General features: G+C 43.0%; 5 protein-coding genes and 1 long non-coding RNA gene across 9 annotated transcripts; 3 read left to right on the forward strand and 3 right to left on the reverse strand.

Annotated features, from left to right (window-relative positions):
• The first annotated feature begins 33,223 nt into the window (after window positions 1–33,223).
• glrx2 (glutaredoxin 2) lies at window positions 33,224–43,908 on the forward strand. 3 transcript variants are annotated; one of them, XM_061826124.1, is made up of 5 exons: window positions 33,224–33,292; window positions 33,430–33,493; window positions 34,021–34,087; window positions 37,968–38,144; window positions 43,398–43,908. In XM_061826124.1, the coding sequence occupies exons 2-5, from the start codon at window positions 33,441–33,443 to the stop codon at window positions 43,554–43,556; spliced, it is 456 nt and encodes a 151-aa protein (XP_061682108.1). In that variant the 5' UTR covers window positions 33,224–33,292; window positions 33,430–33,440; the 3' UTR covers window positions 43,557–43,908. The 3 variants fall into 3 exon arrangements, with proteins under 3 accessions (XP_061682108.1, XP_061682107.1, XP_061682109.1); XM_061826123.1 differs by having other exon boundaries at window positions 33,244–33,328; XM_061826125.1 differs by having other exon boundaries at window positions 33,289–33,307.
• A 136-nt stretch (window positions 43,909–44,044) lies between these two features.
• Window positions 44,045–76,708, forward strand: uchl5 (ubiquitin carboxyl-terminal hydrolase L5). 2 transcript variants are annotated; one of them, XM_061825042.1, is made up of 11 exons: window positions 44,045–44,499; window positions 44,936–44,999; window positions 45,080–45,185; window positions 53,920–54,045; window positions 54,362–54,423; window positions 54,577–54,707; window positions 65,331–65,394; window positions 65,631–65,733; window positions 73,076–73,189; window positions 73,375–73,473; window positions 73,616–76,690. In XM_061825042.1, exons 1-11 carry the CDS (start codon window positions 44,424–44,426, stop codon window positions 73,658–73,660), a joined length of 990 nt encoding a protein of 329 aa, XP_061681026.1. In that variant the 5' UTR covers window positions 44,045–44,423; the 3' UTR covers window positions 73,661–76,690. The 2 variants fall into 2 exon arrangements, with proteins under 2 accessions (XP_061681026.1, XP_061681027.1); XM_061825043.1 differs by having other exon boundaries at window positions 44,425–44,499; window positions 45,069–45,185; window positions 73,616–76,708.
• A 532-nt stretch (window positions 76,709–77,240) lies between these two features.
• On the reverse strand, window positions 77,241–78,903 carry LOC133503562 (regulator of G-protein signaling 2-like). The gene is made up of 5 exons (XM_061825275.1): window positions 78,781–78,903; window positions 78,606–78,692; window positions 78,368–78,429; window positions 77,985–78,151; window positions 77,241–77,865 (listed from the first exon to the last, which is right to left on the reverse strand). Exons 1-5 carry the CDS (start codon window positions 78,873–78,875, stop codon window positions 77,686–77,688), a joined length of 591 nt encoding a protein of 196 aa, XP_061681259.1. The 5' UTR covers window positions 78,876–78,903; the 3' UTR covers window positions 77,241–77,685.
• A 4,495-nt stretch (window positions 78,904–83,398) lies between these two features.
• LOC133503747 (uncharacterized) lies at window positions 83,399–83,967 on the forward strand. Its single transcript, XR_009795826.1, has 2 exons — window positions 83,399–83,647; window positions 83,764–83,967. It is a non-coding gene; the product is annotated as an uncharacterized LOC133503747 (long non-coding RNA).
• Window positions 83,968–104,659: 20,692 nt separating this feature from the next.
• LOC133503402 (regulator of G-protein signaling 21-like) lies at window positions 104,660–113,613 on the reverse strand. The gene is made up of 5 exons (XM_061825007.1): window positions 113,402–113,613; window positions 113,074–113,133; window positions 112,716–112,780; window positions 112,452–112,618; window positions 104,660–106,255 (listed from the first exon to the last, which is right to left on the reverse strand). Exons 1-5 carry the CDS (start codon window positions 113,476–113,478, stop codon window positions 106,067–106,069), a joined length of 558 nt encoding a protein of 185 aa, XP_061680991.1. The 5' UTR covers window positions 113,479–113,613; the 3' UTR covers window positions 104,660–106,066.
• An 8,975-nt stretch (window positions 113,614–122,588) lies between these two features.
• LOC133503809 (regulator of G-protein signaling 21-like) lies at window positions 122,589–124,135 on the reverse strand. Its single transcript, XM_061825758.1, has 4 exons — window positions 124,006–124,135; window positions 123,684–123,739; window positions 123,401–123,567; window positions 122,589–122,954 (listed from the first exon to the last, which is right to left on the reverse strand). The coding sequence occupies exons 1-4, from the start codon at window positions 124,080–124,082 to the stop codon at window positions 122,769–122,771; spliced, it is 486 nt and encodes a 161-aa protein (XP_061681742.1). The 5' UTR covers window positions 124,083–124,135; the 3' UTR covers window positions 122,589–122,768.
• Window positions 124,136–144,179: the final 20,044 nt, after the last annotated feature.

Consider the following 144,179-nt stretch of genomic DNA (forward strand, 5'->3'; position numbering starts at 1 on the left):
GGGCCCTGAATCTATAACCTGTGAAAGTTTAACTTTTTGAATGGAATTATGGAAATAGATGAACTTTCCCATGCTATTATAACTTTTTGGAAAGGGTCTGTATCTCATTTTTTAAAATATAAATAGGATTTGATACAAACAACAACAGAGCCTAAACATTTAATATTGGAATCTGTGTGGTTCTGTTGTAACACTGTATGTTTAAAAACTACAATGTAGAGATTTAAAGTTCCCAGAGTGACATTGATCTAGTCTCCTTCATCACTCAACACATTATGGCCACTTTTTATCTATTCCATCCATCCATCAATTTTCTGAGCAGCTTTTCCTCACGAGGGTCGGGGGAGTGCTGGAGCCTATCACAGCTGTCATCGGCCAAGAGGCAGAAGACACACTGAACTGTTTGCAAGCCAATCGTCGGACACATGGAGACAGACAAGTCACACTCACAATCACACCTGTCGATTTAATGGATGTTTTGGGATGTGGGAGGAAATTGGAGTGCACAGAGAAAATCCATGAAGGCACGGGGAGAACATGCAAACTCTATACACGCGGGGCCAGGATTTACACCCCGGTCCTCTGAACTGTGATGCCTATGCTCGACAACCGCCTATTTTTATTCATTTTTTTAAAACAATGCTGTGTTATCTGGAGGCACAGTGGATCAGCTGTAAAGTGTTGTCACAGTTCTGAGGTCCAGGGTTCAATCCCGGCCCTGGCTGTGTGGAGTTTGCATGTTCTCCCCGTGCCTGTGTGGGTTTTCTCCGGGCATTCTGGTTTCCTCCCACATCCCCAAAACATGCAACATTAATTGGACACTCTAAATTGTCACTAGGTGTGATTGTGACTGCGGCTGTTTGTCTCGATGCGCCCCGTGATTGTCTGGCAACCAGTTCGCGATGTACCCTGCCTTCTGCCCGTTGATAGCACGGATAGGCTCCAGCACTTCCTCAACCCTTGTAAGGATAAGCGGCTAAGAAAATGGATGGATGAATGGATGAATGGATGGGTGGATGGATGGATGGATGGATGGATGGATGGATGGATGGATGGATGCTGTGTTAGCTTAATAATCGTGCTTCAATGAAACTCTGCCAAGACAGTTTGCTCATTTTATTTTCTCAAATTAAAGTAGAGGATGATTCCACTCAAGTAAATCAATGTTGATGTTGTGTTGGCAGATATATGTTCAACATATACAGTATTCCAAATATGAGTTCTACCTTCAACTTTAACAGATTTTGTCCTGTTGTGGCTTCTAGTTCCTGTTCCTCGTGTATACAGCTGGACATAGATAACTGCCTTGTTTTATCTCTCTTTGTCTCTCTCACTTTAATGTAATGAAAGGACTTTTTTCTGATCTTTAGTAAGGGACAACAACTTGTTAGTCTACCTTTTCCTCTCTTTGCAAAGACTTTCATTTCTTTTTGAAATAAAAATCCACAAAGACAAGATTGTCTCCTAGTTTATGGTGTCAGAAAAAGATTTTGCTTAAACACTGTTTTCATTTCAGTCACAACACACTATTTTTTCTACGATTCATCTTCTCGGGTTATGGTGCTCTGCTTACTTAATGCATGCTGGAGTTTATGAGTTTGTGACAGTCCGTCCCCACCCATCCGTGATGTACAACAGTAGAATCAATTCACCACTGCCATTCTGCAGCGTTAATGAAGTCAACTGGAAGGAAAGTCATTGTCATTTGGAGAATATGAGGGAAAGATACAGTGCGTCTGAAAAATATTCGTTCACATTTTATTTGTTGTTATGTACCAGATGGCATAGTTGCTAACTGGTTAGCATATTTACTTGAAATTCCAGCCCCGCTTGTATGGAATTTGCATGTTCTCCCTGTCCCTTGCCTGTCTGGGTTTCTTCCCACATCCCAAAAACATGCATAAATAAATTGCCCCTAATTATATTATGTTCTACTTAATCAAATAATCATAACAGCCAATATTGCTAGTATTCATTTAGGGTAAGGAGCAAATGCACACTTCTAACAAATTTGTGACATCCCATCGTGCATTTCCACTGAAAAATTGTTGTCCTGGGATCTGGTCATTTAGCTACTCTTCTCAACTCCAATAAAAAAAAAAAAAACGCAGCCGGCGAATAAAAGGCAATGGGAAGACTGTTTATGAAAGTTCTCCTGATTGATTTCTCAATTAACTTGGCGTATTGTGAATTCAGGAGTGTAACTGAATTTTGTTAAAAGGAATCTAGAGTTCAGTATTGATTGTATTCAACTGTTTATAGAAATCACGATAGGATCACGTATGGATCCGGGATCCATCAAGTCAGGGACTCGTTGTCTGGGACCCAATGCTGTATTTCAAGAAATTGCAACAGAATTGCATACAGATTGGGACTCAGTGGAGTCTGGGACTCTGTCTGGGACACAATATTTGGGTGATTTCTTGTGCGCAAACAATAACCTTAAAGGTCTAGGACAAACGGGTAGTGGTACAGTCATTTGGCCCGAGTCAGTTCCAATACAAAGTCCTTCAGTCGCAGATGACGGTGCTTTTACTAAGGTTGATGGCGACAACCTCACACTATAGTTCTTACGTGTGGGTTAAATCAGGGCTCCTCTGGAATTTGACAATGATTTGGGTATTAAGAAAGTATTAAGGGTGGTGACAGTAAACTTGTCGATTGACCAGAAGAAAAGTAAAAAAAAAAGAAAAGTAAAATCTCAAAAAGTCAAACTAAAAATAAATAGAAGTGGTGAGAAAAAAAAGAAAAACAAAAAAATTACTAATAATAATAATGACATAAAGGTATGGCTGTTGATTGTGATATTGTTTGTAATAATGTAATGTAATGTTTGTAATAATGGAGTTTGTGTGGAAAGATGAAAAGATGAGGGTTGATTTTCAGAATCTGGGGAATGAAAAATTTATTGTAAGAGAACAAATTAATGTAAAGTGGGCATATTTCGAGGAAAATATCTCCAGGAATGATAAAGAAAAGTCAAAGGCCATTCAAAAGATGAAAATTATGTTGAAAAAATGTCAGAACGGTCGCTTCTTTCCTGATAAGGTAAAAAGAATTAAAATGTGTTCAAAAAGATCTACAAAGTCATGCAGAAAAAATGGCAAAGGATCAGATTTTATTCATCCAATTCGAGAGAAGAAAAAAACTTAAAAAAGAGAATGAGGTGAAGGAATGAAAAAAAGTCTTGAGGCTGGCTGTAACCCCTGAGCCCCTCCACTCTCCACTCATTTCCTCCTTCTATTCAAGCATCGATAGCATAGATAAGCAGAGGGTGTCTAGTGTTTTATATTGTGGGTGATCAAACTGTGACTCGTGGGCCCACTCAGGGCCTCTAATACTGTGTGATCAGCATTGGGAACATGACCAGATTGACTACACAGGAAGTCAATTTAGTGCTTTTTCTGAGATGGAAGAAGAATTGATAACCTGCCAAAGGGGTGTACTGTAGCATGTGAGTTGGAGAGGCAAGAATTAGAGAAAGTTAATACAGTGCAGTACAGGTTGCAGTGCAGAATTGGATGATTTTGTTTGAAACTGAAGACAGCTCATGCAAAAACAGATAACCAGAGGGAGGCAAGTTAGGAGGGTTTGGGGGAAGTTTATTAGTTATTAGAGAAGGCATCTTGCCAGGATGTTCCCCACTCTACATGGGGTTTTCTCTCAGTGTTTCTTTCAGATGGCCGACTAGTCTTATTTGTCACACATGTGCCAAAATTGGTTGTAAGAGTCGAGAAGTGATCCATCAGCAAGTCCACGAATGACTCAAATTTATCGAGAGTCGGTGCGCCGAGAATGTGGTGGTCCAAGAAGCGCACTACCCAGCAGGCATCAGCAGGTGTGTTTCTTTACTCCAGAAAATGGAGATATGGGTCTTTCTTATCCTATTTGGCCTTGGTGAGGATTCGCTTTGCAGTTTGGACAGGTTTTTATGCCAATCTGTTGCTATGCAGGTAATGTGGGCTCAAGGTGACGTGATGGAAGACCCGCGACTCTGCATACTGCCTGAATTCTCTGGAGTTGTAACATGGTCCATTGTTGCTGACAACCTGCTGTTGTGATGTTGTGCAGCACTCTATTTCCAAGTACCTGTTGAGGTAATCACAAATGATTGTGTAGTTTTCAGAGTTCCATGTGAATAGATCAGTTGCTATAGTATTCCACGGCGTCTCTGGGATGGCATGTGGGAGCATAGGTTCCCTTACACTGGAACTGTGGTGTGATTTACATATGTCACACTTTTTCACTGTTTCTTCAATCTGTTGTCCCATGACTGGTCGAAACATCACGGCTCTTGGTCTGTGTTTGCTTCTCTCGACACCAACATGTGTTGTGTGAATGAATTTTAGCATGTGTGGTCTGATCTTGTGTGGAATGATTATTTTCTCCCCCTTTAGCAGGATCCCATCAGTTTCTGTGCTCTCATCACGGTGGATCCAGTACTCACTGATGAGCGGATGACATTGTCTTTGGGTCTCTGAACAGCCTGACCTTGCCTCAGATTGGAGAGCTGCTCATCCCAAGCTGTCTGTGTCCTGATGTCATCTAGCCCATCAGCACTTACTGGGACTGTGCTGATGAGAGTGTGGACTTCTGTCTCTTTAGCCTCGGTTATAGACTCATCGTCTTCATTCGGGGATTTTCTCGACAATGTGTCGGCCACCGCGATCTCTTTGCCTGATCTATGGATGAGAGTCATGCTGTACTTTTGCAATGCAAGCATCGTGTGCTGTGAGCGCGATGGAGCAAGAGCTAGTGGTTTTTCGGAGTATGGTCTCCAGTGGTTTGTGATCGGATTTCACAGTGATGTTTCTCCCATAGAGATATTCGTGGAACCTCTTACACCCGTGCAGGACTGTATAGAGTTCCTTTTCAATCAGTGCTGTTAAGCAGCTTGGATACTTACGGGATTGGCCTGCCTTCTTCCTTCCCCGGGCTAAGTAACTTTTCGCGCACACTCGGCGAGTTGGTAGCGAAAACTCTGCGGTCTCTGTTTGTATAGTTACAGTCTTTAACCAACAGCTTGAGTTCTGTCACAAAGTGCTCAAATGACTCACTGTTACCTTGCGCCTTCTCATGAAAATATCTACCAAATATAGGGTTTGCTTTCAGAGTGAGGTAATCAGAGAATTTTTCGTAATACATTTTAAGCAACTTAACTGCGTCTCTGGTCAGTGTCCACATATTCCTGACACCCCATCCTTTGTTGCTGAGCCACAGCAGGAGGAAACTGCACTTTTCCTCTTCAGCTGTTTTTAAGCGGTCCCGTGAACATGAGTTCAGCGTGTTTCTTGAATCTCCGTCATGAGTTTGGAAAATTTGATGAGTCCCAGTCCATCCTTGGGATTGGAACACCGAACGCCTCCATCGTGGACAATTCCTCATCGTCTCCGTTTGTTTTTTTTTCCTCATGAGTCCGTAGCTATATGACCGTCACTCTGACATCATGCAAAGTTCAAACGATAACTGTAGCCAGAACATTACACAGCCAAAAGAAAAGCAATGACCATGGAAACGAAGCTTAACATCATAGAAAAAAAAAACAAGAAAGGATTAACACCGACGGACATGATGAACCTAAAGACTTGGGCTTCAGTCGGATGACCGTGGCGATTATCATAAAGGACAAAGCCCATATTTTAGCTTATGTGAAGGGTTTCACCCCAATAACGGGTGCTGTGATCACAAAGTAACGTTTTTTGTGAAGAAAAAAAAATGAAGCAGCATTCTTCGATCATTGCCGAGATGGAAAGATTACATACGTTATGGAAAGAGGATCTGAATCAACGGAGGCGGCTTAATATCGCCCTCATGTTCATTAAGGGAAAAGGCACGGCATATTTTAAAATTCCACCCTTAAAGATCTTGTTTTTTAATCTAATCAGAAACCATGTATCTAGAAATGTATCAAATTAGACTCATGCCAAATATTCCCCAGCCTACTGGATATTTGTGTTTCATTTTTATTTTGATTATTTTGAAAGGAACCCGAATATGGCATGTGAAAATATATCAACAGTACAGCTATCAAATTCAGACTGAATATGTATGCCGTCCTTTTCAGTATTTGAATTGGTGTACATGCTCTGTAAATGACATAGCAACACAAGATACAGTACCTGCATGGCTGGTTTCATTTCCATGGCAACTGGTGAATGATTCCTTGAGTTATGCAGCAAGTGAAACAATATTACTGACGGAGAGGCAGCAGTGAAGGATAGAAAGTGATGATATGGTTGGGGGTACATATCTAATTTGAATACGCAAACACACCAATATAAATATGGAAGGAGGAAAGAAAACAGTATGCAGATTAATTTGTATTTGGCGCCTTTGTAGTTGACATCACTGGGTGTTTCGTGGCTGTTTTCAAACTGCTGCACCATTGATCTGTTTGTGAGTTGTTTTTACAGGCACAGTGCATGACTGTTTCGGGGAATTGCCTTACAGTTCTGAGGATCCAGGTTCAAATCCGGCCTCACTTGCTTGGGTTTTTCCTGTGTCCTCCAGTTTCCTACTACATCACCAAAACATGCATGATAGGTTAATTCCCTTAAACTAAACTGCAAATGGATAAGTGTTTCGAAAGTGAAGAAAATAAGCATTTGAACACCCTGCTATATTGCAAGTTCTCCCACTTAGAAGTCATGGAGGAGTCTGAAGGGTTGAGGATAACCCTAACCCAGATTAACAGTTCCGGGGGCGGGTTTAGGAAGCCCGGGCCACGACCTAACCATTAAGGAATTCGTGTGATGAACACTCATATATGTTTGGCACAGTTTTTTACACCGGGTGCCCTTCCTGACGCAACTCTCTGCATTTATCTGGGCTTAGGACTGGCCGACAGGTAGCACAATATTGTGCTGCCCAACGGGCTGCAGATAGTTTAAAAAAAAAACTGTAACTTGGATAATTGGGTTTTGTATAAATTATTGCCTATGAAAATTTTGATTACCATGTAAGAAGAAAGCGGCAAGGTGGAGCATCTGGTTAGATTGTTGGCCTCACTGTTCCAACGACTGGGGTTCATATCCCAGCCCCGCTTGTGTGGAGTTTGCATGTTCCGTGCCCGTGTGGGTTTTTTCTCCGCGCTCACATCACATTACAGTCATTTTCTTCTTCAGTCAATCGACTTCCCATCTCTAACAATTGTGCTTTACAGTCAATCACACCTGTCCACCTACATATCCATTCTTGCTGATGCACAATTAAGGACTTCAAAGAATGAGTCACTGACCAAAGCCATGTTGTCACAAAGTGAAAGTTATCTCTTTCAAATACATTTCAAATCTATATTGGATTCCTCTGCTTTAAACTGGGAAGTTACTTTTATTATAAATATTTACAGTCATTAACTACTGCTGAGCACTCAATACTATACCATACTATAAACTGAAATAACAGAACAAAAAGTCCCATTAACGCGTCGCGTCACCATACCCACAGTTGGTCCATCCCTCCAAGCACCATTGCTGCGAATTGCCTGCTCCTTGGGTGTACATCGACCAGTCATCAATACAGTCCACAAACACTTATTTCAAGGATAACAGTTTTGGACAGTGTTTCACACAACTACCTCACCTGAAAAGCAGAAGTGATGATAATCAGAGAGGCAATTGTAACTTCTTACCCGTAAAGCATATTCTGGAATAAGAAGGAAGATTCTTGCCCCTAAATGCATTGCCACCCGGTCAACTTTTGGCTCCGCCCCCCATCACAGTAGTTAACCAAACAAGCAATTTCTAACCATTAGAGTTCACATTTGTGTATATCACACTTTCCTCAACAAACAAAAGCGGCTCCTGATGCAAACTAAAGAGAACCTTAACAGTACCTATCTTTCAAATAACCCTCTTGCTTCCCCTATACCTTAAACTTCAGAATGTGCAATGTGTGTAGCATATGCATGTTAATTGGGGTGTCTGGCATATGAGATGGATCAAGTTGCTTCGGGAGATTATGTTGTATATCCCTCGTTCTTTCCTCCTACACTAAAAAACTGGGTTCAAGACTGGAAGGTATGGATATGGGTTTGGGATTTGAAAAGTGTGGAGACCTGAGGTGTAAGGGAACATTGTATCGTTTGGATCCCTACTGCACTCACAGTAGAACGTGGCTGGTAGGTGGGCTGGCTTAGAGAGGGATAGATAAAAACATAACTGGGCTGTCTTTCCCTGAGAGAACGTCTCAAGTAGACATGCTGCAGTTACTGAGTAGGGACCTGGATGTCTATGTGAACAGTGTGTTGATATGGAAGAGAAATGGAGTAGGGGTTATTTTAAAGGAAGAGCTGGCTAAGAATGTCTTGGAGGTGAAAAGAGTATCAGATCCAGTGATGAGACTAAAATTTGAAATTGAGGGTGTTATGTATAATGTGGTTAGCGGCTATGCACCACAGGTAGGATGTGACCTAGAGTTGAAAGAGAAATTCTGGAAGGAACTAGATGAAGTAGTTCTGAGCATCCCAGACAGCGAGAGAGTTGTGATTGGTGCAGATTGTAATGGACATATTGGTAAAGGAAACAGGGGCGATGAAGAAGTGATGGGTAAGTACGGCATCCAGGAAAGGAACTTTGAAGGGCAGATGGTGGTGGACTTTGCAAAAAGGATGGAGATGGCTGTAGTGAACACTTATTTCCAGAAGAGGGAGGAACATATAGTGAGCTACAAGAGCGGAGGTAGAACCACGCAGGTAGATTATATTTTGTGCAGACGATGTAATCTGAAGGAGGTTACTGACTGTAAAGTAGTGGTAGGGGAGAGTGTAGCTCGACAGCATAGGATGGTAGTATGTAGGATGATTCTGGTGGTGGGTAGGAAGATTAAGAAGACAAAGGTAGAGCAGAGAACCATGTGGTGGAAGCTGAGAAAGGAATAATGTTGTGTGGCCTTTCGAAAAGAGGTAAGACGGGCTCTCGATGGACAGCAGAAGCTCCCGGAAGACTGGACAAGGACAGCCAAGGTAATCAGAGAGACAGGCAGGAGAGTACTTGGTGTGTCTTTTGGTAGGAAAGGGGAGAAGGAGACTTGGTGGTCTTCTTCTTCTTGTTTCGGCTTGTCCCTTTCGGGGTCGCCACAGCGTGTCATCTCAGATGAACGCACATATGTTTGGCACAATTTTTACGCCGGATGCCCTTCCTGACGCAACCCTTCTCAGGGAGTGGAGGCCCTAGTGGGATACGAACCCACAATCCCTGGTTTACCAAACCAGTGGTCTAACCACTGAGCTACGGGGCCTCATAGAGAAGGAGACTTGGTGGTGGAACCCCAAAATACAGCGAGTCATGCAAGGAAAGAGATTAGCGAAGAAGAAGTGGGACACTGAAAGGACTGAGGAGAGGCAAAAGGAGTAGATCGAGATGCGACGTAGGCCAAAGGTAGAGGTGGCAAAGGCTAAACAAGAGGCATATGAAGACATGTACACCAGGTTGGACACAAAAGGAAGAGAAAAGGATCTCTACAGGTTGGCCAGAAAGAGATAGAGATGGGAAGGATGTGCAGCAGGTAAGGGTGATTAAGGATAGAGATGGAAATGTGTTGACTGGTGCCACTACTGTGCTAAATAGATGGAAAGAATACTTTGAGAAGTTGATGAATGAAGAAAATGAGAGAGAAGGAAGAGTTGAAGAGGCAAGTGTGAAGGACCAGGAACTGGCAATGATTACAAAGGGGGAAGTCAGAAAGGCACTACAAAGGATGAAAAATGGAAAAGCAGTTGGTCCTGATGACATACCGGTAGCGGTATGGAAGCAATTTGGAGAGATGGCTGTGGAGTTTTTGACCAACTTATTCAACAGAATACTAGCGGGTGAAAAGATGCCACCCAGACTCATTACCGGGAGGGCGAATTCGCCTTCCTTCTCCGAGTCAGAATCAGCCAGCCAGTCATACAAATTCAATTCATTCAAGTGTTCCTCAAAATCCGAAAAATCAGTGTCCCAAAAAATATGCGGTGGTGAGCAAGTCGTGGTCGGGACATAATCATGACACACGGGCGGTGCATGTGACAAAGAAGGAGAGGATGACATCACGGAGCCAACCCGGATAGGATATACTTGGTCCTGCGGGAGACGGTGTGTCTGGCGTCATCACCAACGATGCCGAGTCTTTCCTGCTGGGTCCTGTAATGGCCAGTTAATTCTGTCACGAACCTCCGGTGCGGGGAAGGACCCAAATGCAGGACTCCGGGACCATGGCATTATGTCCAGTGGGTTTTATTGCAGGAGTTTCGCACACGGTAACACAAAGCACACTCACAGACTCAGGGCACAACAAACACAACGAACTGGCAAATGGCAGTGACCAATACTCCACCTTAAATAAAAGTTTCTTTCGGCTTGTCCCACAGCGTGTCATCTCAGATGAACGCACATATATGTTTGGCACAATTTTTACGCCGGATGCCCTTCCTGACGCAACTCTTCTCAGGGAGTGTATGCCCCAGTGGAATACGAACCCACAACCCCTGGTTTACCAAACCAGTGCTCTAACCACTGAGCTAAAACTCCAACTTAAGTACACCATCTAATTACAGTCTCAATGTGCAGCAGCTGTGAGCAGCGACATGTGTCACCGGCCAGGGCAGTGGCCACGCCCCTCTTGGCCACGGTCCAGCCTGGCTCATGACAGATCGATTTAATTTATCACAATGAATTGTTTTGAAGTTGTATTTCAAACTCAATTTAAGTCAACTTTATTTTCTGAACAAGCTATGCTGTGTAATTTGTTGTGTAAAACATTAAGATAGATAGATAGATAGATAGATAGATAGATAGATAGATAGATAGATAGATAGATAGATAGATAGATAGATAGATAGATAGATAGATAGATAGATAGATAGATAGATAGATAGATAGATAGATAGATAGATAGATAGATAGATAGATAGATAGATAGATAGATAGATAGATAGATAGATAGATAGATAGATAGATAGATAGATAGATAGACAAAGACAGTGTGATGTCTCTTGATGATGGAGTTACTGGGATGGGCTGTTATGGAGCCATAATGTATGTGTACAGAGAGTATAGCAGAGGATTAAGTACACAACCTTGGGTGGACCCAGTGCTGAGGGTGATTGAGGAAGAGAGGTTTGGCCCAAATCTGACATTCAGTGGACGGTTTGTGAGGAAGTCTTCAATCCGGCAGCAGATGGAAGGAGAACCCTAACCCTAGTCCAAGGAGGGAGAGTTTGTCAACCAGGATACCTGGGATGATGGTATTAAAGGCTGAGCTAAAGTCTATGAAGAACATCTCACATAGTTCCCTTGGAGTTCCAGGTGGCTCAGTACAGTGTGGAGAGCTGTTGGGATGGCATCCGCTGTGGACCGGTTTGCTCTGTAGACGAACTGGTAGGGCTCAAAAGAGGGAGGGAGTGAGCCTCTTATGTGATGTGCAACTAGCCTCTCAAAGCACTTCATGATCACAGCTTTCTGCTGTTTACAGTACTGAGCAATCAGGTCCTGAAAGCAATAGGTGAATGTGGCTTTACAACAATCCACAAATAACGGCAAAATAATGAAAAGGCACCAAACTGGAGAGCTAAGAGAAGTTGCACCTGTTCACACCGCCATCTTATCTAAAACTTGCCTTTTACATAGATTGTATTGTATTGAATATCATAAACATGATAATAAAAAGAATAATGTAATAATGAAAGAAAAAACTAAGAATAAAAAATAATATAAATACACGTGGAAAAATAAATAAAGAACAAGAACCAGGAATTCCACATTTCTTTCTCTTTTATTTAAATATACACAACTGTTCTTTTTTTTAATTAAACACTCTATGAATGTTATGTTTTGGCGAAACCTTTTTCTGAGACCATAAGCACGGAGACAATCTTGTGTTTGTGGATTTTTATTACAAAAGAAAGAAATATTTGCAAAGAGAGGAAAGGGTACAAGTCTCGTGAGTTGTCACCCCTTACACCAGGGGTGCTCAATGTGTTGATCGCGATTGACTGATTAGTTTTGGTCGATGGCGTTGATGGCATGCCACAAAAAAAAGAAGTCAGACTATCATCCATCTCGTCGCTTGATTCAGGTGTGGCAGATACGTTCTAGCAAGCTGGCTTCCTATTCACCGTCTCTCTTTTGCTTTCTCCATGCAGTTGCGGCGATGCACGCATGACCCCCTCAACCACCTCACGCCACCTCAACCCTCGGTAAATCGCAAGAGGCTGGCTGCTTGAAAAGTAGATCTTTGGGTAAAAAAGTCTGGGCACCTTACACATATACTAAAGATAAGACTGAAACTACTTTGGTGATATGAAAATGAGAGAGACAGAAAGAGGAAAAACAACACAGTTATCTATGTTCAGCAGTATACACATGGAGCCGGTAAAAACAAAATCACATGAGGAACAGTCTGACCGGGAGAAACACAACTCAGAACAGGATAAAACCTATTAAAGTTGAAGGTAGAACTAATATTTGGGATATATGCAAACATAAATCTGCCAACACAGTTTCCCCCTTTTTGATGATCCATCCATTTTCTGAGGCGCTATCCTCACAAGGGTCACAGGAGTGCTGTATCCCATCCCAGTTATCAACGGGCAGGAGGCAGGGTGTACCCTGAACTGGTTGCCAGCCATTCACAGGCCACAGTGAGACAGACATCAGTCACACTCACAATCACACCAAGGGGCAATTTGAAATGTCCAATTAATAGACACATGGACATGTTTTTGGGATGTGGAAGGAAACTGGAGTGCCCGTAGAAAATCCACGCAGACATGGGGAGAACATGCAAACTCCACACAGTAGGGGCCAGGATTGAACCTGGGTCCTCAGAACTGTGAAGCCAACAGTTTACAGCTGCTCCACTGTTCCACCCCATTTTGATTAAATCAACCAAATCAATCTACCACGATCTCACCCTAGTGATTAAAATCAGAAAACATCAATGTACAAGAAGAAAGTGCAACAAAAAGGAGAGCTATGGTATGTAAAAAATGAAAAAAAAATTCCACCAGAAGTTCTTTATCAGCATGAAGTCAGCGGGTTTGACGTCATGCAAAGGTCGATCCCGCGAAGATGTGTGTTCATCGGCAAGCCTGGAAGATGCAGTCCAACATACGGAGGACCTGCAAACTGGTTCTCAAACGGGACAGATTGTGCCTCAGACGCACAAGCATCCCCATATACATATCAAGACAATTGGCAGACACTTGATCAAATTTAATTTTGTGCCCTCACAACATTTACTCAATCTATCTTTTAGAATCCCATTTTTCTTATCGACTGCACTGTTGGACTGGGGATGGTAACAGCAAGGTATTTTGAGGTCAAATTGTAGTCTTTCTGAGTCATCAGCTCATATATAAAGTGCTTCCCATTGTCAGACGAAAATTTTCAGGAATTCCCCTTCCGGGAATAATTTCGGTCAACAATGATTTTGTCTCTGTAGATGCTGATACATGCTTCGCTGGAAAACTTTAATCCATTTTGAAAATATGTCAACCATAACTACACAATGTTTCCTGGCTTCACTGGATGTCAATTCTATAAAGTCCATCATTACATCTTGTGAATAAGCGGGCGTGGTATACCAGAATTGGAGCAAGCACATGTGAGGCAAGATTTGCAAAAACTGTCTGCTTCTTCTTTCTTCTTCTTTTCTTTCGGCTTGTCCCATTAGGGGTTGCCACAGCGTGTCATCTTTTTCCATCTTAGCATATCTCCTGCATCTTCCTCTCAAACCCCAACTGCCCTCATGTCTTCCATCACCACATCCATAAACCTTCTCTTTGGTCTTCCTCTTGTTCTTTTGCCTGGAAGCTCCATTCTCAGCACCCTTCCACCAATATACTCACTCTGTCGCCTCTGAACCTGTCCAAACCATCGAAGTCTGCTCTCTCGAATCTTGTCTCCAAAACATCCAACTTTGGCTGTCCCTCTAATGAGCTCATTTCTAATCCTATCCAACTTGTTCACTCATAGCGAGAACCTCAACATCTTCATTTCTGATACCTCCAGTTCTGCTTCCTGTTGTTTCTTCAGTCCCACCGTCTCTAATCCGTACATCATGGCCGGCCTCACCACTGTTTAGTAAACTTTGCCCTTCATCCTAGCAGAGACTCTTCTGTCTGTCACATAACACACCAGACACCTTCCGGCAGCTGTTCCAACCTGCTTGGACCCGTTTCTTCACTTCCTTACCATACTCACCATTGCTCTGGATTGTTGATCCTAAATATTTGAAGTCCTCCACCCACGCTATCTCTTCTCCCTGTAGCCTCACTCTTCCCCCTCCACCTTTCTCATGCATACACATATATCCTGTTTAACTTTGGCTAATCTTCATTCCTCTCCTTTCCAGTGGATGTCTCCATCTTTCTAATTGTTCCTCTGCATGCTCCCTGGTTTCACTGCATATCACAATATCATCTGCGAATATCATGGTCCAAGGGGATTCCAGTCTAACCTCATCTGTCAGCCTATCCATTATCACTGCAAACAGGAAGGGGCTCAGAGCTGATCCCTGATGCAGTCCCACCACCACCTTAAATTCCTCTGTCACACCTAAGGCACACCTCACCATTGTTCTGCTGCCATCATACATGTCCTGTACTATTTTAACATACTTCTCTGCCACACCAGACTTACGCATGCAGTACCACAGTTCCTCTCTTGGTACTCTGTCATAGGCTTTTTCTAGATCCACAAAGACACAATGTAGCTCCTTCTGACCTTCTCTGTACTTTTCCACAAGCATCCTCAAGGCAAATAATGCATCTGTGGTACTCTTTCTAGGCATGAAACCATACTGTTGCCCGCAGATACTTACTTCTGTCCTGAGTCTAGCCTCCACTACTCTTTCCCATAACTTCATTGTTTGGCTCATCAACTTTATTCCTCTATAGTTCCCACAGCTTTGAACATCCCCTTTGTTCTTAAAAACCTTTCCTCCATTCTTCAGGCATCTTTTCGCCCGCTCGTATTCTGTTGAATAAGTTGGTCAAAAACTCCACAGCCATCTCTCCAAATTGCTTCCATACCTCCACCGGTATGTCATCAGGACCAACTGCCTTTCCATTTTTCATCCTTTGTAGTGCCTTTCTGACTTTCCCCTTAGTAATCATTGCCAGTTCCTGGTCCTTCACACTTGCCTCTTCAACTCTTCCTTCTCTCTCATTTTCTTCATTCATCAACTACTCAAAGTATTCTTTCTATCTATTTAGCACAGTACTGGCACCAGTCAACACATTTCCATCTCTATCCTTAATCACCCTTACCTGCTGCACATCCTTCCCATCTCTATCTCTTTCTGGCCAACCTGTAGAGATCCTTTTCTCTTCCTTTCGTGTCCAACCTGGTGTACATGTCTTCATATGCCTCTTGTTTAGCCTTTGCCACCTCTACCTTTGGCCTACGTCGCATCTCGATCTACTCCTTTTGCCTCTCCTCAGTCCTCTCAGTGTCCCACTTCTTCTTCGCTAATCTCTTTCCTTGCATGACTCGCTGTATTTTGGGGTTCCACCACCAAGTCTCCTTCTCTATGAGGCCCCGTAGCTCAGTGGTTAGACCACTGGTTTGGTAAACCAGGGATTGTGGGTTCGTATCCCACTAGGGCCTCCACTCCCTGAGAAGCGTTGCGTCAGGAAGGGCATCCGGCGTAAAAATTGTGCCAAACATATGTGCGTTCATCTGAGATGACACGCTGTGGCGACCCCGAAAGGGACAAGCCGAAACAAGAAGAAGAAGACCACCAAGTCTCCTTCTCCCCTTTCCTACCAAAAGACACACCAAGTACTCTCCTGCCTGTCTCTCTGATTACCTTGGCTGTCCTTGTCCAGTCTTCCGGGAGCTTCTGCTGTCCATCGAGAGCCCGTCTTACCTCTTTTCGAAAGGCCACACAACATTATTCCTTTCTCAGCTTCCACCACATGGTTCTCTGCTCTACCTTTGTCTTCTTAATCTTCCTACCCACCACCAGAATCATCCTACATACTACCATCCTATGCTGTCGAGCTACACTCTCCCCTACCACTACTTTACAGTCAGTAACCTCCTTCAGATTACATCGTCTGCACAAAATATAATCTACCTGCGTGGTTCTACCTCCGCTCTTGTAGGTCACTATATGTTCCTCCCTCTTCTGGAAATAAGTGTTCACTACAGCCATCTCCATCCTTTTTGCAAAGTCCACCACCATCTGCCCTTCAAAGTTCCTTTCCTGGATGCCGTACTTACCCATCACTTCTTCATCGCCCCTGTTTCCTTTACCAATATATCCATTACAATCTGCACCAATCACAACTCTCTCGCTGTCTGGGATGCTCAGAACTACTTCATCTAGTTCCTTCCAGAATTTCTCTTTCAACTCTAGGTCACATCCTACCTGTGGTGCATAGCCGCTAACCACATTATACATAACACCCTCAATTTCAAATTTTAGTCTCATCACTGGATCTGATACTCTTTTCACCTCCAAGACATTCTTAGCCAGCTCTTCCTTTAAAATAACCCCTACTCCATTTCTCTTCCCATCTACTCCGTGGTAGAATAATTTAAACCCTGCTCCCAAACTTCTAGCCTTACTACCTTTCCACCTGCTCTCTTGGATGCACAGAATATCAACCTTTCTCCTAATCATCATGTCAACCAACTCCTGTGCTTTTCCTGTCATAGTCCCAACATTCAAAGTCCCTACACTCAGTTGTAGGCTCTGTGCATTCCTCTTTTTCTTCTAACGACGGATCCGGTTTCCTCCTTTTCTTTGTCTTCGACCCACAGTAGCTGAATTTCCACCGACGCCCTGCAGGTTAGCAGTGCCGGGGGCGGGCGTTGTTAACCCGGGCCATGACTGATCTGGTATGGGATTCTTTAGATGAACGCTCATATTTGTTTGGCACAGTTTTTACGCCGGATGCCCTTCCTGACGCAACCCTCTGCATTTATCCGGGCTTGGGACCGGCCTACAGATTGCAATGGTTTGTGCCCCCATGGGGCTGCATTTGCAAAAAAAAAAAAACTTTGCAAAAACTGTCTGCGAAAATGGAAAATACTTTTGTAAACCCATGACATTGCACTGCAGAAAGCATCCCTCCTTTTGAAACATGGTCCAACCCATGCATCATTTTACCATAACAAAAGAAAATATGTCGGGGGAGACATCAGGGCCGATCCAAACACCACTCGAAAGTCGCCCCACACCGTCGCCAAACAGCACGTTCAGCAGAAGTAGAAAGGAATTGAAAGTTAGTGAGAGAAAGGGGGATGGAGGGGTGGACAGGGTTGGAGGTGAGGTGGAATGAAGGAAGAGCCAGGTGTGTTGCAGCACCACCAAAAGAGATGTCAGCAGGACAGCATCTAGGACAGCCACAACCTTGTCATGTTGAATATTTGGTTTGCCATCAGATTTCAAAAAGTTGTGGTGGCGCCAAAATCATGGAGCACACCAAAAGCATAGTGGGAATGTAAATGGTGACAGATTTCCCCTCTGCCAAACGACAGGCCTCTGTGAGTGGCACCAACTCAGCTGCTTCTGAGTAATGTGAGGGGAGTGATGTCGAAGAAACGACTCCAAAATCAACCACAGCAAAGCCACTGCGGCAAGAACCTGTATCAGGATCTCGTGAAGTTTAACCATCCACATAAAAGACCAAATCTGGATTTTGTAAAGGCATATAAAAAAGGTCAACAAGAGGCCTACACAAGTGCTGTAAATCTGCTATGCATTAATGTGGTTCCCCCTCATCAGGGAGTGGCATGAGAGTCACTGGGTTGAGAGCTTTCCACCATTGTACTGACACATGAGGAAGGCCCGACAACACCGTGTTGTATGTGACCCAACATGCAGTGTGATGAGAGTAGCTATTGCAAAATAGAATTTACACAGTAGGGGAAATACAGAGTGAGCGGCCTGTACCCCACATAATCACGTTTCGCAAGTACAGCCTGTTTCCAGGCGACTACTGCACGGATGCACGCAGGAAGACCTCATGCCACTGGATCAAGTTCAAGAAATACGAAAAAAAATGCCAACAGGGTTTTCAGTGCTTTGGTGGGGATCTCCGGGTATTCTGCCATGACTTGAATCCAGAACATTGACAGAGTTGTTGTCTTGGAAAGACACCGTCATTTGTGATCTCAAGCAGTTGATCTTCTTGCACAGACATGCTGGATTCACCTGGTTTGTTGATAAATGGTTCACGGATCCATCCCTTTGAAGTTCATGGGTCCTTCTTGGCTGGGAAGCAGCGCTCGAACACTTTTACTGGCAAAGACACACGATCGTGCACCAGCTGGGAGAATGAAAGCTCAGTCACACACAAAATCCCAGCTAATGTTTGAAACATCAAATATGCGTCTGTTCACGCGCCGTCCCCACCGAGGTATGGATGAGAATCAACTATGGCTCGGTTACCAGCGATGCATTGACCAGCATTGGCTGTGGCTCAGTCCCCACTGAGGCACGGACGACTGTGGGCGGTAGATAAGTCGCCGGCGAAGTGTGTGCAGAAATCGACTGTAGCACTGTCATCAGCAAGGCGCAGACAGGAGTCTGCTGCAGCTTGGTCGTCAGCGAAGCGTGGGCAGAAATTTGCTGTGGTTTTGCTGCCAGCACGGTGTGGGGGGCAGTCCGCTGTGGCTCAGTCGTTGGCGCGACGCGAGCGATAGTCAGCGGTGACTCGGTCGCTGGCGAGGCAGGGATGAACGTCGCTGGGGCAGAAGTGATAGTCCACTGTGGTTTGGTCGTCGTTGAAGCATGGGTGGAAATTTGCTATGGTTCTGCCGCCACCGCGGTGTGGGAGGCAGTCTGCTGTGGCTTGGCCGTCACCAAGGCAGAAGCGATAGTCTGCTGTGGCTTGGTCGCCAGTGAGGAGTGAATGAAAATCTGCTGTGGTTCAGTTGTCGGCAAAGCGTGGACGAGAGATCCATGTGGATCAGTCACCGCCGCGAAGTAGGCGATAGTTCGCTCGCCAGTGAAGCGTGAATAGACATCAGCTGTGGTTTGGATGGTGAGCAGCGGGAGGCACAAAGCGGTACCCTACTTGGGTGTCTCCTCTGTCCGCCAAGGGAGGGCGCGGTTAGATGGCCAAATGGGTCCCCCAGAAAGGATCGGAGGAAGAGGACTTAGGTGCACAGGACGAAGGCACCCAGGGGCTGGAAGCGTGGGGCGGCAAAACAAACTGACTGCGAATGAACACCGGGAGAGTAAAATCAAAGTCAGTCTCCGAGTCAGAATCAGGCAGACGGTCGTATAAATTCAGGTCTTCTTCATAATCTGAAAAATCAGAGTCCAGCAAAATATGTGGTAGTGAGCGGGTCGTGGTCAGGAAATAATCATAGCACCCGGGTGGTGCAGATGGCAAGGTAGGTGAGGACAACAAGACGGATCCTACCTGGATAGTTGATGCTTGGTCTGCAGGCTGGGGGCGTCGGGAGGTAGACCCCACGTTTTCCATGCTGGGACCTGTTCTGGCCAGTTTGTTCTGTCATGGGCACGAGGCATGGGGCTGGACCCAAATGCAGGACTCCCAGGCAAAGGCATGGTGTTTTATTCCAGGCTAAGGTCATACACATGTAATGGCCCCGTAACACCATGAAGTTCTGGTCAGCGTTCTATAGTGTTTGAGGAAACCTTGGTAGTCGCCCATGGTCGCCGGAATAGCGTCAGAAGTGAATTGTTTGAACGCTAGTTAATGTTATTGATCGCTGGGAATCAGCGGAGAATGCCGGTCTGGAAAAAAAAGTTTTGAACCTGCACAAAAGTGCTCACCGAGACCAGCGTTCATCAACGTTTAATTTTAAATGCTGCAGAACGTTCAAGAACGTTCGTGGAACGTTTTACTAATGTTCGCCGAGTGTTGCACGCATTTGGCTATCGTTAGTCAGTTACTGTAGCGTTACTTGGTTGTTACTTAATCGTTTGCTTTGCAGTGAACGACTCACTGGCGACCTGTCAACAACCACTGAACAATCCCCTAGTGCACACAGCGTGTAACTAAAGTCAAACGAACGTCCTTTGGCGTCTATTGAGCGTCATTCAAGCTTTTCCCGAACGTCTATGCATATGGGTATGTAAACCGATGCTTTGCATTCTTACTTGCAGCGCTAGTTGCTGAAGTCCGCACCCCACCTTTTTTTTGTCTAGGCGGCATGATGCTGACTGTTCAAACTAGGGATCGCAACCGGTTACAAATAACCGGTTATAACCGGTTTTTGTTTTTTTAGAACCGAAACCATAATCGGACTTTCAAAATCTGTTAAAATTTCCAATCATTTCTTCCGGTTCCGGTACTCCACATTGCGCTATTTTTTCAACATCTTTTCCTCTTTTTTCAAGTTTCGCTGTTAGAGTAAAGTTGGACTCAAAAGAACATTCAGTTAAATCAAAGAAACATCAAACATGGCATCGAAACGCTCGGTATACTTTCATGCCCTTTCTGAAAGTCCGAAAGAAGAATGTTAACATTAAAACATTTTTACAAAAATAATAACAAAAATTTAACTTACACGAGTGCGTTGTTGAAAGCCACATTCAACAAGCTTGTTTGTCAATATTGTATACAAACTACCCCATTACCGCGGAGTAAATTAACGATCGATGGTGTAGCGTCGGAGAAAAGGAGTCGGAGGCGGAGTGCCGGACACAGGAACAAAACTTGTTTTATTGGCAGATATCAAAACACTACTCGCATAACGGGGGGAACTCTGTGAACTCGTCACTCCGGAAGAGCAACAACAAAAACAGTCCGTGCGGAACCCCGCATCCCAACTCGAGTTCCCGCGAGTGAATTATGTAAACACCACAATGGTACCGGTTTTAAAACCGGTTAATCGTTTTTTTGCTACAGCTGTTCGGTTAAAACCGGTTATGAAAGTAAGTGTTTTTTTTGCGATCCCGAGTTCAAACTCACGAGAACAACTGAAGTGAGTATGAAATTTCCAACGTTTTCGTTCCCGTTCCACTGTAAAAATTACACGCCAGCAAAACGCTATTCTGTCATTATTCACCCGTTTAGTCACACGCTCAACACGCTCGTCTAATGTTGACAAATCGCTCGTCGGGCGCCAGTGACACGTTAGGACACGCTAATGGTTTTTAGGGGTATCTTATTTGGTCACTGTTACACGCTTCTCGTGTGTTAGACACACGTTAAGTCATGCGTTAGACACACGTTAATCACACGCCAGATGTGTCATCCGCGTTTGAGAATGCTGAAAAATAGAACGATTGAAATGTTCAGAGAACGTTGACCAGAACGTCATGGTGTGACAGAGCCTTAAGCAGTCAAAATAGGCAGAAGCACAAAAGTACGGTGCTTGAAGCAAGGTCCAAAAACATGAAACGAGGTCCGATGACTATGAGGCAAAACGTAACAAGACTATGAAGGCACAGATTCGCTGTGACAAATGGATGCTCTACACAACGCTTGGCACAACAGCGGAGAATCCAATATGCAGTAGTGCAACGCAACGAACTGGCAAATGCCGATGATACATTCAAGGCTAAATGCCTGGTCTAATTAGTGTCCAATGCAGAGCAGTTGTGGGAGAGCTGTCAGAGATGGTACCGCCCAGGGCAGTGGTTTGGCCATGCCCCTCGCAGGTAGCACCACCCAGGGCAGTGGCTTGGCCATGCCCCTGATAGCATCTTTCATCTTGGCTTCTTTGACACAGGTCACGTCAGGAAGAGGAGAGGGATTAAACTGTGACCACTTTCTTTCACACTTTGGAATCGAGTACTCAAAAAACTCACCATCTAAACCAGTCAAGAATCCCACCTTCTCTCCATAGATGGATGGGACAACAGCCTCACTGATTTTGAAGCAGTACTGGCTCTTGGTGAAATCAGCTTCTTCAGATTTATTGACAAACCTGTAGTTATTCCAATCTTTCCTGTAATTGTGGCACACACCGTGATTTTTTATTCATTTGACTAGCTTGTAAATGTTACGAAGCGATGGCTCTAGGGGATGGTTTTGCACCTGAATGCTTCAAATCATAAACCGTCCCACCCCTCGTTACATTACTTAGCTGTACAAAAACGTTCACAATCACATCATACTTATTTTAAATAGTCCCAAACCATGTTTCACCAGCTGGTTAAAGTGTCAAATTAGTTTCCCTGTCTTTGTGAGTTTTGTAGTGATGGATGAAGCTCAACGTAGCTGTTGTGTATTTAATACGGGAGTTGCAGACGTCACTGAAGCCATAATCCTTGAATCCAAATTTCATTATCTATAGATCTTTCCATCACTGTTCATGCAGATGGCACAAAGGCTCACTTACAAGTTTGCAACAATGCAGACAGTATTGCCAGGTTGTCACGAATGAACACCCCGACCCCCTGCAAAATATTTTTCTCGAAAAAATCTGCAAACTGCTGCCACATTTCCAACACTAAATAAGATGAAGTACCACGTCACAAAGTTCAAGTCAAAGTTAAAATAAAAGTCAATGTGTCATGGCTACAAGTCTAAAGTCGCCTCTTTCTTACGTAGCTATTTGGCAAACAAGTCTACTTGAGTAAAATGACTTGATTCGACTCGAGTTGATAATAGGCATGCCCTTCCTTTATTATGAGAATGGATAATATGATGAAAAACTCAAACATGTCAATCATGTGCCTTTATTCAAACTGCCTGTGTGAACTATTCATTATGATCAAACACTAAGCAGTCTAAGAGTCGGGAAAATAAGCCCAGTTCATTGTCACATAAAAATAACAGGTAAAATTATGTGGCAACTTGAAAGGATATATTACTAATCATCATGCTGCATTTAATTACAGAAAATAATTTTCCACTACGCGTATTATTTTACCTGAATATAAATATGCCGATTTTGTGTCTTTCCTTGTCAGTAGTGCAACCAATTGTTCCAAACAAAAGTGCATGTACAGTATCCTTTGAGATCAATATTGCTTCAACATCGTCACAACATAATTTTCTGATTTGAAGCCAAAAGAAATGCTTGTCTGCCTCTGTGCCATCTCATAAAAATTACCGGGCCTCTGATGATAATGTTTATTATGGCACAAGTTCCTGCTGTAGTTAAAAAAAAAAAACAACAACCAATGAACACCAGCATTTTGCTCTGGGCCCTCTGAAGACATCTGATAAAACTACACTGGAGGAAGATTCTGAAAGAAAATGCAAGAAAAGCAGAGAGGGTGCAAGATGGATAGTGGATGGATACTTCTACAGCCAACAGGACAACATCAGTAATTGCTGCAGGTCTTCCACACATGAACAGTGACAGAGTTCACTTACTGTAGCTACCTTGGGGTACAACACCTAATTGGGAGAGGATTATTAGTAATAAAAGTGACATCAGATACAGCTGTTCATTACATGAACCATCTCTTTTATTTGACTCTTTGAGTTCTTTTGTTATTTTTATTATCAGTATTACTGATAATAATGAGCAGGACAGAAAATGGATGGATTGATGGATATTACACTAAAATATAACGCGCTGTGGCTGGAGCTAAACGTTTACATGGATAAAATGCAATGACACGACTCTGCCCTCATGTGTATAAAAAAGAAATTGCACAAATCACACGCTTTGATTCACTATCTGGAATGAAAGGAAAATGTAAATGAAATTCATGCTATCTCTCAAGCAGAGATAAGCTTGTTGCCAGAGATTTGGGCCCCAATGGGAGGAAAAAATCTTTGGGCCCTCCCACTTCAGTGACACAAAATGAAATACTATGTTTAAAACTGGCATCATGGTGGAACACCTGTAGAGCATTCATCTCACAGTTCTGAAGACTGGGGTGAAAAAATCTCAGCCCCACCTATGTGGAGTTTGCATGTTCTCCCCGTGTGTTTTCTCCAGGCACTCCAGTTTCCTCCCACATCCCAAAAATATCCATTAATTTGAGACTCTAAATTTCCTCCTAGGTGTGATTGTGAGTGCGATTGTCTGTCTACATGTGCTCTGTGATTACCCTGCCTCCTGCCTGTTGACAGCTAGGAGTGGCTCCACCAATCCCGCGACCCTCATGAGCATAAGATGCTCAGAAAATGGATGGCTATTCGAAGCCCACTCTCACAGGGCCAGAAAAAGGTTTTGCCCCCCCCCCCTATATGGATAATAAAAACTCAAGGTATGATTCAAAACACACTCTGCTATATACTTGTCCTGCAAAGTGTTTACCTTATCAAAAACCAGACCGTACATATTCAGGCTTACAAGAATAATGTCAGAGTGAAAGACAGACATAATAAATACGGCATATGTGAGAAATTTCCAGGACTGGTGTCACAAGAGATATATTTCAAATCCATGAATGTAGGTCAGAGGCTCAACCAGCATATAGAGCTTGTGCACCTACGTCATAAAATCACTGACATCGCCATATTGCCAGTCAAACAAAGCATTGTGCAAATTAATTCCGTTGAGACGAAACGAAAATATGCCTTATAGCACGACACCCAGACTTTTGTCTGATACAGTTAAATATTTCAAAGATGATAATAAATGAAAGTATGAGGAAAAATGAGAGATACTTGGCATAGAGAACCCATATGTAATGACGAAGTCGATGCTTTCGCCAATAGGCAAGTGGACTGTTAATTCGCCTACGCTTGTCTTGGACAACTGGATATACACATGTACAGTATCTGGTGAGTAAGTTGTCGAGATTTACACAGAAAAGTTTGAGAGCGTATAAAAGTCTGGAGGCATACAAATACTTCTTTGCTGGATCTGTTTTCAATCAGGAATAAATCCCACGTAGTGATGGAGCCACTCAGATTTTTTTTCAATACAAATACCAATATTTAAATAAATGACCCCAAACTCGCATTCATTAACTATGAGTGGAAAACATTTTTAGGACAGGGAGTCGTCTCCTCCATACACAGAAGCGTATTGCGACCACACGTAAACCTCTCTGTGACAGATAGTTTTTTTTAATACGCATTGTTCTCAAATAAGTCAATTTGGTGTCATAAATACTTCTTGATTATTTGAGATTGAGAAGAATAATTCCCACCTGAAATGATTGCTACACAGGTGTATGTATTTCGTTGGGCACCATCCATCACGTCCACAATCTCGATAGACTTTTCATTTTTAATACAAATACCAATATATAAATATATGACCCCTGGTCCAATCTGCTCCGGTTCGCAGACTCCCGAGCAGCTTTGTTTGACCGGCAACCCATCGATCTTTTCTGGTCTTTTCAACTGGTATTCTGTAGAATATCTTTGAAGAACTGTGTTGTCTATTGTGACAACCAAATGCACAACAGATCTCTTGCAATTTGAAAAAACTGCTCCGGTTTAACGGCTCCCGCACTGCAGAGCAGCTAGATTTGAACAGTAATATGGCGCCGCGCAAACTGTGACGTCATGTGCACAAGCTCTAAAAAGAAATCCTCTGGCGTTTGCTTTACTTAATGCTCGAAAAGAGGTCAGAGTTATGATTGGACACTTGTTGGCTGCTTTCACCACACACCTCCTCAGAATACCCTGAGTAACCAACAGTTCCTGCCCAAGAAGAACATGGCCGTCCTCGAGTAACCAACCTCCCGACTTTAACAACCTGGCTGTGTCATTTTTTGCCCTTTCCCAAGATCAAGGGGGCCATTGAGGGGACCAAATTTTGTTATTTGTGAAATCAACATCGCCGTGGTGACTGAGTTGAAATATCAGAAGAATCTTTTCAAGAGTGCATAAAGGCATGGCAGGGAAAATTGGGAATGTGATCCAGACTCCAAAGATATTACTACAAAGGGAAAACACATAGTTTGGAGTTTAGATAAGAAAAACAACTTTTGTAACACGCGTTCTGAAACTGGTCTGACACACCTCGCAGATCAATGTACAGTTGGTGGAAAGGGAGAAGAGTGCTATACCTTTTGAGATGGTGGATTGTGGTTGGTGCATTACACAAGGATACTGCACCAATGTCAACTGTCAAGTTGTAACTGGTATCCCTCCCACACATAATGACCGTTGTTTTTAGTAAAGTTGAATTTTTTTTGAAGTTTTTTTAATCATGCACATATGATAATAATGACACTCAACTGACTCATTCAGTGTTAACTACATTCCCTCTGAAATTGCACCCAAAGGAATCATTTCATCCATTTTCTTAGCTGCTTATCCTCACAAGGGTCGTGGGAGTGCTGGAGCCTATCCCAGCTGTCAACGGGCAGAAGGGAGGGTACACCATGAACTGGTTCCCACTAATTGCAGGGCACATAGATACAAACAGCAGCACTCATGATCACACCCAGGGGAAATTTAGAGTGTTGAATTAATGTTGCATGTTTTTGGGATGTGGGAGGAAACTGGAGTGGCCGGAGAAAGCCCACGCAGGCATGGGGAGAACATGCAAACTCCACACAGCCAGGGCCGGGATCGAACTCCGGACCTCAGAACTGTGAGGCTAACGCTTTACAGCAGCTCCACCATGCCACCCGGAATCCTTTCACCATGCTTTTTTTTTTTTATGCGGTACCAGTTTCCATGCATGATTAACAAGGAAGGTATGTAACAGACGCAATCAAGTCACCTCCATCAACAGTATCACTGCTTTTGACCACCAGACAACAGAGCTCAGTGGAAGTAGAGTTCAGTGTGTCAGCCTCTTTCTTAGGGCCATTTTATTTGCCATCTTGTATCAAGATCTCTAGGATTACTGTGCTCAAGGAGCTGTGAAATCTCCTCTGACACCTTGAGCCTCTGAAACAAGTGGTATCTGCTTCTCCTATCAGAGAAACACATGCTGGTCAGCGTCCACCCTGAATAAAAAGAAGACCGACCTCACACGCTCACAGATACTACTATACACATGCATGCGCACGTATAAACCTGACATGCCACCAATCCAATTTGTGGCACCTGCGGTCCCCCCAGACGCCCCGTCAACAAAAGCAGCAATTGGTGTTGACAGCAGGAAGGGGAAACTAACTTGACACATTGTCGTAACCTTCCCTTAAACAAATATCTCTGTCAACAGCACATGTTTTCTCATCTGAAACAAGCCACGTCTAATCTATCAAATCCAAAGATAAAAAAAAAACAACCCTGACTCATGGGGAAAAGAGGCTCCTAGGAGTTTGGGACTTACTTAAAAAACACTAGTCGCATTTGGCCTTCAGGAGAGATTCAGTCCGGTTCTTAGTAGCACCACTATCACTTCGCCATTTTGCAAACTATACAAAAATGCAATATAACAATGGTTGCCATTACAGAGAGAGAGAGAGAGATTTGCCCGCAAACCTAGGAAGTGTTACATGGCATCTTTCACTACTTGTCGAGCAGACACCCCAAAAGCTTCTTCCCTCTTGCTATTAAATTCTAAAACTGTTGACTTACAACTCCACCATAGCATGCTGCCAATTTCAAACATTTCTGTTGCGATACAAGTCCAGTACATTATTCATGCAGTCACTGTAGAATTATCATCATTCTGCACTATTTGGATACAGTATCTGTTGTTGACCAAGAATGTCCAGTCGTGTGCTTGAGAAATATCTGCAGCATTTACACAACTGTCACTGCTCCAGATTATCGCCCTACTTACTAGTCACTTTAAACTGCTTGAATATCTAGAAGAGTCTGCATAATTTTTCACAGTGGTCAACAACTTTACCATATTATCGCTTTGGTATATTATCACTATAAGTCACATTAAGCATTAAATTGCTTGGGGACTGTAGTAGGATTGTTGATATAACAATGTAACAGTATGACCACATTACTGGTAACCTTGGATTGTTCAAGGACTCTCCATAGTATGCTTTTTTATGTCCTAAAAGTATATTCTGTCACAGTGGATTTTGTCCGTCTGCTTTCGGAAATTCATAGAAAAAAAAAGTTTACATGGATGCTTGAGAAGTAGATCTTGGGGTAAAAAAGTCTGGGAACCCCTGCACTGTATGGACTAATTTTTTTATGGGGAGTTTTCATTTTTTTTCTTTTTGTATTCTTGTTCTCTTACCATTGACTTCCTTGCTGAAACAAAATTAGCACATAAAAGCAAAGCAAAAATTAAAACAGCAGCGGTGGGGTGAACAAATATTTTCTGAAGTAGATTTTATGGTTCGTCTGCTTTTGAGTATTTTTATTGACTTTTGACTTCTGCTCCACAGATCCATCCACCCATTAATTTTTTGAGCCACTTAGCCCCCCAACAGTTGCAGGAGTGCCGGAGCCTATCCCAGCTATCATTGGGCAGGAGGCGGGGTACAAGCTGAACTGGTCACCATCCAATCACAGGGCATACAGTCACACTCACAAGCACACTTAGGGGCAATTTAGTCTCCAATTATTGCATTATTTTGGGGATGTGGAAGGAAACCAGAGTGCCTGGAGAAAACCCACAGAGGCACGGGGACAACATGCAAACTCCACACGGGCGGGGCCAGGATTTTAACCTCAGTCCTCAGAACTGCGAGGTCAATGCTCAGACTATTTTTTGCTTTTTTGCGGGTAGGTGGTGCAGCAATCGATAAGATTCTGAGAGTTACACCTTCCACTCAGCTTTTCAGGCTTCACCTGGTCTTTCCAGGTGTGTACAATGGCTCGTGAGCATCTCTGTGCAGCTGTGCTCACATTTTTTCTTATTCTTCATTATTTAATGTGAAAATTCAATTATAAACCATGTGGCCCAAGAAGGCGTGTGCTTAGGAATGTGGTGAGAAGAAGAGGATGCTATCGAGGTGTCAGGTTTACCAATCAGACATTCATTAAACAGTTCAAGTCTCGCGAGGAGAGAGGAGAGGAACTGTCTCGTACAATTCACCACTGCACTCTCTGATTATCCTCTCCTCAGCACTTCTATTTATTTAGTTTTTTTTTTAGACGCCCCTTATTTACATGGATGTTACAAAAAGGAGATGACAAGCAAAACAGTTTGAAACAAGGTGTACATGTTTGTTCATGTGCGTGTGCATGTGTGGAGGATTGCTGAATACATGTGTCATATATACATATAATACATGCCTGCCGCTTCAGCACGAGCTGTGCGGGTGCCCGTGCGGCTGCGCTAATTGGGAGGCACACACCTGTGCCTCATGCGGGCTGATCATCCCCCGTATATATAGGACCCGGTGACGACTGGTCCTCCGCCAGTTCGTTGAGCTTTATGTCCCGTTCCAGCACTCTCGTATTCCTGATTGATCCTGTGTGTACCAACCTTCGTCCGTTCTCAGACCAACCTTGTAAGCCTGACTCCTTGATACTTCTGCCTGCGTTGATTGTTTCCCCGTGTACCGACTCCTGCCTGTCCTCTCATCATTTGGGTCCTACTCTCGTTTCCGATGGGACGTGACAGAACGAAGTGGCCATCACAGGACCCAGCAGGAAAGACCCGGCGTCGCCGGGACCGACGCAAAGTAGACCGTCTGCCGAAGGACCAAGCCTGTCCGATCCGGGTGGGCTCCCTGATGTCCTCCGATTCCGTGTCTTACGCTCCGCCAGCGAGGTATGAATACGTCCCGAACACGACCCGTCCGGCTCCTCATATTCTTCTGGACTCTGACTTTTCGGAATATGAGGAGGACCGTGATTTGTATGCCCGGCTGCCTGAGTACGACTCCGACGACTTTGATTTTGAGTCTCTTTGCCCGGCTTTTGATCCCAGTCAGTTTGCCCCGCCTTCCCGCGTTTCCAGCACCCGAGCGACTTCGCCTGGTAGTTTAAAGTACACCAATCCGTATGAGGGAACCCGCTTGGCCATCTACCCGGGACCTCCGCGTGGCTGTCAGAGGAGACGCCCCGGCCGGGCGCTCCCTTGTGCCTCCCGCTGCGCGGCAACAAAGACACTGTCCTCCCACTCCTCGCCGGCAACGGCGAAACCCGCAGACCTGCAGCTGGTGGCGAAGCTTCCAGCCAGGAGGGAGGAGGAGCCGCCAAATCACGAGGCGTTCCGCCGCGAAATGCGGGCAGAGATAGAGCGGCAGAGCGCCGAATTGGCAGCTCTCACGGCCCAGGTCCGGCAAGGACTGGCGATCCAGCCGAGCTTCGCTGACGTCGCAACGGCGACGGACTCACTGCTGACTCAGGTTCACGTTGCCGTGGAAACCGACCCGCAACCTCGCCAAGTGCACGCCACAGTGGGAACTGACTCGCCACCTCGCCAAGTGCACGTAGCTGTGGAGACTGACCCGCCTCCTCGCCATTCTTACGTCGAGGTTTTGGCGGTTCCGAGCAGAGCTCACACGGCAGTTGGAACTGACCCGCTCCCGAGACACGCCCACGTGTCAGTTTCGACTCACTGTCCGCCTACTCAGGTTCACGTTGCCCTGGAAACGGATTCGCCACCGCGCCACGCCCACGTTGCTGTTTCAACGGATGCACTGCAAGCTCCCGTGGCAGTGGGGACCGACCCGATGCCGCCTCACGTTGCTGTCCAGGAGGTGGCGACGTCTCCACAGCCGCTTCTCGTCCTTGCTCTGGAGTGGCAGTGGCGACCGGCCCGCGGACGCTCCACACTCCTGCTCTGTCGGCGACGGGTACGCTCTCACGTTCTTGTCCAGGAGGCGGCGACGGGGTCGCTGCCTCCTCTCGTTCCTGTCCAGGAGGCGGCGACGGGGTCGCTGCCTCCTCTCGTTCCTGTCCAGGAGGCGGCGACGGGGTCGCTGCCTCCTCTCGTTCCTGTCCAGGAGGCGGCGACGGGGTTGCTGCCTTCTCTCGTTCCTGTCCAGGAGGCGGCGACGGGGTCGCTGCCTTCTCTCGTTCCTGTCCAGGAGAGGCTGTACTGGCGCCGCCTTCTCAAGTTGCTGTCCAGGATGGGGCGGTACTGGCGCCGCCTTCTCAAGTTGCTGTCCAGGAGGGGGCGGGACTGGCGCCGCCTTCTCAAGTTGCTGTCCAGGAGGGGGCGGTACTGGCGCCGCCTTCTCAAGTTGCTGTCCAGGAGGGGGCGGTACTGGCGCCGCCTTCTCAAGTTGCTGTCCAGGAGGGGGCGGTACTGGCGCCGCCTTCTCAAGTTGCTGTCCAGGAGGGGGCAGTACTGGCGCCGCTTTCTCACGTTGCTGTCCAGGAGGAGGCGATGGTGTTGGCGCCGCCTTCTCACGTTGCTGTCCAGGAGGGGGCGATGGCGTCGCCGCCGCCTTCTCACGTTCCTGTCCAGGAGGGGGCGGTGCTGGCGCCGCCGCCTTCTCACGTTCCTGTCCAGGAGGAGCTGGGGAGTTCGGTGGAGCCACCCTGGAGCTGGAGAGACTACGGGATGGTGGTGGCCATTGCTCTGGTCCTTCTCTCCATCATCCTATTCGCTCCAGATGGTTCCCAGCCGCTTCATGACCTGACCTCGTTGGCGACCAATCCCTGGTCGTCTTGCAACGACGGCGTGGGAGGTTCTCGTCCGGAGCAGTGGTCTGCCTCGTTCTGGTTCCTGCTTCGCCGTTTGGTTCCTCACAGAGGTCGTCCGCCCGAATCGCCCCCTGAGGACCCTGGTGCTTGGCGCCCGGGTCGTCCTCCTGACCTGTCCACCCGGACGCCTTGTGTTTGGTGGCCTGGATGGTCACCAGTCTGGGGTTCAGGGAGGGGCGTGCCCTCCTCCGGACCCCCTTCCGCCCACCCCTGCCTGTGTTAATTAGTGTCTGTTTTTTTCGTTTAGGCATGTCTGGGAGCCGTGCCTTTGGGGGGGTGGGTACTGTCATGATCCTGCCGCTTCAGCACGAGCTGTGCGGGTGCCCGTGCGGCTGCGCTAATTGGGAGGCACACACCTGTGCCTCATGCGGGCTGATCATCCCCCGTATATATAGGACCCGGTGACGACTGGTCCTCCGCCAGTTTGTTGAGCTTTATGTCCCGTTCCAGCACTCTCGTATTCCTGATAGATCCTGTGTGTACCGACCTTCGTCCGTTCTCAGACCAACCTTGTAAGCCTGACTCCTTGATACTTCTGCCTGCGTTGATTGTTTCCCCGTGTACTGACTCCTGCCTGTCCGCTCATCTGTTCTCTTCGCCCGACGTCACAACTACCGCTGCTGCACCGGACTGGCTGCTCGATCCCCGACCCCTGCATACAATAAACGTGTCTCTTCTTGAACTACCTTGCGTCTTCCGAGTTCCTGCATTTGGGTCCTACTCTCGTTTCCGATGGGACGTGACATGTGTGGTCATCATTTCTTTAACAGGCAGCAGTTGTAAGAGCTCTGATGATTAGATGTTTTTGTTCTTGCTATCTCCTGCTAGGAGGCTGCCATGTTATCTAGGGCAGAGCAAAGCATTTCTTTATTGGAAGCAAATGTATGATAATTATGATCACAATTATTCCTACACGAGGGCATTAAAGTGTGAATTATTGGAAAAAAAAACATGAACAAAGTGTGTGGCATGGTTCCGTAGCTGAAAAGTGTTGGCCTTGCAGTTCTGAGGACCTGGGTACAATCCCGGCTCCACTTGTGCAAAATTTGCATGTTCTCCCCATGCTTGCATGGGTTTTCACCGGGAACTCCGGTTTCCTCCCCCATCCCAAAAACATTAATTGGACACTCTAAATTTCCCATAGGTATGAGTGTAAGTGTGACTGTCTGTCTCCATGTGCCCTGCGATTGGCTGGCGACCAGTTCAGGATGTACCCTGCTTCCTGGCTGATGACAGCTGGGATAGGCTCCAGCACTCCTGTGACCACTGTGAGGATATGCGGCTAAGAAAATGGATGGATGGATGGATGGATGGATGAAAAAAGTCTACAAGTGAGCGACTTGGAAAAAAGTACGACCACTCAATGATATGTATAATTTTCAAGCAGAAGGAATCCATCAACTCCATAGCAACAGCCAAGGGTGAAAATTGTTTCTAAAGTAGGGACCTCTATCCATAAGAAGATGAATAATATGCTGGTGACGTGGCAGGGGGAGAATTGGCTGGCAGGAGACACGGTAACGGAAGGTATCATTTCAAGCCAGGCAGGGTTTGAAAACCTTAGCAAAAAGCCTGGGATACACTGCGTCTTCAGGCATGGCGAGGCTGTGAGTTCTGATGTGAAAACAGCTGAGGAATATGTGACAACTTCATCAAAACTAAATAATGCATCCCCCAGCAGGTCTTCAACTACAATGAAAGGGGTTTGTTCTCGAAGAGGATGCCAAGGAAGACATACATAACAGCAGAGGAGACAAAGATGCCAGGCCAGAAGGCATATTAAGATTTAACTTTGTGTGCGTTTTATAATTCTTTAAAAGTCTCATTTCTAAATTTCTTTCATGGTATTTTATTTACAATATACAGTATTGTGTACGCAGTCCAGATGCTAGACGACTTTACTCGCATCATCACGTGAGCGTTGTGACGTCAGACCTTTACGTTGAAGGGAAGTAATTCACTTACTACTTCCCGTGTTCATATGAGGTAGGCTTCAAAAAGGTATATGAAGGACAGAAACAAGTATGTGACAATAGTCATGATTGCTGTATTATTACGAGTATCCTGAAAAATGACTGCATGTTTAATCCATAATTATTCGATTGTGTTTGGTCCGTTTGTAGTTTTTTTTTAGATGTTTTCTCGAGCTGGATGTTTTCCTCGAGTGGCAAGGACCGCCTGCCGAAGGTTATCATTTGCAATATTTACTCACTATATACTTTAACGCGATAGCTCATTGTATACATACGTTTTCACCCATATATAACCAAGGGATTTAATAAAACCACCGTGAATATTTTGTTTTGGATAGAGGGATCCAATTGAGAGCCTATTACGTAGGCTTGTGCTCCTAAACGCACCATCTAGATGTTGGTCAGATTTTAAAGTGGCCAGTACGTCACCCACTTTGGTTTCTAATCCTGGATTAAGCACATGCATAAATCTTTTTGCTCACGACATGAAAACGAGTGAAACAACGCAGTTCCGAACTCGTGAGCTTCACAACCAGGGAATTCGTAATAATGAACATATGGAAGTTTAGACCGGAAATTCTGTATTTATATTTCATACTTAATTTCACTTCTTCCTGTGACAGTTTGTCATTTGAAAGGTGAAGAGAACCAATTTTGTGATAGTAGACTGGGAGTTAGTGGTGTCATTTTTTTAAAACTTTGGTTTGAAATTGTGCTCAAGCAACTGCATTCTTGTTTCAGAATGGGAAATTTTGCTTCCTCCACAACAGGTGGATCAACAAGTACAGCATGTGTAAAGTTTGTTAATGTAAGTAATAACGATTCCTTCTGATTTAGTTGTGTGTATGTTTGTGACTAGACTAAAACACCCCTACCCAACCCCATCCGTTGACAATTGTTGTCTGCCCCCTGAAAAAAAAAGCCTTGCACACAGTCTGGTGACCCCACTAAGGCCAAGGTAGAACTGATAGTGATAAATGCGACTGTTTGAGGTAGTAGTTATGTACTACAGTGGAACCTCTGAGTTTGAATGTCTCGGTGGTTGTACACATTTGTTTTTGACCCAAAAATCGGTGTTTAAAAAAAAAAAAAGCCTTTGTTTTCAACCCAATTCTCTGTGTCCAAACATCCTGGCAAAACTAAACCCATGTTGAATTGGTAGCCGACTCGAACGATGTCGAATTCACACGGGGCGGTGCCGAGACGACCTGCTCTCCACTTCGAGTCAGTCACTCCCGCTCAGAGATGAGGATTAATTAGTTGTAAATTAACAAAGTGTAAAATAAAACAACCAAGTTTTGGAATTTAGTATGTTTAAAATAAGTTTCAATGCAAAATAAAACATTTTAACTGTTAACGCTCCTTGAGTTTTAGTCAACGACACAAAATTAAAGAACGAAACTTTAACCTTTCAGCTGCTAAACTGTTTATAGTTGACATCTGAAGGTGAAAAGGGTAGTGACATGTTCTTAATGAGGAACAAAAGCATCTCTCTACTATCAGAAGCGAGATTATTTCTTGTATGATCAAGCCTGTGAGCTACCGAACTAAAAAACTGTTCGCCCTCTATGGCTTGATGTTAAGAGGTATTTTCTAGCCACTTTGGCCAGAGAGGAAATGTTTTTCCATTGAGCCTAGTATTGGAGTGCTCGTCATCATGCTCATGTACATTCTGTCTTTTTGTCAACGTTGGCTCCAATTGCATTGCAGCAGTGTATCATTGGAGACATTGGGGCAAAAAAAAAGTATGTAGTCAGCCACCAATTGACCCCTCCGTACAGGGCACGTAACCACGCCTCCTGAAATTACGTCACCCCACGTGTGCTAACCTCAGACAAACAATTAGCAAAAATGGCGGCGCAGGAAGAAAAGACTAGAGCGAAATTGTCCGATTTACCAGCTGATTTCTCACTCACATTCTTAGCAAACAGTGAAATATCGTTGAAAAACAGACAGCAGGGCTTCAAGTATTTCAGCGAGGGGTATTTCAATGGTATTTCCATGCATATCGACGGAGAAACCATTGATATTAGCTCGAGATCTTTCCGGAGTCAGAGGAAGACCGAGAAGCCACATAATATATTATAACCCAAAGACGAATTCGTCATTGACAGTTTCCTATTTTCGTGTTACCTATCACACTTGTGTGCAGAATCTGTATGTGTATCTGTATAGTCATTTGTGAACCGCCGAATGAAGGAAAAGAAGAAGGCGAGGCTTGATTTACGAGTTGTTTCTCTCGTTTTCTTAGTGTAACGTCACGCGCTCCCCTCAATAATTATTCTTGAATTAGTGCCGAACCTACGTAAGTCCCGACCGAGTACGACAATCACTACTTTATAGTGTCCTCAAACATCCTTCGTTCAGTCTTGGTGTCTCGGTGCACGTCGAATGCTTTTAGGACTCGCTAGTCCGGTTTAGCTTAGCTCGGGAGCCGCCGAACAGAGACACGTTTGTGTAGTCAGATCATCGCAAAATATCGCTCAACACAGATCAAGTGTGTCAATCATTCACATGTAGGTATGTTATGCAAGCGAAGAACTGCTAATTCATTTATATGAGACATGTATTGAAAATCAAATATAGGGCATACTTTCGTGCAAACAAAGTCCGGTTTAGCTTAGCTCGGGAGCGCCGAACAGAGACACGTTTGTGCAGTCAGATCATCGCCAAATATTGCTCAACACAGATCAAGTGTGTCAATCATTCACACGTACCTATGTTATGCAAGCGACGAACTGCTAATTCATTTATATGAGACATGTATTGAAAATCAAATATAGGGCTTACCTTCGTGCAAACATATCTGTTCCGGTTGATGGATTCAGTTGATCATGCGGTCTTTCACAAAGTTTGATCCATCAAAGACATTTTTCGTACTGGGTCTTCGGTTTTGGAAAGGGTACGAATTGAACTCCACCAACTAGCCTTTCAGGATACATGTCGTCACTATTACAAAGTCCGTGACTACACTTCTTAACCATATCTATTGTTAAAGAACTCAAATACGCGATAAAACGCTAACAAAAGCTATACTGGACCATGCAACGTTGTCTGAGGGAACTGCGGGTGCAAAAAAGGGGCGTGGTTTATGCAGATCGCTGGCCTCTGATTGGTCAGCGACGCGGATGACGCAATTTCTACGGAGGGGTCAATTGTGCAAGTTCCTCCACTTAAAGATGGGAGAGGCCTGTAGTTTTCATCGTAGGTATATGAGACAAAATCTGAAAAATAAAAAAAAGAAAACATTTATGAGAATGTTCCGGTGAAAAATGAGTATTTGGTCAATAACGATAGTTATTGACTTACTTAGTACTTTGTTATATACCCTTTGTTGGCAATGACAAGTTAAATGTTTAATGTGAGTCTTGACGAGGTTTTCACACACTGTAGCTTGTATTTTGCCCCATTCCTCCATGCATATCTCTCTAGAGCAGTGATGCTTTGGGGGGTTGTTCATAGACGCCGCAGTAGGCGATGAACAACACCATCGAGCCGGGGTGCTTTACTGCATTGTCGTCTCACGTGGCTGAGTGCTGCATAGTGGCAGCGTTCTTCAGAGCAGAACATTCAACTCCCTCCAAAGGTTTAGGGGTTAAGATCTGAAGACTATCCAGGACTTTGAAGTGCTTCTTCTGGAACCACTCCTTCATTGTCTAGGAGTAGGCAAGGTGTAAGGTAGCTTACTTTGGTCCCAGCTCTTTGCAGGTCCTTCACTGGTGGTTCTGTGATTTTTGATAACCACTCTTGTGATCGTTTCTTGCATGGAGCCCCAGATTAAGGAATGTTATCAGTTGTCTTTTTCCATTTTCTAATAATTGCTCCCACAGTTGATTTCTTCAGCCCAAGCTGCTTACCTTTTGCAAATACAGTCTTGCCAGCCTGGTGCGCGTCTAGAATCTGTCTATGGTGTCGTGTGACAGCTCTTTGGTCTTGGCCATAGTGGAGTTTTGAGTGTGACTATTTGAGGTAGTGGAAAGGTGTCTTATACTGATGAGTTCAAACAGGTGCCTTTAGTACAGGTAAGGATGGATGGACAGAGGAGATTCTTTAAGAAGTTACAGATCTGTGAGTGGCAAAAATCTCGTTTGTAGGTGACCAAATACTCATTTTCCACCATAATTTGCTAAAAAAATATTTAAAATTTAGACGTGATTTTTGGGATTGGTTTTTATTTTGTCCCTCATTGATAAGGTAGATGATGAGAATTACAGACCTCATCTTTTTAAGTGCGAGAACCTCCACAATTGGTGGCTGACTAAATACTTTTTTGCCCCATTGTGTGGGCTGGCAACCAGTTCAGGGTGTACCCCACCTCTTGCCCGAATATAGCTGGAATGACCTCCAGCATTCCCTCGACCTTTTTGGGGGTAACTGGCTCAGAAAATGGATGGATAAATTGGTCAATCATTTTCACTGGTGAAGCTAATGGCTAGAGGGTTACAAAAACAGCTGCTAATTCGGCTCCACAATCGTCGTGAACCTGGTTACAATACAGTACCAGCAAATTTTCAACTTTCTAATTCTATAGCCCTTCATTCCACATCAGTAAGTGAAAAAGATGTGACTGTGTGCCATTACTTCTGTCTTTTAGAATTTACAAACTAACATGAAGCCGCACAAGAAAAATATTTTTTTTTCACAGAAGCATGATCTTTTGCACTGATACTGATTGTTATACCTTTCAGGAATTGGTGTCACAGAACTGCGTTGTGATATTTTCCAAGACCACATGTCCATACTGCAAAATGGCAAAAAATGTGTTCAATGAAATAGGTGCTTCTTACAAAGTAATTGAACTTGATGAACACAATGACGGGAGGAGACTACAAGAGGCCTTAGCTCAGATAACTGGTGCTAAAACGGTAAGAACCTCATTATGCTTTGGAGATGTACTTTTTTTATTTGATTTTTATTTATTTATTTATTTATTTTTTAAAGTTTAGTCATGAACTATGATGAATATATATGGCATATCACGCAATAATGGTTTTGCAACATGGGAAAGCCTGATGTACAGCACTCCTTTGTTTAAGTTTGCATGGATATTTAAATGTATTGGTAATGTGCTGAGGCAATATAAAGCTAAAAACATTTAAACTAATTTCTTTTTTAAAATCACTTATAGTGTCTTAAAAGGACACTTCTACTTAATAATGAGCAAAGGGTTAGAGTACTTAAAGGCCAAGTGTCATCCCTATAAACATTCTAAAATAGATATTGTAATGAAAAATACATTATTCACTTGAATGTCTATACGAAAAAATAAATGAGTGGAGAGCACGTCATCCATGCGCAAAGTTGCAAAAGTGTCATTCTAGGATATCCAAGTGGTCGCCATATTGGCTGCATTCTCTGTACGTGACGTCACCCGGACATTCGCCAATGAAAACACAAGGTGCACCCTAACTATGGGAGACGAACACGGCCCTTCTGACACGGAAGCTCCTTTCGAAATAGAGAACACCACACAACCGAGTGAAGTTACCGGGGCAATATTACACTTTTGTTTCGAGCCATATTCAGATGATATGCCATCACGGCCAAACCGCCTCCCGTCCGATTCACTTCTGCGGCAGAGATGAGCCATCGCTGGTCATCGCAGCTGGCCGGTGTAGCTCATTTTCGATGCCGAGGTGGCTTATCACGGGGCCGAGCTGTGCTGCTTTAGGGGGTTGTTCATATCCGCCGCAGTACGCGATGAAGAACACCGTCGAGCCGGGGCGCTTTACTGCATTGTCGTCTCACGCGGCTGAGTGCTGCATTGTGGCAGCGTTCTTCAGAGCCACCGCCGTCCGGAAGCCCGTGCGCTTCGCTGGCAAAGCGACGCAGCAGCCCGACTCAGTCCGACGCGCACATTGACACATTTCGTACGCGGATCTTTTGTTACATTATGAGAGACGGATTACGTGGTCTGCCCCAAACTATTATTTTTTTTAATGTAGCTGTATACACACCTACTTGTCATTTGGAACCCAAGAAGCTCTCGTCCTCTGCATCCATGCAATCCATTTTTCATGACGTGCCTTGCAAATTTATGAAGGGTAAATCCATCCTCCCGAGCGTTCAAGCAATGTCCAGCAATGCAACGAGCCGGCATTTTGGCTAACACAAAGGCACAACAAGCTACCTACCCGGAGGTAAAACTAATGGAAACACTTGAGGGCGGGTCCGTCCTTTACGTCACTTCCTGCTTCTCGAAAACAAATCCCTCGAGAGGATTTTCATGGCGGGAGTTAGAAAAAGCTGTATACGTCAAAAAAATTTTGTGGTGGGGGGAAAAAAAAAACGCATGGGTCCATGTCGCCTGCCGTTTTTTCATTAATAACATAATAAAAATCATGGATTTCATGACAATGGCACTTTAAGGCTGTGTGATATTTCTGTTTTTCTTCAATAACTCTGAAAAAAATGTAACAATTGTTTTCTTATTTCTGTCAGTACAGGGTGCTGTGTGTACAATGAGGGGGGAAAATGAACTCAAATGATTTTAGCAAATGGCTGAATTAAAACAGTGAAAAATGTAAGATTGTCTCAATACTTTCTGTGCCTACTATACAGTGCAGTGAAAAAGCCCCTTTTGCCCCTTCCTGATTTCATTTTTTGGGGGGGGGGATTATCTATCTCACAGACGCGTTTCAAATCAACCCAATTTTAATATCACTTACAGACATCCCAGGTTTCAAATGACAATTAAATTTATTAAGGCACAAAAAAAATCCAAACCTTTATGATCGTCTGTGGAAAAAGTAATTGCCCCCTAACTCTCCTAACGGTATATTAAAGGTGAAGTAAGCTACAAGATATCAAGAACCGAGCCATCATGCCACGATCCAAAGATATTCAAGAAGAAATGAGTAAAAAAGTGATTGGAATCCATCAGTCTGGAAAAGATTACAAAGCCATTTCCAAGCCTTTGGGGCTCCAGCAAACCACTGTCAGAGCCATGATTCACAAATGGAGAATAGTGGAACAGTGGCAAACTTCCTCAGGAGTGGACGACCAACTAAAATTAGTCCAAACGTGCGACGACGACTCATCCAGGAGGTCAGAAAAGAAAAACACTGGCCAAAAATAGTATTGATTGGTGAGTTCCCAGGTGAAAACCCCTACTTTTGTCAGAAAAGAATACAAAGGCTTGTCTCACATTTGCCAAAAAACATCTTGATGATCCTCAAGACTTTTGGATTTAGCTTTTGGATCATGCTGCAGGACAATGATCTGAAACACACCACCAAGTCCACCCCTGCATGGTGTAAAGAAAACAAGATTTAGGTTTCTAAAATGGCCAAGTCAGAGTCTGGATTTAAATCCAATTGAGATGTTGTGGTGTGAATTTAAACAGGCAAAGAGGAGGGCAATTACTTTTTCACAGAGGGTCAGAAAGGTTGGGATTTTTTTTGGTGTGCCTTAATAAATGGGATTGTCATTTGAAAACTGTATTTTGTATTTCTTTGGTTTATCTCTGAGTGAGATTAAAATTGGTTTGATGAATTGAAACCTTTGTGTGTGAGAGATTAAAAAAAAAATAGTAAAGTGGTGAACAGTTTTTCATGGCAATCTCCTTTTTGCTCTAAATCAGATGGCAGAGGCTGCAGTTCTTTGCGACCCTGAACAGGTTAAGTGCTATTAAAAATTGATTACTGTATAGTCTAATTTTTGGGCTGGGAAGACAGTGCCATTTGTGAGGAAGGTTAGGTTATATAAACAGGACAGGATAGGGACAGCCAGGAACAGTAAACCAGGCTGTTCTACTGGTTTGTGTGAAAATGATAGTGGCTATGTAATGCCAATCACTCCTGTAAAGAGTTTGAATTAGTATGTTTGCATCCACAAATAAGAGTATATGACATAGTGTAATTCGATCACTCCCAACTTTTTTCACGCTTCCTAGTGAAATCCCACTTAACTGCAAGTTCCACTCAATTTTTTAGCACTAGGTAACAGTGATGTGCTTTACATATTGTTTTACAGCGCTGGAAAAAGTTAATTGGAAAAAAATTAACTTGACTGTTTGCTTTTTTTTTTCCATTATTGATTTTCCTCTCACAAAAAATGCTCTAAATTGCAATACAATGATTACAGTATATTTGTAATTTAGATGTGCTGCAGACACTCACATTTGACAGACGTTATCACGCTCGCACGCCATCGCACTCACAAATTTGCACAGTTGAGCATGAAAAATCACGTGTAAAATTTGTTAGGATTAGAAAAAATAGATATTGAAAGACGTCGCTTATTTTGGGTAGTCTTGACATTCATTTACGTTTTTATTTCATAAACGTTGGTTACAAAACAAGCCTGATCCTAAACAATCAGCATTCACCCGTAAGCAGGAAATCCAAGTTAACCGTACTAAGCATGTTTGCAAGTGATTCCAAAAGCACATGTTCCAACCTGCTTCACATACTGCGAGCGCATTTACGTCGAAAGTCATCAACAGCCATGTCAAAGGAAATTCAGTTACACCACGGGTGCTCTATGCATTGATCCCGAGGCAGTTTTGGTTGATCGAGTGACTGCTTGCCCCCCCAAAAAAAGACGTTAGACTATCATCCTCCTCGTGGCTTGATTCAGGTGTGGCCAATACGTCGAGCGCACACACATGAAGGCGTGTTCGAGCAAGACTGCCTCCAATTTACAGCAGTCGCTGCGATGCGGGCTTGCACCCCCCCCCCTCACTCCCACCCCAACACACACACACAATTGCAAGAGGCTGGCTCCTTGAAAAGTACCTCTTGGTGGGAAAAAATCTGGGCACACCTGAGTTACATTGAAAACATTTCTGGGATATAACACAGGTAATGTTTCAGTATCTAACAATAATAAGTATGAAATTGTGATTTACTTTGACTTGATCTAACTTCTAATATTAGACTAGTCTGTCCATATCTAAAACTGAATAGTCATTTTCCCCCGTGGTATCTTGAAGTTGAAAACTTTTCCCCTCTTCATGCTTTCGGAAGATATAAATCATCTGCCAGTTTTCATCAATGGATTGACAATAGATGTGCCGTAAATTACGCTAGATTATAACAATTCATCATGATGAAATAAAATGATTTGATAATATGAATATTTAGTTTTGAAATTGAATGTCTATTGACTTCTTTAAAAATGTCTGTCTCAGTCTGTGCAGTGTCAATAAATTATGATTATGGTATTAGGTAACAACTCCATACTCGGGTATAACAAGTTATTTTAAGGTCTTGAGATTTCATCCCTAATCACACCCGCAATTTATTATCTGCGGGCTTGACTGGTGGACATGATTGACCGCACCCGTACATTTTTCAAATGTGAGTGAGTGGTGTTGTCAATAGTATATACAATAATTAATAATAATAATAATAATAATTCAGGTTATGGAACTCCTGCTTGGAAAAATATAGTTTATAGTTCTGAAGGAAAATTCAGGATACGAAAGGCAAAAATGGGCGCTGGGTTCGCAGCTCCCAAATTCCACTGAACGCAAACATCCTGTATTTTGGTTTGAAAGTCGCGCGATAGAGCCGCTGTCCCATTGGCTATCGCTGTAGCATCTTCCTGGCATCCCACTGGCTAGGAGAGACATCATCTTTGCCAATGAGGCTTTTCATTTTCGCTTCAACACTCAAGTCTTTTTGTGAGTTTTTCCGTTCGTGTAAACTTGTTTATTCCTCTTTCTTCACCATGAGCCCCCAAGAAAACTTATCAGAATTAAGTTGTGTGCGTACGTACACTCGTACGTATGTTTGCTTGCAAAACGTTTGCCTCCTCCGTCCCCCACGATGCCTTTTGCATGTCACTCACCCTTCTTTTTGCATAGTCACCCAACGCCAAAGGTAAATGTACATAATTTTTATTATTCTTTATGTACTTTGAATGCTTATTTTTGCTGGGGAGGGAGGGGTTGGGGTCTTGGAACGGATTAGCCTATTTACATGTATAAAGGGCTTCTACTTACAAAAGATTCATGTTAATGAAACTACTTCAGGAATGAATGAATCTCATAAGTAGAAGTACCACTGTAGATGCATACAGGTAATAAATAAGAATTGGGCACTTGGACTTATTGTCTAAATCCAGCCTCATCTGTATGTCTAATACTATAGTAATATCATTTGTGTTTTCAGGTTCCAAGAGTCTTTGTGAATGGAAACTGTATCGGAGGTGGTTCAGATACCAAACAGCTTCATCAGCGGGGCAAGTTAGTGTCCCTAATCAATCAGTGTGCGCCGTGCTGTCCTAGCACCGAAGGCTCCGGGAGTGGACTTTTTCAATATGCAAAATGACTAACAGTTCTTGTATCTTTCAGTAACAGTTCTTGTATCTTTCAGTTATGGATTGATACATGTTTGTTAAATATTGGGCTTCAAGTTGCATGTTGTTGACTCATTTATTTATCATAGTGCATTGAATACTTGTCATCCAACACATTTTCATTCAACAGTTTACATTTAAGTTTTCATGTAAAGCATCCAGCATCGTCTTAGGTCTGGTTTCAGTAGGCATTGGATACTAATAATTGATGATGATAATAATAATTTTTATTTCTAAATATGCTTGTACATTGCAAATCGTTTCAGGGTATTTGTGCCAAATGATATATGTCTCATGATCCAAATAAAAGATCCTGTGAAACTCTGTCACATGGTTTATTTTTCACTGGTTCTCCATTTCAGGGGATTTTATGCAGCTGGATGAGCTCAGAACTAATGTTGGTGCACCTATGAACAATTTAGTGTTAAGATACCTTACGTGCATGTTTTTGGAATGCTGGAGAAGGCCCACACAAGCACGGGAACAACATGCAAACTCGAGGCATAATTTTAAATGATATTGAATTCTAGATTATATATGGGTTCGGGAAATACGATTGGACACGTTGTTTTTTTAATGCTTGCATATTTCCCAAATAGGAGCAACGGTGGGTCAAACATTTATCAATAACATACATCGTGTAGTTTAAACGGTAAGAAATTGCCACTATGTACGTAGTGTCACAAAACAGGCGCGCCCACTTTGGCCGCGACGTTGCACAGTCACGGTCTCCAACCTGAGCGCAGTGACATTAGCTTGACTGGATGTTCTCTTGGTAAGCTGGGTTTGCAGCCAGTCGTAAATGTTCTCTGTATTTTAACTGAAAACCATTTAAAATCATGACTGGAAGTGCCGGTGAGTGGTGTCTCATGGAGAGTGACCCCGGTGTGTTTACGGAGCTGATAAAAGGGTTCGGTGAGTGATCTTAACTGAGTTACAAATATTGTACTGTCGTGCTGCTTTATGTGGCTAACTATCCTAGCCAGGCGCACTTGAGCAAAATGTTACTACAGCCTATATAGTAATTGCGTTTTCCTAAACGAATACGTATGATGAACCAAGACTGACTCAAAAGCAGTGCGGTTTCTTTTCAAGCATGTAGCGTATTTTGAAATGCTGAACGTTTCACGGCGCATCTCTGGCAACATGAAACAAGCTAACTGGTTAGCATTACTCAGCTTTCAAACCAACGGCGCGTGAAAGACAGTCCTAGTTAATGATCGATGCAATTTGAAAGACTTTCAAATTGGTACTTAAGACACACTATCGTCTTGGCACCTTTTTCTTTTTTAATGCTCTAATGTACGAAAAGCAGTTCACTGAATCACCCATGATTTTGTGTCATTTGTAGGCTGTAAAGGTGCCCAGGTTGAAGAGATTTGGAGTATGGAGCCAGAGAACTTTGACAACTTGAAGTATGAAAAATATATATATATATATCAACGCGCATACCTTGACTGAAGACAGGCATTTTCATTTACAAGCTGTATTCCAGGCCTGTCCATGGATTGATCTTCCTGTTTAAGTGGCAAGCAGGCGAAGAGCCAGCAGGATCAATTGTGCAGGATTCAAGACTTGACCACATCTTCTTTGCCAAACAGGTACCCTACGATTTTTGTATGCCATTTTCTGTATATAATACTGACAGAATGGTCAAAGAATATCCATCCATTATCTAATCAGTTTATCCTCACAAGAGTTGTGGGAGTGCTGGAGCCCAATCCCAGCCATCTTGGGGCAGGAACTGGGTAAATCCTGAACTTGTCAGCATCTGATTGCAGGGCACACAGAAACAAACACAAACTGGAGATAACGCACACAGGGACGGGGGGGAACATACAAACTCCACACAGGCGAGGCCACGATTTGAACCCCAGTCCTAACAAGTTTTCTATTGTGCCGGCATTGAAGAATGACAAATGTTAAATATGCAGTCTTTATTAATACTGTAATTTCTCGAGTATAATGAATCCTGAAATATAATGCGCACCCCCGAAGTTGACCTAAAAAAAAAATCAGGAAATCCCTTCTACCTATGTACAACGCGGACCACCAATTTGCTGCTATCCATATGCTCAAAATATTTTGAATTATCTGTATTTGTATTTTGCTAGGTTTGTACTTGTATTGGTTTAAAAAAAAATCGCCTGTACAACAATCTTTAATAATAATCTTTGTCCATATACTGATTCAGTGGTAATATATATCTTGGGACAGGCCACAGGACACACTTGTCATGGTCCTTGCAATTGTCAGAACAGAATCCCTCAACAAACTAAAATAAATGCTCAACGATGGCATAACATTTTATTAATACTGTTAACACATTACAGTCTTATAAATAAACTATTTAACACTGTTTAACTTAGAACATTTTTTTGCATTAAATATTTGTGCATAAAACATTTGTGCATAGTGCAGTTTATTCTCTACATTACACATCCTTGGCCAAGACTTTAAAAGAAGTATCTGACTCATCTCCAATCTGAATCTTGCCCCCATTCGACTACATCTGTAGTAGCTCGTCAGCGTCAGGTCGCGATCAAAACGAAAACTCAAACTACATATACATACATACTTTTGAAATAGCGAGCATTTCCATCGTGTGCGCTATCCTTTTTTTTTATGCTTGTATGATCGTACTACGTAGTTTCAGCTCACGTTGTTTTGCTTTCTGTTTGGCTGCGTCATCGGCCAGAGTGAGGTCAAATTTCTTTTAAAAGTGGCTGCACAACTCGCCCTTGTAGTCGACATTTTTGTCTTCGTTTAAGTTGAAACAAACTCACGGGATGTCGTTTCTGATGTTTGGTACAATAGCAACAAATATGCTATGGTAACGAACGTTAAATGGAAAGCTTCTCCCACGCCGCCCCCCAAGGAGGTCAGAGTTCAGAGTTTTTACCACTCTATATACCTGTACAACTATACAACGTGATTGTATTTTTTATTTTTCATCCATACCTATATATAGTGCGCTCTATTAACTTTTTGAAAATATTTTTGGAAAAAATTGCGCACTATTTTAGTGAAATTACGGTACCTTCATGACCACATATTAGGTGCCTGCACAGTTGAGGTCTCCTGCAGTTAGTTTTTGTGCTGCAGTTTTAATCTTATCTTTTTGCAGCTGGATCAAATCTTACATATCAAGTGATATTTAGTAAAATATTGAAAGTAAATTCACACATTTGCCTCTTTAAATGGGAAATCCAGTGCTTTGCATGAACAGTGTATCCAATAGGGCATGTAATATGTACCCTATTTTTACAATGTGATGTTAAATCCTCTCTCATATAATAGTGTTTTGAGAAGATTTTTTTATCGACAATTACGAATTTTCAGGGGTGCTGCCATTTTCACGAGTCACATGACCTACATGCACGGATGTGGCGTTTACCGTGCCGCAACAAAGGCTCGATTACATGGGACACCATTTATCAGGGTTCGCACGCGTCCCTAAAAGTCCCTAAAAACCCCTGAATTTTCGAAGGTGCATTTAGGGGCTCCTAAAAGTCCTTAAAATCCGCAAAAACCGGTCAAGCCCCTAAAAAGGCCTTAAATTATAAAAAATCAAAGGGAGGACCTCTACCGCCAAAATTCTCCCGAAAAAAAAAAAAAAATCTTTTATTTAAAAAAAAATAGGGATCCGTCTGGCGTATAAAACAACCGGAAATTGTCAACGGAAGTCACCGTGTTGACAACGAGTCGCCATCTTGTCATCGATATTCCATTGTTTGTTTCCGTGAGTCGGCATTTCACTTCGTCTTCGTTACGTCTTTCATCGATCCAACTTGTATCATGGGGAAGTGCATTTTTCAAGATGCTTGGGTTGAAAGTAAGGAGTTTGGAAGCTGGGTTCGTTGAGATGCAAAAGATCGGCACATGTTTTACTGCCATCTGTGCAAGCAGAGCTACCAGCTATGAAACATGGGTGTCAAAGCGCTGGAGTCGCACCGGGGAAAAAAAGGAGACACGCTGATTTGACGAACACTCTCTCATCTTCCGTTGGTATAAATCTGTTTCTAAAATATAAAGATAGTGAAGCATCAACTTCAGTCAGTGGTACTAGCAATGCATGCGCACCTACAGTTGTCCAGCCATCGACTTCAACCAGCCAGAACTCAGGCTCTATGAACGTAGTTCAATACACGAAGGCGGACTCGTTAAAGTCAGAGATCGTGTGGATTTAAAAAGTGATCTGCAGCCATTACAGTTACAAATCTTGTGAAAATAATTCGAAAGTGTTTGCAGTCATGTTCCCAGACAGTGACATTGCTAAAAACTACCACTGTGGGGAAAGGAAGACTTCGTACCTGGCTACATTTGGCATCGCTGCCCACTTTTCATCTCTACTGCCTCAAAGCCAAAAAAGCCAGAATAGAGACTGACATATCAACACTTATTGAGAAGGCTGATAGGCTGTGTGAGCAGGCAGAAGAAAAGAGGAAGCTGAGGTTTATCACCAAGGCCAATCCACTCAGAGGCAGAGCAAAGGACAAGAGAGCCACTTTGGCACCTCTGTAGCAACAAAGAGGAGGCACTGGGTAGGCTCAAGGAGCTAGAGTAGGGGTGCTGATACAGACATCAGTAGAAGACATTTGTGTATATAGTTGCAATTGTAGTTAGAATCAGTTTTTCTGTATACTGTTATGTGAAGACGTTGACAATGGTCATATCAATGAGAACTACCACAAGGGGCGAAAGGTGATCACTGTCACAGGTACTGCGGTACTGGAACCTTTGATGAACCAAGAACAGCCGATGGCACCATTGGGTGAGTCTTTTTTCCTTACTCTTGATTTCCCACGATGGCCCTAAATTTTTCGTGTCGGCCCTAAATTTTTTCCGTGTCAGCCCTAAATTTTTCGTGTCAGCCCCTAAGAATGGCCCTAAAAAGCCCTTAAATTTTTGGGGTCCGACTGTGTATGAACCCTGTTTATTCCCAGTGCTGATTTCTGGGATTTATCCTCATCTGATGAAGAAATGGCAGTATCAATTGATCGGGAAGACAGAGGAATACTTCCATACAGATTTGAACCTGTGGCTGTGAATGTCGCATATTCGGATGGTTTTTCGGGCGGAATGATGCGGAGTCTGGCTACTCGGAAGCCTACGCGAGCCTTTGTTGTGGCACGGTACAGGTCACATCTGCACACGTAGGTCATGTGACTCACGAAAATGGCAGCGCCCCTGAAAATTCATAATTGTCGATTAAAGACCTTCTCAAAACACTATTAAATGAGAGAGGATTTAACATCACATTGTCAAAATAGGCTACATATTACTTGTTGGATACACTGTTCATGCAAAGCACTGTATTTCCGTTTTAAATACCCATAAATAAAATGTATTACGTAAAAAAAATTGTATCGTTGTAAAACTTGATATTGCAAAAATAAAGTATGTCAAAGTATGTAACTGAGGAATCAAGTAGGTAAGTGAATGAAGCTTTTGCTTGCTTACTCTACAATGAAAAGAGCGTGGTTCAGCTGTTTCAGACTGATTTTCTCTCTGGTCGGTACAATAATTTCACGCAATACATGGAGAGTTCTGACATCTTAAACACTGGTCCTGTTTGTGGTAGGTAGACTGAAGTTGATGGCAGTAAAGAGACTGTAAATCCATGTATAAAAACAAAAATTGCTTGCTTACTTATAATATTTGTACTTTTGAATCATCTCTATTGATTGGCCTGTCACTGATGAAGTGGTACACTTGCCTGACATTGGTGTGTTAAGGATGGGTTCAGTTCCCAATTCGTGACGGTATAAATGTAAATGCTTGTCTATTTGTGCTCTGCAACTGTCTGGCGACCTGTTCAGGGTATAATCTGCCTTTTGCCCAAAGTCAGCTGGGATAGGCTCCAACGCCTTGTGACCCTAACCACGATAAGCAGTGCTGAAAATTGATGATTTTTGGAGTCCTTAGAGGAATTGCTAGAGAGCGCCTTCTCTGGGGACTCCATCGTTTGACTGGGGGATTTCAATGCTCACGTGGGCAATGACAGTGAGACATGGAAAGGCATGATTGAGTTTGGGTTGATCAGAGCAGTGTTCTGTTCCTGGAATTCGGTGGTCATCACAGATTGATCATAACAAACACCATATTCAGGCATAATTATATTCAGACTGGGGTCGTGGTCTCCCTTTTTACGAAGAGGCACCAGAGGGTGTGTTCCAATTACAAGATCACATACCTCACCCTCCCTGGTGTTCTTCTTCTTCTTTTCCTTTCGGCTTGTCCCGTTAGGGGTCGCCACAGCGTGTCATATTTTCCATCTTAGCTTATCTCCTGCATCTTCCTCTCTAACCCCAACTTCCCTCATGTCTTCCCTCACCACATCCATAAACCTTCTCTTTGGTCTTCCTCTCGCTCTTTTGCCTGGGAGCTCCATCCTCAGCATCCTTCTACCAATATACTCACTCTCTCGCCTCTGAACATGTCCAAACCATCGAAGTCTGCTCTCTCGAATCTTGTCTCCAAAACTTCCAACTTTGGCTGTCCCTCTAATGAGCTCATTTCTAATCCTATTCAACCTGGTCACTCCGAGCGAGAACCTCAACATCTTCATTTCTGCCACCTCCAGTTCACCTTCCTGTTGTTGCTTCAGTGCCACCGTCTCTAATCCGTACATCATGGCCGGCCTCACCACTGTTTTGTAAACTTTGCCCTTCATTCTAGCAGAGACTCTTCTGTCACATAACACACCAGACACCTTTCGCCAGCTGTTCCAACCTGCTTGGACCTCACCCTCCCTGGTAAGGTCTATAAAAGATATGCTGAAGAGGAGGGTCTGTCGGAAAGTTGAACCTCAGGAGGAACAATGGGGTTTTCGTCCTGGCCACCAGGACCACCAGCTCTTCACCACTAGCAGGGTCCTTGAGGGTGCATGGGAGTGAGCCCAACCTGTCTACATATGTTTTGTGGACAAGGAGAAGGCGTTCGACCGTATCCCTTGGAAAGTTATGTTGCATGTTTTTGGGATGTGGTAGAAAACCGGAGTGCCTGGAGAAAATCCGCACAGGCACGGGGAGAATATGCAAACTCCACACAAGTGGGGCCTGGATTGAACCCTGGTCCTCAGAACTGTGAGGCCAACACTTTACCACCTGCATCACCATGCTGCCACACAATACAAGACAAAACAATAATAAAATAAAAGTACAAAGACAGTTTAATAGCGTGTAACACGAGCTAACTAGCCATACAACATATAGTCACCAAACTCAAATGTTTTTTCCAGTGAATGTTCCAGGAAGGCAGTGTGGTGTCCGTGTACTTGTCCGAAAGCAGCAGTATTAATAGAAAGCTCCGTCCCCATCCGACAACGTAATCCTTCTCACAGAACATAACAAAAGATCCGTGTCATAATAATAAAGTAGATAAGTCAGGGGTGCTAAATGTGTCTGTGCATGGGCCGCTGTTAGCCAATGGCTGCCGTCGCGGAGGTGGGTCAGGGGGAGGTGGGCAGCCGCTTATTTGCCCGGCATGGGTCCTCTTGATTATGCTACCTACACAAGACTTGTAAAACGGTTAAAAAAATCAAACAATTATAGGCAAGTCATTTTGAATATTTGATTGGGTTCCTCGTCGTCCTCATCTGTGTGTCTGTTGGGGAGTCTGTTGTCAGTTAGAAGTTATCAGCATATTGTCTTATATGCCTCGAAATGATATGGTAATATGCCTCGGTCACTTCACTTGCTTCTGAGATGTTCTCTTCTTCAAAAAGAGCTTGAGTCTCAGAAGGGGTGTCAGAAAAATCCCAAAATCTTTTTGTTCATCTGCCATAGCACGTGGCAAAGCATGTTTTCAATGGCGACTGTCCCATTGTGACATCTGCAAATGACGTTGCAGGCAATATGGCCGCCACTGGGATGTCGAGTGAGACTTTCGCAAATTTGCGCTATAAAAAAACTTTAAAAAAACACTTTTTCAGACTCGCACTATCCTCAAAGTGATTAATATTATATGTAGTTCTGATAACAATACCTATTATAAAATTTATATTTTGGTGTCAGTTGCTCTTTAAAGGTCTACCAACATCTCTATATACATTTTAAAAAGGATGTTATGAAAACTACATATAATATTATTCACCTCAATGTCTATACAAAAAAAATGAGCGGAGAGCGTATCATTCATGCGCAAAGTTGCGGAAGTCTCACTCAACATCCCAGTGGCAACCATATTGCCTGCAACATCATATACAGATGTCACACTGGGACAGTCGCCATTGAGAAAATGCTGTGCCACCTGCTATGGGAGACGAACAACAGAGATTTTCTGATTTCTTTTTTTTCTTCCCCAACGCCCCTTCTGACATGGAAGCTCTTTTCGAAGAAGAGAACATCTCACAATAGAGTGACGTGACCGGGGCCGTATTACCCTATCGTTTCGAGCCATATTTAGATGATATCCGGATCACTTCCAAGTAACATCAGACTCCCCGACAGACGGATGGGGAACCCGATGAAATATTCAAAATGACAGTCCTGTAATTGTTCAATTTCCTATCTCTTTTACAAGTCTAGTAAATTATGTACGTATGTAGTGTACTTAGGAAGACCCATGCCGGGTGAAATAACTACTGCAGGGGTGCCCAGACACTGGTGGCTGGTGAGGCGGAGCTCCTTTCTCCTCCCCGCACGCGGCCAAACCACCTCCCTAGCTGATCGCGGATAACGCCACGGCCGCCAGCGAGAGACAACAAGGCCGCGGCCGGTGAGCGAACTCCCCTAACTTACGTACTTTATGAAGTTATTATGACGTGGGTCTTTTCTTACGTTCTGAGAGAATTACGTCGTCTGATGATATGATTGCTGCTTTCGGAGAAGTTGTTCTTGTTTGGTGACTATACGTCTACTTACCTAGTTAGCTCGTGTTACACGCTACTAAGCTATCTATGTACTTCTATTTTATTGTTTTGTGTTGTGTTGTATTGTATTGTAGTGTGTGTGTGTGTGTTGTGTGTGTGTGTGTGTGTGTGTGTGTGTGTGAGAGAGAGAGAGAGATTATATTGTCTTGAATGCAATACAAGTGCTTTGTTATATGTTCCCGGTTTGACCAAGAGGATTTATTCTAAATTCACACGTAACATGCTATAAACTGTGAGACAAATTAGTCCCCCAGAACTATTTTTTTTTAATTGCTCTATACACACCTACCTGTGATTTAGGACCCACAAAGCTCTCGTCCTTTGCACCTGTGCAATCCATTTTTCATGACAAACTGGGAGTTTTGGAAAAGTGTGAAGAGTGAATCCATCCTCCCGAGTGTTGGACCAAAATCCAGCAATATGATTAGTCCGCATTTTGGTTAACACGTTAAAAAAACAAGTAATTTTTCACCAGTACAATGGGTATAAACTAATATAAACAGTCGACCCTGCAACTGTAAAAAAACGTCACTTCCTGGTTCTTCTCCAACACAAATGCCTCAAGAAGATTTTCATGGCGGAAGATGCAAAAATCCATATACGACAACATCATGACGTGCTGAAAAACCGGATGGGTCCATTCCGGCTGCCTTTTTTTTTTCCCTTAAAAACATACTAAAAGTCATGCTTTATGTGTCGGTAGACTTTTAATGAAAATAATTTGAGCATTGTTGTTGACTATTTGCAACTGTGATCATGCCCCAATGTCTTGGATACTTCAGGAGTGCTGCATCCATCTAAGAGATGTTCTATTTAATTTTTTTACTTTCCAATCAAGTTATTTCAGCCAAAATTGGATGTTTTGGAGACAAGGTTAGAGAGAGCAGACTTCGATGGTTTGGCGAGAGAGTGAGTATGTTGGTAGAAGGTTGCTGAGGATGGAGGTGCCAGGCAAAAGAGCGAGAGGAAGACGAAAGAAAAGGTTGATGGGTCTTGTGAGGGAAGACATGACGACAATGGGTGCTAGAGAGGAGGATGCACGAGATAGGCTCAGATGGAAAAAATGACATGCTGTGGCGACCCCTAACAGGACAAGCTGAAAGGAAAAGGAGAAATAGTCAGTTATATTTCTTTTTTCCCAATTAGGCCTCAAGAAAAGAAGCTGAATAAAAATTATACACACCTGTATATCGGGTGTTGCTCACCTTAGGCCATCCCCACACTCATTGCAAAAATACACAGCACCTGCTATGCTTAAATCCTTTAATCCTTGTCAGATCATCCATTCATTTACCATTATTTTTGTCAGAATTGCGATTTTAAATTAGAAGAGCATTCCAGTACTACAGTCTTTATATTTCGTCCCTCTTTTAATCTTCCTCATGATCAATCAATGATCATGATGCTTTGTAGAGGCAGACAACTCTAGCTTTTTTTTAATTTACCTTATCTGATTTCAGGTAATTAACAACGCGTGTGCCACCCAGGCGATTGTCAGCGTTCTCCTCAACTGCTCCCATCCCGACATGTTGCTTGGAGAGACACTAACGGAGTTCAGAGAGTTTTCACAGAGTTTTGATGCTGCAGTATGTTCATTAATTTCTATTATGCAGTATCTCATGCATGAATACAGTATAATCCCTCATATTTCAGCAACCATTATCACTTTTGGGAGATACTGTAAGACTGGCATGCCTGTAGTAATGGGCAAATATTAATAAAAATGTAAAAAATCATATGTTCATTCATGTAAGCCCAACATTCTAAAGTAATGATAATTACAAGGTTTTTTTATTGATTCATAATTTATTGCTTAAAAATGAGCCAGAAACCCAGAATATTATGCTAATTCTAAACATAGGAAACTCAATTGTAATATCCTCCTCTCTGTTTGGCCCTCAGATGAAAGGTTTGGCTCTTAGCAACTCTGAAGTTATCAGACAAGTTCACAACGGCTTTGCCAGGTAATGTCATGTTTACGCTTCATTTGGAACAGTTCTGATTGACATAACCCAAAAAAGGCCAAATGTTTAGTTCACATCATGTATCACCTCAATTCCAATCAGCAGTAGCCATTTTACTTGATACTTTATTCTTTTCTTTCTTTTCATTTATAGGCAGCAAATGTTTGAGTTTGATGCAAAGTCATCTGCAAAGGATGAGGATGCCTTTCACTTTGTGAGTTATGTTCCTGTAAACGGTCGACTTTACGAGTTGGATGGTCTTCGAGAAGGACCAATTGACCTAGGTAAGTGTTGCATTTGTACTTCCAGGCTCTTCCATCGTTAGAGGGAAAATACTTGACGCCGTCTCTTTATCTTTATTTATTTATTGGTTTCGGTGACGGTGTTTCTGGTATCACCATTCATCCCATAATGCAACAGAAAAGAAACGCGCCCTTATTGGTGTGAGTGAATCACGTGCCCCCCCACTACAGAACTAGTTTCAAAATAAAATCCATAAAATAAAACAAAATATGAGAACATAATTCAACACCCCCACTTGTTCTCATCCCCGTAAAACCATATGCTAACTTTCCAAAGAGCCATGTTTTGAACTTCAGTATTTTTGGTTTTGCATGAACAAAAACATTTATTTTCCCTTCATTTAGCATGTCTCTTATGAAGTGGTATTTCACATCAATGTTTTAAGACTGCTGTCTATTCACAGGGTTTTTTTCACAGTGCTATAGGACCCTGGTTGTCGCCATGAATCATAGTACAACTGTACATTTTGTTATCTATGTCATTTATCAATTGAGTAAGATAAATGTTTTCTTGAGTAATAGAAGCCAATGCAATGTATTCTGCCTCACAAGTTGAGAGCGCAACTGTTGGTTGCTTCTTTGACTTCCATGAGATTGCAGGACCCTGTTTTTTTAGGCTGAAGCAGTACCCTGTGGTGCTTTGTCGATCTTCAACTGAAGATGCTCAATCAGAGTCACTGAAGGCCATTACGTTTAAATCCTCCTCATTTTTCTTGAAACACAGCTCATAGTCATTTGTACCTTTCAAGTACCTCAAAACTTGTTTGGCAGATGCTAATTTTTCTGCTTTTCGTGTCGTTTGAGTTTGTGACAGTTTCCTTACTATCCAGCTAATGTCTGGCCTGGCACAGGTCATGGGATAAATCAAACTGCCAACAATTTCACGATACTCTTTGGGATTCACAACCTCATATGTATCTCTCTCATTAGTTTCTGGTTTTGGTTCACATGGCGTGTAGCGTGGTTTACAATTTGACATTCCAAACCTTTCAAGCATTTTTATGATGTACTCTTTCTGACTCATCTTGATTTGTTCACCATCTTTTCAAACTCAATACCCAAGAAGTATGATCTTCTTCTTCTTTTCCTTTCGGCTTGTCCCGTTAGGGGTCGCCACAGCGTGTCAACTTTTGCCATCTTAGCCTATCTCCTGCATCTTCCTCTCTAACCCCAACTGCCCTCATGTCTTCCCTCACCACATCCATAAACCTTCTCTTTGGTCTTCCTCTCGCTCTTTTGCCTGGGAGCTCCATCCTCAGCATCCTTCTACCAATATACTCACTCTCACGCCTCTGAACATGTCCAAACCATCGAAGTCTGCTCTCTCGAATCTTGTCTCCAAAACATCCAGCTTTGGCTGTCCTCTAATGAGCTCATTTCTAATCCTATCCAACCTGGTCACTCCGAGCGAGAACCTCAACATCTTCATTTCTGCCACCTGCAGTTCAGCTTCCTGTTGTTTCTTCAGTGCCACTGTCTCTAATCCGTACATCATGGCCGGCCTCACCACTGTTTTGTAAACTTTGCCCTTCATCCTAGCAGACACTTTTCTGTCACATAACACACCAGACACCTTTCGCCAGCTGTTCCAACCTGCTTGGACCCGTTTCTTCACTTCCTGACCACACTCTCCATTGCTCTGTATTGTTGACCCCAAGTATTTGAAGTCGTCGACCCTCGCTATCTCTTCTCCCTGTAGCCTCACTCTTCCCCCTCCACTTTTCTCATTCACGCACATATATTCTGTTTTACTTCGGCTAATCTTCATTCCTCTCCTTTCCAGTGCATGTCTCCATCTTTCCAATTGTTCCTCTGCATGCTCCCTGCTTTCACTGCATATGACAATATCATCTGCGAACATCATGGTCCAAGGGGATTCCAGTCTAACCTCATCTGTCAGCCTATCCATTACCACTGCAAACAGGAAGGGGCTCAGAGCTGATCCCTGATGCAGTCCCACCTCCACCTTAAATTCCTCTGTCACACCTAAGGCACACCCACCATTGTTCTGCTGCCATCATACATGTCCTGTACTGTTTTAGCATACTTCTCTGCCACACCAGACTTACGCATGCAGTACCACAGTTCCTCTCTTGGTACTCTGTCATAGGCTTTCTCTAGATCCACAAAGACGCAATGTAGCTCCTTCTGACCTTCTCTGTACTTTTCCACGAGCATCCTCAAGGCAAATAATGCATCTGTGGTACTCTTTCTAGGCATGAAACCATACTGTTGCTCGCAGATATTTACTTCTGTCCTGAGTCTAGCCTCCACTACTCTTCCCATAACTTCATTGTGTGGCTCATCAACTTTATTCCTCTATAGTTCCCACAGCTCTGAACATCCCCTTTGTTCTTAAAAATGGGAACTAGAAAACTTTTCCGCCATTCTTCAGGCATCTTTTCGCCCGCTAGTATTCTGTTGAATAAGTTGGTCAAAAACTCCACAGCCATCTCTCCAAATTGCTTCCATACCTCTACCGGTATGTCATCAGGACCAACTGCCTTTCCAGTTTTCATCCTTTGTAGTGCCTTTCTGACTTCCCCCTTAGTAATCATTTCCACTTCCTGGTCCTTCACTCTTGCCTCTTCAACTCTTCCTTCTCTCTCATTTTCTTCATTCATCAACTTCTCAAAGTATTCTTTCCATCTATTTAGTACACTACCGGCACCAGTCAACACATTTCCATCTCTATCCTTAATCACCCTGACCTGCTGCACATCCTTCCCATCTCTATCCCTCTGTCTGGCCAACCTGTAGAGATCCTTTTCTCCTTCTTTCGTGTCCAACCTGGTGTACATGTCTTCATATGCCTCTTGTTTAGCCTTTGCCACCTCTACCTTTGCCCTACGTCGCATCTCGATGTACTCCTTTCGCCTCTCCTCAGTCCTCTCAGTATCCCACTTCTTCTTCGCTAATCTCTTTCCTTGTATGACTCCCTGTATTTTGGGGTTCCACCACCAAGTCTCCTTCTCCCCTTTCCTACCAGATGACACACCAAGTACTCTCCTGCCTGTCTCTCTGATCACCTTGGCTATCGTCGTCCAGTCTTCCGGGATCTTTGGTTGTCCATCGAGAGCCTGTCTCACCTCTTTCCGGAAGGCTGCACAACATTCTTCCTTTTTCAGCTTCCACCACATGGTTCTCTGCTCTACCTTTGTCTTCTTAATCTTCCTACCCACCACCAGAATCATCCTACATACTACCATCCTATGCTGTCGAGCTACACTCTCCCCTACCACTACTTTACAGTCAGTAACCTCCTTCAGATTACATCGTCTGCACAAAATATAATCTACCTGCGTGGTTCTACCTCCGCTCTTGTAGGTCACTATATGTTCCTCCCTCTTCTGGAAATAAGTGTTCACTACAGCCATCTCCATCCTTTTTGCAAAGTCCACCACCATCTGCCCTTCAAAGTTCCTTTCCTGGATGCCGTACTTACCCATCACTTCTTCATCGCCCCTGTTTCCTTTACCAATATGTCCATTACAATCTGCACCAATCACAACTCTCTCGCTGTCTGGGATGCTCAGAACTACTTCATCTAGTTCCTTCCAGAATTTCTCTTTCAACTCTAGGTCACATCCTACCTGTGGTGCATAGCCGCTAACCACATTATACATAACACCCTCAATTTCAAATTTTAGTCTCATCACTCGATCTGATACTCTTTTCACCTCCAAGACATTCTTAGCCAGCTCTTCCTTTAAAATAACCCCTACTCCATTTCTCTTCCCATCTACTCCGTGGTAGAATAATTTAAACCCTGCTCCCAAACTTCTAGCCTTACTACCTTTCCACCTGCTCTCTTGGATGCACAGAATATCAACCTTTCTCCTAATCATCATGTCAACCAACTCCTGTGCTTTTCCTGTCATAGTCCCAACATTCAAAGTCCCTACACTCAGTTGTAGGCTCTGTGCATTCCTCTTTTTCTTCTGACGCTGGATCCGGTTTCCTCCTCTTCTTTGTCTTCGACCCACAGTAGCTGAATTTCCACCGACGCCCTGCAGGTTAGCAGTGCCGGGGGCGGGCGTTGTTAACCCGGGCCACGACCAATCCGGTATGGGATTCTTTAGATGAACGCTCATATTTGTTTGGCACAGTTTTTACGCCGGATGCCCTTCCTGACGCAACCCTCTGCATTTATCCGGGCTTGGGACCGGCCTACAGATTGCACTGGTTTGTGCCCCCATAGGGCTGCATTACCCAAGAAGTATGATATTTCTCCTAAATCCTTCATATCGAATCTGGACTTCATTCATATCTTTGAATTCGTTGTCATTGTTGCTTTGCTGCAATTATTAGATCATCTACTCAAATGATGACCAAGATAACATAAATCTTCAAACTGTTTTCTATATACACAGTGGTCAGATAGATTTCTTAAAAAGTTATCTTTTACCAAGTGATCATGTAGATGCTTATACCAATTTCTCCCGGATTGTTTCCAGCCATAAAGGGATCGTTTTAAATTGTACATCAGCTTCTCTCCTGTCTCAGATGTCATTTCAAAACCTTCTGGTTGCTCTAAGAAAATCTCTTCCTCTATAGGTGAATGAAAATGTGCTGTTTTAACATCCATTTGGTGTACAGCTATCTGCATCAACGCTCATACTGATGTAATGTTTGCTCTCAGGACAAATTTTATCGTGATAATCGATACCCTCTGTTTGACTATAACCTTTTAGCTACATATCTAGCTTTAAAGATTTTACCCCCTTTAGTGCATTCTTTGATGGCATATACCCATTTTCCTCCTACTGCCTTGCGGCCTTCAGGTAAAGGAGTCAAATCAAATGTTTCATATTGTTTAAGTGAGCGGAGTTCTTCCCTTATAGCGTTTTCCCATCTAGACGCTTCAAGGGACGACCTGGCTTCACAGTAAATTTGGGGGACTCCACACACAGACATGAAGCAATAATCAATATTTGTGTGAGTTACAGCATCGTCTCTAAGGTCTGTTAGGTATTCATCTCGGTGTTTTGAAGCTTTTTCTCTCCCTTCTTGGGTAGAAATGTTTCTGACCATCTTTAGATTCTATATCTGCACTATTTTCATTTTCACCACATGTATTTCTTGTCGTTTCATCATGTAGTTGCACATCTTTACTAACACTTTCTTCATTTTTATTTAGGGATTGGTGTTCGGTTCTTTCCTCATGATTACAGTTTCTGCGTCTGTTACTTTGAATTTTTGAGTCATCTTCATCTGTTTGTGTCTGTTGTTCAGCACAGTAATTTAGTAATTGAAGTAACTTGTTTTGGTCATGTTTGTATGTATAGCACTCTGACCCTAACACCCACATTTTGGAGACGTCTGGCTTTCTTCTGGTCATCAAAAATATGGGATATTTTTGGTCCTGTTATTGTAACATTTGTTCCAAATACGAGCTACATTGTGAACGGCATAAGGTCACGCTACCTTTTGGTAATCCCTTTTCGAGTAGCAAGTCCCTTCCCATCTCAAAGAGCGTTCTCCGCTGTCTTTCGGCAGTTCCATTTTGATGAGGAGAATATAGAGACGATGTCTCATGTCTTATGCCTTTTTCTCTCAATAGTGACTGAAAGGTATTGCCTTTATATTCCGTGCTGTTATCAGAACTAATACATTTTCCATTGCTAAGTGGCGCACTGTCTGCAAGAAATTTTTCTGTTACCAATGTAGCATCATTCTTATATTTCAGGAAAAGTCATCTGTGAATGAAATGGCACATCTATAACTGTCTTGATTGGTCTGCTCGATGGGGCCAGACGTATTTGTATGTATCAATTCAGAGGCGCAATAGCTTTTGGATCAGCTTTTCTGTTTCTGTTGTTGGTAAATTTTCCGTGTACAAAGATTACAGTCTATTTTTGTGTTACCTGTAATTTTCATACCATCTACCACATTTGGCAATTTTAATACGTCATCCACATTGCAGTGGCCCAATATCTTGTGCCATGTTTTAACATCACAAGTTAGACTTACTTTGTCTCTGCACATGATGTCATTTACATAGTCATCAACCCCTTGTTGCTGGATATTTATTACGTAGTATAGTTTCTCGTGTTCCTCAATGCAGAATACAGTTCCATCTTTGAAAAATCATTTCCTCCATCTTGAAAGATCACTTTGGCTCCGTCAGTCTTGGCTGCTTTCACAGAGACTATGCTCTGGAGGTAGGTTGCGATGAATAATGCTTTCTTCAATGCGATAGCAACATTTCTTCCTTTAATGTCCTGAAGAAATACTTTGGCATCACCACGTTTTAATGCCACGTTGTTTCTCCTGCTTCCATCGGCAAGTTCCATGTAGTGTTTTTCTGGATTAAACATCTCATCAAATCTTGTGAATTTGTGGATCTCATTCATAATGTGTGATGCAGCACCACAATCTATCACCACTCCATTTTTCTTAATGTTGTCTGGGACATACTGTTGACTGGCCTTGAAAACAAATGTCTCTTCCTCTTCATGTTTCTGTTCTCTTTCTGGAGTTTGTTTGGTATCGTCTTTATCATTGGATTTTCTTCTGCATGTATCATCGTGTGTAGAGCTTCTGTGATAGTGACACCACTGTTCCTTTTGCTGACAGTCTCTGGATATGTGACCACAGTTTCCACATCTGTAGCAGGTCACAGCTTCGCAGCTTATTTTTGAACTGTGTAAACGTTAATTCTTCATCACTCTGTGTTGTGCAGGGATGAGAATTTTCCGCCGATCGGCGGATTTCTGAAATTTTCAGACCAAAATGACCATTCTCGAGATAAGCGCAAATCCGTTGAGAAAATATCAGGGGGTAGGGTATCGTGCGCCTGCCTCTCGGTGGTGGGCTCCGAGCTGCAAGTTCAGCTTCATGCTAGCACAAGCACGACTATCATAGTGATTAGTGGTTAATCAAGTTTCACCATTGCCATGTACATGTGTTCTCGGTTCTCAAAAATCGCAGTGTAACTTGTTAGTTAGCCAAGTAATGGCGCATGGGACTTAGCGCGAACTGAGCGACGGTGTGTTCAAAGTTTTACGATGACGAAAGTGTTAGGAAAAAAAGGATGAAGATCGAGCGAGGGCAATTGACAAGGATACTGGAATCAAAAACTGTTTCAGACGGGCATGGCTTGAAAAAAGTGTAACCGTGCAGATAGGATCGAAAATGGTATCAACATGTCTAATTGAACACATACAAAAAGTGGACATTCCCAGCAAAGTGCTGTCCACTCTGTGTTCCGATAGGAGCAAAAAAATATCCAGGAGGAATCCAGAATTAACCCTTTGGCCCTGAACTTAGCTCAAAATTAAGAAATAGTATCAGATGACGTTAAATTTGAACATTTGAACCCCCAAAATAGTTTAAAGACTATAAAATGAAAGAATACCAAATCACCAATGGATTGCAATCCCCCCAATATCGATTCAATATCAATTTAGCAAATCCTGTGTATCCATTTACCTCCTGTCCAGTAATTAGTGCTTTGCGTGTGATTTGCATTGTCCGAACGAAAGCCACACTGAGCCAAACCACGAAGAATGGTGATGAAAGCAAGCAATTCCAGCATAAAGCAAACAACTTCTACTTTTAGATCTGATGTTTGGGTTCATTTTCCTGTAATTCCAGAACACAATAACTCGACAAAAGACACTTAAACAGGCCTCAATGTAAGGCCCGCTGCTGGTAACCTGTTTGTGGGTTCCACGTAAATTTTTGATCGTAACCTGTAGGTTACGGAAATTCTCTAAAATGTTCTCTAAAATACAATACATTTGTCTCCATTCTTTTTCTGCAATTCAATCAGGTATTTGTAATCGGACATTGAATTCTCACGCATGAACGCAGCTAAAGCTGTAGTCATGATTCGTATAGTGGTTTTTTCTTGCTTTATCTAACATCTGTTAAATAGAGTTCTGTTTGCGAAAACCATGTGGTTGTGTGGGGCCAGTGCTTGCTGTAATAGTACAGTTGGAATCTCCGTTTCCAGGTTGGTCACTAGATGAGGACCATTGATGACCATTTTCAGGAGAGGGTTGTGAAAACTTTTTTTTGCCCAATCATGGATGGAACCTGACTGTACATGTCTTGTTACATTGCTCTTGTGAATATACTTGACACCATCTACATGGGCCAAAATTCCCTTCAAAACCTACAAATGAAAAGATAATTTCCCATTTATTTTTAACAAATTATATGTACAAAACGAATTATGACATCCATTTTCATTAAACTGAAATTAGATCTCACAAATATCATTTATGTTATATAAATAACCCCTCAAACGTCAATGCAGTACAAAGAAACAGAAAACCATAAAATAATTATCAAATTGATTGGAAAGTTACGAAACTATTAAAATTATATCATTAAATCAATACACTTATACTTAGAAATATTCAGTGAACATTGGGCTTTCAGTCAGACAGCAATTATTGATCCTTGAATAAATTATATGTAATTAAAAATGATATAACAAGTAGCCATTTTAATATATTTTATTTGACACTTGATAAAATTAAACATTTTAGCTGTCTCACTTATACTTTAAAACGAAAAAAAAAAACGTCGATGTCATGCTCGGAATCAGATTCACATACTTGACCAGACAATCCTCTCATTTTGACTTCTTTTCAAATTTCCGTAACATGATTGGAACATATTTTACACTGAAATAATTGTAATCGACCCCCTTCAATATCTGTTAACCTACACGATCGTTCGCGGCTTACGTTGAGGCCTGCTTAAACCACAACGTGGACCACCAACAAAAAAGGCGAAAATTCCCGCTCTGCTTGCGCCAACTTTGCTTACTGAGCTACATGAGCATTGACATCTGTTTTAAAACATTTCTGATACCTCGCTCAGGAGTTCGGTATCAAATTTTAATAGGTTCGTCGGAGATAGGCACTCAGAAATGAAGACAAGACACACTTCTGGCTACCAACAATTGGCACTTTATTGGTCCCACACAGAAATGGTAACACAAGCACAAATCACGTGGTATGAAGCTAAGTAATATCCAACCAGCTCTTAGAAGAATATCCAGCTCTTACCGTGCGCCAATAGGAGGGAGAGCCAACACTCCAGGTAGAGCAGCTTCAATACCGGCTGGGCGTCCGTACGCAACCCGCAGCAGACTCTACCGAGAGTATCCAAAGTCCTCCTTTTATACTCTAAGCGTGTGCGGAAGGAGGTGTGAGTGGCCAATTCATCCCGCCTGACGCCACACTATTCTTTGTTACCAACAGATGGCGTTGCACGACATCATATAACACAAAAACATCCTTTTATGACATTGCTGGTTATTCAAAGCTATTGCGATCGTCTTTTAGGTTATACAAAGCTATTGCGAAACATACGAAGCTATTGCGAAACATATACGAAGCTATTGCGAAACATCTTTTAATTATGGAAAAACAACACAATAAAATTATTCTTACTTCAACATCCCCCAGCAGAATGATGGCGTCCCCAGTGAAAGTGCTCACCCCCTCCACAAGGACTCCAAAAAAGATGGGTACTCTGAACTGCTGTTTGGTGCATAGGCACAAACCACATACAGGACCCATCACCCCACCCAAAGGCGGAGGGAGAATACACTTCTTTTCACCAGGGTTAATGCCAACGTACGGGGGTGCAATGAGTATACCCACACCCTCTCGGCACGTGCGTTCTCCAGGTCAGGATGAGATCCTACCCCAAGCCGAGGAGTTCAGATATCTTGAGGTCTTGTTCACGAGTGAGGGAAGAATGGAACCTGAGATCGACTGGCGGATATGTGCAGCGTCTGCATTAATGCTGACTGTGAATCGGTCTGTTAGGGTGAAGAAGTAACCCGAAAGGCGAAGCTCTCTATTTACTGGTTGATCTATATTCCTACCCTCTCCTATGGTCACGAGCTGTGCGTTATAAGCGAAAGAGCAAGATCCCGGAAACAAGTGGCCAAAATGAGTTTCCTCCGCAGGGTGTCCTGGCTCTCCTGTAGAGATAGCTTCATAGGTCCTTGTCGTCTTGCTGGGGATGCCGCATTAATACCCTATCATTGGGGCTTCCCGCTACAGTACTGTACTAATGTATGCTGTTTTTTTTTAAATGTATTTATTTTGCGTCATTAGCCCATGTCGTCGCGCCGGGGATGTCGCATTAGTGCGTAGTGATCCAGTTTTTTTTTGTGTGGGTGTGTGTGTGTGTTGGGTGTGTGTGGGGAGGGGGTCATAAATCCGCGATGCACTAAATCCGCCAAAGGTGATCCGTGAAGTAGAGAGGAATTACTGTATGTAGGAGCGCCTCAACGTATTTTGTACACAAATTAGAAGACACTCTTTACCACGAACCTGCTAATACAGTCATTAATTTGTGATTACAGAATATATTTGTTTGAAAACACTTCTAGACTAGAAATATATACATTTAAAAGAACAGAACCAATAACATTTCTTATCTATGCGCACACACTTGCTCATACTGCCTCATTTCATTTTTGCAGTTGTAACACTGTAAATTGAAACATTTTCATATACAATATTGGCTATTGTTTTTTAAACCATGAAATTGCATCCGTCAAGTGCGTCATAAACCAAGGACTGATGAACAACTTCTGTCATGTTTTTCTTATTTTTGTTTTTCCACCAGGTGCCTGCAATCAGGATGACTGGATCAGCGCTGTTCGTCCAGTCATTGAGAAAAGAATACAAAAGTGAATGTTTCCACTCAACACATAATGTCCATGCATCTAAACATTTAACTATGATTTATACATTGAATTTCAATATTGGGTTTTCAAAGCTTAATACTCAATGCAATTTCCTTTATTTATTTACAATTATATTTCAAGGGCATTGTTTCATAGTTTTGTATCATCCAATGGATAAATATTCCCATTTGTATAATTTTTCCGTTTGCCTTAATCTGACACTATTGCATTCTTTACAGGTACAGTGAAGGAGAGATTCGTTTCAACTTAATGGCCATCGTGTCAGACCGGAAAATGATATACCAGCGGAAGATTGCAGAGCTTCAGACTCATCTTACTGAGGTGAGGAAAAAGTAGAACAGCTTGGGACAGAAACATTCAAACCAGTCCAAGGTCCTGTTCTCCCTGTTTAGTGGACACTGGCATGACTGGCTTCTGGTGCTCACTGGTAACCTGCTGTTGAGACTGTTTTATTTGGACTCATTTGTGACCAGAAGCATTCCCTATTTGTGCAGCCATGTTAACTGTCGGAATACAGCACAGTTCCACTTGATCATGACAGTCAGTTTGGGCCAGCAAGTTTGATATTTGGTCAGCACTAATATGCATTGTCCTATCGTTCTCCCTGTATACAGCCACGAACGCCTGGTGTGCACACAGATTCTACAGGGTTCACACGCGTCCCTAAAAGTCCCTAAAAACTCCTAAATTTTCGAAGGGGCATTGAGGGGCTCCTAAAAGTCCTTAAAACCGTGAAAACCAGTCAAGCCCCTAAAAAGGCCTTAAATTATAAAAAATCAATGGGAGGACCTCTACCGCCAAAATTCTCCCGAAAAAAAATTATCTTTTATTTAAAAAAAAAAAATAGCGATCCGTCTGGCATCTAAAACAGCCTGAAATTGTCAACGTAAGTCACGGTGTTGACAACGAGTCGCCATCTTGTTGACGATATTCCATTGTTTGTTTCCGTGAGTCGGCATTTCACTTCGTCTTCGTTACGTCTTTCATCGATCCAACTTGTATCATGGGGAAGTGCATTTTTCAAGATGCTTGGGTTGAAAGTAAGGAATTTGGAAGCTGGGTTCGTCGAGATGCAAAAGATCGGCACATGTTTTACTGCCATCTGTGCAAGCAGAGCTACCAGCTAGGAAAGATGGGCGTCAAAGCGCTGGAGTCGCACCGGGAAAAAAAGGAGACACGCTGATTTGGCGAAGACTCTATCATCCGTTGGTATGAATCTGTTTCTAAAATATAAAGATAGTGAAGCATCAACGTCAGGCAGTGGTACTAGCAGTGCATGCGCACCTACAGTTGTCCAACCATCGACTTCAACCAGCCAGAAGTCAGGCTCTATGAACATAGTTCAATACACGAAGGCGGACTCGTTTAAGGCAGAGATCGTGTGGACTTTAAAAGTGATCAACAGCCATTACAGTTATAAATCTTGCGAAAATAATTCTAAAGTGTTTGCAGTCATGTTCCCAGACAGTGACAATGCTAAAAACTACCACTATGGGGAAAGGAAGACTTCGTACCTGGCTATATTTGGCATCGCTGCCCACTTTTCATCTCTACTGCCTCAAAGCCAAAAAAGCCAGAATAGAGACTGACATATCAACGCTTATTGAGAAGGCTGACGGGATGTGTGAGGAGGCAGAAGAAAAGAGGAATCTGAGGTTTATCACCAAGGCCAATGCACTCAGAGGCAGAGCAAAGGACAAGAGAACCACTTTGGCACCTCTGTAGCAACAAAGAGGAGGCATTGGGTAGGCTCAAGGAGCTAGAGTAGGGATGCTGATACAGACATCAGTAGAAGACATTTGTGTATATAGTTGCAATTGTAGTTAGAATCAGTTTTTCTGTATACTGTTATGTGAAGACGTTGACAATGGTCATATCAATGAGAACTACCACAAGGGGCGACAGGTGATCACTGTCACAGGTACTGCGGTACTGGAACCATTGATGAACCAAGAACAGCCGATGGCCCCATTGGGTGAGTTTTTTTTCCTTACTCTTGATTTCCCACGGTGGCCCTAAATTTTTCGTGTCGGCCCTAAATTTTTTCCGTGTCAGCCCTAAATTTTTCGTGTCAGCCCCTAAGAATGGCCATAAAAATCTCTTAAATTTTTTGGGTCCGACTGAGTATGAACCCTGTAGGAGAAGGCTTGTTTTGTTAACATTTATGAAATAAACATTTTAATTTCCGTCAAGACTACACAAAATAAGTGACGTCTTTCAATCTCTATTTTTTCTACTTGTAACAAATTCTACGTGCGTGATTTTTCTTGCTCAACTGTGCAGATTTGCGAGTGCGATTCGCTTGTCCAATCTGAGTGATTGAGAATGTTATTTACAATAATCTGCAGGATGTGATTTTCTCTTCAATGGCATTTTTCTTCAATCCTTCTCAGTTGTTGTAAGATACAGATATACAGGGCTAGAGCGCCCTCTCACAGTTGTCAGTGTGAAAATAACCGATAAACGACTTGAAAAACCAATGAATGGATGTAATCATGTTAATAATTTCACATACAAGTCGCCCTGGCCAAAGTATGGAAAAAAGAAAAAAAACTGCTATTTATAGTCCGAAAAATACGGTGTGATTGGGGCAGATTGTAAGTGATTGGTGGAGATTGTAATGAACATATTGGTAAAGGACACAGGGGCGATGAAGAACTGATGGGTAAGTACGGCATCCAGGAAAGGAGCTTTGAGGGACAGATGGTGGTGGACTTTGCAAAAAGGATGGAGATGGCTGTAGTGAACACTTATTTCCGGAATAGGGAGGAACATATAGTGACCTACAAGAGCGGAGGTAGAAGCACGCAGGTGGATTATATTTTGTGCAGACGATGTAATCTGAAGGAGAATACTGACTGTAAAGTAGTGGTAGGGCAGCGTGTAGCTCAACAGCATAGGATGGTGGTGTGTTGGATGACTCTGGTGGTGGGTAGGAAGATTAAGAAGACAAAGGTAGAGCAGAGAACCATGTGGTGGAAGCTGAGAAAGGAAGAATGTTGTCCGGCCTTTCGGAAAGCGGTGAGACAGGCTCTCGATGGACAGCAGAAGCTCCCGGAAGACTGGCCTACGATAGCCAAGGTAATCAGAGAGACAGGCAGGAAAGTACTTGGTGTGTCTTTTGGTAGGAAAGGGGAGAAGGAGACTTGGTGGTGGAACCCCAAAATACTGGGAGTCATACAAGGAAAGAGATTAGCGAAGAAGAAGTGGGACACTGAGAGGACTGAGGAGAGGCGAAACGAGTCGATCGAGATGCGACGTAGGCCAAAGGTAGAGGTGGCAAAGGCTAAACAAGAGGCATATGAAGACATGTACACCAGGTTGGACACGAAAGGAAGAGAAAAGGATCTCTACAGGTTGGTGAGAAAGAGTTAGAGATGGGAAGGACTTGGAGCAGGTAAGGGTGATTAAGGATAGAGATGAAAATGTGTTGACTGGTGCCAGTAGTGTGCTAAATAGAGGGAAAGAATACTTTGAGAAGTAGTTGAAGAAAATGAGAGAGAAGGAAGAGTTGAAGAGGAGAGTGTGAAGGACCAGGAAGTGGCAATGATTAGTAAGGGGGAAGTCAGAAAGGCACTACAAAGGATGAAAAATGGTAAGGCAGTTGGTCCTAATGACATACCGGTGGAAGTATGGAAGCAATTTGGAGAGATGGCTGTGGAGTTTTTGACCAACTTATTCAACAGAATACTAGCGGGCGAAAAGATGCCTGAAGAATGGAGGAAAAGGAAAAACAAAGGCGATGTTCAGAGCTGTGGGAATTATAGAGGAATAAAGTTGATGAGCCACACAATAAAGATATGGGAAAGAGTAGTGGCGGCCTGACTCAGGACAGAAGTACGTATCTGCGGGCAACAGTATGGTTTCATGCCTAGAAAGAGTACCATAGATGTATTTGCCTTGAGGATGCTAGTGGAAAAGTACAGAGAAGGTCAGAAGGGGCTACATTGTGTCTTTGTGGATCTAGAGAAAGGCTATGACAGAGTACCAAGAGAGGAACTGTGGTACAACATGCGTAAGTCTGGCGTGGCAGAGAAGTACGTTAAAATGTATGACATGTATGATGGCAGCAGAACAATAGTGAGGTGTGCCTTAGGTGTGACAGAAGAATTTAAGGTGGAGGTGGGACTGCATCAGGGATCAGCTCTGAGCCCCTTCCTGTTTGCAGTGGTAATGGATAGGCTGACAGATGAGGTTAGACTCCCCTTGGACCATGATGTTTGCAGATAATTTTGTGATATGCAGTGGAAGCAGGGAGCATGCAGAGGAACAATTAGAAAGATGGAGACATGCACTGGAAAGGAGAGGAATGAAGATTAGCCGAAGTAAAACAGAATATATGTGCGTGAATGAGAGAGGTTGAGGGGGAAGAGTGAGGCTACAGGGAGAAGAGATAGCGAGTGTGGAGGACTTCAAATATTTAGGGTCAACAATCCAGAACAATGGTGAGTGTGGTACGGAAGTGAAGAAACGGGTCCAAGCAGGTTGGAACAGCTGGTGGAAGGTGTCTGGTGTGTTATGTGACAGAAGAGTCTCTGCTCGGACAAAGGGCAAAGTTTACAAAACAGTGGTGAGGCCGGCCATGATGTACGGATTAGAGACGGTGGCACTGAAGAGACAACAAGAAGCAGAACTGGAGGTGGCAGAAATGAAGATGTTGAGGTTCTCTCTAGGAGTGAGCAGGTTGAGTAAGTTAGAAATGAGCTCTTTAGAGGGACAGCCAAAGTCAGATGTTTTGGAGACAAGGCTCAAGAGAGCAGCCTTCGATGGTTTGGACATGTTCAGAGGCGAGAGAGTGAGTATATTTGTGGAAGGGTGCTGAGGATGGAGCTGCCAGGCAAAAGAGCGAGAGGAAGACCAAAGAGAAGGTTTATGGATGTGGTGAGGGAAGACATGAGGGCAGTTGGGGTTAGAGAGGAAGATGCAGGAGATAGGCAAAGATAGAAAAAGATGACACGCTGTGGCGACCCCTAACAGGACAAGCTGAAAGGAAAAGAAGATAGTCCGAAAAATACGGTACTAATAACATCGAAAGAGAAAACAACAAAGGTTCAGCCACTCGGTATAGGAAAGATCATGAAAATAATATATGTATTGTACAATTACACATTTGATCCAAGTGTTTTCTGGATGTCGTGCTACAACATATGAAGGAAGGACAGGGCAAGGATAGGAGTGGAAAAATCAAGACAGGACATGACGACAACGAAAGTTGGGTGGGATTAGCTATGTAAATTTTTAACATCTATCACAACTAATAGTAAGTGAGCGAATACCCAGAATTTTCATGTCTGATCATTGGTTTTAATCAGGGGTGCTCAATGCATTGATCGCGACTGACCAGTCGCCAGTCTATCGTGAGCGAGTGTCGGTCGATCACGACGGCGTGCCGAGAAAAAAAAAACACATCAGCCGTATTTTTTTTTTTTTTTTTTTATCAACTTCACGGACGCCACAGAACTCGATGAACACAGTCGAGAGCCGCCCCCGTCGCAAAGCCTGACACGCAGCCTTCGCGGAAGATGTGACCGCCGAACGGGGCGCCTCAGCCGGTGTGGCTGAGTTTCGGCCCGCCGTGCTATTTAAGGAGGTGGTGGAGCCGAGCTATGTTGCAGGTTGAGTGAGACATTGTTGGGTGGGCGACACGCACATCGACACATTTCATACGCGGATCTTTTTTTACGTGATGTGAGAGACCGATTACATGGTCCGCCCCAAACTATTATTTTTTTTTAGAAGCTGTATGCGCACATCAACACATTTCATACGCGGATCTTTTGCTACGTTATGAGAGAGACCAATTACGTGGTCCGCCCCAAACAATTTTTTTTTGTAGGTGTATACACACCTACCTATTATTTGGAACCCACGAAGCTCTCGTCCTTTGCACCCGTGCAATCCATTTTTCACAACAAAACTTATGAAGGGTAATTCCATTCTCCCGAGTGAATGTCCAGCATTGCAATGAGCCGGCATTTTGGCTAACACGAGGGAACGACGAGCTACCGTCCCGGAGGTAAAACTAATGGAAACAAACGAGTCCACTAGGGGGAGCCTCTGTCTTGTACGTCACTTCCTGCTTCATCTCGAAAACAAATCCCTGAGAGGATTTTCATGGCGGGAGTTACAAAGAGCTGTATACGTCAAAATCATGTTTTGTGGTGAATAAACACTTGGGACCATATTGGCTGTGGGTTTTTCATTAATAATATACCAAAAATCATCCGTTTGACAACACTTGAGCTTTAAGAAATGTTAACAAACGTGTATGGATGCTGGAGTAATGAGGACAAAAACGTATAACTGTATGTGGGGCGGACTTTTTTCATGATGTCATTTTCGGAGCCCGTTTGCTTCATCTACCAGTGTAGTGAAATGTGTCGCGGCATTTTCAAACTGTTTATGGAAAATACGACACCGACATTCCGCCAAAAAGCAAGCTGAGAATGAGAAAAGTGAATAAACTAAAATCCCAATTGGCCACACAGCAGTCGCTTTTCACACAATATAGTCCAACAGCGAAAGCTGCCACCAAAGCATCGTTTCTGGGTTCGTCACATCACACATAAAAGAGCCATAGCTGACACATTGATCTGATCTTTTAAAAATAAGGCGGAAATATTATCTTCAATAAAATCTCTGCAGCTGTAAAGGAGTACAGTTACATGGCGCTGTGAAGCCATGGCTGATGTGTGGAAGGACATCGGAGATAATGAGTGTTTCTCACTGCAGTTGGACGAATCCACTGATGTAAGTGACACAGCCCAGGTGTGCATTTTCATTCGTATGGTGTTTAGTGATCGTCAACGTGAACTTAGTTAAAAAAAAAATTTAAAGTTCATTATTTTGTGTCGTATTGGCTCTTGGGGTTATGCAAGGCAAACAAACACATTTCCACATAAAGAAACCTCAATACACTTTAAAATAAATGTTTTACCTTTTTGTAGTGGTTAGATCTTTGTGATGTGGTCATTCTATTTAATCATTGGTCATTTAAAAAAAAAAAAATGCCCCCCTGCGTTGATCGCGAGAGGCTGGATGCTTGAGTAGACATCTTGGGTTAAAAATGTCTGTGCACCCCTGTTTTAAATGAACCCTAGGGGTTTTTATGGACCATTAAAACAATGATCTAGCATACTATGAAACAACTACAAAAACACATGTTGAACAAGGTTGAGGCAAGGTGCACGTTTTTATTGTATAAAATAGTTTACGCAGTTCATACCACTGCCAAGTATCACTACTGGGTGTTTCCTCAATCGCCTTCTTTCTTCCATAATGGATCTCATCTTCCACAGTCATTCTGACAATATTTGCTATGAGAGTTTGATGCACAGAGGTCATCAGAAACCATGCAGTGTTTTTTTTCTCATTATATGCTTTGCATGTGTTCACTAAAACTAGAGTGACCAATTTAAAATAATCGAACCTTCATTCAATTTTATAACTAGAATGACTGCTTTGACGCAGTTCATAGATGGTCATTTTTAATGCTGGCCCTTCCACTTTAAACGGAATCAGTTAATATTGCCTCAAGCACAGGTGTAAGAAGACGAGCAATGAAACCAGCATTGGAATTGTACAGATTGGGCTGAGTTGAATAAAGTGAAATCCTATTATCTCATTCTTACATAAAACCTCTTTGTCTTCCTTCTGTTCCTAGGACGAGCCCATGGACACAGACCAGAGCGGGACATTTCTGAGCTCCATTCAATCAGAGATGGCCAAGTACCACCTTCTTATTGAGGAAGAAAATCAGAAACTTAAAAGATACAAGGTTGTCTGTCTCCACAGGTTTATAGTGGAAATGACGTTTTTTGTTTGTCCTCTGTCACACCTGATGATTTCATTTTGGCATGTGTATGTAAAGTACTCCATAGGTTAGTTAGTAATTGTTTTATGCTCTATCAAGTTTATTTTCAGTCACACCCTTTCTTTGCTCTGCTTTTTTTTTGGTCACAGGTTGAAAATATTCGACGGAAGCACAATTATCTTCCATTCATTATGGAGCTATTGAAGACATTAGCTGAGCACCAGCAGTTAATACCTTTGGTGGAGAAGGTGACGTTCATATTTTTGGGGGGAGAGTTTACATGACTATATTTGTGAAGAAAAACTTGGCATAAAATGTGGTTATTGCCACACTTTATAGAATACAGATTGAAGTGTTTTGTTGACAAGAGAATGACTTCTTTTTAACCAGGCAAAGGAGAAACAGAGCACCAAAAAAGCCCAGGAGGCCAAGTAAACATCATCACTTTTGAATGGCCACACTTGCGCAAGGCTCCAGTCATGATTCACCTGTGAGCGACATACAGATTCTGTACTGTGCATCTTCCATTTTTTACATCCATGGCTAACGGTAATCTGCAGCACAATCCTCACTGTGGTATTTGTCTGCATCCAGACTTCAGAAATGTGTTATTGCAGGTGTAGCAGAGAGACTCCTCGTGTGTTCATCAGATTATGTGCATAATTGAAGGAAACATGCTTAAATTCTCTTATTTTCATAATAAAAGTGTCACGAAGTATTCAAACATGTTTCTACGTCAACAGTTTTTAATTAAATATTTGCTGGTTTTGTATTTGAACATCTGGGAAGTCATCAGCATTCCATCTGCATACCATACTGCTTATCCTCTAGCCAATCGCAGGGCATGTATGAATATACAAACATCCATTCACACATTCATTCCTACAGGCAAGTTATAGCTTTACCACATTTGTATTTGGGCTGTGGGAGGCAACGCACACAGGCACAAGAGAACATGCGAATTCCACACTGTATTTGAACATGAGTGCACAGAACTGTGAGGCAGATGCATCGACCAGTCTGGCCCCGTGCTGCCATCTGTGAAGTTCAGGCAAATGTAATGCTACCTGACTACCATCCAATGGTGAACGAGAGGAATTACAGTGAACAAAAATTTCATTTGCAAATTACTTATTTCTTTCTCATGTTTAATTCATCCATGTGCCTTTTACCATTCATGAGTATGTTGTTTTTATAATACATGATTGATAATTTGACCTACGGTAAAATTGACTACAAAATAAATAATGTTCATGTATTTCATTCAAACTATTGAATGTAGTTGTGACAGACATTTACAACTTATTAATCATTTTAACTCAATTTGACAAGGGGCCTGTAGAAATCTTAAATTTATTTGAATTAAATATACCTTAAACAAGGCGGGACAGTGGACCAACAGGCTAGAGCATTGGTCTCAGTTCTGAGGAGTGGGGTTCAATTTCTCGCCCCGCCTGTGTGGATTCTCTCCAGGCACTACAGTTTCCTCCCACATCCCAAAAACATGCATTATTGGAGACCCTTAATTGCACCTCAGTGTGATTTTGAGTGCGACTGTCTATATCCCCTGAGACTGGCTAGCAACCTGTTCAGGGTCTACCCCGGCTCCTGCCCGATGATAGCTGGTATTGGCTCCAGCACTCCTGTGACCCTTGTAAGCATAAGCAGCTTAGAAAATGGACGGATAGAATCAAGTTATTGATAGTTGCAACATATCTAGTCTATCTACAAAGATACTGAGGCTTGTTCATAGTTAAATGTTAAGAGGCGTTAACATACATCGTTGAACTGTCCTCTTGTCACAAGTGCATTACAAATCTTTATTTTTTCCAAATTGGATTTACAACTCATTCCAAAGATATTCTCATAAATGTTAATTAGTCCAATCCCACACAAGAATGACGTGATGTGATGTCGTTGGACAGTAAATATCTGAAAATGTGGCAATTGTGCACACAAAGAATGCAGCTCGATATCCGGATCCCTGATTTGTGTTTTATTTTTAATTAATTTTTTGATAGACCATACTGAATTACAGATAGCTGACACATCCAGTCTCGTATTTAAATGTTAGGAGGGTTTATGTAAGAATTGCTATTGTCACTGCCCCTTTGATTAGCATTGTACTTAAGGTATGCAATACAACCAGATGACGCTCATTTATGGGTTATTGTAATACTTGAACATCGTGTGCATGTTCGGCGTTTGTGACATGGCAGAACTAGACTGTGTGCTAATCCTATTTTTGGCTCCAGTGTTAACTTGAACACGCACACTAAGTACTCTCTTGGATGTGCTGGCCTGTCATCAAGATCCCTCATGGCAAGAAATGAAAACCTTCAGGTTTTACTACATTACAAGTGCTGCCAGAGATCACAAGTTTCAATGTCTGCTCATAAGTCAGACCACACTGGCAGCAAACAGTATTTATTGTGACTGTTTCACGTGTTCTGCTGGACATGCTGCTACAAAAGATCTAGTTTTAATTAGTTGCACTCTCAGTGTGAAATGAATGGGACATCCGGAAAACGTTCACAGTGGTGCTTCACTTTTTCCACATTTTATTTTACAACCTAATTCCAAAGTGGATTCAATTCATGATGGTATGGGGATGTTTTTCGGTGGCAGGACTGAAAGGCTACAGTCAGGATTGAGGGGACATTTAATCCGTGTCCATTTTCCAGGCCACTTATCCTCACAAGAGTCGTGGGAGTGCTGGAGCCTATCCGAGCTAATTTTGGCCAAAAGGCAAAGTACAGCCTAAGGTGGTCCCCAGTCAGTCACAGGGCACATTTCGACAACATCACTGAGCAGGAATCAATCCCACACGGGGTTGTGTACCACAACTCCACCAGTGGCCTGGGACAATCATTTATTATAGCATTATACACAGACTTCCCAGCTGAAAATCTGCTCCATGGTGTTCTTACCCTTAGAAATGGGGCCATGGTTCACAGCCAAGATTAAAGAACTGGTCTCACCACAACTGTGTCGATGTTCTTTACCAACTCAGAGCACAGACCTAAACCCAATTGAACATATCAAGAAAGATCAAAAATGACTTTGCGCTGATTGCTCTCACCTAACCCGATGGTGGTTGAAAGGTACTATGAATAGGAAAACTTCCCAAGGATAGGTAAACATAATATACAAAAAGACTGCAGGCTGGAATTGCTGCCAAATCAAAGTAATACCTGCCTAACAATGAAAAACTATATATTGTACATCATTCTTTGTTTCTGTTTTTTTTAGACATTTGCAAAAAAAAAATAAAGGTATGTTTACATGTTCTGCCTAGGAAGCCAAGAAAAATATTTTTTTTTTGTTGAAAAGCATTAGCTAAAACGTGGAACAAATAAACTGCTACTGGATGAACTAACTCCCTTCTGGAAATACTGTACCTACTATAACTAGCTGAAGATGGAATATGCTACATTTGTAAAACATGTAGTCCACCAAGGCAAACAAAATCTTGATAACAGCATTGGAATAAACATCACAATTTACCTATAAAGCCAAAAATTCTTCTTGACAAAAACACACACGAGAGCCTCACTTCTGTTTTATTCATCCATCCACCCATCCATCCAATTTCCTATTCCAATTAACTTCATTAGGTTTGTAGGTGTGCTGGTGTCTATCCTAGCTGTCAACGGGCAGGATGCAATCGCAGGGCACATGGAGACAAGACAATAGTCACACTCACAATCACACCTAGGAGGAATTTAGAATGTCCAATGAATACATGTTTTTGGGATGTGTGAGGAAACCGTAGTTCCTAGTGTAAACCCACACAGGCACATGGAGAACATGCAAACTCCACACAGGCAGGCCTGGGATTTGAACCCCAGACCTAAAAAATGTGAGGCCAATGCTCTAACCAGTTGGTCCACTACACAGAAAGAGAGAGAGTGGCACGGTGGTGCAAATACAAATAAATAAACAGACAATAAATACAAATCAAATAAACCGTGAGTATTGTTAGTCTTTAAGTTTAATAAAATTTTGTGTGCAATGGTACTAATGCATAAGTGGGAAAAAAACAAATCAGGTTTTATGTTGTTAAATTATAGTCACACACTTGTGCCATTTCAGTAGTACAAAGGCATCAAATATACAATAAACTGTCCAGTGTAATATCTACCCCCTGCTTTGAATTCAGTGTACTATATATAATCACAGTATAATACAGTATAAAGTTCAAAGTAGCACAGCAAAATAAAATAGTCAAGAAAATAAAGTGATGTGAATGTCAGCAAACTGTTACATCCTGTTTCATTGTGCAACCATACTAAAAGTAACTATTTGAAAAAAGAAGCTTAGAACAGCTTCAGTCACTTCATCCCAGACTTGCTGTGTGTGTTTATGCTCAAAAGCAGAATTATTAGGGTCCCTTTGGCTGAGACAAGGCTGCGATCTGATTCTAATCCATTCAGAGTTTAGAGTAAACGTTTAAGCCCTCAACGTTGTCTCCTTGCAGCTGCCAAAAGTTCTTTGTAGATGTCAGAGTGGATAAACCTTGGATAGGAGTTGTTCTCCATCAGGCTGTAGACTTTTTGCTGGGCTGCCACAAAACTGGTCACATTAGGCTCATTGAGACTCTGGATGATTTTGTTTTTGGTGTAAAAGTCAAGGTTGACCTGGCACAAAAAAAGAAACACTCACAATGCAACTCATGCATGTTCCAACTTAGGTGATAACATCTGTTTTTTAAAGCTGCTGTAGATGAAGACATTTCAGAAAGTTTGTCAGCAGTTACCTCTTTGGGAGCCTCGTTTTTAAGGAACTCCTCATAAATGCTGTTGGCCTTAGATGTCAATTCTTGGTGGGATGAGAGCATCCGGAAATCCTCACACACCATCCAAAATTCTATGTTTTCCTCACAGAACTCAGTCTTCAGAAAAATGTAAAATGCCATTTTGCCATCTGTGGGAGGCCGAGAAACAAAGGAGAAATCATCTTTTTTTTTTTGTATGCAAGGTAAGGTGGCATTAGTGCAGAGCCATTACAGTCAGAGCCATTACGGTCACAGGTGCTGTTTAATTGATGGCGTAAAAGCTATCTCCGTTGAGCACACAGTAACCATCTGACCTTTGAGACTCTTATGTAATTATGGACATATAGGGCTGCAGTGATTCTTACATTTATGACTGAGTAGTTTGTCAAGTGACTGCGCCCACTGTGTCACGTCAGATGCAGTCGGCCTGAGGAAAGACAGGACAATTCAGTCTACCGCGTGTTACAAAGGAGAACTTTTACCCCATCTGCCATTTAAATGGAATTTTTAAGAGTTATCTAGAAAACCAATTAAAATAGTAGTAGTTGATTATCTTGTATCAAATGTGGTGCATAATGCAAATATATGAATGAATAAATATACCTGTGCAATTCTTTCTTCATCGGATTTGATACTGAATGGGCTGAGTTTGTCTTCAAGAAGAGTGCCATTCTGTTTTTCCAGTTTCTACTGAAAAAAAAAAATGTCAGTTGAGGTCAGACATACTGTACTATAAATAGTGCACATACTCATCCTCTATATCGTGCGTATAACTTACTTCATTCCCTTTTTCTTCTCAGACGGATCTGTGGGTTTCGTACAGTCAATTAAAGCCATGCTCCAAAGAGACACGCTAGTCAGGTCTTCCTTCATGGTTCTATCTCTTCTCCCTCTGCTTTGACTTGCTGCCCAGGCCTGAGCTTTATAGTTTGCCTCCAGCAATGATCTGCAGCTGACAGGGAGGAGGCGGGGCTGGCACAACAGGTCTTACGCACAATTGGCTGTCACGTTTCAGAATCCACAAGCCGAGTTATGACCCAATGTTCCTAAGGAGTGACTTTAGGTCAACAAACAATACACCCCAGGGCGTTTCATTGCACGTCTCCCCTAAAATGTATTCACAATCAGACCCATTTTTTAAATGTGAAGATTTTCATTTTTTAAATTTGGTTCTACTCTCTGATTAGTGTTCATACAACATACACTCCTCACCCCCTCCCCAGTTTCTACCTTATTACCATTTGCGACATGCTTTTAGATGTAATGCTGCCACACCATGACTAAGGAGTTGCCTTCTGATCTGCTCAGGCCCAAAAAGAAGAACTATCATTTCATTGTCTTCGAACACAATGAGCGTGTGTGTCTTATTAATCACAGTGAGCACATACGGCACATAGTGCGACTCCAGGAACGAGAATGACGTCATGTCCTCGTATTTCAACAGTTCATTCAAACCAGAGCCAATTAATAATTTTTATCATGAGCATCAAAAGGTTTCATGAGCTCATTAAAAAGAATTCTGTTGCAGTCATGTTTGGTACACGTGAAAAATGTTCTCATTCTGTGAAGAAACCTTATTCATAAATACAGGGTGTCCCCCAAAAAATGTATATATGTTTATTATAATTCAAATCATTTTTAACATGTAAAAGAATTTACAGGTATCATTATTCAAAGTGTGTATACATTTTCTTTGGACACCCTGTATAGAGCTCGTGCACCTACGTCACCAAAATCTTGTGATTGGCCATATTGCCTGTCAAACAAAGCATTGTTCAATACTAAATCCATTGAGACGAAATGAAAATATGTCGTATAGCACAACGCCCAGTGTTTTGTCCGATACCGTTAAACATTTAGAAGGTGATAATAAACGAAGGCACGTGGAAAAATGAGAGACCCTTGGCATACAGGAAACATTGAATGCCGAAGTCGATGTTTTTGGCGATAAGAAATTGCACTGTTAATTCGCTTCCACTTGTCTTGGACAACTGGATATACACATGTATCTGGCGAGTAAGTCGTTGAGATTTACACACAAAAGTTTGAAACCGTGTAAAAGTCTGGACGCATACAAATACTTCGTTGCTGGATCTGTTCTCAACAGGGAGATGGCTCCTGAACGCGGAAGCGTACTCAGCTACACCTTAACCTTTGCCGAAAACCATCGCTCTTTTCAGATGGTATTGAATACAAATACCAATCTTCAAATAAATGACCCCTGGTTTTACACAAACTCGCATTCATGAACTATGATTGGGGAAAAAAAAGAGGACAGGGAGTTGGCTCCTCCTTACATGGAAACGTATTGCGGCCGCACACACACACACCTGTAAACCTCTCTGCGACAGAGGTTATTTTTTAAATATGCATTGCTCTCAAATGAGTCAATTTACTAATACTAAACAGGTCTCGGGTATTGTAAATATTCTCTTCCAGTTCAGTGTCTCCCACAATGTCGAGCAGCTCTGTTTGACTGGCAATATGGTGCCGTGAAAATGTGTGGCATCACGTGCACGAGCTCTACAGCTGGCAAGGTGGAGCAGCTGTAGAGCATTGGCCTCACAGCTCTGAGGACCCAGGTTGAAAGCTGGCCCTCCCTGTGTGGAGTTCATGTGTTCTCCCCATGCTCACGTGGGTTTTCTCCAGGCTCTCCGATTTCCTCCCACGTTCCAAAAACATGAAACATTAATTGGACACTCTAAATTGCCCCTAGGTGTGATTGTGATTGTGATTGTGAGTGTGACTGCTGTTTGTCTCTGTGTGCCCTACGATTGGCTAGCAACCAGTTCAGGGTGGACCCCGCCTCCTGCCCATTGACAGCTGGGATAGGCTCCAGCACTCCTGCGACTCTTGTGAGGATAAGCGGCTAAGAAAATGGATGGATGGATGGTGACAAAGTACATTAGGGACTGGTGACAGGCATTGTTTAGCTCACACAGTTGGCACCTATTTTTTCTCTTCACTGCTACTTTCTGTTTAGGCACCACTGATTGGTCATGATGTCACTAATACGCCAGTCAATACAGTGTGTCTATTTCCTAATCAGCATTTTTAAGGATTTTAGATTATAAAATACGGTGCTGAAGCATTTAAGGCTTCAATGTGTAAAATGTTTTTTTGAAAGACCATTTTTTGAAAGAGCAGAGAGATGTGCAGTAGTGTTAATCCCTCACAACCAAAAGAAATATGCACCAAAACGTATTTTATTTGAGATAGAAACCTTTCCAACCATAACGAGGATGTCAAATTGATGTTTCAGAGTAATAATGGAAAGTTTCAGATAATCTTGTAGATTTTGTCATGTTCCTGCCAGTCCAGCCCTGGCTGTGCGGTTCCCCCGCACAGCTGCTCTGATTAGGAGACGCACTCCTGCGCCTCATCGGCAGTGATTACCCCAATGTATATTATGGAACCCAGTGGATAGTCTGGCTTTGCCAGATCGTTGCGGCTCATGCCCCGTTCCTGCACTCCTTCGTCTGTTCTCCGACCGACCCCGTAAGCCTGACTGCTGTGACACTCCTGCCTTTGATCGATCTCCCGTGTACCATCTCCAGGCTGCCCACGGACCTGCTCTCTACGCCCGACGTCTTGACTACCGCTGCTGCATCTGACTGTCTGTCTGATCCCCGACCTTGGAACAATAAACGTTTTTCCAAATTACCTCTGCGTCTCCCGAGTCCTGCATTTGGGTCCTCCCTCTTTATCGATGGGTCGTGACAGATTTGTGTAGAATGTGACATCAAGCTTCAGCTAGCTTTGAAACTGTCAGCACTGGTTGTGTGCTGCTGGAACAGCTCAGAAGATTCACAAGCAATTTAAAAAAAATTAAAATACCCATTTATATATGCATTCATATATGGTCAATTTCTTGTAAATAATGCGTAAGCCTGGAGCTGCAAAATAAAATAATTAATTAATTTGAGCCATTACAGGAAATGTCATATCAGTAAAATATATCATCAACATCATATCCCGGATGGAGTAAAAAGGAGAACAAAGTGTTCTGATCAAAGGACACATTATGTGGAATGATATATGCCCATCACCTGTTGCACCAGTTCAGGCTATGTGGAGTGAAAACACAGCCTTGAGTTCATCTGTTTATTATGATGTACAGACTTCGTGTTAGTGGTGGTGTGTTTAGAAGTGGATGCTGAGAAGGAGCCAAGTTTCCACTCAGGCCCAAGCTCAGTCCAAAGGGTCTGACGCAGAAGGAATGGTGATTCCCAGCACTGTCTGTCGACTTTCAAGAACTTGTATTCACTTGTGCTTGTCTGCTTGACTTACATATGAGTCTTTGTTTTTTGTTACTTTTCCAATGTCTATTTAAAGGGCACCTACATTTAAGTCTGACAAGGTATTACAAGTGGCTCGACCAGATATAGTTGATTACGCACATTTTAAACAGACTCACCCAAAACCATTACCAATTATAATGAGCTGCGCAGACATTTAAAAAGAAATAAGTTTTAAATTATACTTTGTATACCAAAACGTAATAACTTAATCGTTACTGGGGCAGCAACACTTGTGGTTTATCTTTGTTGTTTTTATGTTTGATGTTTGAAGCTTTAGTGGAACCTGTAAATTGAACACAATCCACAATACATTGAGGGATCCATTTTCCTGTCTCTATTATTAGAAGTAGCACTGTTATTATCCATCCATTTTCTTTGCCGCTTATCCTCAAAAGGGTCGCAGGGGAGTGCTGGAGCCTATTCCAGCTGTCAACGAGCAGGAGGCGGGGTACACCCTGAACTGGTTGCCAGCCAATCACAGGGCAGATTGAGACAAACAGACGCACTCACAATCACACTTAGGGGCAATTTAGAGTGTCCAATTAATGTTGCATGTTTTTGGAATGTGGGAGGAAACCGGAGTGCCCAGAGGAAACCCACGTAGGCGCGGGGAGAACATACAAACTCCACACAGGCGGGTCCGGGGCTAACACTTAACCAACTAACCCACCGTGCCGCCCATTGTTATTATTATTGTTATTATGGGGAAAAAAAAATCAAGATATGAGCATTGTACTCCACTCAGTTCACACCAAGCAAGAGTTTGGCAGATAGTGAACAATTCCAGAAAGTAAAACTAAATATAAAACTCATCTAACAACCACACGACGTTGCCTTCCACTGGAATAAAGCTACAGTAACAAGCAAGCTAAAAGGACATAAATGTGTTTACGAACATCATCCATCCAGCCATTCTCTATATTGCTTATCCTCACTAGCGTCACGGGCATGCTGAAGCTGGTATGCTCCTGGCTTCCTGCCCAGGCTGGGCGTGGCTAGCCAATTAGTCAGCGCACACCTGCACCTTGTCCCAGCTGATGCCTCCCAGTATATATAGGACCCGGGGGACGACTTGTCCTCCGCCAGATCGTCGTCCTTGATGCCTCGTTCCCGCACTCCTGTTTGCCTGACTGCTGCTCTTCGTTTACCGACCGAGGCCTGTCCACTGACCACCCTCGTAAGCCTGCCGTACTATTACTTCCGATTGTTTGGACTGCCTGCCTGATCCCAGACCTTGGACCGAATAAAGGTTTCCTCTGCACTGTCTCCTTGTCTCTGGAGTCGTGCATTTGGGTCCACCCTCGAGCCCTGTTCATGACAGAAGCCTTTCGCACCTGACTTTAGGTGAGAGGCAGGGTCCACCCTGATCCGGTCACCACCCAATTGGGCAGATATCAACAGCCATTCACACCTACGGATGATTTAGAGTCTTCAGTGAACCAACCATGCATGTTTTTCAGAACCCACACAAGCATGGGAGAACATGCAAACTCCACTGGGGTAGGGCCAGGGTTTGAACCTCCGTCCTCAGAACTGTGAGGCAGATGCGGTAACTAGTTGATCTCCAATCGACCCAGTAGTGATGGGACAAACAACACAGGTGTGTCACCACTGGGCCCAGCGCACCAAGGGGAAATCCTGTATTGTTTTCTTTGGGGGGGGGGGGGGGGGGGGAAAAGCCTAGTAACTGATCCAGTTGAGTTAGTTGAGTTGTTTGGATCTTCTGCGCCAAATTGTGTCATAATATTGCAGATTTTTGCTTGTCATCGGCTTGTTCCACTGACTTCATGGACTATCTGGAATAATTTTGCTCATTTGAAAACAAATAAGGTAAATTTTTTTTTTCCCTCCTTTCGGCATTGTTTTTCTTAATTGAATGTCTACTCTTTTCTGATAAAGTAAATTGTTTTTGATAACTTACATTTTTTATTTTATTGTAGAAAGAATTAATTGCCAGATACTTGTTAGTTACCAGGTATGTTGACATTCTCACCAAAAAAAATTAAAACAGTTTATTACACACAAGGATAGTTGAAAATGACCGGGGAACTCCCGACGCTTGTCAACGTGTACTTACATTTTTATGCTCACCATCTTCATCTGTTCTCTTGTGAAAGTTTTTTTTTTTTTTTTTTTTTTTTTTTTTTTTTTCCCAAAGGCATTTGTGTCAAAGAGGAGAAATCATTTGGAGCAAGCACACCTCAAAACTTATGTTCCCCAATAAAAATGCATAAATGAATCGTTTTTGGGTCTTATTTATGACTAAGTACATAAAGACCCACTGTCATGAAATGCATGATTTAATGTTATTCATGAAAAAACGTCAGCTGGTATGGACCCATCTGTTTTTTCACCACAGACTTCCCAATCTTAAACATCCCAATGAGCACGTTGCAAGAAATCATATTGAAATGGAAGGAGTATCGGACCACTGCAAATCTACCAAAACCCGGCCGTGCCTCTAAACTTTCACCTTGAACAAGGAGAAGAATCCTCAGAGATGCAGCCAAGAGGCCCATGATCACTCGGGATGAACTGCAGAGATCTGCAGCTGAGGTGGGAGAGTCTGTCCATAGAACAATCATTTATACACTGCACAAATCTGGTCTTTATGCAAGAGTCGCAAGAAGAAAGACATTTCTCAAAGATATCCATAAAAAGTCTCATTTAAAGTTTGCCACAACCACCTGGGAGACACACCAAAAATGTGGAAGAAGGTGCTCCAGTGAGATGAAACCAAAATCAAACCTTTTCGCTACAATGCAAATATGTGTGGCGTAAAAGCCACACAACTCATCACCCTGAACACACCATCCCCACTGTCAAAGATGGTGGTGGCAGGCTCATAGTTTGGGCCTGCTTTTCTTCAGCAGGGACAGGGAAGATGGTTAAAATTGATGGGAAAATGAGTGGACCCAAATACAGGACCATTCTGGAAGAAAACCTGTTGGAGTCTGCAAAAGACCAAAGACTGTGACGGAGATTTATCTTCCAACAGGACAATGATCCAAAACATAAAGCCAAATCTACAATGGAATGATTCCCAAATAAACGCATCCAGGTGTTAGAATGTCCAAGTCAAAATCCAGACCTGAATCCAATAGAGAATCTGTGGGCAGAGCTGAAGACTGCTGTTCACAAACACTCTCCATCCAACCTCACTGAGCTTGAGCTGTTTTGCAAGGAAGAGTGGGCAAGAATTTCAGTCTCTCATTGTTCAAAACTGAGAGCGACATACCCCAAGCAACTTGCCGCTGTAATTGCAGCAAAAGGTGGCGCTACAAAGTATTAATGCAAGGGGGACGAATAATATTGCACGCCCCACTTTTCAGGTTTTTATTCGTTAAAAAAGTATAAAATATCCAATAAATTTCGTTCCACTTCACGATTGTGTCCCATTCGTTGTTGAATCTTTATGTTTGAGGCCTGAAATGTGGTGAAAGGTTGAAAAGTTCAAGGGGGCTGAATACTTTCCCAAGGCACTGTACTATATTCTTTCTTCTCTGTGAAAAAGCACCAATTTTATTGACTGTAATATATGTTCCTGTATACAGTACTGTAAAGTACTTTTTGGGTTGCATCATTCTTTAAAGTGCCACAAGGTTTCTGTTGACCTCTAGTTTCAATCTGCTATTGGTTTCATGTTTTTCGAAAATAAAGATTAACAAGGAAAGAAGCCATGCAGGCCAAAGCCCCTTAGTTGCACAGATGAGCTTGTATGTTTGGGATCATGAGCAGATCCACTCATTTCAAAATTTCGAATTTTTATCAGTTGGCTAAAGGATTCTTGTACAGTCTAGCAAAGTCTCTGTAATTTTGGTCATCATCCATCCATTTTCTTCACCACTTATCCTCACGGGGGTCGTGGGGAGTGCTGGAGCCTATCCCAGGTGTCAACGGGGAGGGGGCGGGGTACACCCTGAACTGGTTACCAGCCAATCGCAGTGTACATAGAGACAAACTGTTAGGAATGGTAGTGTCCACCCCCTGCTCAATGGTTTGTTCCAGTAGCGTTATGGAGAAGCACGGGAACGTTATGTCGAGAGTCATGTCTAAATACAAGCACAACTGAGCATTCAAAGCTGTCTCACATCGTTTTTGTTGACACACGCACAAACATGGTGTCAGAAGTGGCTAGAACATGAGGCAATACCATGGATTAATATGCCGTTTCACCGCAGGACCCCCCCCCTAAAAAAAAAAAAAAAGCAACGATCGAAGCAGCAGAAGGGATTACCAACAGGCCAAGCTAATGACGTCAAAATGGCAGTGAACATTCCACTTCCAGAGGAGATGAAGGTGGGTGGCAACTTGCCGAGTAACTGGGACAACTTCAGAACAGAATTCGTGTATTGTGCTTGCAAGAGGATTACAAGACAAAGCAAAAGAGGCACAGGCAGCGACATTGCAAAGAGTGATGGGCAGTGAATGCCGTAACATATACAAACACAACCTGTGTCTTTCTGTAGAACAAGGAAAGGACCCCAAAGTCATTCTGGACCCATTGGAGGAATATTTCAAGCCAGCCAGGAACGTTATATTCGAGAGGTTCGTGTTTGCCATGTGCAAGCAAGATGAAGGACAACCCAGTGACTCCTTTGTGATGAAATTGAGGGTGAAGGCTGCTTCCTGTGAGTATGGACAACTCAGAGAGGATCTGATAAAAGACAGATTGGTGGTTGGTGTTAGCGACAAGAGTGTGCACCGTCGCTTGCTTAGAGAGAAAGATCTTACAATGGCTTCAACCATAGAAATTTGCAGAACTGCTGAAATGACAGACATGAGGATTAAAGCAATCACTCACGACCGTTCGTTAGAGACACTGCGTGCAATGGATGGACACTGTTCTCGGGTTCCCCAAAGGCAAGAACACTCAAAAAGATCAATGTAAGACTGTGGCCACAAGTGAGAATTCTGCGGCAATAACCACATACGTGGGCGGGACTTTTGCGCTGCATTTGGAAAGAACTGTCACCACTGTGGGACTGCAAATCATTTTGCCAAAGTCTGGATGAAAAGGGGCCGGGATACGCGACAGCTACACGCAGCAGACACTGAGGTGGAGGATACGGGCAGACTTGTCACAGAGGCGCACATATACACTGCAGAGAGCATAGGGGCAGTTCATGGACAAGGAAAAAAAATGGTTTGTTAACATTAAAATGACGTGAGGGTCTCAGAGGTGCGAGCTGGATTCAGGATTCATTATATGATGTAATGAGTACACAAGATGTGAGGAGACTCACTCCTGGAGTTAAGTTGCTGCCAAGCCAGACTTGGTTAGTTTTATATTCGGGTCAATCAATGCAATCGATAGGCATATTCCAAACAGAGTGTGTGGTGAGAGGAAAGACACACAAGTTACAATTTAAGATAGTAAGAAGCAGGGAGAGACCTCTGTTGTCTGGTGAAACTAGTGAATGTCTAGGTTTAATGCAGTTCACCATCCCAGAGGAGCTGATGATAATCGGACACGACAGCTAAGAAACACTGACTAAACAACGCCTAGTGCAGACCTACCATGATGTTTTCAATGACCCAGTGGAGTCTCTTCCAGGGGATGTTCATTTTGAGGTGAATACAAATGTAGCTCCGGTACAGGCCTCCCCCCGCAATGTTCCAGTGGTGCTAAGGCTCAATTAGATAAATATGAAAAAGATGGCCACCTAACCTTGGTGTCAGAGCCTACTGAGTGGATTAGTAACATGGTTATTAAGCAACAACCGGACAAATTAAGAATATGCATTGACCTCAAGTCGCGAAATCAAGCTTTGAGAATGTCTCACTACATTATGCCGACACTGGAGGATGTGCTTTACAAGCTTTCTCAGACTCACATTTTCACACTGGTAGATATGCAAGATGCATTGTTACAGTGCAAGTTAGACAAGGAGAGCACTCTCACAACAACATTCTGGACACCATTGGGCAGAAAACACTGGCTAAAACTGCCGTTGTCAGTTGCACCGGAAATATACCAGCGAAAGCAACATGAGCTACTGGCGGGTTTCAGTGGGGTAGAACTTATAGCGGATGCCATATTAATAATTGGGTGTGGAGAGACTGATGAGCTGGCCATACAGGATCATGATAAAAAAAAAAAAAAAAAACCTGTTAGCACGCATGCAGCGGTGCAGGGAGGTTAAATTGAGGCTGAGTTTAAAGAAACTGCAATTTAGAGTCAGAGAGGTTAAGTTCCACGGGCACATTTTGTCAGCAGAAGGGCTCAGGGCAGACCCTGAAAAGATTAGGACGGTCCAGGACATGCCACACCCTGACAACACCAAAGCTATTCAACGATTCATTGGGTTTGTGACATATCTAATGCCACACCTCTATGAGGTGTGCGAGCAGCTGCGTAGACTGCTGGACAAGGACGTCCCATGGCACTGGCTGCCCAAACAGGATGCTGCAGTCGAAGAGATCAAGCGGCTCGTGAAAGCTGTCCCGGATCTCAGGTATTACGATGTGGCCAAACCAGTGGTAATACAGAGCGACGCAAGTTAGAAGGGGCTTAGCTGCTGTTTGCTGCAGGAGGGTCAGCCTGTGTGCTAAGCGTCGCGGGCGCTGACCCCTACTGAACAAAAATATGCTCAAATAGAGAAGGAATGTTTGAGCATCGTGTTTGAATGTCAGCGGTACCACTACTACTTGTATGGGCATGCAGAGATCACTGCAGAAACAGACCACAAACCGTCCATATTCACAAAGCCTCTCCTGACAGCCCCCAAGCGACTCCAAAGTATGCTGCTCACACGCTAGGCATATAACCTCAAGGTGGTTTACAAGCCGGGTCCTGATATGCATATTAGCGACACCCTGAGCAGAGCCACTGTACCATCACAAGGGGCTGACACAGCATATATGAGACAGACCATCTGCAGCTTACAGGGTGCACAGGAGGCTACTGAACTGATAAATCAACTGATTATCTTAATGTCACAAGATAGAGGCTGGTCCAGATAAGAACGCACACAGAGGCCGATGAGAGCCTTCAAGTCATGAAGGAGGTGGTTCTCCAGGGTTGACCAGATTGCAGGGAATACACACCCCTGGTGGTCAGAGAACACTGGTCAATTAGGGATGAGATCAGTGTGCAGGATGGAGTTTTGTTTAAAAGCCATAAGGTCATAGTGCCAAAATCACGTGCAGAAATGTTAAAGCATATACACGTCAGCCATGTCGGGGCGATGCCTGCTACAAACTGGCAAGGGACACACTATAATGGCCCAACACGAATAGCGAGATAAATTATGTGAGCCAGTATTCAGCGTGCAATGAATATGCACACAACCAGCAGCGAGAAACAATGATGTCACATGAACTTCCTGTCCGACCATGGCAAATTCTCACCATGGATCTGTTTAAGCAAGCAGGCAAAGATTTCCTCATCATTGCTGATCATTACTCAGACTTCTGGGAGATTGAGCTGCTTCCAGACCTCTCAGCGGCGACTACAGTTCTGAGGTGCAAGGCGCAGTTCGCCCGCCGTGGACAATCAAATCGAGTAATAACAGACTGTGGTGGTCAGTTCGACACTGAGACGTTTATGCGATTCGCAAGGGAGTGGGACTTCGACCATGTGAAGTCCTCCCCTAGACATCCAAAGTCAAATGGCAAGGCTGAGTCTGCTGTGAAAATAGTGGAAAAACATCTGCAAGAAGGCAGCCAGTGCGGGTGACGACCCATGACTGGCCATATTTCAGTGGCGGAACACACCCACAGAAGGGATGCACAGTAGCCCTGCACAGAGGCTGAGGTCTCGAAGGCTGAGGACATGCTGACACATTCCTGGAGCTGAGAGTGATCACTGGGGTCCAAGACAGGCTAAGAGGTAAACACCAATCAGCCAAGCTCTGGTATGACAAGTCTGCCAGAGACCTACCTAAACTGTGTACTGGACATTTTTTTTAAATTTTGCACTAATAGTTGACAACCCCTGAATCTGCACTTTGCAATAAGGGCTTCAGCAATGTTTATGTTTTCATCTATAAAAGGGGAGATGTTAGGAATGGTATTGTTCACCCCTGCTCAATTGTTTGTTTCAGTAGCGTATGCGGAAGCACAGGAATGTTATGTTGAGAGCCGTGATCAAATACAAGCACTACTGAGCATTCAAAGCTGTCTCATATTGTTTTTGTTGACACACGCAGAAACACAAACAGCCGCACTCACAATCACATCTAGGGGCAATTTAGAGTGTCCAATTAATGTTGCATGTTTTTGTTGCATGTTTATGAACTGTGAGGCCAACACTCTACAACCTTACCCACCGTGTCGCCCACTTTTGGTCATGACATCTCGAAATAAAAAAACAAAAATCTGTGTGGTAGCTTTAATTCTGTCCTCTTGAGATTGTTGGTGAGGTATTTCTTTGAAACTAATGTTAGCAGTCATTAATTGCTATTTTCCTTAAGTTACTTCTCCAACGTCAGTTACTTCGTACACCAGTGGCCTCATTCAATTGTGTTTATTGTTTAAATATTCAAGGTAATTGGACACACCTTTGCAACAAAACACACTGATAAAAATTATTGTGTTGCAAATAAATTGTGTTTACCCCCTGTCTCATATTTATCAATGATGTAAAATCCAAATATTTAGTCCATAGAAAAAAGTCAGGGGACTGCCTGTCACAGTTTGGGTTTTGTAGACAAGGAATGCAAGACAAAAATGTGGAGGGCCCAAGTACAGGGAAGGGGGGAGGCAAAGCAGGAGTCCAGGAATCTCAATAAAATTGTATTTATTTAAAAAAAAAAGTCAAACTACACAAAGTCAAAAAACTAAGTAAAAAAAAAAAAAAGAAAGAAAAAAACTAATACTTTGACACTACAGGGACCAACAATGGACCAAGTTGAACAGAACGAAACCAGAGAATTAAATCCACAGACTGACGAGACAATGAGCAGCTGAACAAGACACGAATGGCTGGAGGGAGCTGATTGGTTAATCCAAGGTAGAGGGTGAATGCGAACAGGTGGACACATGAAATGAGCATGCGAGACATGGAAAACAGAACACAGGAAAACAGAAACAAAACTAACCCAAACAAAACATAGAACATGACATTGGCCTCACTGTTTCATACTCATGGAGAGGAGTGTGTTTTGGAATATAACAATCCGTTGACATTGCAAATATGCATTGTATTAATTAATTATTAGTCAGGTGCCACCAAACCACCTCACACAACTTACCACACCTGCATGATTTGTACGCCAAATTATGTGCTGCTCTCAGTGTAATTACTTTCTGTGTGTCCTTAATACACTGTGTTCTAAATGGATAAGCATGTACTGTTTTTGTTTGTTTTCCTAAACAGTCAATGCTGTTTGCAGTTGTATTTGCCTTGCTAAATTACTGCTTGATTTTACATCTTCTCTCAGTTTCAAAATTAAATGATATTTAGATTGAAGAAAACAAGTATTTGAACACCCTGCTTTCTTGCAAGTTCTCCCACGTAGAAATCATGGAGGGGTCTGGAATTTTCATCGTAGGTGCACGTCCACTGTGAGAGAGATAATCTTAAAAGAAAAATCCAGAAATCACAATGTATGATTTTTTTTAATGATTTATTTGTGTGAAACAGCTGCAAATAAGTATTTGACGCCTGAGAAAACCAATGTTAATATTTGGTACAATAGCCTTTGTTTGCAATTACAGAGGTCAAACATTTCCTGTAGAGTGTAGGAGAGTGTAGCTCAGCACCATAGGATTGTGGTGTGTAGGATGACTCTAGAGGCGGGGAAGAAGATTAAGAAGACAAAGGTAGAACAGAGAAACGTGGTAGAAGCTGAGAAAGGAACAATGTTGTGTGGCCTTTTGGAAAGAGGTGAGACAGCTCTCTGTGGACAGGGGGAGCACCAATCAATCAATCAATCAATCAATCAATCAATCACAGAGGGAATTATGATGTTGCCCTGTGATGCCAAAACCCCGTTACGAAGTCCAGCGCTATATGGGACCAAGGCCGGCGAGAAATGGAGAGGTTGCAACTTTCCAGCAGGGTGCTGTGGGAAAAAGTCAAGATATCAGCAAGATAAATGAAAACACAGATGTAGAGCAGATCACACAAGACGTCCTTGACAAAACTTTGTAATACAGCTGGAGTGTTCGTGAGGCCGAAAGGCATCACCAAGTACTTGTAATGTCTGGTAGGTGTATTGAAAACACTTTTCCACTCGTCCCCCTCCCGAATTTGGACAAGGTGGTAAGCACTCCTCATGTCCAGCTTGGTAAATATCTTGGCACCGTCCAGAAGTTCAAAAACAGTGGAAGGTGGCTTGGAGTCGAGCACCACTGAGGCAGGAGCAAAAGGGGCCTTGGGATCAGGCTCCGCCGAAACATGGAGAGGCATCTTGGGGTCAGGCACCGCCAAGGGATGGGTGAGAGGCGGCTACTGGTCAGGCATCACCGAGGTATGGGCGAGACCCAGCTGCTGCTCAGCTCACCGCTGAGACATGAGCGAGAAGTGCCTGCTGCTCAGTTCAACGCTGAGACATGAGCGAGAGGCTGCTGCTGCTCAGTTCACCACTGAGACTGAGCAAGAGGCGACTTCAGGTCCTCATGTGCGTACTCAGTTTGCTGCAAAGTGCATAGGGACTCGAGAAGGTGAACTTGTAAACATGGGTGGTGGACAACGAATTGACTCACTGGCGGTTTTGTTTGGCATGGCTTGGGCGAAGTGAAGCAGGGGGTATAAAACTGAGCTATACTTGGACGCCTCCACTTGCCACCACATGGGGGTCCCGGATAAATGGCCTCAGAAATGATCGGATGACTTGGGCTTAGGCAAACGAGGGCTAAAGACAGGACGAGGTGACACAAATTGACTTGGACTAAAAATAGGCAGGGAAAAAACAAAATCTATATCTGAGTCGAAATCTGGCAGGCGGTCATATGACTCAAGGTCCTTCTCAAATTCAGAAAAATCAGTCTAATGAAATATATGGGGGTGAACACGACGGGCAAGGAGGATGATCATGACACATGGGGGGCACAGGTAACAAGGAAGGAGAAGACAAAAAGACAGAGCCACAGCAGTGCCCAATCCCCACTATACACAATGTTAACAGTGCACTGCTTCACCCTCCTGAGACGCCGGATGGTGGACCAGAATTTCCTCAAAGCCGTGTTGAAGTCGTTTAGTAATCATGTAGTAGTATATAACATATGGTGCAATCAAGATATACCCTCAAGGCTACTTTGTCTGGGTTAAGCCCTGGGAATGCCTTAACACCCAAAAGTGATGCACTGAAATGAATTGCTGGAGTTATGAAAATAGCTACTGTGAAGAAAATAAGTATTTGAACACCCTGCTATATGGCAAGTTCTCCCACTTAGTAATCATGGAGGGGTCTGAAATTTTCATCGTGGGTGCATGTGCAGTGCACTGTGAGAGATAATCTAAAAAGAAAAATCCAGAGATCTCTATCTATGATTCTCAAATGATTTATTTGTCATACAGCTACAAATAAGTATTTGAACACCTGTCTATCAGCTAGAATTTTGAGCCTCAAAGACCTGTTAGTCCGCCTTTAAAAGTCCACCTCCACTCCATGTATTATCCTGAATCAGATTCACCTGTGTGAGGTCATTCGCTGCATAAACACACCTGTCCACCCCATACAATCAGTAAGACTTAAACTTTTAACATGGCCAAGACCAAAGAGCTGTCCAAAGACACCAGAGACAAAATTGTACAAATCCACACGGCTGGAAAATTGCCAAGCAGCTTGGTGAAAGGTTCCCCTGCTTAAACTAGCACGTCAAGGCCCGTCTTAAAGGGGAAATCCAGTGCTTTGCATGAACAGTGTATCCAATAGGTCATGTAATATGTAACCTATTTTGACAATGTCATGTTAAATCCTTTCTCATTTAATAGTGTTTTGAGAAGATTTTTATTGACAATTACGAATTTTCAGGGGCGGTGCCATTTTCACGAGTTACGTGATCTACGTGGGCGTATGTGACGTGTACCGTGCCGTTCCAAACCCTGGATTACATGGGACACCATTATGCCCAGCGCTGATTTCTCAGATTTATCCTCATCTGATGAAGAAATAGCAGTATCGGTTGATCAGGAAGACGGAGGAATACTTCCATACAGATTTGAACCTGTGGCTGTAATTAATGTTGAATATTCAGAAGGTTCTTCTGGCAGAATGACGCGGAATGTGACTACTCGGAGGGCTACTCGCGACATAAGTGCGTAAACAAAGGCCCCCCGGGAGCTCTGGGCCGCCAGGCGCGGATGGTTCTTCGTACGGGAATGACGCTCGTGTCCCGCCAAATACTCATTTTCTTCACTGTACTCTGTAGCTCATCCATTTTGTGGGCTGTTTTTTAAAATGTTTTATTTATGTATTTCAATGCTTTCATTTATGTAAAGTACATTGATTTACCTTGTGTATGAATTACGCTATACAAATAAATTTTCTTTTTTGCTTTGCTATGTGCGTATCCTGCATTAATATGACTCTCCATTCAATGTTTATTTAGAGTCATGGGTGAACTACATATAGCCTGTTCCAGCAGAATTCCAGCGAGGTTGTGTGTGTGTACAACTGCACTGGTTGCCAGGGGGCACACAGGCAAGCAACCATTCACAGTCACATTTACAAATATGGGTAATTCAGAACCTATAAGAGCATATTACACTCATCTCACGAGATGGGGGGAAAAAAAAGTCGTGAGCATGATTTACAAATTTATCAAGATGGGATTTAAAGTCCCCAAATGACATGAGGATCCTGGTTCACTTAGAGTTAATGTACAGTATAAAAATCAACTGATGAGGGTATCCTGGCATCCACAGAGTCTCGCATGACCACTGGTCGTCAGTTGTTGACGTTATATGTTAACCGGGATCCTCTCATTAATTTTAACTTGAAATCTCATCAGGTTGACATTAAATCACATCTTAACTGTAACTCCTGCCATGAAAATTCTCTCAAGAATTTGTTGTCGAGAAGAAGCAGGAAGTGACGTAAAGGACAGCGGCGCCCCCTCGTGGACTCGTTTGTTTCCATTAGTTTTACCTCCGCGAAGGTAGCTCGTTGTTCCTTCGTGTTAGCCAAAATCCCGGCTCATTGCATTGCTGGACATTGCTTGAACACTCGGGAGAATGGAATTACCCTTCATGAGTTTGAAAGAGACCCTGTTCGTTGTGAAAAATGGATTGCACGGGTGCAGAGGACGAGAGCTTCGTGGGTTCCAAATAACAGGTAGGTGTGTATACAGCTACTAAAAAAAAAATGTTTGGGGCGGACCACATAATCGGTCTCTCTCACAACGTAGCAAAAGATCCGCGTATGAAATGTGTCGATGTGCGCATCACCCAGCCAACAATGTCTCACTCAGCGTGCAACATAGCTCGGCTCCACCCCCTCCTTAAATAGCACGGTGGGCCAAAACTCAGCCACACCGGCGCGTTTGGCGGTCACATCTTCTGCGCGTCGGGCTTTGCGACGGGGGCGGCTCTAAAGAACCCAGCCGAGAATGCGTTACTCGGTCACGTGCGAGCATGAAGCGTTCCGGCTCAACTGTGAACACAAAGCAGCACCGCTCAGCTCCGTCATAAGCCACACCGGCCGGCTGCGATGAGCCGCAATGGCTCATCTCTGCCACGGAAGTGGATTGGATGGGATGTGGTTTGCCCGTGATGGCATATCATCTGAATATGGCTCGAAACAATAGTGTAATATTGCCCTGAGGGCTCGAAACAATAGTGTAATATTGCCCCGGTAACTTCACTCGGTTGTGTGGTGTTGTCCTTTTCGAAAAGAGCTTCCGTGTCAGAAGGGGCGTTGGAAAAATCCCAATATCTCTGTTGTTCCACTTCCATAGTAGCAGGCACTGTGCGTTTTCAACGGCGAAAGTGACAATGACGTCAAGGACAGATGACACGACTAATGTGACGACCACTTGGATGTCGAGGAACACTCAATTGCGCAACTTTGTGCATGGATGACGCGCTCTCCGCTCACTTTTTTTCCGTATAGACATTGAAATGAATACTGTTATATGTATTTTTCATTACAATATCTATTTTAGAATGTTTATAGGGATGTCACCCCCACTTTAAATGTCGTTTCTGTCATGGTCCTGCTGGTCCAGCTCTAGCTGTGCGGGGTGCCCGCGCGTTCGCGCTGATTGGCGCACACCTGTGCCTCATGCTGGCTGATTGGCCCCAGTGAAGATAGGATCATGGGGACTGGTCCGCCGCCAGATCGTTGAAACTCATGCCCCGTTCCTGAACTCCCGTATCTCTGATCGTCAACCCGTGTGTACCGACCTCCGCCTGTTCTCCGACTGACTCCGAAAGCCTGACGCCTTTGATACTTCTGCCGGCTCTGATCGATCTCCCGTATACCGACTCCTGCCTGTCTGCTGACCTGCTCTCTACGCCCGATGTTCTGACTACCGCTGCTGTACCTGACTGCATGCCGACCTTGGAATAATAAACGTTTTCCCCAATTTACCTCTGCGTCTTCCGACTCCTGCATTTGGGTCCTAACTCCGTCTCGATGGGTCGTGACAGAACGATCTGGCCAAAACAGGACCCAGCAGGAAAGACCCGGTGTCGCCGGGACCGACGCAAGGTAGACCGACTGCTGGAAGACCAAGCCTGTCCGATCCGGGTAGGCTCCATGACGTCCTCCGCTCCCGTGTCACACGCTCCGCCGGCGAGCTATGAATATGTCCCGACCACGACCCATCCAGCATGTCAGATTCTTTTGGACGCTGATTTTTCGGACTAGGAGGAGGATCTTTATTTGTATGACCGGCTGCCTGACTATGACTCGGATTATTTCGACTATGAATCTCTTTGCCCGATCTTTAATCCCTGTCAGTTTGCTTCACCTCCCCGCATTTCCAGCTCCCGAGCCCCGGTAGGTCAGAGTCCACCAATCCGTTTGTCGAAACCCACTTGGCCATCTACCCGGGGTATTGTGGGAGCACTGTATCTCGAAAGTCCCAAGACCCATGCTCCTCATGAGGAGTGAGTTTAAAAGATTGGGATCGAAACCTGAATCGTCATCTAGAGTTGCTGCCCCCCTGAACAAAGGGGGCCTTGATGTGGTGCCTGGACTTACCTGTCTTTAATGAGCTTGAGACTCTCCATTGGCAGGGTCCAGAAGGAGGGACTGGCTCGTTTGGCCTGGTAGTGGACCACAGTGCCCCCTGATTGCCTGCAGTAGAAGCAGAGACCCTCTCTCTTCAGTGTAGACGTCCCTCAGAAGAAAGGCAGGAGTGGCCAACTACATGGGCTCCTCTGCATCAGGAGTTGCGCCCAGAGGCGTCTGGCATCCCTAGTGCGTGAAGTGGTATTCGCCCACCTGGCGTTGTCCTCCACCATTAGCCTTTTGTCAATCATCAGAGTGAGAGTTATGAGGGAGTCTTTGTCTGTCGCCAAGTCCAGCGGGATTAGCTGATCTTTTGCGGTGGAGACAGATCTTGCAAGAAGGCATCTAGTAGTACCCTGTCATTTGACTAACTTTCAGCTGCTAGGATACGGAACCCTGCGCTTGCCTTGCCGCAGCGTGATTAATGAATTCGCCGCCACATATTCTGGAGTTGCGTATTGAAACAACTGTTCCATTTATTTCACGAAAGACATCCACAGCCAGCATGTGTTCACGTTACGGCCACACTCCGCCGTTGCTTATATTTCCGTGCATCCTTTCTGGTGGGGAATGACAAAAGCAATCTTTGCGGTATCTGAGGGGAAGGCAACAGCCTGTAGCTCAAAATGAAGCATGCACTGCGTTATGAAGGGCTTGATATTGCCGGAGTCCCCTGAAAATCGCTTGGGACATGAGAATGGCGACCAGACAACTGCGTGTGCAGCAGGAACAGGCAAAGTGACTGGCTGGCCGGGACATGAGGATTCTGTGGCTGCTCCCGGTGCCAAGCTGGTGACGTCCCTGCAGGGGGAAAATGTAAGCAAGAAATTACCTTACTACCTAGTTCAACGTGATGTCTTGCTGCTCCAACTCGTGGCCAAATGTAATGAAATGTTACTGATGTTGGGAAAGACAAAGACCTTGAGTCCGTAGAGCCTTGCACACAGGATCAGATTTGGCTGGTTCCATGTTGTTGCCAAATCGTTCTGTCATAAGCAGAACTTGAGGATGAACCCAAGATGCACAACTCTGGAGACCACTCGAGCAGGAGATTTATTCAGTCAAGGGTCGGAGCACAAGAAGGTAGTCCAGAAAAACAACAGTAACAGAATCGGCTGGCTCAGAGGCAAGGTCAAACATGAAACAGGGTCAATCATCCAAAATGTCAGTGACATGAAACAAGGAAATGCAGGAATGTGATTATAAAGTACAATGATCTGGCAAAAGAGAGTGTGTGAGAGAGAGAGAGAGAGAGAGAGAGAGAGAGAGAGAGAGAGAGGCTGGTGGCCAGAAAACACCCACACAAGCATGGCCAGATTTCAGCCCTGGTCCTCAGAACTGTGAAGCAGATGTGCTTACCATTTCCCAACATGCCACCCGATTACTTTTAATAGGGAAATGAGTTTTGGGGTAAAAGTGTGGTCACAGAATAAAATAAAATCACAAGACAGTTGACTGTATTTCATAAAACGTTTGTCTTAGCACAGTAGCAAAATTGTTAAAAAATCATATGTACAATAAACCCTCCAATGTGAAGTAATATTATTACATATATTTTGGACATTAACTGAAAAAAAATTGAAAATAAAGAACATTTTTGAAACCCATGCAAAATCTGGATATGTATCGGCTTTCACACCCAAACACGGAAGAAACATCCTTGACCCCGCCCCTGATGTCGCCGGCGCTTAGCATTAGAGACCATTCATTTTAGCTAAGCCAAGATACCGAAGTGTTGTGCAACAAAACTGAGAAAACGCACCCAAATTTCTCCTTCCTTAACCTCCCGCCGGGTCAACCTGATAGGATAAAGCTGTGCCTGTCACAGTTGAGGCTCGTTCATCTGCGGGGAAATTTGCACGCATCTAATCATGACTGGTTATTAGCCACTTAGTTGTAGCCTCTCGTGCTGGTACTGTATAAGGAACAACATACTCTATAAGGCAGCACGGTGGCGCAGCTGTTCTATTCCGGACCTCCGTGTGTGGAGTTTGCATGTTCTCCCCGTGTCTGCGTGTGTATAACCTGCCTCCTGTCCATTGACAGCTGGGATATGCTTCAGCACTCCTGCGACCATCGTCCGGCTAAGAAAATGGATGGATGTATATGTACGTGTCAGCACACAACACTTCCGTTACTACTTATGGCGATGCGCGCGTGCGAACCCCCCTGATCTGCCTCCCGCCATCCCCGCTGCCAGTCAATCGCGAGAAGCTGGCTACTTGAAAAGTACAACTTGGGGTAAAAAAAAAAAAAAAGTCTGGCCACACCTGCTGTATACTACATTGAAACCAACTCCTCAGAACAACATCAAATCTCCGCGGCCCATATAACACACTGTTATTGTTCGTCTTCAGCGCCACAGCCCTCCCAACACGTCAAGTTCTGCCTGTGTGTATTCTGGTTCAAACGCTTGAATATTGTGCATTGTTATTTTTGTTTTGTTTGGGCCATGGCGGGAGTAGTAATAACATGGAACATCGACTCACTGTTATAGTCGCTTTGCTGGCTCTTAGAGACTGGCTGCTTGAAAAGTACAACTTGGGGTAAAAAATTGCTGGCCACGCCTGCTGTATATTCTCTACGTACATCGAAACCAACTCCTCAGAAAAGCATCAAACAAATCTCCGTGGATTATTGTTCGGCGTTAGTTCCACGCCCCCTCTCCAACACGTCAAGTGTTGTGTAGTTAGGCTCAAGCGCACAGGCTTGAACATTGTACATCATGATATTTTTGTTTTGTTTGTATTTTTTTTTATTACAAAATTTGGCCACAAAATGCCAGATAGTGGACGTTCTCTGTTCAGTAAAATGTATCCACGAGCAATGGGGGGACAGAACAGCAAGCACTGCAGGCGTGGCAAACGCTGACGAGCTGTCAGTTTTCCATCCGGGCTCATTGGAATGTCTGAGCAAGAGAGGAGTTTCAATAATACTTTTCCAGTTTAGAGATGTTTCTTGGTGAAATCTGTGGATAACTCTGGCATTAAAAGAAACACTGAACCCTCTTCTACTAACTTTTAATGTGTGCTCCCATTCTGATTATATTTGACAAAGTCCTTCTTTAAAGAACTATGACAACTTAAATGCATCACTGTGCTCTTTTGGAAAGTGTTTTTTGGTGAGTGAAGTTCTTGTTGCTTGACAATACAGTAATAGTAGTTATATAGCAGCTGTTCCATACCAATGTGTTACTTATACAGTGAAAGATTGCTTTAAACATATAACAGATACAGTTAATGTGCACATCTAACATTTATTTTGTAGTGCTGGTATTATAATTAATTCATGAGAATTGTGTTGCCACCCTGTATGGGCCATGGGAATATCTCAGCTCACACACACATTCACAATAATAATAAATAACAAAAGACAAACTAAAGGTTTTGTATGATTGGCTTCATTTCGATGAAGATGCCATTTTAAATAATTTAGTCTACTTCTATCATTACATTTTAAAAAGCACTCCAACAGCAACACACTACAGTATGTTATTGAGTGAATTAAAAAAACTGTACAATGTTTAACTCATATTTACATCCTGAATTTACATGCTAAATTTTTCGAATTTTAACAGCTTGCTTTAATTCTCATCTAAATTGCATTTTGACCATGTAACATGCAATGTTAATAAAGTGTTCCCCCGTTATTTGCATGGGTTACCTTCCTTACACCCTGTGATGAATGAAAATCCTCGAATAATGGATGCAGCATTAATACCTATATATATATATAGATTCCTATGTATGATATGTACCATATTTTTGCAACCATAAGATGCACAATTGTTGTGTGACTTGCCCAATGAAGTACACTTGAACACATTGGTTACACTGTTTGTATGCAGGCCAGCACATATTTTAGCGTGCGTACAAGCTACCATATGATAGCGCTCACGAGTGAGGAACAATTGCTCCAAAGCATGCTGGGAGCATGTAAATAGGATTTAAAGTGCATGTTTTGTTGGAATTATTTTATAACTTATTATTATAAGTCTTTCTTTTATTAGTTTTATTTGCTCGCTACGCTATTCTGTTTGTTGTGGTGTGATAATTTCAGTTTTGATGTGACACAGTGTGTCTACACAACATGGTCAGGAATGACATGCTTACACAGGCAGTGTGAGAGGCAATGTAAGCTTTATCTGCCTTCAGATGTGAAATGTAACCTTCTAATGCATCATTGTGAGGGTAATCATATTATTGATTATATGCTCACTAAAACAATTGCCTCTTTTTTGAGTATGTTGACATTGTTGAACAATACACACAACAATGTTCACAAATTTCGGAACTCAGTGGATATATACAATAAAATGCAGCCCTATGGGGGCACAAACCAGTGCAATCTGTAGGCCGGTCCCAAGCCCGGATAAATGCAGAGGGTTGCGTCAGGAAGGGCATCCGGCGTAAAAACTGTGCCAAACAAATATGAGCGTTCATCTAAAGAATCCCATACCGGCTCGGTCGTGGCCCGGTTAACAACGCCCGCCCCCGCACTGCTAACCTGCAGGGCGTCGGTGGAAATTCAGCTACTGTGGGTCGAAGACAAAGAAGAGGAGGAAACCGGATCCAGCGTCAGAAGAAAAAGAGGAATGCACAGAGCCTACAACTGAGTGTAGGGACTTTGAATGTTGGGACTATGACAGGAAAAGCACAGGAGTTGGTTGACATGATGATTAGGAGAAAGGTTGATATTCTGTGCATCCAAGAGAGCAGGTGGAAAGGTAGTAAGGCTAGAAGTTTGGGAGCAGGGTTTAAATTATTCTACCACGGAGTAGATGGGAAGAGAAATGGAGTAGGGGTTATTTTAAAGGAAGAGCTGGCTAAGAATGTCTTGGAGGTGAAAAGAGTATCAGATCCAGTGATGAGACTAAAATTTGAAATTGAGGGTGTTATGTATAATGTGGTTAGCGGCTATGCCCCACAGGTAGGATGTGACCTAGAGTTGAAAGAGAAATTCTGGAAGGAACTAGATGAAGTAGTTCTGAGCATCCCAGACAGCGAGAGAGTTGTGATTGGTGCAGATTGTAATGGATATATTGGTAAAGGAAACAGGGGTGATGAAGAAGTGATGGGTAAGTACGGCATCCAGGAAAGGAACTTTGAAGGGCAGATGGTGGTGGACTTTGCAAAAAGGATGGAGATGGCTGTAGTGAACACTTATTTCCAGAAGAGGGAGGAACATATAGTGACCTACAAGAGCGGAGGTAGAACCACGCAGGTAGATTATATTTTGTGCAGACGATGTAATCTGAAGGAGGTTACTGACTGTAAAGTAGTGGTAGGGGAGAGTGTAGCTCGACAGCATAGGATGGTAGTATGTAGGATGATTCTGGTGGTGGGTAGGAAGATTAAGAAGACAAAGGTAGAGCAGAGAACCATGTGGTGGAAGCTGAAAAAGGAAGAATGTTGTGCAGCCTTCCGGAAAGAGGTGAGACAGGCTCTCGATGGACAACCGAAGCTCCCGGAAGACTGGACGACGACAGCCAAGGTGATCAGAGAGACAGGCAGGAGAGTACTTGGTGTGTCATCTGGTAGGAAAGGGGAGAAGGAGACTTGGTGGTGGAACCCCAAAATACAGGGAGTCATACAAGGAAAGAGATTAGCGAAGAAGAAGTGGGATACTGAGAGGACTAGGAGAGGCGAAAGGAGTACATCGAGATGCGACGTAGGGCAAAGGTAGAGGTGGCAAAGGCTAAACAAGAGGCATATGAAGACATGAACACCAGGTTGGACACGAAAGAAGGAGAAAAGGATCTCTACAGGTTGGCCAGACAGGGATAGAGATGGGAAGGATGTGCAGCAGTACAGGGTGATTAAGGATAGAGATGGAAATGTGTTGACTGGTGCCGGTAGTGTACTAAATAGATGGAAAGAATACTTTGAGAAGTTGATGATCGAAGAAAATGAGAGAGAAGGAAGAGTTGAAGAGGCAAGAGTGAAGGACCAGGAAGTGGAAATGATTACTAAGGGGGAAGTCAGAAAGGCACTACAAAGGATGAAAAATGGAAAGGCAGTTGATCCTGATGACATACCGGTAGAGGTATGGAAGCAATTTGGAGAGATGGCTGTGGAGTTTTTGACCAACTTATTCAACAGAATACTAGCGGGCGAAAAGATGCCTGAAGAATGGAGGAAAAGTGTTCTAGTTCCCATTTTTAAGAACAAGGGGATGTTCAGAGCTGTGGGAACTATAGAGGAATAAAGTTGATGAGCCACACAATGAAGTTATGGGAAAGAGTAGTGGAGGCTAGACTCAGGACAAAAGTAAGTATCTGCGAGCAACAGTATGGTTTCATGCCTAGAAAGAGTACCACAGATGCATTATTTGCCTTGAGGATGCTCGTGGAAAAGTACAGAGAAGGTCAGAAGGAGCTACATTGCGTCTTTGTGGATCTAGAGAAAGCCTATGACAGAGTACCAAGAGAGGAACTGTGGTACTGCATGCGTAAGTCTGGTGTGGCAGAGAAGTATGTTAAAATAGTACAGGACATGTATGATGGCAGCAGAACAATGGTGAGGTGTGCCTTAGGTGTGACAGAGGAATTTAAGGTGGAGGTGGGACTGCATCAGGGATCAGCTCTGAGCCCCTTCCTGTTTGCAGTGGTAATGGATAGGCTGACAGATGAGGTTAGACTGGAATCCCCTTGGACCATGATGTTCGCAGATGATATTGTCATATGCAGTGAAAGCAGGGAGCATGCAGAGGAACAATTGGAAAGATGGAGACATGCACTGGAAAGGAGAGGAATGAAGATTAGCCGAAGTAAAACAGAATATATGTGCGTGAATGAGAAAAGTGGAGGGGGAAGAGTGAGGCTACAGGGAGAAGAGATAGCGAGGGTCGACGACTTCAAATATTTGGGGTCAACAATACAGAGCAATGGAGAGTGTGGTCAGGAAGTGAAGAACGGGTCCAAGCAGGTTGGAACAGCTGGCGAAAGGTGTCTGGTGTGTTATGTGACAGAAGAGTGTCTGCTAGGATGAAGGGCAAAGTTTACACAACAGTGGTGAGGCCGGCCATGATGTACGGATTAGAGACAGTGGCACTGAAGAAACAACAGGAATCTGAACTGGAGGTGGCAGAAATGAAGATGTTGAGGTTCTCGCTCGGAGTGACCAGGTTGGATAGGATTAGAAATGAGCTCATTAGAGGGACAGCCAAAGCTGGATGTTTTGGAGACAAGATTCGAGAGAGCAGACTTCGATGGTTTGGACATGTTCAGAGGCGAGAGAGTGAGTATATTGGTAGAAGGATGCTGAGGATGGAGCTCCCAGGCAAAAGAGCGAGAGGAAGACCAAAGAGAAGGTTTATGGATGTGGTGAGGGAAGACATGAGGGCAGTTGGGGTTAGAGAGGAAGATGCAGGAGATAGGCTAAGATGGCAAAAGATGACACGCTGTGGCGACCCCTAACGGGACAAGCCGAAAGGAAAAGAAGAAGAAGAAGAAGAAGAAGTGGATATATACAATAAGGTGCACCACATTATCAGGCGCTGTCTACGACTGAAAATTAAAAAAAGAACACATGGGTAGCCAAATCTGTAAATGGGTAGCAAAATCTGTAAATACGTGGGGCTGTGAATAGGCAAGGGTACACTGTGCAATAATCACGAGAAGTGACCTTTCTGTGGTGCAAATCTGACTTCTATTGTAGTCAGCATATATGAAATTCACTTTTTTTTTCAAAGGAAAGTTACCTCACTTGCTGTTGTCCAAAATCTAATACTGATTCCACTCAAATCTAAGTTAAAGTGTCACATAAATAGTCAAATGTAACAATTGCATAGCTATGCTTTCATTCAGTGCAAAACGACCTACTGCAAAGACATTGATTGACATTTCAAAACCTAACCGAAAAATTAGGACATATGAGTACTCGTGATATGACCCATAGGTCTGTCATTTAACAGTCTTGTATTTCAATGAACATGTCTCATGGAGCAAACGAACAGCAGCATCAATATTGTCAATATGAATTGAATATCCAAGGTATGGTGAATTGAAACAATGACAAAACAACACTGTGATCGTCTATAAACGGGGATTTGTGTCTTCAAAGAATTATGCTGGGTGTGTATTACAAACAAAAGCATCCTTCACAACCTCCATGCTTTGGAATACCTTAGATGTAGATAGAAGGATTTCAAACTTCACAAAGTAAAATCTCTCCAATACATACAGTACACAATTTAGTGAGTCTGACTCCTATGTTGCATTCTTAATCCTTAGCCCTGATGTAACCATCTCTGCAAACAAGGGCAGTTGAGGTCCGGTTTGTGTGGGTTGTTCTTAACTCATTGATCAGAGCAGGTGTCAGTCACTGCGTTTTAGCCAAAGACATCAACGACTCATTCGGATGCCAGCAAATCACATTCTACATTTTCATTATGACTGGCGGTGTGGTTATTTAGTTGTCTTATTTCACATTCGATGGGTGCATCGTGCTCAGTGTGGGAATCCTTCCATGACGGGACCAGAGCAGAATTGAGGGCCCAGTGAAGACTTCAATGCTCCTTTTTTGTCTGAGGCGTGATTATTGACCGTCTTCCTTTTGACTTTATCAATCCTCCCAGTTGAATTGATTCGAGCATTCCAGTCATGAGTTGTATGTCCTTTGGTGTGTTCTTGCTTTCATCCTTTTGTGTCATCAGCAGAGAGATTTTCGAGGAGAGTTCTGTAAATGTCAGAGCGTAGAAACCGTGGGTATGAGTCTCTTTCCATCAACCCGTAAACAATCTTCTGGGCGTCATCAAAACAGTATATGGTGGGACTCTTGATGCTTCTTTTGATCTGCTCTCGAGTGTGATAATCAATGTTGATCTGGAATGAGGCAAATGAGAGGCATAAGGGGACATTAGCAGATGTATGATCATCAGTACTGGCGTGAGTGAGTCACTCTATCTGTCTATGTATCTCAGGAGAAAACATACCTTGCACTGACATTACATGTGAAAGACATGTAGGAACTTGCTATGCATTTGCCAAGCGTTGGGTGAAAAGCATCTATTTACCAGCTTCATGAAACATCTCAGCAAGGTCGGTTTGACGTCGCCTTGGCAGGTCAATCCCAAATTGTGTGAATGTGAATTTACTGATTTTAGAGCGAAACGACTACCCAAATTCTTCACAGCTGAATTAATGACAGCATCGATATGGGGTTCGCCACATTTTTCAAGTAAGGTATTATTGCAGTTTAAATTGCCAGAAAATGACAATGTTGTCCCATTTTGATAAGGTATGTTACTTTAGGAAGTAACAGTTTGCCAGGCTGCCGGTTTTACACACATATTAAAGGTAACTCAACCATATGTTTATGATTTTCAGGGACAATCCACAGCGTTTGAATCAGATTTACCAGCCACCAATATTTTGTGAGACTACTTTAGTAATGCAAATTATCCACCTTTGATTTCCATTGTTATTTTCACACATTTTTCTGTTTAAACCTGACCGGGTTATGTAATACCTCAGCAGGTGCGTTACATTCAACTGGGTCTAATGGCAATATTACAAAACCAAACAATATGCAACAGCCATGAGTTTGACACATAGTTAGAATGATGACATTTATATGATGACATGATGCTGAAGTGCTGATTTTGTTCTTGCTTGTTGATGTTCAGAAATTACTATTCAGTGTATTTTGTATACCTCCATTCAATTGAATATGCCTATTTGAACAGATGGATTTGAAAGTTGTTTTTTGTTGCAAATATTCTCTCATTGTGTATTTGTTGGAGCCGTTGGGATTGGCGAAAGAAAATCTGGAAATATGAGGAATGCTCAAAGAACACCTGTTTACAACATTCCACGGGCCAACAGGTTAGCTGAAAACAGATTTTTGCCATAATTGTGTATGAAAGGAGTGTCCCTTGAAGGCTGAGTTGTTCATCAGCAAAGGGAAGGGCAATGCCCACTGCTTTGTGAACAACTGCATTAGCAAATAATCGAGCAGTTTATGAACATTTTCCAATTCACAATGGCAACGAATTTAGAGATTTCAGATCTATGGTTCATAATATAATTTAAAGATTCAGAGAATATATATCTACATTTAAGCAGCAAGGCTAGAAACCGCCTGTGAATGGCCATGACCTTTGATTCCTCAGGCAGCACTGCATTAAAAATAATTTTATAGAGGCTATTGCAATGTGGGTTTAGGAACACACCAGAAAACCACAATTTGTCCCGACATCTCTAAATACAAATTAAAACTCTACCATGCAAAGCAAAAGTCATTAATCACAAATATCTCTGTGTATGAGTTCTTCTGAGAAGGAAGTGATGTGGTGAATGTGAGTGGGAACAGTTGTGTATGTCTAGCCGTTCCCTGTGATTGAATGGCAAGCAGTTCAGGTAAAGTTTGCATTTTGCCTGAGGTCAGGTGAGATAGACTCCAGTGCCCTGTGACCCTGAAGAGGATAAGCGGTATTGAGAATGGATGGATGGATGGTGATCCTGGACTGTTGAGCAGTTGAACTTCTACATTAAGCAATAATGAGAGTGATATCCACCTTCAAAGCTTCAGGAATTAGTGTTCTGAATTACCAAACGCTTATTGAGTGTTTTTAAAAGGAAAGTCAAAGTTGTAACAGAGTGGTAAGCAATACTCCTGACCCAGCTTTTTTGGAATATGTTGCAGGCATAAAATTCAAAATGAGTGAATATTTGCAAAATAATACAAAGTATTAATCAGTTTCAATTGAATAAGTAAGTTTCTTTCGGCTTGTCCCTTTCGGGGTCGCCACAGCGTGTCATCTCAGATGAACGCACATATGTTTGGCACAATTTTTACGCCGGATGCCCTTCCTGACGCAACCCTTCTCAGGGAGTGGAGGCCCCAGTGGGATACGAACCCACAACCCCTGGTTTATCAAACCAGTGCTCTAACCACTGAGCTACAGGGCCTCATAGAGAAGGAGACTTGGTGGTGGAACCCCAAAATACAGCGAGTCATGCAAGGAAAGAGATTAGCGAAGAAGAAGTGGGACACTGAGAGGACTGAGGAGAGGCAAAAGGAGTAGATCGAGATGCGACGTAGGCCAAAGGTAGAGGTGGCAAAGGCTAAACAAGAGGCATATGAAGACATGTACACCAGGTTGGACACGAAAGGAAGAGAAAAGGATCTCTACAGGTTGGCCAGAAAGAGATAGAGATGGGAAGGATGTGCAGCAGGTAAGGGTGATTAAGGATAGAGATGGAAATGTGTTGACTGGTGCCAGTACTGTGCTAAATAGATAGAAAGAATAGTTTGAGTAGTTGATGAATGAAGAAAATGAGAGAGAAGGAAGAGTTGAAGAGGCAAGTGTGAAGGACCAGGAAGTGGCAATGATCAGTTTTAGTTTCAATTGAATATAGGTTTAAAAGAATTTGCAACTCATTGTATTCTGTTTATATTTACATTTACACAGTAGTCTAAACTAATTAGACTTGGGGTTGATACAATATATGTCAGATAAGTTCAAGGACTCCTGTCACAAGGTGTATGTTAAATCCTAACTCCAAAACATTGGCACCACTGAAGTGGCAAAACTTTTTAGCCATGTGTAAAAGACATGCATTTTTTACCCTGACTATCTGATCAGAAATCAGACTGAACTTTTCCTCTTTTAGGTGAATTTGAAATGTCAAAATATTTTCTATTTGCTAAATGGCAGAGATTGAGAGTAAAAGTATTAAAAAACATAATAATAAAAAACTAAATTGAAAAAAAAAAAAAAATATATATATATATATATATATATATATATATATATATATATATACATCCATCCATCCATCCATCCATTTTCTTACCCGCTGAAGGGTCTCAGAAAGTGCTGGAGCCTATCCCAGCTGTCAATGGGCAGAGGGTGGGGTAAACCCTGAGCTGGTTGCCAGCCAATCGCAAGGCACATTAAGACAAACAGCTGTATACACAATCACACCTAGGGGCAATTTAGAGTGTCCAATTAATGTTGCATGTTTTGGGGATGTGGGAGGAAACCGGAGTGCCCAGAAAAAACCCACGCAGGCACTGGGAAAACATGCAAACTCCAGACAAGCGGGTCTATGTTTGAACCTGGGACCTCAGAACTGTGAGGCCTCTCAGTGCAGCTTCAAATACCGGTCACCCCTGTGTGGAGTTTGCATGCTCTCCCCGTGCCTGCAGGGGTTTTCTCCAGGCAACCAATCACAGGACACATGGAGACAGACAACAGTCACACTCACAATCATACCTAGGAGAAATTTAGAGTGTCCAATTAATGCATGTTTTAGGGACGCCGGAGGAAACCAGGGTGCGGGGAAAAAACCCGTGCAGGCACTGGCAGAACATGCAAACTCAACACAGGCGCGGCCGGGAGAAGAACCCTTGTCCTCAGAACTGTGAGGCCAACGCTTTCCATCTGATCCACCATGCCGCCTACACAACAACAACTTTCTTTCGGCTTGTCTCGTCAGAGGCCGCCACAGCGTGTCATCTCAGATGAACGTTCATGTTTGTTTGGCACAGTTTTTACACTGGATGATGTCATCCGCTTCTTCATAGAGGGTCCCATTGATGACCCCGTTAAGTTTGGGACAGCTTAAAAAAAAATCGTATGGAGCCAGGTCGGGTGAGTCGGGAGGTTGCTTCAGCAGGACGATGTTCCTCTCAATCATGGGATTGTGAGAAAGAATGTTGTAATGGTGAAGCAGTTATCCTGCCGCAACTGTCATCTCTTTTCACACAGTGAACGAAGCCAATGCAACCGGTTGCTTCTTGACATGCTTTTTGAATGTCTGGCCCAGAATGAATGGGATAATTCATAATTTGGTTTTAAAATATATCTTTTGTGATCACAGTCCTGGAACTTTTCTGGCACACAGTGTATGTATGTCCACTATGTATATATCTACACTCGTCCGTCCATCCATCCATCCATCCATCCATCCATCCATCCATCCATCCATCCATCCATCCATCCATCCATCCATCCATCCATCCATCCATCCATCCACCCATTTTCTTAGCCATTTATCCTGACAAGGGTCACGGGAGTACTGGAGCCTGTCCCAGCTGTCAACGGGCAGGAGGCGGGGTACACCGTGAACTGGTTGCCAGCCAATCGCAGGGCAAATAGAAACAAACAGCCGCACTCCCAATCACACCGAGGGGCAATTTTAGACTGTCCAATTAATGTTGCATGTTTTTGGGATGTGGGAGGAAGCAGTACTGCCCAGACAAAACCCAGGCAAGCACGGGGAGGACATCCAAATTCCACACAGGTGGGGCAGGGATTTGAACCCTGGTCCTCAGAACTGTAAGGCCAATGCTCAAAAGACACTGTACATACATTGAAAAAAATAAGTATTTGAATACCCTGCTAAATTGCAAGTTCTCCCACTGAGAAATCATGGAGGGGTCTGAAATTTTCATCATAGGTACATGTCCACGATGAGAGAGATAATCTAAAAAGAAAAATCCAGAAATCACAGTGTATGATTTTTAACTATTTATTTGTGTGATACAGCTGAAAATAAGTATTTGAACGCCTGAGACAACCAATGTTAATATTTGGTACAATAGCCTTTGTTTGCAATTACAGAGGTCAAATGTTTTGTGTAATTTTTCACCAGGTTTGCACACACTGCAGGAGGGATTTTGGCCCACTCCTCCACACAGATCTTCTCTAGATCAAACAGGTTTCTGGGCTGTCTCTGAGAAACACAGGGTTTCAGCTCCCTCCAAAGATTTTCTATTGGGTTTAGGTCTGGAGACTGGCTAGGCCATGCCAGAACCTTGATATGCTTCTTACGGAGCCACTCCTTGGTTTCCCTGGCTGTGTGCTTCAGTTCATTGTCGTGTTGAAAGACCCAGCGACGACCCATCTTCAATGCTCTGACTGAGGGAAAGTGGTTGTTCCCCAAAATTTCACAATACATGGCAACGGTCATCCACTCCTTAATACAGTGCAGTTGTCCTGTCCCATGTGCAGAAAAACACTCCCAAAGCATGATGCTACCACCCATATACTTCACAGTAGGGAGGATATTCTTGGGATGGAACTCATCATTTGTCTTCCTCCAAACACGATTAATGGAATTGTGATGAATAAGTTCCATTTTGGTCTCATCTGACCACAAAATTTTTTCCCATGACTCCTCTGTATCATCCAAATGGTCATTGGCAAAGTTAAAACAGGCCTTGATACGTGCTGGTTTAAGCATGGGGACCTTCCATTCCTTGCATGATTTGAAACCACAATGTCTTAGTGTATTACCAAGCGTCACCTTTGAAACAGTGGTCCCAGCTCTTTTCAGGTCATTGACCAAGTATTGTAGTGTAGTCCTTGGTTGATTCCTTTCCTTTTTAAGGATCATTGAGACCCCACGAGGTGATATCTTGCATGGGGTTCCACTCCGATTGAGATTTACCGTTATGTTTAGCTTATTCCATTTTCTAATGATTGCTCCTACAGTGGACCATTTTTTCACCAAGCTGCTGGGCAATTTCTCTGTAGCCCTTAAAACAGCCATGTTGAGTTCTACAATTTTGTCTGCGGACAGCTCTTTGGTCTTGGCCATATTGCAAGCTTGAGTCTTACAGATTGTATGGGGTGGACAGGTGTCGTAATGTAGCTAACGACCTCACACAGGTGGATCTGATTCAGGATAATACATGGAGTGGAGGTGGACTTCTAAAGGCAGACTAACAGGTCTTTGAGGCTCAGAATTCTAGCAGATAGATAGGTGGTCAAATACTTATTTGCAGCGGCATCACACAAATAAATAATTAATTTCTGGATTTTTCTTTTTGGATTATCTCTCTCACAGTGGACATGCACCTACGATGACAATTTCAGACCCCTCCATGATTTCTCAGTGGGAGAACTTACAATATAGCAGGGTGTTCAAATACTTATTTTCTTCAATGTATCTATGGGTAGATATGAATATTGTAAATTATTATTATGAATTTTTGAAATCAATGTACCTGAAACAACAGATAAAGAGTTTAGGTATGGTAGTTATGGTTGTTCTTGAATTAAATTACCTCTTTGGGTGATTCAGCTTTGATAAATTGTTCATAAATTTTCTTGGCTTTTGACGCCATTCTGAATGAAGATTTAATCTTCTTGTAGTCCTCACAGGTGAGCCAAAACTCAATATTCTCATCGCTGTATTCAGATTTCAGAAAGTTGCGAAAAGCAGCTAATCCATCTGAGGTGGGCACAAAAAACACAATAGACTTAATGACACGTCCCATTGTGTTGGTTGTACAAATCGTTATGAAAGTTTCATAATATTCTCAACTTACATTTTGATTCCAGAAGTCTTTCCAAAGACTGTGACCATTGTTGGGTATCTTCTAAAGTTAGCCTGCTGAGAAAGAGCAGAAATTCTATAACACAACCAGAATAAAAATGTTGGTAGTGTACATACAGTATATGACAAAACAACATCAGATGTCAACAGCATGGACACATTTGGGCTCTCATCAAGAAACAGAGCCGATGACATGTTGGTGATGGGACGTTGGTGAGCATACTGTGCCAAAGCAAACATGGTCTGTTGTCCATTTGAAGACTTTCATACTGCCATAGATGGAAATGAAAGCACTAGGGGAGCTATTTTAAAACCAAATTCTATGCAAAACACTCAATAAGTCTCCTTACCTCTCAAAACTTGATGAGTGTGAGAACATGCACTGGAGCCGGCACATAAAGTTCTTTCCACTGTGCAGATACAAGAAAAACATCAATATATCTCTGGATTTACTGTAGTAAAACTAATTTCAAGTGAATCTGTCCAAGAATGTGGGGCATGTTATTACAAGCATGTAGCATCGTAAAGAATGGAAAACATAATTAACTTGATTTATTTTCTAAGTAGCAAGATATCCTTGGGACTGCATGTATTCAAGGTGACACTAAAATTCCACACTTGGAAAAGTGAATCATTTAATTGCATGGAATACCTGTCATAAATAGCGGTTTCACTCACATGCTCTTGTTTCGCTTCCTGTCATCTCTGTCCATAATGAAGTGCTGTGTGGGTGGTGGGACAATTAGGCTTGGCATTGTTTTGTTAAGTCTGCTGTCTCAGGCTCTTGGTCCAGGTCATGCTGCAGCTGAGAAACACTTTGGAGGCTTCCCTGAGCTTGTTGGTTTTTATACCGAGGTCTCCTGTTGCTATGGGCAGGGGGTGCTGGTACACATCAGCAGCTCAGCCCAGACTGAAGAGGAAGCACCCCTTCCTCCTCCTCCTGTTTATCTTCTCCTCCTACCTCACTGCTGGAATCAACAAATTCACACTGTACTGTGCTCCTTCCTCCTCTTGATTTTTTTACTCCCATGTACAGTATGTGTTCTTTTTTCTTTGTTTATAATTTTTTAAAAATCTTCCCTCCTGCCGCCTCTTCTCTGACAAGTCAAGTAGGCAGCACTCAGTGGTACATGCAGTGCTAATATTATTTTTTTTAGTCAGAGGAAAAGATGCAAATGATAGAAACAGTAACTGTTATAAGCAAATCGTGACCTTCGCATGTTGCGTCTGGGTTTTGGTATTGTGGCTTGTTAAAGGAATACAGCTCCTCCCTTTGGTCTTCCTTTCCCACAATGTGTTAATCATTGTTAGAAAGGCAATTATAAATGAAAATTCAAGAATTGCAGTGTGGAAAAAAATAAAGGTGAGTAACACCCAAGACAGCATATCACATCAGTACTTAATCAGCAAAATCAAAATACATTGTAAACCCTTGTATGGGGAACAGAACCTTATTATATTTTCTTTGCTGGTGTTTGGATTGACATATGAAGAGAAAGACTTGTGTTTGTGTCAAACTAATAGTTTCCCATTTAGGACTGGGCAAGACTATGAAAAGTAGGAATGGTCAGCAACTCACTGTAAGGAATTCAAAATCAAAAGAATGTTCACTCAGAATTTTACTCTTGACTACATTTATTTGGCCAACTCTTTTTTTTCTTTTTTACTTTGTGTGACTGAAAATTGTAATAGATTCCACTCAAACCATTTTTTAACTTTAGTATTTGAAAGGTATATTGTGACAAATGTTACACACCGCAAACAGATTAATTATATTAACATTTTTTCTTATTGCTAAATTCCTACAGGCCCATCCGCGCACAGATGAAATGTACAATACTTGTGTGCAAATCCACATTTGACTCATACTTCCATTCCATCAACTGCGATGTCCTAAAATGTGGGAAATTCACAAATCACTTTAAAATAGACGTTTTCACTCTAAATGTTAGTAAAATGACAGCAGCAGTGAATAATACATATTATTAAATATTAATATTATACAGTATTATTATATTATTATTCGGGCTTTATGGGTAGACTCTACAGACAACTGCAATTAGTTCTGGTGTGTTTTACAACTCACTTTATGGTGATGGTTGTGACAAATATAGTCTTGAGATTTGGAATTGTATCAAATGTAGGCAAAAAGAGTCTTATAACAAACATAGGAACACAAAAAATATAAATACCCATAGGATGTTGAAAAGCTGAAACTTGGGGCATCTTGCAATTAGATGACAATTACTGAGTCACTGTAGCAGGAAGAATTGCAAGAAGTAGTGTATTAGAGGAAAACTCTTTATGGAGGAAACGTGTTGATCACTGATCACTGATCGTAGATGTATCAAAAGATAATCTAGTTTAGTAGATCTAGGTCTAATAATAGTTCAAGTTGGGCGAGAATGTGAAAACACAATCCTTCTTTCCAATCGGTACTGAGTTCCAAATAAGGAAGGAACCTCAAAATCGGTCAAATGCACTATTTCCATTTTCTGAAATATTTCCCTTGTCTGCCTGATTGGAGAACCCTGAAATTGAGTAAACCATGAAAAAAGAAAAAAACAGACAGTATGATTTTGCTCCTCTCTGCTGTGATTTACTTTCCAAAATAAAAATAGTTGAAATGAAAATGGGAGTTTGATTTATCCAAATCACGATGCATAGTATTTTTCTGAAATCATGTGCTGTGTCCTTTACAATTCTCAAAATATAAATGTGTGTGAGATTGAGATTTAATTAAGAGTAGCACTAGTGGAATGAATATATTTTAAATATCCCACAAATGGAGATGTACACAGATTTGTAAGAGAAAAGAAATTGAAAGGAAAAGTCCTATGACCACAAGATGTTAAAACCTTTGAAATCCATTCTTCATTGAGTCCAGCCGATGTTGCCCCTGCTCCCAAATCTGGCCTATGGCTTAGCCTCACTCGTGGTTCTTCCTCTTTTGCCCAAACACGGTAATAGGAACTCAGGCGTTACAAGCAGACAATCAACACTCCTAACTCAAAGTTGTCCCTGCTGTGCAGCGGCAATTTGTTTTTGTCTCTTTCATATTCCCAAGTTTGTATGATTGTGTGCAAAGTGAAGTTTTGGAAATAAGACTTGATTTGTCAAGCACCAAACCCATGCAGCTGTGACGAACTTCCCCAATTAGGCCCTTTTTGACCATGATGAAACTGACTTCCTTTTTTGCTGCCATGGTAACTACAAGCCTGTGAAAAAAACAGACAGATTGTGTGTGAGGAATATTCAGCAATGCTATGTGGGAGACGTGAGACCTTTCCCATTTAGCAGAAACATTATTGATACCTTTAGTCTACTCTAGACATTTGCCGGCGACAAAACTGTTGTGATCAAAAGTTGTGTGCGTATATCTTTTAATATCATGGAAGAGTTAATTTAATTCCATGGTCTCATTAAAAATGTTTCAACGTCCTAAATTATAGATTCAAGGTCCAAAATGTAAACAATTTCAATTATTTATTTGTTTATTTTTACATAATTAGGGCTTCCAGCTCACAAAAGATTCTTTCATTCATCTTCCATTCTGGCTATCCTGACTGGAGTCGCGGCGTGCTGGAGCCTATCTCAGCAGGAATTAAAAAAATTAGAACGTCACTATTTACTTTTTCAGTTTTTGGAGAGAAAAAGAAATAAGTTAGAGATGTTAAATAAATTACAATATGGTACTTTCAAAATGATGTTACTCCTCACTAATTGGTTGGGAATCCCTTTTTTTTATGGCTGTCTCGATGTGCCGTGGCATTCAGGCAGTCATAGGGAAAATTTTCACAATCACACGGCAAATTTAGAGTCTCCAATTAACACATGTTTTTGGGATGTGGGAGGAAACCCTAGTGCCTAGAGAAAACCCACACAGGCAAGGGGAGAACATGCAAACTCCAAACAGGCAGGGCCATAAGATTTTACTGTCACTATCCATCAGTATTCACCTGTACACAATGTTGAGATACAGTGCAGTGAAGCGTTTGTCACCCAGCATTTACCTTTGATAACAACGGATTTCAGTACATACAGGAAATACAGCAAGCATAGCATGTGACGGTCTGAGGGATGAGATAAGTTCTGTAATAACTTTTTTCAATGGCTAAAAATTAGATGAGCACAGATTGGGTTTTAAGACTGTGAATATGATTCTGCTCTACTATTAGGTATGCCTTGAGTCTGGAGCTTTCTTTCAGTTTACCTAAAAAATTTACTTAACATCGCTTGTGGGTGTCCGTGTTTTAATCGTAGTTCGGTCCCTTCAGATGATACAGTATTTAGTTTCGGGGTTATTCTTGCATTATTATGAAACATGTTTTAGTTCGTGTTATTGAGCTAGGTCTGGTTTTACATTATGCGACTCATAGCAAGGACTCTTTTCATGAATGAAATAAATCTAACGATCCAGAGGCAAGTTATACCTATGATCCACCAGCATCTATGCCCCGCTGCAGATGTACCGTCCACAAAAATAGACTCCATAGTTTGTTTTGTGTGTTTTAAGCACATTTATTTCATGTTGTTTATGGAGGATACTTTAACATGTACCATTGCAGGAATTGATACTGGAAAATCTTCAGTTTTAATGCATCTATTGTTGTACAAAATGTGCTGTTCAATCACTTCACTCAAAATTGAAATGGAAATTGTTTACCCTCTACATCTGACAATAAACTCGCTTTATTGATTTCCTGTGCTTTTCCTAGAGAACAAATAAGTATGATGATGATCCATCCATCCATCCATCCTTCTACTGCTGATCTGAGGTCAGGTCGCGGGGGCAGTAGCTTTAGCAGGGAGGTCTAGACTTCCCTTTAGCAAACCACTTCATCCAGCTCTTCTGGGGTGTTCCCAGGCCAGTCAAGAGACATAGTCTCTCCAGTGTGTCCTGGGTCATCCCCGGGGTCTCTTTCCGGCGTTACCTCATGAGGAATGCGTCTGAAATCAACTCACACTGTACTGGGTCGAAGTCAGCAGCGCTCCAAACCCACTGTACGCAGTGTCGACCATGTACCGCTTCCCCCTCCTGAGACGGTGGATGGTGGACCAGAATTTCCTCGGAGCAGTCTGGAAGTCTTTCTCCATGACTTCATCGAACTCCTCCCATGCCCGTGTTTTTGCTTCAGCAACCAATAAAGTTGCATTCTATTTGGCCAGCGGAAACCCATTAGCTGCAGTCCCACAGGCCAAAAATCCCCGATAGAACTCCTTCAGCTTTGCGTCATCACTTACCGTTGCTGTCCACCAATAGGTTTGGAGAATAATGCCACAACATGCACAGACCACCTTATGGCCACAGCTCCGGTCTGCCGCCTCAGCAATGGAGGCAGGGAACATGGTCCACTTGGATTTAATATCCTCTCCATCTCCCAGAACATGAGAAAAGTTCTTTTAGAGATGGGAGTTAAAACTACTTCTGAAAGGGGATTCTCCCAGACGTTCTCAGCAGACCCTCACAATACGTTTGGGCCTGCAATGTCAGACTGGCATCTTTCCTGACTATTGGAGCTAACTCACCAGCAGGTGGTGATTGGTTGACAGCTCCACCCCTATCTTAACTCAAGTGTCCAAGACGAAGTCGCAAGTCCGATGACACAATCACAAAGTCAATTATCAAAGTGCAATCTAGGTTGTCCTGGTGCCAAGGGCATGTGTGCACACCCTTATCCTTGAACATGGTGTTCATTATGGACAACCTGTGATGAGCACAGAAGACCAGTAATAGAACATCGCTCGGGTTCTGATCCAGTGCTCACTGTCATTGCCCACATGAGCAATGAAGTCCCCAGGTAGAACGATGGAGTCCACAGTGGGGACGTTATCCAGCACTCCCTCTAAGGACTCCAAAAAGGGTGGGTACACTATTGTTTGATGTATAGGCACGAATAACAGTCAGAAGCCATCATCTCCCAACCCGAAGGCAGAGGGATGCTACCCTTAAGTCTACTGGGGTGAACCCCAATGTAAAGGTGCTGAGCAAGGGCGCAATAAGTATACCAACACCTGCTCAGTGCTTCTCATCATGTGCAAGTTGTGGTGGAAGAGAGTCCAATCCCTCTCAAGAGGAATGTTTCCAGAGGTGAGCCAGACTATATCTTGTCAGAATTTCTCGACCTCACACACCAGCTCGGGTTCCGTGTATTTTCTGGTCTCTCACCATACTTTGCTATGGATGACCCTATCAGTGGCGTGAAGCTCCAGACAACTTAACGCCCAGGACACACAATTCCTTCCATCACGATTAGGTGACAGCTCAAGGAGAGAATGACGATGATGATGATGATGATAATGTTTTTAAATATTTTTATTCTAAATTCCCTGAAGTGCAGATAGCTGCTTGTTTTATGTCATACTAACATCCAATGTTGTTTGTTTAGGCAAAACGTGTTGGTAGATTCTATTTAACCTTTAAACAAGAAGCACTGATCTTCAGAATGTACATAAATGACAATAATTATATTAATATATAATATGTAATCTGCATTGTGTGGGATATTTGCCTATAAAATGCACAGCTCACATCAATTACTTGTATTTGTCTCCCATCAGAGGGTGATGAGATTATTCCCCTAACAAGGCAGTACATTCAGGGTGATCTGTTCCGCATCAGGTAGTGTGATGACTCCAGCGCTGTCGTTTAAACCGCTGAGTTATTATTAGCTGCCTCAGTACTCCTTTTAAGGCACAATTTTTATGAATACGGCCATTTACAGAGCATAGTGGGATCAAGGGTTAGTAGAGGGTTATCTTTTTCCAATTTGGTAAGCCCTATTGCTGGTGTGCAGTGGAATCTCTGCGTCTAATTAGAGTATATACTGTATCAGACGTGACTAAAAACAGAAAATCTGTGCAGGCTGAGCTGTGGAAACTGTTCTCTCCTGACTAATGCCCATCAGCATGCAGCCAGTTAGTCAGTTAGAAATATAAAGAAAAAGCATTGCCTCAAAACCGTCGTTATATCAAACATGGTCATCATATATAGTGGATACAAAAAGTCTACACAGGCCTGTCAGGTGTCAGTTTTTTTTTTTTTTTTTTTGCTGTAAAGACTAAATAACAGATGAATCTTTTCAAAAGCTTTTCAACCGTTAGTACAATGAATAAATTGTACAACAAAAATAAAATCAATTGAGAGGAGAACTAAGAACAACTGAGACAACGTGGTTGCTCAAATGTGTGCACCCACTTAACTGAGGGTTTAGCTGTGTTCAAAATTAACCAATCATATTTAAATTCATGCTAAATGTGACTGATCATACACTTCCCAGAAAAAATGGGAATCTGATGAACCTCAAACAAAATGCAGATGTTGTTTTCCTCACAGATTTTTTTCTCTTTTGCTTTCAAGCATAAGCCTGAATAACCACAAAAATTGCAATTTGCAACTGAAACAACACCCCCAAAGTATAAACTTGCCAACACCACCCTTCCCTCTAATTATGGTGTTCTTTTGGTGATGAGCAGCTTTTTGTTTTTTGCCTAACATCTTTTGGAATTATGTTTAATATATTATAGAGCAGCACAGTGGAGCAGCTGTAAAGCATTGACCCCACAGTTCTGAGGTCCAGGATTCAATCCCGGCACCGCCCTTGTGGAGTTTGCATGTTCCCCTCGTGCCTGCGTGGGTTTTCTCTGGGCACTCCAGTTTCCTTCCACATCCCAAAGACATGCATTAACTGGAGACTCTAAATTTCCTCTAAGTGTGATTGTGAGTGCGACTGTTGTCTGGCTCTATGTGCCCTGCGATTGGCTGGCAACCAGTTCAGGGTGTACCCTGGCCCCTGCCCATTGACAGCTGGTATGGGCTCCAGTACCCCCGCAACCCTTGTGAGGATAAGCGGCTAAGAAAATGGATGGATGGATATTATTATAGTCGAAAGGTTCAAGAGGCAAAAAGCTACCATCCTGTTACCCTCCTTCACAAACTGAAGATGGGAGAATGTTATGTGTATTAAAGAGCCTGTTCTTGACAGAAATTACTGCATGTCCTTAATTGTGAGGGGAGCCTCATTCACCTGTTTTGTCCTCATCTGTTCAGCAATATTGGAGGGAAGTCAAATTCTTGGTCATTGCACTGGTGTGTCATATTTTCTCCACTCCACCGTTTACTGTATTCACTGTGTTCAAGGTATAGAGTATTTAATGTCTTAGAACTTATTTTCCTCCTGACTGATACCTTTGAAAAATTAAATATCTCTGACGCTGTGGAAGTACTTTGCGACTCATAGCTTGTGCTGTCAACTGACTACAAACATTTTAGGATAAGCCTTCTACAAACCCAATTTGGACTTGGGACATGAAGAAGAAGAAGAAACAAAAGCAGCAGCAGAAGAAGAAGGAGAAGAGGAAGAAGAAGAACAAGAAGAAGCAGAAGAAGGAAAACGAAGAGGAAGATAAAGAATAACCATCTTTACTGCAATGAACTTGAATGCATGCACAGGAAATTTGTTCTCTGCATTTTACCCTTTACGGTGAACTGTGGAGCAGGGGGCAGATGAAGCGCCCGGGGAGCATTTTGGGCTATCAGTGTCTTGCTCAAGGACACCATAGCCATGAGTCCTTGGGATGGTCCAGTTTGTGTCTTGAAACTAGGTCCCCCATTCTTAACTATTTGACCACAGATGACCATGTTAAACAAAAATAAAAACACAATACAATGATTTGCAAATCATGTTCAACCTTTTGAATACACTACAACGACAAGACATTTAATGTCCAAACTAGATTGACTTTATTGTTTTTTATCAAATTATCATTAACATTGTATTTGATGGCTGCAACACATTAAAAAAAAAAAAAAAAAAGCCAGGACAGGGTCATGTGAAGAACTTTGTCCTTTAAGGAACATTCGATCAACGTTTGGGAACTTAGGACACTAATTGTTGAAGCTATGTAGGTGGAATTCTTCCCCATTCTTGCTTGATGTACAGCTTCAGCTGTCAAACAGTCTGGGGTTTCCTTTGTCGTAGTTTATGGTTCATAATGTGCCACACATTTTCAATGGGAGACAGGTCTGGACTTCAGACAGGCAAACATTCATTCATTCATTTTCGAGCTGCTCATCCTCACGAGGGTCGCAGGATGGCTGAAGCCTATCCCAGTTATCAACGGCCAGGAGGCGGGGTACACCCTGAACTGGTTGCCAGCCAATTGGAGGGCACATAGAAACAGACAACAGTCGCACTCACAATCACCTATCGGGAATTTAGAGTCTCCAATTTATGCACTTTTTGGGGATATGTCGGGAAACTGGAGTGCCCAGAGAAAACCTATGCAGACACAGGGAGAACATGCAAACTCCACACAGGTGAGGAAGGAATTTGAACCCGGGTCCTCAGAACTGTGAGGCCAATGCTCGAACCAGTTGCTACACTGTGCTGCCATATATATATATCCCACACTTTGTAGAACATCTCGACAATAATATTATAATTGTTATAGAAGTGATAGATAAAAGTGATTCTGAACACAATTACCTCCCCACTTATAGGAGGGTGTGCACACTTTTGCAACCAAAATATTTGATTATTTTACTTCCCTTCTCAAAGATTTTTCGTATCAGTTATGGTGAAAACTTCTAGTTCACATTCACATAAATGATTTTAAAATAGCTTCTCAGGCACATCCCAAAGATATTTCATTCACATACAGTGATTCTCATGTTTCATGTTCACAAAAGTGTGCTATTTGAACAGGGGAGTATAGACTGTTTATGTCCACTGCACAACCATTAAATACATACATTAAAAGTCCAGAGTATTCAACAAATTGTATAACTACACTTTATGAAGTGACATACCAAAGATATCATTTAATTCACATACAATACACATTTGTTCACTTGTGAGGTTCCCTTCCTTGTGGTTTAGCTCCATTATTTATTCCACACATAATTTCTCCAAACATATGGCGTTGCACATCCTTAAACACACGGTAAGGTTTTTTTTTTTTTTTTAACAAACCTGAGACAGCCAACAAAGTGTGCCTTTCTTTTTTAACAGCTTACAAAAACAACTTTTTTTTTTCATTGTGTTTAAATGCACCATATCGTCCTGGATTTCTGATTCAGTCTCATGTAAGCATCAGACTGTAGGAATCTTGGGCACGAATCTCTTTCCATGAGCAGGTAAACATGTCTCTGGGCCTCGTCGAAGCATCTTGTACCTGGTTTCTCCAAGGATTTCTTGATCTCCTCTCTAATGTAGTGGTCTACATTGATCTGGAAGGGAAAAGAGCCTCGATTTAAAGGACTTTGGATTTAACAGACAGAAAGCTGTGTACAGTGGAAACTCATAATCACCCCTGCCATCCGCCATTGAAGTGGAGTTTGGATAAAGCTTAAAAATTTTTAAAGCCTTTTTATATATTTTTTTCACTTTTATACTGTTCTAGATGGTTTTAGCTCACGAAAAAAGTACATAACAATTGTTTGTATTGTACTAGTGTGTTTAGGCCACAAAAAAAGTTATGAAAAAGTGTTTCAATTCAACATTTCGTATTAGTCCATTAAATCAATGTTCCACTGTACAGCATCGGCATGGAAGCAGAAGTTCTGTACATTAATGAAGATATTTGAATTCTTTTGAATTCAGTTGTTTTTTGTCCCAATAGCTGATCTAGGAAAAAAAAGTCCCATGTCCCTTGCAATTTAGGTAACACACAGACCTCTTTACGGGCTGAAGGCCGGATGAACTCTTTGTAGATCCTCCTTGCTTTTGGCTGGAGGTTTTCTTGTGAGGCAGTTGCCCTAAAATTTTCACATATGAGCCAGAACTCAATGTTTTCATCACTAAACTCAGATTGCAGATAGGAGTGGAAGGCTGCTAAATACACTGTACCAAAAAGAAAGAACCAAAACATTTAATCAAATGTTAGAAGGAAAATAAATATATTAACACCCATTCAAATTTGTGTCGTTATCATAATGAGGTCCTGAGCTCCACGTTACCTTTATTCTGTAGCAAATCTTTAAGGGTTGGCTGGAGTTTTTGGTCAGTCAGTGAGCTGTAACAAAAAATAAATATATGAATACATTTTGACCCTAAGATGTGTTGAGGGTACTTCAGTGTTAGTTATAGAGTACAGTACAGTACAGTGCCTTAGTTTAGAATATTTATTATATCTTGTATGTATCGTGTTTCACTAGATGCACTACATATGCCAACCAAACAGGAAGGTAATGTGTCTATGTGCTTTTTATTTGTGAGTTATTTAATGATAAACTGAAACCTTTCAAAAGCATTGTCAAATAATTATATGTGCTGGCTTACCTTCTGGACCGTTTCACATGTTTGATTAGATCCTTTATCTTATAGAGACAGATCTTGGGGAAAGAAAATTGGGGCATTATAACATCCTTGGGTTAGTTGGAGAAGTTCAGTATTCAGTCGTGGTGTGCTTTAAAAGCACAGCTCACTCCAGTGCTTGCTTTTAACCTCACATGAAAGGTATGACACCTATGGGAAGGTGTGACACAGGTGACGTGAAGGGCCTGCGAGCACAGGCTTCAACATGTCTTTTAGATTAACAGGCTCAGGCCGAGACGCAATTCCTATCATTTTTGATTCACTGATGTAAAATTCCAGGGCTGTAAATTTTCCACGTTCCGATACCATCCATCAACCATGTATTCCCTATTGGTCTTATCCTCATGAGTGAGAGGAAGCCTATTTCAGCAAACTATGGGAAACAGGCAGGGTACATCCTAGATGGTTGGCCAGCCATTTACAGGGCACAGATAGAAACCATTCACACTCATATCAACACTGATGGGCAATTTAGAGTCTTTATTTCACATAACATATATATTTTTGACCCAGAGCATATCCTGGCAAGCACGATGAGAACATTCACCCTCCACACAGGAAGGAGGCCGAGATTAAAACCACAAACATCAAACAGTAACTGAGGCACACCTTGTAAATTCTACTGGCTTTATGTGTGTAAGTGAGAGAGACATCACACAAGTTTTTGTAGCAATGAACATTTGTTAGAGTCCGAGGACATGTAACCAGCATGAGAGGGTATCATGGACTGCTGCCGGTAAAAACATAGAACAACATCAATAGATAACATAGATAAGGGATCAAGCCATAACACCTAGGAGAGGTGAGACAACCAATAATCTACATCCCTTTTCTTTAGCTTGCATCCCTGAATATAAACAAAAAGCACTAGGTAAATAGAGCACTTTAAACATTCCTTATAAAACCAACACTTTAGCAGTAGCTCTGAAATGAAAATAATCCCTCATACATGAAGACAAAGAAACATATCTTCAGGATAATGCAGTCATGATGAATTTTATGTAAATGAACATAGATGATGAGATGAATCAATTACCACTACTTAATCAAACAAATACTCATTTTAACCATTCATAAACACAATACACAGAGATTTTTTTTCCTCCATATGTATTTAGGATTCTGTCTGCAGATGCGACCTGAGCGTGTTATGTAGTGTGCACTGCTGCTGTTCTTTTTGGGCGAGTCTGTAGTGCATGCTGACTGGGGGACGGGTGTCTGTTGTGGTTGCATGGAGGTCAGATTGGGCGTGAGTGGTATGAATGTGGGGCTGTTGACAGTCTGGTTACTGGTGTCTAAGTCCTGATCAGCTGTCTGGAGCTGTGGTGGTTGCTCCACCACAGGAAGAATGTGTCGGCGATTCCTCCTATAAATTGTCCCATTTGACTGGATGATGTAGGAGCGGGGCTCCTTGCTTTTCTCCTTGACAATCCCCAGCTGATCGAATCCCTTGAATCCCTTACATGCGAATCACTTGTCCTTCTGTTAAAGGCTGCAGTGGATGACTTGACTTGTCATGCTGGTGTTTCAAAGTGAGCCTTTTGTTGAGGAGCTGGGTACTGACCTACTGGCTGCATTTAGGTGTTGGTTCTAGCAGTTTGGTGCAGACAGGGACTCTATGCATGTTTGATGCGAGATGAGGCGTTCTGTAGGTGGACCCAATGTTGGATCTCGAGGGATATTCCTGAGATTCAAGATGCTGAGGAAGACATCTGATTCGTCTCTGTGAGATTTTCCAACACAGCTTTGGCACTGCACACTGCTCTCTCTGCGAAGCCGTTGGATTATGGAAATTCAAGACTGCTGGTAGTTTGGGTAAAATCCCATTGTTTGGCGAAATCTTTGAAGCGCTGACTGGTGTACTGTCTGGCATTATCGGAGATGAGGACATGTGATGTGCCATGGACAGAAAAGTGTCTCTTTATTTTGGTTATCACAGCTGCTGATGTTTGCTGAGCCAGAGTATGAATCCACAAGTACCTGATTATGTTTGCCATGCCATTCAAACATGTCTGTGGCTACTGTGGACCATGGGAGATCTGGGGCTGGATGGAGTAATAGAGGCTCTTTTTGTTGGTGCGACTTAGTGCTGTTACACACAGAGCAGGTGAGCACCTCTTCAGAAATGTCTTTTGACATTGCAGGCCAGAATATGATGCCTCTGGCTCTGCGCTTGGTTGCTTCAACACCTGGGTGGCCTCTGTGCATGATGATGGCATACTCCTTGCGTAATGAGCGAGGGATGACTGCTTTGTGGCCTTTCATAACAACACCATCATCCACACTGAGTTCGACCCTGAAGGGAAAGAAGGGAACGACTGCTGGTTTGAGATGACTCTCTTTGGTGGGCCAACCACTCTTGATGACTGCGCAGAGGGTTTGCAATTGGTCATCCTCTGCGGTGTGTTGCCTGATCTCTTCCAGGCCGGCTGTGGAGATGTAACTCACTTACATGACTTCATAAGCCTCCTCCTTTGGATGGCTGTGAGAAACTTGAGCGCGTGGAGCTCTGGAGAGAGTGTCAGCCACGTATATGTGCTTGCCTTTTTTGTACACTAGGCTGATGTCATAGCTTTGCAGGTGAAGGAGCATCCGCTGAAGACGAGCAGAGGCAGTGTGAAGGGGCTGTTTTAGTATTGGCACTAAGGGCTGGAGATCGGTTTCCGTGACAACCGATTTTCCATAAACACAGTCTTTAAACTTTGTGCAGCCAAACACAACAACTAGGAGCTCATGTTCTATTGCATCCCTGAGAAGTGCAAAGGAGAAAATTAGTTATGGGCTGGTAATATCCATGATTCTGAAAGGTCTTCCAGAATCATACAAACCTTTTGCCATTCACACAACACAGAGTGATGAAGAATTAACATTTACACAGTTCAAAAGTAAGCTACGAAGTTACAAGGAAACTCAAAAGTTTGACACTAAACCCAAACTGGACAACGTAATGAAAGTGGAGGTGACCTGCTACAGATGTGGAAACTGTGGCCACATATCCAGAGACTGTCAGCGAAAAGGAAGACCAAAGTGGTGTCACTTTCACAGAAGCTCTACACACAATGATGATACATGCAGAAGAAAATTCAAGTACAAAGATGATACCAAACTGCAGAAAGAGAACAGAAACATGAAGAGGAAGAGACATTTATTTTCAAGGTCAGTCAACAGTATCTCCCAGATAACATTGAGAAAAATGGAGCGATGATGGATTGTGACGCTACATCACACATTATGAATGAGATCCACAAATTCACAAGATATGATGAGACGTTTAATCCAAAAAAACACTACATGGAACTCGCAGATGGGAGCAGAAGAAACAACAAGTTGTTGATGACTCTGTAAATGATATCATGCGCAGAGACAAAATAAGTCTAACTTGTGATGTTAAAACATGGCACGAGATATTGGGACACTGCAATGTGGATGATGTATTAAAATTACCAAATGTGGTAGATAGTATGAAAATTACAGGTAAGACAAAAATACAAAATTTACCAACAACAGAAACAGGAAAGCTGACCCAAAAGCTATTGTACCTCTTGAATTGATCCATACAGATTTGTCTGGCCCTATCGAACTGCCTAGTCAAGACGGCTATAGATATGCCATTTCATTAACAAAGGATTTTTCAGGGGCAATATCTGTTTATTTTCTTAAAAATATGAATGATGCTACATTAGCAACAAAGAAATTTCTTGCAGACAGTGTGCCATTTGGCAATGCAAAATGTATTAGGTCTGATAACGGTACAGAATATATAGGCAATACCTTTCAGTCACTATTGAGAGAAAAAAGCATAAGACATGAGACATCGTCTCCACATTCTCCTCATCAAAATGGAACTGCTGAAAGACAGCGGAGAACGCTCTTTGAGATGGGAAGGTGCTTGCCACTCGAAAAGGAATTACCAAAGGTGCTATGGCCTTATGCCATTCAAAATGCAGCTCATATTGAGGATAGATGTTACAATAAAAGGACCAAAAATACCCCATATTTTCTGATGACAGGAAGAAAGCCAGACCTCTCTAAGATGTGGGTGTTTGGGTCAGAGTGCTATGCATACAAACATAACAAAAGAAATTAGACCCCAGATGTATATATATATATATATATATATATATATATATATATATATATATATATATATATATACAACAGACCTTAAAGACAAGGATGTAACTCACACAAATATTGATTACTGCTTCAGGTCTGTGTGTGGAGTACCCCAAACTTATTGTGAAGCTCGGTCATCACCTGAGGTGTCCAGATGGGAAAACGCTATGAGGGAAGAACTCCACTCATTTAAAGAAAATGAAACATTTGATTTGACTCCTTTACCTGAAGGTCGCAAGGCAATAGGAGGAAAATCGGTATATGCCATCAAAGAATGCACTAAGGGGGGTAAAATCTTTAAAGCTAGATATGTAGCTAAAGGTTATAATCAAACAGAGGGTATCGATTATCACGAAACATTTGCTCCGACAGCAAACATTACATCAGTATGAGCGTTGATGCAGATAGCTGTGCACCAAATGGATGTTGAAACAGTACATTTTCATGCACCTAAAGAGGAAGAGATTTTCTTAGCGCAACCAGAAGGTTTTGAAATGACATCTGAGATAGGAGAGAAGCTGATGTACAATTTAAAATGATCCCTTTATGGCTGGAAACAATCCGGGAGAAATTGGTATAAGCATCTACATGATCACTTGGTAAAAGATAACTTTTTAAGAAATCTATTTGACCACTGTGTATATAGAAAACAGTTTGAAGATTATGTTATCTTGGTCATCATTTGAGTAGATGATCTAATATTGCAGCAAGCAACAATGATATCCTAAACAAATTCAAAGACACAATGAAGTCCAGATTCAATATGAAGGATTTCGGGGATCCATCATACTTCTTGGGTATTGAGTTTGAACAAGATCGTGAACAAATCAAAATGAGTCAGAAAAAGTACATCTTAAAAATGCTTGAAAAGTTTGAAATGTCAAATTGTAAATCACGCTACACGCCATGTGAACCAAAACCAGAAACAAATGAGATACAAATGAGATTGTGAATCCCAAAGAGTATCGTGAAATTGTTGGCAGTTTGAGTTATACGATGACCTGTACCACGCCAGACATTCGCTGGATAGTAAGCAAACTGTCACAAGCTCTGGCGAAGCCAAAAGCAGAAAACTTAGTATCTGCCAAACATGTTTTGAGGTACTTGAAAGGATGAGCTTTGTTTCAAGAAAAATTATCAGGATTTAAACTTAATAGCCTTCAGTGACTCTTGTTGGAGGACACTTTTTTTTCTTCCACGTGTTCGTTTAATTCCGGGTAGTGAGAATGTTGGTGATACAAATAAAGGCTGGAGATGATGAAAAGTTTCTTTGAAGAATTTACTTACAGAATATTCTGGGCACTTATGAGTTATAGACAATGGCTGTAGAGAGCAGATCACAAGTGCGAAGCTACAGAGAAAGCATACATCCTTTATCTTGTCAGAAGGGCGGACTACGGGTGGTATCCAACCTGTGGCATGAGATCGGGGCTTTCCACTTAGACAAAGGGTTTCTGTTTCAACCAGTTCTAGCTGGCAATGGATTATTACAAAGTGTCCAGTATGCAGTTCATCAAGGTTAGCCTATGTGCAGAGATGCAATCAAGGACACATCTGGCTACAGAACAAAGCCCTACTGAGGACATGAGGAAACTATGGAGTCATGACTAAATATGGGCATAAGACATACTTCACTCTGATTGGGCATCTTCAGTTGAAGAGCGACAAAGCACCACAGGGTACTGCTTAAGCCTTACAAAACAAGGTCCTGCAATCTCATGGAAGTCAAAGAAGCAACCAACAGTTGCTCTCTCAACTTGTAAGGCAGAATATATTGCATTGGCATTCTACTACTCAAAAAAGCATTTATCTTACTCAGTTGATAAATGGCATGAATAATAAAATGTACAGTTGTACTACGAAACCCAGTGAATAGACAGAGGTCTAAACACACTTTATAAGAGACATGCTCAATGAAGGGTAAACAGACATGCTGGCAGATATGTTGACAAAGTCTGTTGCAAAACCAAAAATACTCAAGTTCAAAACATGGTTCTTTGGAAAGTGAACATATGGTTTTATGGGGATGAGAACAAGGTGAAGTTCATATCTGCTGTCTTCTGGCATCATGTAAATGCTACTGGCTTCATGTGTGTGCGTGAGAGATCACACAAGGTTCTGTAGCAGTGAACGTTTATTAGAGTCCGAGGACATGTAACAAGCGTGAGTGGGTGTCATGGACTGCTGCCGGTAAAACATAGAACAACCTGAATAGATAAGATAGACAAGGGATCAACCTATAACACCGAGGTGAGGTGAGACAACCAATAAGATACACACCTACTGATGACTATGGGATTATGCTCTACTCTGATTCACAAAGTGCCAACTATCTTTCAAAGTAAGTGCGTTACTTCTCTAAGACTGTGGTTTTCAGACTGGGAGGTGGCGCTGGGCAACCATCAACTGATGTGAAAACTTTTCATCAATAAGTTACACCCAGTTGTTGTTCATGTTTTTGTCGTTTCGCAAGGCATAATGTTTGCAGGCATGGGGTGGGGGTGGGGATTGATGTTTCAGCACCCCCACCCCTCCCCACCACCTCTGCAAAAAATTCAAGTGTGCGGGGTGAGGGGTGGGGGGCTGAAAATTTCATCTCCAAATAAAGGGGGGGTGAGCCAACAAAGAACCACTCACACTCGCCAACCTGTGCCATGTGGGCCACACCATGGCACCCAAAGAGTGCTTTGTCTCTGATCTGTACACTTTCATTCTGGGACGATGGAAATGTGTGAATCAGACAATTGCTCTCGCATACATGTGTGCACCACATCGATGTGCCACACAATTAGGGTAATGTTGTTGCTCCTTGACAATTGTTGGTATGAGGGCATTATTTTTAATTGTTTGCATACAAATCGTTGGGTCTTTGAAGTGTAAAATTCAAAAGTGTTTCTATTTTTTTCCCCATCTGTTAAATTTAAAAGTATACAAAAAATGTTATCTGCCAATTTCTGAAAGTGATTTTTTTCATTTTTTTTTTATCCTAATTGAGTGCAGTGAAGTTGTTCATGCAGTGATTTTTTTCCTTTGTTTCTTTGCCTGATCATTTCTATGTGGTCCATATTCACAGTACAGGATATGAAAAAATAAATAAAACAGAGAAAAAGCTATTTATATAGTTAAAGTTTGTCCCACAGGATGGGCCCGACCTACAGGTGTCTGGCTTCTTAGTAACTCAGGAAACACACACTCACACCATTCACTGTACATATGTTTTTTCACTTGTCACATCAAGATACACACTCACATGTTGAGGGTTTCTTTGGGGGCTGACGTGGGATAAGGAGAGAACTGATGTCGCACCGCATATCAGTGCTGTATCCAAGTCCTTTAAATCATGTATTTAATCATGTAAAGTGCATTTCATACACAAGGTAACTCAATGCACTTTACATGATTAAAAGGACTTGAATACAAAGAGAAAAATATTGAACAAAAATTACAATTAAACCAATGTACAGTGCAAGAAATATCATTAAAATTGGAAAAACAAGTTTTCAACCTAGATTTAAAAACAATCACACTTGGGGATAACGTCACCTCTGTTGGCAACTTATTCCATTCGTGTGCAGCATAATAGCTAAATGCTGCTCCACCATGTTTGCTATGGACTCTGCACTCCACTATTTGACCTGAGTCAGTCGATCTCAGAGCACTTATTTCTTTTTTATTTCATGTATTCAGGACCTCATCAACCATTTAGTGATTTATAGGCCAGTAGCGGCACGGTGGTTCAGCTGGAAAGCGTTGTTCTCACAGTTTTGAGGTCCTGGGTTCAATCCCGCACCTAATTGTGTGGAGTTTGCATGTTCTCCCTGTGCCTGCGTGGGTTTTCTCCAGGCACTCCGGTTTCCTCCCCTATCTTCAAAAACATGCATTAATTGAAGAAATTAAATTGCCCCGAGGTGTGATTGTGAGTACGACTGTTGTCTGTCTCCATGTGCCGTGCGATCGGCTGGCAACCAGTTTAGGGTGTATCCCACTTCCTGTCCAGTGACACCTGAGATAGGCTCCAGCATTCCCTGCGACCCTTGTGAGGATAAGCTGCTAAGAAAATGGATGGATGGATAGACCTGTAGCAGAACTTTAAAAGGTCTACCGAAACGTGAAGCATGATTTTTAATGTTTTTAATTTTTAAAGTAAGGGCAGCCGGAATGGACCCATTTGTTTTTTCACCACAACTTCATGGTGTTGTCGTAGATGGATTTGGATGGATGGAATCAGATACACCCATGTGAGATCGTTAGCTGCATAAAGATACCTGTCCACCCCATACAATCAGTAAGACTCAAACTTTTAACATGGCCCAGACCAAAGAGCTGTCCAACGACAATAGAGAGGAAATTGTACAACTCCACACGGCTGGAAAGGGCTACGGAGAAATTGCCAAGCAGCTTGCTGAAAAAAGGTCCACTGTTGGAGCAATCATTAGAAAATGGAAGAAGCTAAACATGACGGTCAATCTCAATTGGAGTCGAGCCCAATGCAAGATATAACCTCGTGGGGTCTCAATGATCCTTAGAAGGGTGAGGAATCAGCCCAGGACAACACGACATGACTTGGTCAATGACCTGAAAAGAGCTGGGACCACCGTTTCCAAAGTGACTGTTGCTAATACACTAAGACGTCATGGTTTGAACTCATGCATGGCACGGAAGGTTCCCCGCCTTAAACCAGCACATGTCAAGGCCCGTCTTGAGTTTCCCAACGACCGTTTAGATGATACAGAGGAGTCATGGGAAAAGGTTTTGTGGTCAGATGAGACCAAAATTGAACTTTTTGGTCATAAGTCTACCAACCATATTTGGACAAAGATGAATGATGAGTTCCATCCCAAGAACACCATCCCTACTGTGAAGCATGGGCTTGGTAGCATCATGCTTTGGGTTTGTTTTTCTGCACATGGGATAGGACGACTGCACTGTATTAAGGAGAGGATGACTGCAGCCATGTATTGTGAGATTTTAGGGAACAACCTCTTTCCCTCAGTCAGAGCATTGAAGATGCCAGGAAAACCAAGGAGTGGCTCTGTAAGAAGCATATCAAGGTTCTGACATGGCATGGCATGGCCTAGCCAGTCTCCAGATCTAATCCCAATAAAAAAAACCTTTGGAGGTAGCTGAAGCTCTGTGTTTCTCAGCGACAGCCCAGAAACCAGTCTGATCTAGTGAAGATCTGTGTGGAGGAGCGTGCCAAAAATCCCTCCTGCAGTGTGTGCAAACCTGGTGAACAACTACATAAATGTTTGACCTCTGTAATTGCAAACAAAGGCTACTGTACCAAATATCAACTTTGTTTTTCTCAGGTGTTGAAATACTTATTTGCAGCTCTATCACACAAATAAATTGTTAAAAAAAATCATACATTGTGATTTCTGGATTTTTCTTTTTCAATTAAATCTCTCACAGTGGACATGCACGTACAATGAAAATTTCAGACCCCTCCATGATTTGTAAGTGAGAGAACTTGCAATATAGCAGGGTGTTCAAATACAAATTTTCTTCACTGTACAGAAGTCAGGGACGTTAAATGTGTTGATGTACGTGGGCCGGGGAGGTGGACCGGGCACGGAGGTGGGTTGGCCACATGTGGGGGTTTGAGGGAGAGCTCCTTTATCCGACCACTGGTGTCTGAGCACCCATCATGGGTCCCCATGAGTACACTACATACTGTCATACATACTGTCGAGGAGTCCGTTGTTAGTGAGAAGTGATCCGCATATCATCTAAATATGGCTCGAAATGAAAGGGTAATATTGCCCCGGTCACTTCATTCGATTGTGAGATGTTCTCTTCTTCAAAAAGAGCTTCCGTGTCAGAAGGGGTGTCGGAAAAATCCGAAAATCTTTGTTGTTCGTCTTCCATTGCAGGTGGCACAGCGTTTTCTCAATGACAACTGTCCCAGTGTGACATCTGTAAATGACGTTGCAGGCAATATAACTGCCACTGGGATGTCGAGTGAGACTTCAATATCTTTGCACATGAATGACATACTCTCCGCTCATTTCTTTCATGTAGACATTGAAGTGAAGAATATTATATGTAATTTTCATCACAATATAAATTTTAAAATGTATATAGGGATGTCGGTAGACCTTTAAAGTCTATTCTGTAGTTAATTGGAATCCAGTGTAAAGACTTTAGAATTGGAGTCATATGCTGTGACCGCTGTCATTGTCAGAAACTGAGCTGCAGCATTCAGAATGAGTTGTTGCTGTTTAATACTCTTTTGGGGCAATCCAGTCATAAGACGTTTACATTAGTCAAGTCTACTTCTCCTGATCTCCTTGACACATACAAGCCTTCACTCTGGATATACTCTTCATCAAAAAGACCAATCCAGATGCACTGCTCCGTTGGCCTGCCTGCCCCTCAAGATTTTAATCCATTGCACACACTCATCCTTTCTTTGAATGCACAACACACTCTGGTACTATGGTTTCTTTCCACATCCCTAAAACAGGAGGTTAATTGAAAACTTCAACTTACCCAAAAGTGTGGAAGATTGTTTATATGTATGTACCCTGCCAGTTCATGGTGTACACTGCCTCTCACCTGGGGTTAGCTGGCATATGCTCTGCCATGCCTGCAAATCTAGTTAGGATAAGCAGTGTAGAAAATGGATCGATAGAAGTCATTCATCCATTTTCTTGGCCGCTTATCCTCACAAGGTTCGCAGGAGTGCTGAAGCCTATCCCAGCTGTCAACGGGCAGAAGGCAGGGTACACCTTAAACTGGTTGCCAGCCAATGGCAGGGCACATCAAGACAAACAGCCCCACTCACAATCATAGCTTGGAGCAATTTAGAGCATCCAATTAATGCATATTTTGGGATGTGGGAGAAAACTGAAGTGCCCGGAGAAAACCCAGGGAGGCACAGGAAGAATATGCAAACCCCACACAGGCGAGATTGAACCCTGGTCCTCAGATCTGAGAGGCCAAAACTTTACAGCTGGGTCACTGTGGCACCTGATAAAAGTCATGAAATCCTAAATGAGGCCAAACAAGTTAATTTTTTGTAGCGGTAAAACGTTTAAATCAGTCAAATTACTTCAGAACACAAAAAAGTTGAGTGGTGCAAACCACATCTACGTTGCTGTCAGCAAATACCCTTCAGTGTTGTTTTGTAATGTTAAAGTCGACAAAAAAAAAAACGATTAGTATGAGCACATTTTTAGTTAATGTAATTTAATTTTATTTTTTTTATTTGTTAATTTGCATGTGTTTTGCAATAGATTACTGGTGTATTAAGCATGCAAATCTCACCAAGCACATTGCTGTCCAACATACTCATGAAATGATAACATAAAATATGCGCTGATTTGCAACAGTTATGTAATCCCAATGTCACAAAGTGCCTATTTAACAACCAACAGTAGGTGCTGTACTGTAGATGCTATGTAAAAATTATATTGTTGCTATTTAAAGTGGGATTGTCATCCCTATAAACATTCTAAAATAGATATTGTAATGAAAAATACATACAACAGTATTCACTTCAATGTCTATATGAAAAAAATAAATCGGATCGTGCGTGATCCATGCTCAAAGTTGCGCAATTGAGTGTCCCTCGACATCCAAGTGGTCACCATATTAGTCGCGTCCTCTGCCCTTGACGTCATTTTCACTTCCGCCGTTGAAAACCCGCAGTGCCTACTACTATGGAAGCCGAACAACAGAGATATTTGGATTTTGCCGACGCCCCTTCTGACACCGAAGCTCTTTTCAAAATGGACAACACCACACAACCGAGTGAAGTTACCGGGGAAATATTACACTATTGTTTGAGCCCTCAGGGCAATATTACACTATTGTTTGAAGGCATATTCAGATGATATGTGATCACGGCCAAACCGCATCACCGTCCGATCCACTTCCGCGGCAGAGATGAGCCATCGCGGCTCATCACAGCCGGCTGGTGTGGCTTATGACAGAGCCAAGTGGTGCTGCTTTAGGGGGATGCTCACAGACGCCGCAGTACTGAGCAACACAGTCGAGCTGGGGCGCTTTATGCTCGCACGCGACTGAGTAATGCATTCTCGGCTGGGTTCTTTAGAGCCGCCCCGTCGCAAAGCCCGACGCACAGCCTTCTCAGAAGCTGTGACCGCCGAACACAGCGCCTTAGCCGGTGTGGCTGATTTTCTGCGCCCGTGGTCGTCCTCTGCACCCGTGCAATCCATTTTTCACAACGAACAGGGCCTCTTTCAAACTTATGAAGGGTAATTCCATTCTCCCGAGTGTTCAAGCAATGTCCAGCAATGCAACGACCTGGCATTTTGGCTAACAGGAAGGAACAACGAGCTACCTTCCCGTAGGTAAAACTAATGGAAACAAACGAGTCCACGAGGGGGCGCCGCTGTCCGTTACGTCACTTCCTGCTTCTTCTCAAAAACAAATCCCTGAGAGGATATTTCATGGCGGGAGTTACAAAAAACTGGATACGTAAAAATCATGTTTTGTGGTGAAAAAACACATGGGACCATATTGGCTCTGTGTTTTTCATTAATAATATACCAAAAATCATCCATTTCATGACAGGCCCACTTTAAAGGTCAAGTGTCATCTCTATAAACATTCTAAAATATATATTGTAATGAAAAATACATATTTAACATTATTAACTTCAATGTCTATACAAAAAAATTAATATGAGCGGAGAGCGCGTCATCCACGCGCAAAGTTGCAGAAGTGTCATTCTACGACATCCAAGTGGTCGCCATATTGCTGCATCCCCTGTCCGTGATGTCACCCGGACATTCGCCAATGAAAACAGTGGTGGACCCTACGATAGGAGACGAAAACGCCCATTCTGACACAAGCTCTTTTCGAAGAAGGGAACATCTCACAAACGAGCGAAGAAACCGTGGCAATATTACCCTATTGTTTCGAGCCATATTCAGATGATATCGATCTTGGTCAAACCGCCTCCCCGTCCGATCCACTTCCATGGCTCATCACAGCCGGCCGGTGTGGCTCATTTTTGGCGCTGAAGTGGCTTATCACGGAGCCGAGCCGAGCTGCTTTAGGGCGTTGTTCATAGCTGCCGCAGTCCGGGATGAACAACACCGTTGAGCCGGAGCGGTTTACGGCGTTGTCGTCGCGTGTGGCTGAGTGTGGCATTGACACCAGCATTCTTCAGAGCCGCCTCCGTCCGTAAGCCTGACGCTCAGCCTTCGTCGAAGCCGTGACCGGCGGACGCGGCACCTCAGCCAGTGTGGCTCATTTCCGGCGCCGATGTGGCTTATCACGGAGTCGAGCCGGGCTGCTTTAGGGCATTGTTCATAGCCGCCGCCGTCCGCGATGAATAATACCGTCGAGCTGGGGCGCTTTACGGCGTTGTCGTCACACGCAACTGAGTGCGGCATGCAATCTTTTGTTACCTTCTGAGAAACTATGATTTATTTTAGTAGCTGTATACACACCTACCTGTCATTTGGAACCAACGAAGCTCCCGTCCTCTGCACCCGTGCTATTTATTATTACAATAAGTACAATATTAATTGGTTTTAAGTCACACTGTCAAGAACTTAGATCGGGGATCGCCAACTGTAAACACTGAAAGAACCATTTAGAACAAAGGGAACCAATCTCTGTTTTTACCTGTAAAATTACAGTGTGCTCACTGTGTTCTCACTGTTTCTCAGAAACCTGAAGTGGGAGACTAACATCAACTCAATCCTTGAGAAGGTCCCAGACAGGATTAACCTTCTGCGGTTTCTGAGGAAGCACGGCCTGCCACAAGAGATATTGAGGGAGTTCTATATAGGAGTCATTGAGTAGGTTCTGTGTTACTCCTGTGTTAGTCTGGATGGTGGTGCCACAAAGAAGGAACTGCAACGGACAATCAAGGCTGCCCAAAAAAATAATTGGCACCTACTTATCCACTCCTGAGGTTATCCATAATGCCAAAACTGTCATGAGCTGTGCCCTCAAGTTGCATAGTTGGAGCTCGGGTGGTGCTTTGCACCCCTGTCGCCTTCTCCCCCACTTGGCAGTCATCATCACCACCTCGACCATCCACATGTTTTCTATCACCGCTTCATCACGTGCATTTAAGCCTGCCAGGTCCAATACGCCGCGACAATAATATTAATGTTCACCCCCAGCAGGCCGGCTCTTTACTTAGATGTAAGCTGCACCACTCCTCACAATATTGTGTTGTATGTTGTATGTTGTATGTTCTTCCTTGTGCTCAGTGCTCCTTCCATATTCCCAAGATTGCTGACCTCTTCCACCACAGTGTCAGTGGCCAAGCAGCCAAGAAAATTGATGGACATTGGAGGAAACCTGAGTGCCCGGAGAAAACCCACGCAGGCACAGGGAGAACGTGCAAACCCTACACAGGTGGGGGTAACATTTGAACCCTGGTCCTCTGAACAGTGAGGCCAACACTCTTACCTGTTGCTCCACCATGCTGCCTCAAAACAAAAAAAACAAATAAAAGGCAGCAGTAGAATTTGTCCTTCAATATTAATACACACTCAATAGGAGGAGGAAAAACTAAAAATAAAATAAAATCTGACTTTCAGAATAAAAAAAATGGGAAGATACTATACTGTGTATGAATATCTTATTTTTGCATGTGTATAATTCCTTTTTTCCCCCCTGTTCAGCTGTTAAGTCAAATATGTTTCCTTTTTTTTTATTTTTTATTTTTGCCAGAACAGTTTTATTGTGTCACAGAAGAGTTTTTAAACTCTACTGTTTTTTTTGTTAAGAGTTACAGTTGTTCACTCAAAGTTTTTGGAGGGGAGTAACAGAAAAAACAAAGGAGAGCAAGTGAAAAGGTAACCCAAGAAATTCACATAGTTATGGGATTTGTCGCAATGAGTGAGTCGCCCCTTACCCAGCGAATAACCCCCATGGGTCTGTGTCTGCAATTAGATGCATGATACTTGACACAGTTTTGCATGCACAATAAACGTCAGAAGTGTCCTGCTGTACCTGCACCGTGGGAGCTGAGTACCCCACCCCAATCAATGGCGGAGTCAGGCCAAAGATTCCACCTGAGAGTGGCCCGGTGAACGAGAGACCAAGGGAGGTCAACCGGTCCCACCATGGCACCCAAAAAAAAAAAAACAAAAACAGACATCTGAAGGAGGCCACAAGGACCCAAACACCCACTCTACAATCAACAAGCACCCACCTCATCTCACTTGACCACCACTGCCCTCACCCCGAGGTCGAGACGCACCCCCTACCAATGTGTTAGGCCCCCAACATAGCCAGGCTCTGTTCTGCCTGAAGGTGACATGGTGTCCCCTGTAGGGAGGATAGTGGCGCCTGACAAGGAAACAATTTGTGAAGCAATCTGGAGAGCATCCACGGAGCATGAGGGGAGAGCCCCCCACAACAAGCAGTCATCCAACAAGAGGGGGGTGGCACCAGGAGCGCACCCATGAGTCTTGTGAGAACCAACCTCTCCACCTGTTACTATAAATGCCAGGTCAGTTGGCCTACGCTGGGGTTAAGTGCCTCCCAAGTGGTGTGGTAAATTGAACAAAACAAACTCCCAATACACAAACTCACACACACACAGTCACACAATCCATTTCAATATGCCTAAATAGTGTATCGTATATTACAACATGTTTTGAAGCCGTGACTGTTTAGTTGGTAATACTCGACCTCTGTTGCCATCTAGTGGGCATTATTATACATTGAACCATAATTATGTTGTGTATTTTGGGATTTTTGTGAGACGTCTTCGAGCTTGTGGTGACTGCAATTTAATACCACATCTGTGTGTTGACAGCAGTTTGAAAAGTGGGATGAATAAGAATGTCGTCTGTGTGGGCGAACAATTTTCTTCACAGTCGAATCCACCATTGCTAAAACTTATACATTTAGTATACAATATGATATGATATGACACGATATATATGTTTGATGTATAGTAATTTAAAATATCGTGGTTCAATAAAATATATGGAGTGAAAATGTCACCCCTCTTAAACATTTCTATGAGCTGAATGAAAACATATTTTTGATAACACTGGACTGTCACAAATTACCATTTTACAACCTAAACCAAAAAAAAATCACAGCACAAAACACGATTGACAAACAACCCTCAAACGTGACTATTTACATAATTCAAATAACTAACATACCTGTTACTTGAGACCAATATGGAAAATGGGATGAGTAAGAGTGTCATCTGCGTGGCCGTACATTTTATGACTGTTGTATTAACAATTATTATCTGCACAATTGAGATTTAAGAAAAGAAATTAAGCACTAAATAAGATGTTTCTTTAAATTTTTTTTTTTTAATCCTTCACTGTAAAAAGCAACCTATAGAAGTTACCCAATAAATGTGGAGTAACAAATAGCAGCCACTTTAATTGGGTAAATTTAAACGACATATTTGGGGTGATGAGTATCTGAAATCCAAAACAATGAAATATTTACAAAACTTTGGCACACATTTCTAGTTACATTTCAACCACAGTGCCGGAGTTGAGGTGGACGATACTATAATTGTGTTCCTCAACGTCCACCTTCTCTCTTTGTATATTTACGTATTTCATGAATGCACACCTGCCTATTTTGGCACTGTCAAGTCTTTCAAAGCGAGTGCAGTGCTAATTGACTTATGGAGAGATTTAACTGTCAAATAAGTGCTATGCCTACACTTAAATCTTCAGCATTGAGGTGAGGATGGATGAGAAATTCCAAGAGATGGATTTATAAAAATGAAATGCACATATTGCCTGCTAAACTTACCTGATACACGAATAATTCAAGCAGGAGCAAATCTATGTATTGATCAACATTCATGTTCACGCTTATTTTCCCATATACAGTACACTGTCGTGCATTTTTGTATGTTTGTGTACTGATCCGCTAGCTGTTGAAGTGTATTTTGCCCTTGAGGCCATTCTAGCAAATGAAGGAAGCACTCTCAGAGACTGAAGTTGGGTTAGTTGTTTTATTTAGAGGCGTCAAAGTTGCAAGCAAACCGTCTACTCCTTTCTTACCTTTGTTTAACCCACCCCCCAAAAACAAACAAAATAAAAAGAGCCTCCCGGCTCATCGGTTCGTTTCTTAAAACATTCCCACTGCACCCACTGGGTGTGGACAGAATGTTCCATCCTCCCCTGTCCTGTCGGGGAGATCCACATCACTTGTTTCATCCTTCCCCCATCCTGGCACTGGGATATCTGTGGGGCTTACATACTTGGGTGCAATAAACAAATGAGTGCAGATTTGGAACCAGAACCCCTGGTGAGAACCCCAGGTGGTCATCCACAGGTGGCTGACTGTGAAAACACCAAATGTCCATATAATTTCTTTGAAGTGGACTTATTCAGAGGGTTTGTCCATGTTACTTTCTTCTAAGCTCAGACCCTAATTCTGCCCTCTCAGGATTTATCTTATCCATCCATCCATTATCTACTGCTTTTCTGTATTGGGTCACGGGGGAAGTAGCTTCATCAGGGATACCCAGACTCTTTCTGTTGGGACATGCCCGGAACACCTCATCATGGAGGTGTCTGAGACGCATCCAAATCAGATGCCCCAGTCTCCTCATCTGGCTCCTCTCAATGCGGAGGAGCAGCGGCTCGACACTGAGCTCCTCCCTGATGACCGAACTTCTTACCCTATCTCTGAGGGAGAGCCCACACACCCTGCGGAGGAAACTCATTTCGGGCGCTTGTATCTGGGATCTTCTTCTTTTGGTCATGACCCACAGCTCATGCCCATAAGTGAGGGTAGGACCGTAGATCGACTGGTAAAATGAGAGTTTTGCCTTTCGACTTGACTCCCTCTTTACCACAACGGACCGATACAAAGTCCGCATCACTGCAGACACTGCACCGATCCATCTGTCGATCTCCTGGTCCATTCTTCCCTCACTCATGAACAAGACCCCAAGATAATTGAACTCCTCCACTTGGGGCAGGATCTCATCCACAACCTGGAGAAGGCACGCCACCCTTTTCCGACTGAGGACCATAGGATTTGAAGGTGCTGATCCTCATCCCAGATGCTTCACACTCGGCTGCGAATTGCTCCAGTGAGAGCTGGAGATCACGGCTTGACGAAGACAACAGAACCACATCATCTGCGCAGAGTAGAGATGCGATGCTGAGGCCACCAAACCGGACACCCTCTACGCCTCAGCTGCGCCTAGAAATTCTGTCCATAAAATTTATGAACAAAATCGGTGACAAAGGGCAACCTTGGCGACGTCCAACTCTCACCGGAACCAGGTCCGACTTATTGCCAGCAATGTGGACCAAACTCTGACAGCGGTCGCACAGGGACTAAACAGCTCATATCAGGGAGTTCGGTACCCCATACTACCGAAGAACCCCCCACAGGACTCCCGGAGGGACACGGTCAAACGCTTTCTCCAAGTCCACAAAATACATGTAGACTGGTTGGGCGAACTCCCATGCACCCTCGAGGATCCTGGTGAGGGTGTGGAGCTGGTCCACTGTTCCACTGTTCCACAGCCAGGACGAAAACCACGTTGATCCTCGTGAATCCGAGATTTGACTTCCCGACGGACCCTCCCCTCCAGTACCCCTGAGTAGACCTTACCTGGGAGACTGAGGAGTGTGATCCCTCTATAGTTGGAACACACCCTCCGGTCATCCTTTTTGAAAAGGGGGACCACTACCCCATCTGGAAATCCAGAGGCACTGTCCTCGATGTCCACGCAATGTTTCAGGACGTGTCAACCAGGACAGCCCCACAACATTCAAAGCTTTTAGGAACTTCGGGTGAATTTGAACCAGGGGTGCCCTGCCACCAAGGAGCTTTTTAACCACCTCGGTGCCCTCAACCCCAGAGATAGAAGAGCCCGCCTCAGAGCACCCAGACTCAGCTTCCTTGTGAGAAGACATGTTGGTGGAATCGAGGAGGTCTTCGAAGTATTCTCCCCACCAACTAACAACATCCCGAGTTGAGGTCAGCAGCGCCCCGTCCCCACTATACACAGTGTTGACGGTCCACTGCTTCCTCCTCCTGAGATGCTGAAAGGTGGACCAGAATTTCCTCAAAGTGGTCCTGAAGTCATTCTCCATGGCCTCCTCAAACTACTCCGATGCCCGGGTTTTTATCTCAGCGACCACCAAAGCTAGATTCCACTTGTACAGCCGGTACCTATCAGCTGCCTCGGGAGTCCCACAGGTCAGAAATGCACAATTGGACTCCTTCTTCAGCTTGACAGCATCCCTCACTGTTGGTGTCCACCAACGTGTTTGTGGGATGCCGCCATGACAGGCACCAACCACCTTACGACCATAGTTCCATTCAGCCGCCTCACCAGTGGAGGTGCGGAACATCGTCCACTCGCACTCAATGTCCGCCGCCTCCTCCGGGACGTGGGCAAAGTTCTTTTGGAGGTGGGAGTTGAAATTCCTTCTCACAGGGGAATCTGCCAGCCGTTCCTAGCAGACCCTCACAATACGTTTGGGCCTGCCATGTCGGACTGCCATCATCCCCTACCATCGGAGCCAACTCACCACCAAGTGGTGATCAATTGACAGCTCCACCCCTCTCTTCACCCGAGTGTCCAAGACATGCGGTCGCAAGTTCAATGACAGGACATTGTGTTCGTTATGGACAATCCGTGATGAGCACAGAAGTCCAGGAACAGAACACCACTCGAGTTCTGATCAGAGCCACCAGGCGTTTGCCTTCGAGCCCTACCTCTAGGCCTGGCTCCAGAGGGGGGCACCGGTGACCCCTGTCCGGGCAAGGGAAACGGTCCAATTTTTGTACTCATCATAGGGGTTTTGGGGTCGTAATTTGTCTGGTCCCTCACACTCGGACCTGTTTGCCATGGGTGACCCTACTAGGGTCATGAAGCCCCAGACAACTTAAATCCTAGGGTAATCGGGACACACAAATCCCTGCACCACAATAAAGTGACGGCTCGAGGAGGGGTGTTATCTTATGTAATGCCAAAATACACAATATATTTATGTTATACAATGCCAAATTACACATCACTAGGCGGCACGGTGGCTCAGCTGGAAAGCGTTGGCGTAACAGTTATGAGG

Source organism: Syngnathoides biaculeatus, chromosome 7, assembly GCF_019802595.1.
Source record: "Syngnathoides biaculeatus isolate LvHL_M chromosome 7, ASM1980259v1, whole genome shotgun sequence".
Classification (NCBI taxonomy): domain Eukaryota; kingdom Metazoa; phylum Chordata; class Actinopteri; order Syngnathiformes; family Syngnathidae; genus Syngnathoides; species Syngnathoides biaculeatus.

Coding starts and splice junctions, on each gene's coding strand:
- LOC133503402 (XM_061825007.1), bottom strand. CDS start 113,478: ATGCCAAGCCTAATTGTCCCACCACCCACACAGCACTTCATTATGGAC. Junction 113,134..113,401: donor AGGAAGCGAAACAAGAGCAT/GTGAGTGAAACC, acceptor GTATCTGCACAG/TGGAAAGAACTTTATGTGCC. Junction 112,781..113,073: donor CACTCATCAAGTTTTGAGAG/GTAAGGAGACTT, acceptor GCTCTTTCTCAG/CAGGCTAACTTTAGAAGATA.
- LOC133503562 (XM_061825275.1), bottom strand. CDS start 78,875: ATGAAGGAAGACCTGACTAGCGTGTCTCTTTGGAGCATGGCTTTAATT. Junction 78,430..78,605: donor ATGAAGAAAGAATTGCACAG/GTATATTTATTC, acceptor GTCTTTCCTCAG/GCCGACTGCATCTGACGTGA. Junction 78,152..78,367: donor CAAACTACTCAGTCATAAAT/GTAAGAATCACT, acceptor GGCCTCCCACAG/ATGGCAAAATGGCATTTTAC.
- LOC133503809 (XM_061825758.1), bottom strand. CDS start 124,082: ATGCCCCAATTTTCTTTCCCCAAGATCTGTCTCTATAAGATAAAGGAT. Junction 123,568..123,683: donor AGATTTGCTACAGAATAAAG/GTAACGTGGAGC, acceptor TTTTTGGTACAG/TGTATTTAGCAGCCTTCCAC. Junction 122,955..123,400: donor GGCCTTCAGCCCGTAAAGAG/GTCTGTGTGTTA, acceptor TTTCCCTTCCAG/ATCAATGTAGACCACTACAT.
- uchl5 (XM_061825042.1), top strand. CDS start 44,424: ATGACTGGAAGTGCCGGTGAGTGGTGTCTCATGGAGAGTGACCCCGGT. Junction 45,186..53,919: donor ACATCTTCTTTGCCAAACAG/GTACCCTACGAT, acceptor ATCTGATTTCAG/GTAATTAACAACGCGTGTGC. Junction 65,734..73,075: donor TTCAGACTCATCTTACTGAG/GTGAGGAAAAAG, acceptor TTCTGTTCCTAG/GACGAGCCCATGGACACAGA.
- glrx2 (XM_061826124.1), top strand. CDS start 33,441: ATGTTTTCTCGAGCTGGATGTTTTCCTCGAGTGGCAAGGACCGCCTGC. Junction 33,494..34,020: donor GCAAGGACCGCCTGCCGAAG/GTTATCATTTGC, acceptor TTCTTGTTTCAG/AATGGGAAATTTTGCTTCCT. Junction 34,088..37,967: donor CATGTGTAAAGTTTGTTAAT/GTAAGTAATAAC, acceptor TATACCTTTCAG/GAATTGGTGTCACAGAACTG.